This window comes from Malania oleifera, chromosome 1 (assembly GCF_029873635.1).
Source record: "Malania oleifera isolate guangnan ecotype guangnan chromosome 1, ASM2987363v1, whole genome shotgun sequence".
Lineage (NCBI taxonomy): Eukaryota > Viridiplantae > Streptophyta > Magnoliopsida > Santalales > Ximeniaceae > Malania > Malania oleifera.
In genome coordinates, this window is record NC_080417.1 from 62842198 (window position 1) to 62986376 (window position 144179).

A 144179-nucleotide genomic window follows, 5' to 3' on the forward strand; every position below is an offset into this window, starting at 1 on the left:
AGACCGATATATGGGAGACTGTGGAGCTGGGGATGGAAGGGCAGGTTAAGAGGGAGACCCCTAGGTTGCTGCAGTGTGAGATGGCAAGGCTGGAGTTGTCGAAGGCCCCAGAGTAGAGGCTAAGGCCTCTAGCGGTGCAGGTTGGGATATTGGTGCTGCAAATCTCGAGAAGACGAATAACTCCAGAGAGTGCAAGATGCAGACTAGCAACACATCAAAAAACACACGGAAGCCTTACCTCATCTCTTATCGAGTCTCCGCAAGATTGTGCTACACTGCCGAAGTGAATCTCTCAAAATCTTAGCACAAACGACCCAGGTTGTCCTCTACCTGAGGTATATAAGTGGGGAAGCGAGCGGAGGAGGTGCCATCTTTAGCTGGGCAGCAGCCGATGGAGAAGGTGTAGAAGTCAAGGTGTAGGGCGCATCAATTGACCTCTTCTTCTTCTTTGGAGCTTTGGGTGCTAGTGGCACTGGAGGGTGTAGCTGCTCCTCAGGACCTAGGTAGAACTACTATACTGTAAACTCAATCCCTTGTGCACCCTCGAATGGTGCCCACCTGTTGATGTTGGCCTAGTAAGGCTTTTCAATCTTGTTTTGATGATAAAAAATGAAGGATATTTTAAAATGTGTTATTGAGTGACTTTATTTCATGATTAAATAAAACAACAGTCATGATCATGGAAGCAAACTGGAAATCAAAGTCAATCAAGTGAAAGCTTCTCAGAATATTGAAGCAATAAAATACAAATGAAGAGCTTAAAGGCTAAGTAGGACTTGAAGTATAGTTGAACCTCAAGAGACTTGAAGACTTAGAGCTAAATGAGTTTATGCTTAGAAAGATATTTGTAAGTACTTCATTCCTATACTATTTAGAAATATGAAGCTTTTTAGGATCAAAAGACTTAGAGACAATCTCTTGAAAAAAAAAAAAAAAACCCTTGAAAATGATTTTGAAAATGTTGTATTTGAGTTTTTCAAAATAAACTAGAGTTTGAAAATAAAAAATAAAAATATTTGAAAAAAATGGCCTGTCCAACCGACTGACCGTTTTTGAACTAAAGATCAGTCAGCCGACAGACAAGCATAAAGAATGAAAAACTTGTCCAGCCGACTGACCATGTTTGAACTAAAGATCAGCTAGTCAACTAACAAGCATAAAGAATGAAAAACCTGTCCATCCGACTGACCATTTTTTAACTGTGTTCAATTAGCTGACAAACAATTTATTGAAATAATCTTTGGGCAGACAAAACGCTATCAACCGCCTCTCCAGCTGACTGACCTACACAAAATTTGACCTAGTTGAGTGAGTTAGCCGACTGACTCTACATATTTTTTGAAATTCGAACTAAATGGGAAGTTTTTCAAAATTAATTGTAGGATTTCAAATCTTTTGTGATATTGACCAAACACTCCAAGTCAACTTGGTAAATAAGGAAACTCTTCCACAATAAAGTCTATAAATACCTCCCTTGCTCAATGAAAATATACAAAAAAACAATATAAAGCATTCTATGTTCATACTCTCCTAAATCCATACGTGCTTCCACTATTACTGGGAGAACTCTACAAAATTGCTGGTTGATTAAGAGCCTTGGTTTTGATTTGCAACTAAGTTTTTCTCTATCTATAAGAAAGAACCTTTGGTGACATCTAAATCTTGAGCTTCATATTTTCTATTTAGTATTTTCTTTGAAGCATATTAAGTGCTCTAATTTGTACAAATTTGCTCTATTTTGAGAGTGTTCTTTTTCACAGATCCTTACTTCTGTTTAGTAGTTCTTTGACGATTTAAGATTGATTTAGATTGTTGGACCAAGCGTGGGTTGTCACTTGGAGAAGTTTCTATTCTTGAAAAAGAGGTTATTTGTAGCGATTTTGTTCCACCCGAAAAGGAACAGGTATAGTGGAATCCTTAGGTGGTTTGCCTAAGGCGAGGACGTAGGCTGGGGATAAGTTGAACCTCATAAAAATGGCAGTGTCACTCTCTTTCCCTTATTCTCTTTATATTCTAGCAAAAATATAAACTGTGTGGATGTTGTAATTCTCTCAATCATAAAAATAATATGTATTGGAAATTAAATAAACCAAAGCTTAATTTGTTCTTGGGCTTGCAGAAACCGAAAGGGAGTACGTTGGTTAATCTATATTTTGCGGAAACCGTAAGGGAGTACGTTGATTGGATAACAACCCAAAACCTATTAACTAAAGGTTTATTTGAATTCTGATTTTGGAAAAAGTGATTAGATGTTATTTTGACTATCAATTGAAAGGCAAATTGCATTCTCTACAGGACGTACATATTCATATACACAAGGCTGCAAACAATCAAGCTAAATATTGCCAAAAGAATTGCAAAGCATATATTGATTGGTTACTTATATTGTGGTTGATTGGTTTAAGTAGTTGATTGATTTTTTATTTGTATTGTGGTTGTGGATTGAATAAAAGACATAAACCTTAGTGTGATTACTAAAAGAAGTCAAGAAATCTTTGAAAGAATTATAAAAGGTTAAGAATTAATAAAAGGATTTAAAAGATATTTTAATAACCCTATCGATCCCCCCTCTTGAGGCTACACCTTAGGTTTCAGTTGACCTTCAGGCGTGCCATGGCCACCAAGCTCAGACTTTGGCTCCAAGTCTTCTTATTGGTGACCTCTCTAATGGGAATATGCACACCCAGATCACCTAGGTTGATCTTCTTCCTCATTAGGATTTCTATAATCAGTTGTGTATATGGGATGAGGGGCCTTTTGGGCTCCCTGGTGGGCTGACCGCGCACCGATCTCGATGTAGGCTTCTTTAGTCTAGGATGCTTCACATTCCTCTCATGGAACGTGAGCATGCCCTCTAGAATAAGCTACAGGATATTAATTGACATATTCGGAAGGATGGTGTAGAGAACCTGTAGGCGGACGTCATGCCACTCTGAATGGTGTCCGAATGCCCAAATATTGCACTGCAAGATAAGGTCCAATAGATGCACGTAGTCTGGCAGGCAGTTCCGTGCTGTGCACGTCCCCTTCTGATACTCGCCACCATCAAAATAAGATCCATGAAACATGTGGTAGATAATGTGGTGGACTTATGTAGAATCGATCGCTGACTAGGGGATATCATCAATCTCCTCATGGGACCCCGCCCTATCAATCAGCCCGAACGTCAACTCGAATGCAATCCCTGAACCACCATGCTCCAGGTTCTGGTGGATGGATCATACCTATTTGTGTAGAACTTTCGGACCAACTTGGGATGGTATGACGTGGTCAGCGAAGTCATGTAGTGGTTGAGCTTCCTCCTCTCGAGGATTTTGATGCAGCATCTCTTCCTCTCATGTGCTTGGGTCTCGTTAAGCTGGAAAGTCTACATCGACTTGAAGTTATAATCAACGAGGGTCATCCTCTGAGCCCTCTTCCCTTTGATGGTCTATTCCTGCTCTCTTTGGGCCCTCTGACCCCTCTTCTTTGGTTGGACCAGTGGAATCCGATCAGAACCAGAAGTGGATTCGTCCGTAGGCTGATCCTCAACCCTTTTCCGCTCGGTGGCAGCCTGAGACAACTAGGGCTGCTTAGAAGCACCCCAGATGCTAAGTGGTGTGTCATGGTCTAAGAATGTCGAATGGAGATGAACTGAATATGGCAAGATAGAAAGGAAAGAGATGCAGCCTCATGCAAGGGCCCTAGGTGCACAGGTGAGGGAGTCTTGCACGAGGAATGGAGGAAGGAAGGCGAATGAGGGTTACCGGAGCTGGGAGAGGCACCAGAGATGGTCACTAGAGGTGGGGAAGTAGTGGACGACCTAGTCTGAGAAGGGTGCGATGAAGTGGGTGCAAGGAGACAAGAGAAACATGAGTTAGGGCTTCGGAGGAAGAAAGAGTTTTAAAACGACTGAAAAGTAAGGTGTACTCCCAAGAGTGGGGAGTGAATTGGGTTTTAAAATTTTCTCTTAAAGAGCTTTTTTAATTAAGTATAACCCTTTTTATTTTGGTTTGATTTTAGTCACACAATCCCTTTTCAATTTTACTTAATTAAGTTCACACAATATAATTTTTATTAGCCACCAACTAACAATCCAATATATGAGAGTATATGAATATGTGATTATAAACAAGATCCAATTTTCAATGTTCCAATAGATAAACTATAATGCCCTGAACACCTCGCGGGCCTAGGGTGCTACTTTAATGACGTTTTTGTACCAAATACTATCTCATCTCATATAAAATATGCAGCAGAATTAATAAAACATTCTCCACATTCTATTACCAGAGTCTAAATATCAACATACATCAAAGTCTTTCCATTCACATATTAGATCTCAAAACTAGTAAGTCAACTAACTCAGTCCACACGACCATAATACAAGCCCTGAGGCGTACAACATAAACATCTCACATCTCAATTCTTGCAGACACTCACAAAAAGAAACTATACTAGTCTCCACCACTTGGTTCTGCTAAACTCAATCTTTGTGATTCCTTGAAAAGATATGTTGTATACGGGGTGAGACATCTCTCAGTAAGGAAGATTATGTTAATAGCAGTGTGTGGTCAACATGCGTTTCAGTGTACATGGAATCATGCATCTCTCTCTTTTAATTGAAAATAGTATGTATACTCATTGCTCATTTTTCACAATATGATCAATTTTAAAAACAATTACATCATTTTACATGAATATTCTGATATGCATAAAAGTCTCTCCCTGGAACTATATGCCATGTATAAACCCTCGTGGTCAAGGTTGTGTTGCCCGAAGGCTGGACTAAAACCTGAGGGATCAACCCAAACCAAGTCACTCCCTGCTCACTCCGTCTGCAGGCTTCCACAAGCTTGCTTGCAGGTCCGATTGCCTTACCACTCACTAGTACATACATCTAGGGAAGGTAACACCTCTACCTGGGTCAATCGACTAGGACCACCCTACACCACTCTCGTAGTTCAGTGTGGTCACACACAGTCAAATGGTGAAACTCTCTCTCTAGCTATGGTACCGTGCTCATAACAATAGGGTCCTCAGGATTCCTAAAGCATATCACACAATTTAAGTAATTAAAATTGTACTTTAAAACTCATTTCACATAAAAACATGTCATTTTATAAAACCCAACCTCATGTCATTTAATACAACCTCAGGCCTTGGCTCTCTATTACAACTTGGCTCTCAGCCTCTGATTAAAACTTTGTTATTTATAAACCTCGACCTCGCACCGTTTAATACAACCTCAAGCCTTGGCCCTCTCATAAAGTCCTTACATTTCTCAAACAGTTCCAGTATGTTTCGCAAATAGTTCAGTATTACTCGAACAATCTCATTTCCAGTATTACCATAACTCTCAAAACCATATTCACCTGCCACACAATTTTCCATAACTAAAATATAGCTCGTAGGCCACCATGAAGACGTAGCATTTACGGTTTAAAATATAAAACCAGTCGTCCCACAGTTCATTTGTACTTAAAATAGAATACCGTATATCCTAGGTTTGAAAACGAGCCTTTTGAACGGTTGATTTTAGAAATCTCAACAGAAAACATAAATATACTTACTACATAAACATTTTCATCGGTTCAAAATCATTAAAACGCTGCATTAACATAATCCCCTTACCTGTTTTCAAAATAGAAACTGAAACGAATGAAAAACCGCAAACTCTAGCTTTTTGAACCGATGAAACTATGAGATCCTATGCACCGAAAGGTGAGAGAGTGACTCGAGAGCACTAGGGGGCCCATAGGAGTCTTTTAGTGAAGAAAACCTGAAACCCTAGCAGAGCTCAAAAGAGGAGTTTTTGAGATTTCCTAAAAAATGAGCTCATTCCTATTTATAGGAGAGCAGCCCAGGGGAAAACTAGGGCCAATTTCCCCTATTCCCACAAAACCGTCACCGGTTTTGTGGTTGACTGGCCCTATTGACCCAAAATCGTGGCCGATTTTCCTCCAACTTGGAAAACCATCACCAGTTTTGGCCCTGACTTGCCCAATTCCTTATTTTTCTTTTATTTTTTTTATTTCTCCCTTTTATATTCATTTTCCTTTATTTTTTCGGGTTCGAGTTCCTACATAAACAATATTCAAAATCAGTTTTCTTTACAAAAAATTTCAATAAATATATTAAGATAAAATTACACAAGATTAATCTCAGATGCCTTGCAATTTATTTTTAAAGAGATAATCAATTTTAAAAAATATTCCTTAGTTGTATTTTCAAAAACTCAGTATTCAATATTTTCTAAAACCATACAACCAATCAATTTCTTTATTCAAGTTTTAATTAAAATCTATATTCCAACAAACTCTTAATATCCAGCAAGTACTCAACAGTTAAATAAACATACACACAATTTGTATACTTGTAAGATTGTAAAGAGATTAAGGGAAGAGAAGTTGAAGACCAGATTTTTTATAAGGTTCAGCCAACAACCTACGTCCTTGCCCCATGCAACACGTTGTGAAGATTCCTTTCCAACTTTGTTACCAGGTGAAGTTACAACCTCTCTCTCTCAAAGTGGAGGTTGCCTCTCTAACGAGAATCCCCTCTCGCTAGGCAACAATCCAACAATCCTGAATCGTCAATCAAAAACAGGAACAAAGAAACAACTTTTGTTCGTACAACAAGTACTCTCAGTTAGAGCATATTAGTACAATTAAAAATTAGTATACTTCAATCAATAAACAATATAAAAGTTGAAGCTCAATAAATTATCACCAGGGTTCTGATTGGATTTAAAAATCTCAACAAGAATAGTTCAGAAATCCATGAATTTGTTCAGCAATAGCACACCAGTATATCAATAAAAATTTCAGTAAGACAACTCTAAATTTGTAATTCGTATGTGCTTGATTGTTGTTTGTAATTTGTGAAAATAACAAGTATTTATAAAGTAATAAAGCATATTACCGTTTTTCAAAGGTTTCTTTTCGCATTTCCCAAGTTTTCTCCAAGTTTGGAAGTCAAGAAATCAGTTTTGGAAACTTTACAAACGATGTTTAAAAGTTAAAACATGTGCCTCAGTCGACTATGCCCCAAGGGTTAGTTATGCCTTTAAATTTCAGCGTATTTTGAAACACAATGTTGAGTTAGTTGACTATGTTGTTAAATTCAGTCGCCTGTATCAGCTCTATTTGCTCATTAATTCATTAGAATAAAAATGTCAGTCGCTTGATGAAAATGCATCAGTTACCTGTCCTTCTTACAACTTCTATGTTCTTTCAAAATTTGATTTCAAAACTCATCTTTAAACTTGTAAAACTTATTTGGGACTTAGTGAAAATATTTTCCATGGTTTTAAAAACAAGTCTCTAAGTCAATGTAATTTCCTAAGAGCTTCAAGCATCCGTATTGAATTTGTGAAGTACTTACATGAGACTTATATAAAATTTGACTATCTAAACTCTAAATCGTCATTCTTTGGTTTCCATTTTTTGTATCCGTCTTGAGCTCTTTCTTCAACATATTTCAACTTTATCATTCCTTGTAGCTTTTAGCTCAAGTCTTATTCAAGTTCTTCCAATACTCAATCTTGATCACATGAAAACATTTGAGCCCTGAACTATACTTAAACAAACATATTAAGTATTCTTAATTTGTTATCATCAAAACCTAAGATTAAGCCTTATTAGGCCAACATTCTCCCCCTTTTTGATGCTAAAAAATAATGAGCAAAAATGAGTAAGCCTTAATAAAGCTCCCCCTTACAATAAGCATACTCTCAACAAGATTTGTAAAGTAATAGTATATTAGAATTTATATGAACATATATCATGATATCAACATTTGTCAATTATAACACCCCTTGAATAAAACATATACCATATTCAATAAAATTGGAATTTCATTCATGATGAGATGTCATCATACTCAGTTTTTCACTCAATTCATCATACTCACTTTTGCACTCAAACTTTATCTCTCCTTTTAACATCAATCAAAAAGAGAAGGCTATGAAGAAAAGCATACATGTAACACCCCGAAACCGAAACTAGGGTCCAGAGTGTTATTTAAAATAAATCTCTGATACCATATAACAAAATAGCGAAAGATCTCCATAACAATTGCCAGAGTACTAAAAATTAATCCTTATTACAATAAAAATTCCAATACAACAATAAGATTTTGAGGTCATAAAATACATAAATAAAATACTTAACAATTTTAAACTAGACCTTCAATCCCACCCACGCTTTTACTACGCACTCTGATTAATGTAATACTCCTCATGGCATCTGAAAAAAGTTAGATATGGATAGGGTGAGACACCTCTCAGTAATGATGGAATAAATTATTACCAATGTGTGGCAAATGAGTTTCCGTGTATCACATATAAATAATATACAATACTTGTATCATATAAATAACCTTCTATATTGTGGTTCATGTTTACATATTAAACCATTAAAACTATCTTCTCAATTTCCTAGGTCATGTTTACATGTAAAGCATTATATCATTCGATGACCACATCTGGTGCATATCCAGGCACTCACTGACATTGAGGCGCCTTCTACTCCCTACCCAAATTCAACAAGCCCTCATACTACTCCAAGGATCGAAGTGTTACATATCACCGTCCCCTTTTGCCTAGATACCACCAGATAGATTCCCTAGATATGCAACTTCATAATACCATGTGTCGCAACATCCCGGAGCGTGAGTGCCCCGGGGTGGCGAAATAAAATTTTGGTTTAATATTTTCAGGAAAAAACAAGGAATGTCGGAGTCGCCACTAACCTTTTAGTGTGGTTAGAACACATCATTACTATCCGGTTAGGGGTAGAATGAGTCTACGTTACCAAAGCTGGGGTCGGGAGTTCGATTACGCGAGGGGAAGGTACGAGCACCCCCTATGCGTCCGTTCTTACGAACGGTACCTAATTAATTTGGAATTATCTGTAAGTTAATTTAAAAAGCCTTTGTAATTACTCCCTATTAGTGGATTTACAAATATACATGCAAAATAAATACATAAATAAATCATACAAAAATATATGTACTATATATATTCCCTCATAACTAAAAGTATGTGAAACCCGAAAGCTCATACCATCGCATTAAAATTATAGGGATAAAAATCAAGAAAATATTTAAGAAAATACGCTCCCAAATTTTGGAAATCTTATAGGGTTTTTTTTATAGGAAAATACTAATATGAGAGGTTTTAATATATGGTAATAGAGTAATAAGCAACACATACCTACTAAAATATTACGAATGTCAAAATAAGTAATAAAATACCATAATACTATGCTAAGGTTACTATAAAAAGTATTATACCGTAATAGTAATGTACCTCAATACTTAATAAAATACCATAATGGTGAACTATTTTTCTACCTAATAACGATACCTTAATAATAAACTACCATAATAAATTACAATAATACCTTGATAATAAACTATCATATTACTAATGAGAATGACAAACCGAAATTCTAATGTACAATATAACAACAAAGTAATAAACCCTAAACATGAACAAATATACATTGAATAAACCATAATAATCACAATGAAAAAAAAAAAACCCTAAATATGAATATTAAACATTAAATGTAACCAAGATGATAAAGAGAAGTCCTAATAGGAATGTTAAATTTAACAACTATGATGACCACTTTAAATATGCACACATGTACATTTAAAGGCAACACCAACAATAACGAAAACTCAAAGAAATTAAACTTGAACATACATTAACAATGGTAACCTTACATGGAAGGCATGAACATGAACACTAATTACAAGAACAAATATTATGCATAAGAACAAACCATAAAAAAATTTAAACATGAAAGAATATTATGAGACCAAAAATCCTGCCACAAGAAAAATAAACCAGTCAATATTCACCATTGTAAAAATTTAAAAACGGATATTAAACATTAAAGATAATATTACTATATTGATTATCTAACAAGTATAGTAATAACAAGTAAAACAAAATAAAAATAAAATAAGAAAACTTAAATAAACAAAAGTCAGTGTGTGTATATACAGCATGCAAAAATTATAAAAAAAAAACTTAAACTTTATGTCATAAAATGCAAACTGAACCCATATATATATATATATATATATATATATATATATATATTCATGTGGGTGTGTGTGCAGATACAGCAAAGGGAAGCAGGGGACTCACCGTGGGTGCTGGTAAAGAAAGGTGACCGGAGCAAGGGATGGTCGGAGCTGTTGGGGCTCTGTGAGAAGCTGGTCGCGTGTTGGCTGCTGGATGCAGCACACGGAGTTGCAGGGAGGCTGTGATGGAGGTGTCTTCGGGCTGTCTGTGACTGGTGCTAACGGTAGTTGCCGGAGCTAGGCGTGAGGGCACTATGGGATCTCGCCGAGAGCAGGAGCCGGCTGAGGAGCGGCTGGGAGCTTCGCCGCCGGAGCTGGGTTGCTGCATGGGTGGCTCGCGGCGACAGCAGCAGGGACGTCGGGGGAAGGGCTTGCAGCAAGTTGTTGTGGCTGGTTTGCTAGAGTGGTGCTATGTTCTGGTAGAAAGTGAGGCCGGAAACGGAGGTGGTTCAGCTGTGGGTGAGTTGTTCAAGTGAGAAAGAAACTGTGGAGATCTGGAACTGCAGTACGCGGGAAGAAGAAGAAGAACAACAACAACAACAACAAAGTTTTTTTTTTTTTTATTTTCTTTCCTGGCCTGCGCTGCGCCCCCCTTTTTGCTTGTGCGTATCCATGCCTTTTATAGGCTTTTCACTTCCAAACCCAATAATAATATTTGTACTAATAATACTACTAATAAAATAATAATAATACTAATATAATAAAATAATAATAATAATAATAATAATAATAGTAATAATAAGAGTAATAAGAATAAAAATAATAATAATAGCAATAATAATAATAATAATAATAATAATAATAATAATAATAAAAGTGATAATAATAATAATAATGATAATAGCAAAATAATAGTAATAATAATAAAGTACTAATAATAATAATAAATAATATAAATAACAATAATAAAAATCATAATAATAATAATAATAAAGTAACAATACTTATAATAATAATAATAATAATAATAATAATATATTGGCCCCTGGGCAAAAATAGGGTATCTACACCATGTTACCATATTCATAAACATATTTCACATTACTCTCAACAATATCTCAATAGGTTTAATATATACAATAATCTGAAATAATCTCATGCCACACATTTAAATGATATAATCATACTTTAATAACTCTCAGAAAATCATAAATCTCATAATATAATCATATATTCAAATTTGAAACCAACATATACTCATATTAAAATCAACCTAATATCCATATAATTATATTCTTTAACTTAATTGATTAATCTTTAAAATAATAATTATTATAAAATCCCTAGGCTCACAAACACCAAGTAAATCAATTCATAATAAATATAAAAATCCAAAATCCAATCTCCATATGTCAAAATATTCAGAAAAACGTATATACAATTTCTGCAATCTTAGATTACAATTTAATCAGTTAAATTATAAAATTTCTGACATAATTTATTCCCCTTACCTCACCCTAGGAGTAGTGCCTACAGTGTTCCTACAATAAATCCACTCCGGTAAAAACATTGGTGGCGAAGAATGGAACTCAAAGGTATTTTTCGTTCTCTAATCAGCTTAGAATCGGAGAAAAAATTGAAGAGAGAAGGAGATGGGCGGACGAGAGAGAGAGAGAGAGAGAGAGAGAGAGAGAGAGAGAGAACGGAGAGAGTCCAGAGAGAGACGGAGAGATGGGGAGGGTCTCTACATTCTTTTAAAAAGAATTGAATCCTAAAGGATCCCAGTTACTACTTATTAATATATATATATATATATATATATTAATATATTATTATATTATATTATATTATTTAATTAATTATTATTATTATTTAATTATTTAATTTTAATTTTAATTTAGTTTAATTATTTATTTCTTTATTCATTTTTTATTATTTTTTTTTTTTTTTAGATCACTACATTCTTCCCTTCTTATAAAAATTTCGTCCTCAAAATTTGCTAATCAATCATTTTACTTAACCCTAAAATTACCTGACCATCATCATACCACAAATTCATATGTACTCCACAGATATGCATAAATACATTACTTAACATTCAAATCCTCAATTAAAAACATCAAGGAACCAACTTGACCACGAACCATCAAATCACAACACCTAATCACCAGGATTCTCCTTCAATAACTTTTCTCCACAAATCAACGAACCTAACCTTCGAATTCTAATTTCAAGTTCCAGTCTCTCTGCTCGGAAACATCACCGTCAATGGATTTACCGTGGTTTTCTGAAACTAGCTACTTCTTCAGAAAAACACATAAGACCATCAAGGGATTTCTGCCCCCAAGCTTATGAAACAAAAACTAAAAAGTCCTAATAATGTCCTAATCTACCCATTCCTATTCTCGTCCTAGCTCGAACCTATACTCTGGTATTAATAATCCTAAAGTCTGCAGGACCTAACAACCTAAAGCTCTTACACCACTCTGTCACACCCCGAACCCGTCAAGTGGGGCCCAGGGTGTTATATGATCCAATCACCTGCGTCTGATACCATAACCTCAATCACGCAGCGAAAAAATAAATAAGCATCCTTAATAATATACTAGAGTTCTATATAACTTCCTAAAAATAATTTCCCAATATCTCGTAAATATATCATAATTCAACACAGTATATTCACTTTACTCACGCCACACGATTTGAATAATACGCATAATTATATTATCTGAAATAATAAGCCAACCCATGTTCATCATCTATTTTACTGAAAATACATGTTAAATTATCTCCACAATTTAATCCTGAAAATCCATTACTTTAATCATTCCATTTTCGCAAATAATAACTAATAACACAGCCTTATACTCAAAATCACAGTTCAAACGGTTGGGCTTCTCAAAACCCACATGATAATCATATATATATATATATATACACACACATATAATTTCCATTTTAACTGGTTGAATTACAAAATTATTGGTTTAATCTATTCCCTTTACCTTATTTACAGAGACTGTGCTTGTAAGATTCCTAAACCGATGCCTACGGCGTTCAAAGCACAAACCCTGTAAACACATATTTTAGTATAATCAGCTAAGTCCTAGAATAATAATTATTTTAATATCCCTAGTGTAAAGACCCGAAAATTTTAATAATCAAATAATAGAGAAGAAGGATAAATTTAAAGAAGGTAAAGCAGAACTTCGTAGACAAAGTTCAGGGTTCGTCAACAGAAAGATACCGAGAGGGGGGTTCTTCAGACCCATAGGTTTGTCGATGAATTCTTTTCCTTCGTTGACGAACCACCTTCTTCACTTCGTCAATGAAGCCACGTGCCAAGACCCCTATAAATATGTAGAATCAGGAATTCAATGTGAAAAATCACTCTCTTCCTTATTTTCTCTCTCTAAAACTCAATGCTCTCTCCTTCTCTCTAGAAATTCGGCTCCGTTTCTCCCCGATTTGACGATTAGAAGCTACCACGGTGATCCTCGGGCGATTCTCTACAACCTAGCAGAAGTAGAATATTGATTTGAGAAGTTTGGGCACCATCCAAATTTCAGGGTAAGTAGATTATTTTGGTATTTCCAGTATTATCGGGTTTATCTGAGCCAAGATTTTGTATTGTATGAGAATATATTAGTGTTTTGTAGACTAAAATTAGGGGTATTATGATTTCAGGGTTAGGGTGTTTTTGGGACCCTGCAGGCATGGGTTGAGGACCTCAGCAGTTATTTTTCTAGGAGCCCAGGTAAATTATAATTTAGGAAATTATGAATAGTCAGATTCAGGAAATGTGAGTATGTTGATTTTTTGGGAAATTCAGTGTTTTACTGGGGAATTTGTATGTATGTAATTACAGGATTTTGAAGTTGTTACGTTGAGTGCATGAGAGTTGAATTGGAGGCAAGCCCCCCAGTCAGATAGGTAAGAGAAATATGCTATGCTAGGAATTTTGAAATGTTTTCAAGTAAATTATATGCTTTTCCATATTATTATCCAGTATGCAAATTATTTGTATATTAGAAGATACAATTTTTAGAATATGGAATATTTATTTATTTAGTGGTGTGGCATGAGACATTATTAGATCAGTACAGAGATCCTACAGTATTTAGATTACTATGATTTACGGTATTTAAGCAGATATATGTTTTATTAGATTATACAGAATTATGAATTACAGTGTATGTACAAACATATATTTTATAGCATTTACAGATTACCATGATTCCCAGAATTTTAAAGCCATAACACTATAATATTATAGTTTATACAGTTCACATATTATAGATCAATTATTACAATTAAGACAGTTTAGATATTACAGTATTTTCAGAACAGTTTTTGGTGTTATGGTTATTCTGGAATCATGATGAAACAATAAGATGTATATATAGAAAATAGTATTATACAGTATCAAACCCTGATGAATCAGCTAAGATATCAATAGAGCACGGTACCATTGTTATTACAGATTAGAGTACAACCACACATCTCAGATAGAGTGTGGAGGATTTCGTTAATCGTGCTTGGAGAGATTGCAGGCTCCCCAGAAGACTGGGTTGAGATGGCCGGTTTTACGAGGTAGATACCAACACCGTGCCTTGGAGAGATTGCAGATGGCCGGGCCGAGGAATGGTAGAGTTATAGTTGACTTATCTTGGTGGGCCAACCAGAGTTAAGTCCCGCCTATGAGCCACACAACCTTGTCATGAGGGCTTAAATCATGAAGTACTATTTTTCAGTGTAAATATCACAGTTATGTATATGTATACAGATTTATAAAATATCAGCAGATATATTATGATACTAGAAGTATGAAAAAAGTAGAAAACTCATATATTACAGCTGTATTTTAAACTATAATAGATGCAAGTTATACTGTAAATTATTTTACCAGCTTTTACAGTTCTAGATATTTATCAGTATAGTATTTATGGAACTTAGTTGCCACACACTAGTAATAACATATTTCCTCTTACTAAGCGTTGTCTTATCCTAGTAATTTAACATTTTTCAGGTGATCCAGCTAAACGAGCAAATTAGGCTCGCCGATAGAGGGATTGTTGCACTGCCCTAGTGGTGGGGTAAGTGTTTTCATAGAGATATGTTTTTGGGTAGTTTTTCAGGATTTTTAGTGGATGTTACTGGAAGATGTGTTTTCTGTGTATGTATATTTTGGGGAATTATTGAATTCTGGTATTGTAAATATGAATGTACAGTTTTATGTTTTCCGCTGCGTAGGTGTACAAAATGAACAAGGTTTCCTCAGTTCTAATTTGGGGTCTGAGATGTTATAGTAGATAATCCAAGGGTATCAGAGTAAATTAAGTTTCAGTATATAGTAAAGTTTAATTGAAAAAAAATGTATAGATTTTTGAGTTGTTACAGTTTGGTATCAGAGCCTAGGTTGCTACGTTTTGTAGACTCTAGAGTACAGCGAAAACAATATTAAAATATAGGAATGGATTTTGAGGAAGGATAGGAATTGGGATAGAACATAATATCAATGAGATAATGTTGGGAAATTAGGATGAGAATTTAGGGTTCTGTTCTGTAGTCTGGAAGTATGAATTTTGAGGTGGTTTCCGTGATTTTCCTAAGGTAACGATTTCAGGAAAACCAAGTAAACTATTGTCGATTTCTATTTCCATATGATAGGACTAGACCCTAAATCGGTGATAGAAGGTATGGGGTATTTTAGTAAGAGTAGCATTGTAAGGTTCGAATTCTCAGAATAATTTAGTATTATTGCAACATGGACCCAGGAGGTAGTAGCGCCCACGCTAGCGGCGATGATGGAGCAGGGTCGTCTGGCATGGGAGACAGGGACTCAAATGTTGTATTACGCAGCGTAGCTCAACAGGTCATGGCTAAGATAGCACGGAACTCCAAGGAGCAGGGAGGTCCATCTACTACACAGGGGTGCACGATAGAAAAATCACGAGGATGAACCCCCCAGCATTTTCGGGAATAGCTGATCCTGCTATTGTAGATAACTGGATGCAGGAGATAAAAAAGATATTGGCGGTGCTCCATTGCACCAGCAAGCAGAGGGTCCTTTACGCCACGTATAAGTTGGCAGGAGAGGCAGAGAGATGGTGGACGACCATGAAATTGCTAGAGGATTAGAGACTCATCCCTGTGTCGATGACTTGGGCCAAATTCAGAGACATATTCTTTGACAAATACCATCCTGCCATGGTTAGAGAGGCTAAAGTATAGGATTTTCTGGGTTTGACCTAGGGATCATTGACAGTTCAGCAGTATGCAGCAAAATTCATCGAGATATCACGATTCGCTCCATATATAGTACTAGATGAAATTAAGAAAGCTAGAATGTTCAAGTGAGGTTTGAGACGAGAAATATACAAGCAGGTAGCAGTACTGACGATGCAGGATTTCTCTATGCTGGTTGACAGAGCTACAGTAGCAGAGGAGAGTGGTAGGAGTACCAAGTCAGAGGAAGAGGTCGGTGCCATCGGGTTTCCTGGCAGGTCCTAGCCGGGGCCCATGGAGAGGAGACCAATATGGAGGAGGCCAGAGACAAATGATGGGGCACAACGGTGTTCAAGGTGGGCAAATTATTCCTATCTATCCTAGATGTGGTCGGAGGCACCTAGGTGAATGTTGATTAGGAGAGAATGTCTACTATTGGTGCGGGAAATTTGGCCATATGGCACGATCATGTCGGGGACCACCAATCCACACACTGGCTTATAGACCACTTCAGGGTGGTTATCAGGCGCCCTGTGGGGGCCAATAGAGGAACACAGCACCGATGAAGGTTTATACATTGACGTTGGAAGATGCTGAGATTGATGGAGACATCGTGACAGGTATCCTTACTGTTTACCATATAAAGTTGTTGTTTTATTTGACACAGGTGCTACCCATTCCTTTGTATCAGCGAGGTATGTTAAAGTAACTAGGTTAGAGGTACAATTATTAGATGTTGAGTTTTCTATAGCCATGCCGACGAGATCTATTGTGAGGTGTAGGAAGGTACTTAAGAATTTTCCAATGGGCATTTAGGGGAAAGTACTACCAGCTGATCTCGTGATATTAGATATGCAGGGGTTTGATGTAATATTAGGTATGGATTGGCTGGTAGCCAATCACGCCAGCATAGATTGCTATTAGAAAGAAGTGATTTTCAGACCCCAGGTGAGCAAGAATATAGATTTGTGGGTTCACATGTGCGTGTCTCGCCACATCTAGTGTCAGCTATTTAGGCTAGGCGACTAATTCAGGTGGATGCCAGGGATATGTAGCTTACATAAAAGAGTTGTTGAAGGAAGAATTGAACTAGGCTAATATTTTAGTGGTCAAAGAATTTCTAGATATTTCTATAGAGGAATTACCTAGTTTACCACCAGATCAAGAGATCGAAGTTACTGTGGATCTGTTACTCGGGTCAGCACCAATATCTAAAGTGACCTATAGAATGACTCCATCCAAACTGAAGGAATTGAAAGATCAGTTGCAAGAGCTGCTGGATAAAGGGTTTATCAGGCCTAGTGTGTCACCTTAGGGAGCCCAAGTTCTGTTTGTGAAAAATAAAGATGGGACCATAAGGATGTGCATAGATTATGGGGAAATAAATAAACTGATAGTCAAGAATAAATATCCTCTTCCCAAGATTAATGATTTATTTGACCAACTCCAAGGGACCCAAGTCTACTCCAAAATTGACCTTTGGTCAGGCTATCACCAGGTGAAAGTCAAGGCAGAGGACGTATCAAAAACAGCATTCCGAACCAAGTACGGGCACTACGAGTTCTTAGTAATGTCATTTCAATTAACAAATGCCCCAACGGTGTTCATGGATTTAATAAATCGGGTGTTCCATCAGTACTTAGACCAATTTGTTATGGTGTTCATTGATGATATACTGCTCTACTCGAAGAGTCTTGAGGAGCACGAGGGTCATTTGAGACTGGTTTTGTAGGTGCTGAGGGAAAAGAAATTGTATGCTAAATTCAAGAAATGTGAATTTTGGTTGAGGCGGGTTACTTTCCTCAAGCATGTGATCTCCGGGGATGGTATATCAGTTGATCTAAGTAAAATAGAGGCAGAAGTGAGTTGGGTGAGACCAATGAATGTTTAGGAGGTCAGAAGCTTCCTAGATCTAGTAGGGTACTACCAACGTTTTCGTGGATGGGTTCTCCAGATTATCAGGTTCACTGACATGACTCATGATAAAGAACTTAAAATTTGATTGGACCGATGAGTGTGAGCAGAGCTTCCAAGAGTTGAAGCAACGGTTGGTCACTACACCAGTATTGTCTATCCCATCAGGGGAAAATGGTTTTGTGATATACATGATGCATCCCAAAAAGGACTCAGGTGCGTGTTGATGTAGCATGGGAGAGACATCACCTATGCATCTAGACAAGTTAAAGAGTATGAAAAGAACTACCCTATGCATGATCTAGAGTTAGCTGCAGTGGTGTATGCTCTGAAAATCTGGAGGCATTATCTTTATGGTGGGAAATGCAAGATCTTCACTGATCATAAAAGCTTAAAGTATTTCTTCACCCAGAAAGATTTGAATATGAGGTAAAGAAGATGGTTGGAGTAGGATTATGATTGTACTATCAGCTACCATCCAGGGAAAGCAAACGTCGTGGCTAATGCACTGAGCAGGAAAACAGCAGGAGCAGTGGTGTCAGTAGTGGAGATTTAGTGCCCTGTCTAGATGGATTTGGAGAGGTTAGGTGTGGAGCTGATAGAGGGTGATCACCAAGCATTCATTACCAACTTGGTGGTACAGCCTACCTTGTAGGAGAAAATTAAAGCTGCACAAAAGAATGACGTAGAGTTGGCAGAGTTTATAGAGAAAGTGCAGGATGGACATGAAGAGGAGTGCAATATTTCAGAGGATGGAGCCTTGAGGTTCTATGCTAGACTATGCGTTCCTATAGATGCTGAAATTAGGAAGACTATATTGGAGGAGGCTCAAAGATCCCTGTACACAGTTTATCCTGGTAGCACTAAAATGTATCGGGATCTTCGAGGGACTTTCTGGTTGAGCGGAATAAATAGGGAGATAGCTAAATTCATGCAGCAATGTTTGATGTGCCAACATATAAAGGCCGAGCACCAAAGACTGGTAGGACAGTTATAGCCACTCCACATCCCTAAGTGGAAGTGAGATCACATATCCATGGATTTCATCACTGGGTAATCGTCGGCACTGTATGGTCAGAATGCTATCTGGGTGATTTTTGACTGATTGACAAAAACAACCCACTTTCTACCTATTAAAGTTAGTACCCTATGTACGGATTGGTAGAGATCTACATTTAGGAGATAGTTCAAACCCATGGAGTGCCAGTATCCATCGTTTCAGACCGTGGCCCACGTTTTACATCCCGATTTTAGAGGATCTTACAGAAGGCTTTGGGGTCTCAATTATCATTCAGCATGGCATATCATCCTCAGATTGATAGGCAGACAGAGAAAACAATTCAGATACTTGAGGATGTGCTGCGAGCATACATGCTGGATTTTGGGGGTAGTTGGACCCGATATATGCCACTGGTTGAGTTTGCCTATAATAATAGCTATCAGGCCAGCATCAACATGGCACCTTACAAGGCGTTGTGTGGTAGGACGTGTCAGTCACCATTGTACTGGGATGAAATGGGTGAGAGGTGAGTTCTGGGACCATAGTTGGTGCAACAGGCGTACGATAAAGTCCGACTAAATAAAGATAGAATCAGTGCAGCTTAAAGTCAGCAGAAAAGTTACGCTGATTCGTGCCGTCGAGAATCGGAGTTTGATGTTGATGATCAGGTATTTTTGAAAGTAGCACTATTGAAGGGAGCTGTGAGATTTTGGAGGAAGGGTAAGCTGAGCCCTAGGTTCATTGGCCCATTCGAGATATTAGAGAAAGTGGGTCCAGTAGCCTACAAGCTAGCTTTATCACCAGCATTATCCAGAATACGTGACGTATTTCATGTTTCCATGTTAAGAAAATATGTCCCAGGCCCTTCCCATGTGATCAGTTATGCAGAGATAGAGCTTGGAGATTTACTGACATATGAAGAGACACCAGTGCAGATCCTAGATAGGAAATAACAGGTATTGTGCACTAAGATGATTTCGTTAGTAAAAGTTTTATGGAGAAATCATGCAGTAGAGGAGACTTCGTGGGAGCCAGAGGAGGAGATACAATAGAGGTACCCACAGCTGTTTGGTGGGATCAGTAGTAGTTAGAAGTAATAAATCAAATATAATCAGTAATGTTTATTTTAGTGCAGAATAGTTAAGGTAAGAATTGTATATTAGATTATATGATAAATAGTGATCTTAGTCATAAGAGAGTTTTTTTATGTATATATATTTGTAATCTCCTAGAACCCTAGTTATAACCATGGTATTCCTCCGCCATAAGTGAGGATAAGTAATAAAATAAGTAGTCAAATTGTCTTAGAAGACGGTATTTGATACATATAACAAATTTCGAGGACAAAATTTTATAAGGAGGGGAGAATGTAAAGACCTAGAAATTTTAATAATTAAATAATAGAGAAGAAGGATAAATTTAAAGAAGATAAAACAGGGCTTGTCTACGAATGTCCTGACTTCATTGACGAACTCCCTCTAAGATTCATGGACGAAGTTCAGGATTCGTCGACAGAAAGATACCGAGAGGGGGGTTCTTCAGGCCCATAGGTTTGTCGATGAATTCTTTTCCTTCGTTGACGAACCACCTTCTTCACTTCGTCAACGAAGCCACATGTCTTGTCAATGAAGCCATGGATCAAAACACCTATAAATATGCAGAATTGGGAATTCAGCATGAAAAATCTCTCTCTCTCTCTCCCTAATTTTCTCTTTCTAAAACTCGGTGCTCTCTCCTTCTTTCTAGAAATCCAGCTTCATTTCTCCCCGGTTCGATGATCAAAAGCTACCACAGTGATCTTGGGAAGATTCTCTACAACCTAACAAGAGCAGAATGTTGATTTAAGAAGTTTGGGCATCATTCCAATTTTAGGGTAAGTAAATTATTTTAGTATTTCCAGTATTATCAGGTTTATTTAAGCCTAGATTTTGTATTGTATGAGAATATATTGGTGTTTTGTGGAGTAAAATTAGGGTGTTATGATTTCAGGTTAGGGTGTTTTTAGGACCCTATAGGCATGGGTTAAGGACCTCAGTGGTTATTTTTCCAAGTCCCCAAGTAAATTATACTTTAGGAAATTACGAATAGGCAGATTCAGGAAATGTGAGTATGTTGATTTTCTGGGAAATTCAGTGTCTTACTGGAATTTGTATGTATGTAATTGTAGGATTTTGAGGTTGGTACGTCGAGGGCGTGAGGGTTGAATTGGAGGCAAGTTTCCTAGTCAGATAGGTAAGGGAAATATGCTATGCTAGGAATTTTGAAATGTTTACTAGTAAATTATATATTTTGCCATATTATTATCCAGTATGCAAATTATTTGTATAATAGAAGATACAGTTTTCAAAATATGGAATATTTATTTATTTAGTTATGTGGCATGAGACATTATTAGATCAATACAGAGATCCTACAGTATTCAAATTACTATAATTTACAGTATTTATGCAGAAATATGTTTTATTAAATTATACAGAATTATGAATTACAGTGTATATACAGACAGATATTTTATAGCATTTATAGATTACCATGATTCCTAAAATTTTAAAGCTATAATATTATGATATTACAGTTATACAATTTAGATATTACAGATCAGTTATTACAGTTAAGATAGTTCAGATATTATAGTATTTTCAGAACAGTTTTCGATGTTATGGTTATTTTGGAATCATGATGAAACAGTAAGATGTATATATAAAAAATAGTATTATATAGTATCAAACTCTGATGAATCAGTTCAGATATTAGCAGAGCACGGTACCATTGCTATTACAAATCAGAGTGCAACCACACATCTTAGACTGAGTGTGGAGAATTCTGTCAACCATGCCTGAAGAGATTGCAAGCTCCCTAGAAGACTGGGTTGAGGTGGCCGGTTTGACGAGGTAGATACCAACACCGTACCTTTAAGAGATTGCAGATGGCCGAGCTAAAGAATGGTAGAGTTATAGTTGACTTATCTTGGTGGGTCAACTAGAGTTAAGTCCCGCCTATGGGCCGCACAACCTTGTCATGAAGGGTTAAATTATGACGTACAGTTTTTCAGGGTAAATATCATAGTTATGTATATGTATACTGATTTACAGAATATCAAAAAATATATTATGATACTAGAAGTATGAAAAAAGTAGAAAACTCAGATATCGCATTTGTATTTTAAACTATAATAGATGCAAGTTATACTGTATATTATTTTACCATCTTTTACAATTCCAGATATTTATCAGTATAGTATTTATAGAACTCAGTCACCACACACTAGTAATAACATATTTCCTCTTACTGAGCGTTGTCTTATCCTAGTGATTTAACATTTTTCAGATGATCCAGTTAGACGAGCAGATTAGGTTCACCGATAAAGGGATTGTTGCACTGCCCTGATTGTGGAGTAAGTGTTTTCAGGGAGATGTGTTTTTGGGTAGTTTTTCAAGGTTTTTGGTGGATGTTACAGGGTGATGTGTTTTTTGTGTATGTATATTTTGGGAAATTATAGAATTCTGGTATTGTAAATATGGATGTACAGTTTTATGTTTTCCGCTACATAGGTGTGTAAAATGAACAGGGTTTCCTCAGTACTCATTTGGGGTCTAAGATGTTATAGTAAATAATCCAAGGGTATCATAGTAAATTAAGTTTCAATATATAGTAAAGTTTAATTGAAAAAAAATGGTATAGATTTTCGGGTCGTTACACCTAGGGTCACACACTCCCGTTAACCAGTTAAATTCTAAAAATGGGGGTATGAACCACTTCCCATATTTAAATTTAATCTCTAACATATTAAAAAAAATACCAATATGATCAAATCCTCACAGTTTAATCTAATTCCAAAATATTCCCAAAATTTTAATTTAATCCAATCCCTGGTATTTAACTTAATTCCAAAATGCTCCCCAAAAATTCTATTTAATCAAATTCCTGCAATTTAATTCAATCCCAAGAATATCTCCAAAAATCCAATATAATACATTCCCTACAATTTAACTTATTCCCAAAACACTCCCACAAATATGATATAATTAAATACTATAATTTATTCAGTTAAATTTTTTTAAAACAACCCACATAGTTTGTACTCCTCACCTTAGCCTCGGAGTGGTGCTTAAAAAGGCCAATTCAAAATTTCACTCTGATCAAATTGACGAGGATCGACGCTAGGCCCTAGAAATGGCATCTGATTGTCAATTAGGCTGAAAATTTGAGAGAAATTGAGGAGAGAGAGTAGGTTTACCTTATCCCAAGAGTGGTGCCTACGACACTCCTACGACAAATCCACTCTGGTAAAAACATTGGTGGCGGAGAATGGAACTCAGAGATATTTTCTATTCTCCAATCGGCTGAAAATCGAAGAAGAAATTGAAGAGAGAGGGAGAAGGGCTAAGGAGAGAGAGAGAACGGAGAGAGTCCAAAGAGAGACAGAGAGATGGGGAGGGTCTCTACATTCTTTTAAAAAGAATTGAATCCTGAAAGATCCTTCAGGTTACTACTTTAATATATTATATTATATTATTTAATTAATAATAATAATTATTCAATTATTTAATTTTAATTTTATTTTTAATTTAATTTAATTTAATTTTATTTTATTTTGGGATCACTACAATACAAATGTTAACGCAATGAGCCAGCAGAAGCACAAAACAGAAAGCTAGCATTCAACATGCACAAAAGATAGGCAATAAGACCCAAAATAGCATGTGAAAAAGCATAATGGCATAAAACAAATATTGTATCTGATGCACATAATACAACCAAAGTTTGTTCAAGCTAGGAAAACATCTAAGCATCATCTGCATCGTCATCTGCAATTCAATCTTCATCATCCCCTTTACTTTCTTCATCTGCATTCTCTTCAGAGCTAGTTTCCATAGGAGCCTTACCACTAAAAGAAGATGAACCGGCCATGTATTGTTGAATCCGTTCAAGCCTTTGATCAAGAAAAGTGTAATGTGCTTGGAGTGAGCTAAATCCTAAACGAACTTCATCATGAAGATCAGTGATCTGCTACTGATAAGCAATTAACCATGCAGGGGTATCATCTATCAAAGGAGTAGGTGGTGGAGCTAGTTTCTAAACAGGTTGTTGAGATGCGGGAGCTTGTTGTCGCCACCGTCCAAATTTGGGAAACCATCCTTGATTATGATGCTCATAACCCATTTGTTTAAGTGTAGTTGAAGAAAAGAGGTCATAATGAGTTCTCTTAATGAACAAAGAGGATGGCTTGGCTATGTCGAGATGAGCAAATACAAGGTTCAGAATTCCACCATACGAAAGAATTACCCAACGAGCTTCTTCTCTAGAAATCATTCATTTGAGAATTAAGCTTGGCAAATCAAGCTTTTTACCTTTAAGCAAGCACTACAGTACAAAGCAATCCAAATAAGAAACGTGGTCATGTGATCCTACCCGAGGCCAAATATTGTAACTAATGAGCTTCTGTAGGATTTGAGCCTGAAGGTTAAGTTGTTGTAAAGTGGAGGATGACTGAAGTAGATAGGATCCTCAGGCATAACCAGTGGTAGAAATTCCTCAGGGGAGAAATCTTGAGCCATAATACATGATTGGCCAAGAGATGGACACTCAAACTCTCCCTCTTTGATTTTGAGAATGGAGGCTAATGATTGTGGAGTAATGGCAAAGAGTTTCTCTATTGCTTGAGTAGAGGTCACGAGGTCTCCCCTGATAATATTTGCATAAAAAAGTTTAACCAAATTGGGATACACTCCCTTTGCCTGATAAGTGATAAACTTGTCCCATCCTAAAGTTTTGAACATAGGTAAAATGGTGGGAAAGTCTTCTTCAAAGAATGTGGTATCTAAAACCTTACCAAAAATAGGTTTCGTAGAGCGAAGATGGTCCCAGTATAGTTGCTTTGCGTGGGGAGTCATTAACCATTACTCGATGTTATTGCTATCATCTTTCCCCGAAGTAGAACCACGGTACATTATTTGTTTCGTTCGTGGCATGATGATTTTGATGAAAATGATTGGTGAAAATCTTGAAAAGAATGTCGGAATGAAGTGGGAAGATGATCTTCAAGGCTTAATTGGAAGATTTTGAGTGAGGGAATACTTGGGAATGAAGGAGAAAAAGTTTTGGAGAAGAGAGGAATAGAGTCAAGAGACTGATGATTTAAAAAATTAGGGTTTTACGCATTGTTCGTATTTAAACTGCTGCCAGTCAGTCGACTGGCCTCGATGTGTCAGTCGCCTAACAAATGTAGTTCTTTAAATTTTCTCCGGATAGTAGCTAGTCAGTCGACTGTGCCTCATGAGTCAGTCGCCTGACCTTCAGTCATCCAATTTTCCTCTTCAAACTACTTCTCCACCATGCAGTAATCCTAATTCACATCTTACAGAGATGAATCTATTCTCTGAAAAAGGTTTTGTAAAAATGTCAGCCCATTGATCATCCGTATTCACAAACTCAAGTATGATATGCTCTTTTTGCACATGATCTCTTAAAAAGTGATGTCTAATATCAATATGCTTGGTTCTAGAGTGAGAGATGGGGTTTTTGGAAATATTTATGGCGCTGGTATTATCACATTCTATGGGTACAACCGAATATTCCAAATTGAAATCCTGTAATTGTTGTTTCATGTAATGAGTTTGTACACAACAGCTACCTGCTACCACGTACTATGCTTCAGCAGTAAATAGTGCCACTGAATTTTGTTTCTTAGAGAACCAAGGCACAATAGATCTTCCTATAAAATGGCAAGTACCACTAGCACTCTTTTGATCAATTTTGCATCCAACATAATCCGCATCCAAATAGCTAATAATTCTCAAAGCATGTATCTGTAGGATACCATAGGCCTAAGTTAAATAGTACCTATTAAGTATCTTAATATTCTCTTGGCAGCTATTTGATGATATTCTTTAGGTGCTGCTTGAAACATGCACACAAGCAAACACTGAATATAATGTTTGGTCTACTGGCTGTCAAATAAAGCATACAACCTATCATGTCTAGGTAGTATTTCATATCTACTGGTTTTCCTTGCTTATCTTTGTTAAGGCTTATAGAAGTGCTCATTGGAGTCCCCAATGGCTTTCCACCTTCTATGTCAAACTTCTTAAGCAAGTCTCCTATATATTTTGATTTATTTATGAAAGTCCCAGTTTTGGCTTGCTTGATTTGAAGACCAAGGAAATATGTCAACTCGTCCATCATACTCATCTCAAACTTGTCTTGCATGTATTTTGCAAAGTCTTTGCATAAATCTTCATTTGTAGCACCGAAGATGATATCATCTACATATATATGAATGATGAGCGTATCTTTGTTTTTAGACTAAATAAACAGTGTGCTATCCATTCTTCCTCTGGAAAAACCATTTTCCATCAAAAAGTCACTTAGCCACTCACACCAAGCTCTAAGAGCTTGTTTTAGTCCGTATAAGGCTTTTGTTAGTCTAAACACATGATTAGGGTAATGAATATCCTTAAATCCTAGAGGTTGTGCTACATATACTCCTTCACTTATAAATCAATTTTAGGGACTCCTTCTTGTCCTCTAGTAAGGATCCGTCGCAGAGGTATTGCAACAAAGGCGACCTCTAGTCCCCCTCGTTGACTTTGGAATCCAGCAAGTTAACATCGCCATCCTCATATGAGGGTTTTTGACTCGCTCTAGGTAAATAGCATCCCTCCATTTTGAGATGGTGGCTAAGGCTAATTTCGCGAGTGCATCAGCCTTGGTGTTCTCGGCCCTTGGCACGTGTTTTATATCGAAATGAGTGAATGCTTTAGCATATTCTTGGGCCTTGGCTAAATACTTCTTCATTTTCTAATCTCTAGCCTCAAATTCTCCTTTCACCTGCTCCACCACTAACTGGAATCACTTGATACCTTAATTTGTGCTAACCCTAGTGCTTCTGCCAGGCATAGCCCTGTTAGCAAAGCTTCATACTCAGCGTCATTGTTTGTTGCTGAGAACTCCAACTTTAATGCATATAGGGTCTCCGTACCATTGGGTACTGTGAGGATAAACCCTGCTCCTCCTCCAGCTGCATTAGATGACTCGTCGACATGTAGCATTCATACCTTCGATTTTCCTGCTACCTCGGGGGGTCTTTCGGTTATAAATTCGGCTAGCACTTGGGCCTTGACAGCAGGCCTCGGTAGGTATTGTATGTAGAACTCACCCAATTCAATGGACCACTTCATCATCCTTCCTGAACTCTATGGCCGTTGAAGAATCTGCCTCAATGGTAGGTTTGTCAACACAATTACCTTGTGTGCCTGAAAGTAGGGTGATGTAGGACAATCCTAGGAACCCTAGTCCTACCAAAGACCCTCTCACAAATGCACACACCAGATACACTTTAAGATGGGAATTTAATTAACCGCAATGACCAATATAAATTATATGCGAGAACTTTAGGTCGTGGAAAATTCAAAAAGTTATAGGATTCATGTAGACTAGTCCTTAAGGACCTAATCAAGTAGGATAAGATAATTACTTGAAAGATGGTAAATTCAAGCCTTAGAATTAAGCCTAAACATGCAAATTATATATCCTTAGAATAAGACACAATCAAGCATTCAAGTATGAAAATCTTTTGAACTTTGAAGAGTTTGTCTGCAGATATTATTCAAAGACATGCAATGGATATTTTGAAAGACTAATGGAAGGTAAATATCATATTGGCTATCTAGGAGTTATTTTGGAAGTAATTGAAATGAGCTTACTGAAATTATTCGGAATGATGATCACAACACACTCGAACCGTGCTCGATATCTCGAATGGTGATTCTCGACTTTCTTGGCGTTGTGATTGATCTGCTTGACTGTTGAAGTACTAATCTCACAAAATAGCTATTGGAATGGTAATATGTAAAATGTATAATGATAATCTCGTGGCCTCTCACCACTTAATCTCCAAAGGAGAAGGGATGTGGTCTCTCACCACTCACTCACAAAGAGGGAACAAGCTTAAAGCTTAAACACAAGGCAATAAATCTTGATTCAATTCAAATACTTGATGTCCCTTATAACTTACATGCCCAGGTATATATAGAGGTGTTGGAACAACCCTCCAACCATAAGTAAATAAAATATAACAAGTTTTGAATGGAAAATGATAAAATGACACCAAAAAGTCAAAAATGTAAAATTTTCAAAACAAGTAGTCTCATTCTTCGGCCTTCTAGACGTTCCATACTTTGAATTAGTTTACCTAACATATACCAAATTAAAGATATGGAAGTCTTCTTTGCAACACACTTTGAACCACTCCATTTGGACTTTTCTTGGGAAAGTTATGGCATATTTGGTGAGAGGTGTGCAGCTGTCCATGTGATGCAGAATTTCTGGAAGAATGCCTACTGTTATTGGGCTGCCAAGCCGTGCACAATTTGAATTACATGGTTTTCCCTATACCCAAAGAAAGGTATGGGAGTCTTCTTTCCATCCCAATTGGAATCGGGTTATTTGGGCCTCTGTAGATGAAGTTATGCATTTTCTTATACAGGTGCGCAATTGCCTTCATCCCAGCGAATGCATCCACGTGACACCATCTTTGCAAATGTTATGTTTGGGGAATGTTGATCCCCATCATAGGGCCTCAACTTTTGTGTGGCACAAATGATGGAGAAGGCCGCCTTTTCGGTCGTAATGTAATTCTTCTCGGCTCCACTCAACACCTTGCTAGTGTAGTATATGAGTCTGTGCTACTTGCCTTCTTCTCGAACTAGGACCGAGTTAACCGCATTTGTTGTCAAAGTTATGTATAAGTAGAGGTCTTCTCCCATCTTTGCCTTTATTAGTAGAGGCGGAGAGCCAAGATATTGTTTGAGCTGTTCGAAGGCTCTATTCTGCTCCTCCCCCCATTCAAATCCTCATTTCTTCCTTAAAGCCTTGAAGAAGGGCAGACCTTTGTCTCTTGAGCAGGAGACAAATTTGCTGAGGGAGGCTATCCTTCCTGTCAAGATTTGGATCTCCTTCTTCATTCGTGGGGCCTTCATTTCTAGCAGCGCCCTTATTTTGTCTGGGTTGGCTTCTATCCCTCTGTGCGTCACCATAAAACCAAGAAATTTCCCTACAAAAACACTAAACACGCACTTCGAATGATTTAGTTTCATTTGGTATATGCGCAACAGCTCAAACGTCTCCCTCAGATCCTTGTACTGCTCCTCTGCTTTTAAACTTTTTACCAGCATGTCATCTACGTATGCCTCCATCATTTTTCCAAACTGATCTTTAAATATTGTGTTCACCAAACTCTAATATGTGGCCCCTATGCTTTTTAATTCGAAGGGCATTACTCGGTAACAATATAGCCCTCTCTCGGTGATAAAGGATGTTTTCTCTTCATCAGCTCGATGCATTGGGATTTGATTGTATCCCGAGTAGGCATCCATAAAGCTGAGAAGTTCATGCCCAGAGGTCGAATCCACCAACTGATCAATTTGGGGGAAAGGGAAGCTATCCTTCTAACATGCCTTATTTAGGTCTGTGAAATTTATGCAGGTGCAGCATTTTCCATTCGGCTTCCTTACTAGAACCATGTTGCTTAACCACTCCGGATAATTAACCTCCCTAACGAACTTGGCTTGCACTAACTTCGTCACCTCTTCATCAATTATCTTGATTCGCTCCATTGCGAAGCTTCTTTTCTTCTGTTTTACAGGCTAGTGGTTGGGGTCAACATGCAACCTGTGCTTTATGATCGCAAGGTCAATACCGGGCATATCTTCGGCTGACTAAGTGAACACGTCTATGAATTCGTCCAACAGCTCGCTTAGTTCTACTCTCAAGGTGTCAGGTAGGCGACTCCCGATTTGCACACATCTCTCCTGGTCGCCTTTTAGGGGTATGCGTGTGATGTCTTCATCCACCCTGCTGATTTGAGGGTATTCCCCCCTTACTTCTAGGTCTTCTACAGTTAATGTTTCCCTTACTTCCGTCTTCCCTTTTAGGGCCATTACGTAGCAATTCCGAACTGCTGCTTGATCTCCCTTGACCATCTCTATCCCGTGCGGAGTAGGGAATTTCATCTTGAGGTGGTATGTTGATGTTACGGTCTGGACCACATTAAGGAAGGGGCGGCCTAGTATGATGTTGTATACTGATGGCTGATCGACCACTAGGAATTCTGTTAGTGAAGTAACTTGTTGTGGGGTCGTCCCCATTGTTACCGGTAGTGTGTTTGTTCCCATGTGATGAATTACGTCCCCACCGAACCTGACTAGGGGGTTGAGATTGGTTTGAGTCGTTCCTTACAAATCTTCATTCCTTCGAGCACCGACCATAACATAACGTTGGCCGAGCTCCCATTATCTATCAATACACGTCTTACTTTGTAATTTGCCACCAGTAGGGAGAGTACTAGTGTGTTGTCGTGTGGTTGCTGCACTCCTTCTTCGTCTCCGCTATCAAAGATGATAACATCATCTTGTTTGTTTCTTTTGCTGCTTGGTTCCCCTCTCTCTGTTAAGAGTACCTGCTTAGCATATCTTTTGTGAGCACCTCCACTATCTCTGCCACTAGCAGATCCTCCAAAGAGCACTGTGATTTCCCCTATGATTTGTTCTTCCTTCTCGTCCCCGTTGGGTCTCTTCTGCTCGCTAGGTTCCCCTTATCGATCTTCTTTTTTTATGAATCTCGATAGGTATCCCCTTTTGATCAAGGCTTCAATCTCGTTCTTTAGCTGAATACATTCATCTATATTGTGCCCATGATCCCTATGGAATTGACAGAACTTGGACATGTTCCGTTTATACGAAGGGGTTTGCATAGGTTCGGGCCACGAGACATAATCCTTCTTCCTTATATGCATAAGCATATCAAACCGCGGTGCGTTTAGAGGTATATAGGTGGAGAACTTACTGGACTGCCCTCTCATTTTATAGCTGGTGAGCAGCGTACTGGTCTCCTGTTTCTTCATGGATCTAGAGGGTTCTCCCGTCTCCCGACTATTACCTTTCCTTTTCAGCTCGATTTGATTTCCCCTGGAATCCATCATTTCTTCCAGGTTGATGTACTTTTGTGCTCGGGCCATCAATTCTCCCATATCAGCTGGCGGCTTCTTCCCCAGAGAGTACAGGAAGTTTTTAGGCTGAAGGGCCATGGTCAGAGCTGCAAAAGCCACCCCCATGTTTAGGTTGCGATCTCTAGGGTCGCAGTGTTGAAGCGGTGCATGAACTTCTTTAGCATCTCCCTCTCTCCTTGGACCATGCTCATTAGATGGGCTGATGTTTTGACGATTCTCTGACTACTGAGGAAGTGGCCAGTGAACAACTATTCCATCCCCGAGAAGGAACCAATCGATCCAGGTCGCAGGGTCCGGTACCAATCCCTGACACTACCTTTAAGGGTTGCTGCAAAAGCTCAGCACATGATGGTGTCAAGAGCGCCTTGCAACTGCATCAACACCTTGAAGGTGTCCAAATGGTTGATCGGATAGGACAGACTCTCGTACCTTTCAAAAGTTGGCATCTTGAATTTGCTCGGTAGTGGAACCTCCATCACTTCTTTGGTGAATGGCGGCTACAAGGATCTTAGAGATGCTTCCTCGTAGAAGCGGTTGGTCTTGCCTTCTTCATCATTTTCTCTATTTGGTCTATTTTCTTAATCCTTTCTTCCAGTTTTGTGGATCTTTGTTGGTTGACACCTACGCTATTCGTGTCTTCTACCTTCTTGGTGAGGTAGGTTTTATCCTCACTCTTTTTTGGCTTATCATCGCCGAGGCTCACCTGTTGTTGATGGGGGACATGCCCTTCCTGACTCTTCTGCTGTAAGAGCAAGTTGATTATATCCTCCATTTTCTTTTGAAAAGTAAGGAATTCTTCCCTGGTGACCCCCGATGGTTGTGCAGGTGTGGAGTGAATGGATTGGGGTGACTCTTTTCCGGCGGCAAGATTGGAGCTAGAACTGCGTGTGGTTGGCATTGTTTGAATGTTGGAGGTCGAGAGCAAGATGATCACCTCTCGGAAGCAACTTTCCACAGACGACGCCAACTGTTACATGTTAAAATCAACAGAACTACTCTTTCGACTTCCGTAGACCTACAAAAGGGGAAGGAAGAAAGGCTTGGAGGACCCGGGATATACTTCGGGGGATTGTTTCGATGCATAAGTAAGGGAAATGCTTCAGAGAAACTAAATGCAACAGTAAGAATGGGTGTTGAATGACTTACCTTGGTCTCTTCCCTGCGTCCCTTCTTATAGGGGTTAGAGTTGACCCTTGAGTTGAATTGTCTTTATGACATAGGGGCGTGAATCGCTTCCGGGTCATAAAGTGCCCACGTGTATCACTCCGACCGTTTAAGACGCTGGCGTGGATCTCTCTTCCTCTTTATTGGGTTGAAGTTAATTGCTCTCGTCAGAAGGTCTAACTTGGGGAGTGATGACTAGACATTGACCTCCTCTTATTAACTGATATATTTTGGGCACATCAAATATCATTCACCTCTCTCCAGTTTTAATTAGTAGGATGAACCTTTTCGTAAGTATTATTGCTTTCGAAATAATATTATCGGTAGATGAGTCATTGTTTCGAGATACTATTATGTTAATATAGATTTAGAATTTTAATTATTCATGCAATTGATTATATTGATTATTAGGCAAAAGACATTAACTTTCGTTGAGGTTTAGCAAAAAGGTAGAGACCTCCAATAAGAATTTAAAAATTTTAGGAACTTTTCTTAAGATTTAAAAAATTCTAAAAACTTGTCCTCAGGCTTGTAAAAAAAATACAAATCTCCACTTGTATTTTGTAAAAAGATAAGTTTTTTGAAATAAAATTTATATATATATTTTTACAAATTTTATGGAATTCTGTAATATTTTTTCCACGAGAGAGGGCTTTTGCCTTTTTTAATAGTTAGTGTTTTTACTTTAAAATATTATTTGTATTATTAAAACAATGAAATTTTTTAGAAGAGAATGAATTTTTCAAAACATCAAAGAAAGAAAAGTGAATGCTAAATATTAAAATCTCAGTGGTGTGGCATGATTCTTTAATTTATTTCGGGAAAAAAGAGATTAAAGCAAGCGGATTCGGCGGGACCCATCCACCACGCCAACAAACATCGAGCGAGGATTAATTGCTTAAAGTATAGAGGCTAAAAAATCTTTACCAGGTTCTCAGCGGTCAGCTCTGCGGGTTGCTCTCTCTATTCGCCCCGGGGACGCCCTACACATTCTTCTACAGATTCGAGCGTGCAAGCCCGGAACGCCTAGGGCTTTTCTCTTCCATGGCGTGTGTTTTTTGACTCCATGTGAGTATCAATCTTCTGCTTTACATTTTTTTGATTTTGTACGAGCAGCTGTGATATGATTGTAGGGTTTTAATTGTAGTTTCTTTCCCGTAATGTTTCCTGACTCTGATTGAAAGCGCCACCGCTGGTTCTAAAACTAGGGCTTACTTTCGCGTTACAATGATTTTTCTGAATCGCGGTGTTTTCTTGTTGGTTTGTGGAAACCCTAGTTTCATCTCGTACAGAATTTACTGCTTATTTCAATTGATTTTTTTTCTTTTATGAGTTTGGTTGCATCTTGTTTAGTGCAAGAATGGTAGTGGACGAGTTGGCTACTGAATGTTGCCATGTACAAGAAAAGTGCCTTTTTTCTTTATGACCAGGATATGCCGCTAACTTTGCATGATTGGTTTGGAGTGCCTCTTTACTCTGATAATATTATTCTGCAAACCAACTCTGTAACCTGTATTCTTTTAATTGCTGTACCTGATGTGCTTGTGCCACGATAACACAATGCTTTGTTCAATCTTTGCTTGTTTATATTTTTGTTAAATTTTGAGTTTGAGATTTTGGTTTTCAGTCAATAAAGAAATTGGAGCTGGGGTTACCAGCTCGTTTGGATGCATTGATGGCTTTTCTTGGATGGCTTTTTCCAGTACTTACCTTTCTTACCGACATTTTATTTTTGAGACGGGGAAGCATTGTTTGCTTAGTATATACTTTGGCATTTACCAAGCAGTCTTGTACCTGTTATTATTTCTGTAGGCACTTGCTTATGACTTCATCAATTGCTGGTTGTAGCATGAGACAATAAGCTAATTGGCCTTTGTAAAAGCTAAAAATGGAATAAATCAGACAAATCTAGCTAGTATTCAGTTTGGATTGTTAGCCTCTGCCAAAATAAACTTTCAAATTTTTTTTCTTTTTCAAATTTTAAAAAGAAATGTTCTCATCTTCAATTATTCTTTAATTTCTATTGAGTTGCATGCAAACATCAATGGTTCCTTGACTCTCCAATCTTGCTTATGAATTTTTTGCTATCTTTTAACAGTCACCCTCTTATCAAGTTAATTATCTTATCTTTGTTAGTATATGACTTATTTTCTACCCTCTTGTGCTTTTCTCTTCCACATTTTGTCCCTCAACTCTCCCTCTCCCTCTCTCTCTCTCTCTCTCTCTCTCTCTCTCTCTTCCCCTAGTCACACACGTCTGCATCGTGATTATCTTTCTTTATGAAATTTCAGTCAATGAGACCCGAACCTTTTGCTGACTTGTGCATATTTGGAATACAAGCTAAAAAATTTGGCTGCAATTTTTTTTATTAATTTTAAGTACAAGAATACAATATTTTAAAATTCTAATAACAAGCAGAAGAATTTCAATTTATAAAATGTTTGTTTTAGGCTATTTTTATCACACAACATACCTAATTTTACCTTTACAATTAATGTTTGTAGAGAAATAAAATCAAGGTTTGTTCTCAAATCATTTAGGCATGCTAACCAAAACATTCATGTATAACAATGCGTCATATTTATCTTGGGCTGGAGAATCCAGTTGGTACAAGAATATTATATTTTAAAATTCTAGTAAGTAGCAGAAGAATTTCGATTTATAAAATGTTTGTTTTAGGCTATTTTCATCACACATATCTAATTTTAGCTTTACAATTAAGGTTTGTAGAGAAAAGAATAAAGGTTTGTTGTCAATTCATTTAGACATGCCACCAAAACATCATATTTTTCTTGGGCTGGAAAATCTCGTTGGTTTTGGAATTGGACGTTCTGACCAAACTTTTTGAAAATTGCGAAGATGATGCATACTATTTTATTTTGTAGAAAAGAACAAAAGGAGGATACTAATATTGCCTTCAATGCCTATTATTTGTACACCATTAAATATTTAATTTAACATGAAATGTTCAAGTTAGTGCAATAGGAACCATTTGGAGTCCTAGAAGATATGTGTTATGAATTATGAAGTTATATTTATTTTTGAAGTTTGAAACATCCTAACCAATTTAATTTTGAAACTTTTTTTAGGCTAGATGACGTCATTATTTTACTCTTAAAGTTTTTGTTTTTTGTTTTTCTATTGTTTAATCTATTTCCTCCTCCCTTCTTCCCCAACAAAAAAAAAAAAAAAATCCATTTTCATGTGTAGTTTCATGTTTTTTTTTTTAAATGTAAATATGTTTGTTCCTTGTAGTCAGGTGCTAAATTTTCATGATTTGAGCTTTGAATGATTTGAATATTTTGCACACTTGGTAATAACCAATATTGCATTGTGCTCTTGACAAATTTACAATAGTGCTTAATCTTTTTAATCACAACGTTGTTTAGTTATTTTCAAAATTCGAAGTTATGTTGATGTTGAGCAGTAAAACTTTTAGTTTAAAACACTTGCTTTGGTGCCTTTCTGGTCTTTAAGGGTTTAGAAAAGCTGAAAACATTGTCTGCTAGCACTTCAAGGAAGAAAATTAATATCTTGGCAGTGATCGAAACACTGTTTGTTTTGAGGGACTTGGGGTTGATCACTTGGAATTTTACAATAAAAAAAATTTGGATAGATATTGTGCATGAGTAATCTCATTTCACTGCACAATGTTTGTGAAGTGCTTTGTTCATTTCATTTGTTAGTTGTATGTAATATGTGTATGGTACTATTCCGTTGATTCTCTCGTTGAGTTTGATTTCTGCATGCCAACTCCATCATGCTCATCCTTGTGTAGTATTCCTCTTGACATTTGCAATTATTGCAAGATGTGCTCCACTAAAAGTGAGGCATTCCAATTAGTTGAAAATCCATTTGATGTAGGCATCAACCTTCTTCCTTGAGTGCGTAGATTCTCATCAGTATGCGCAGATGGCTGTGTAGATGCCGATAGGCTTGATTCCAGGATTAGTTCTGTTTGTGCTATAGTTCCATGTCTCTCTATGTGAGTACATTTACCCAAAAGCTAATACTAGATATAATTTTTCTGCAGTACATAACGGGGTGACTGCGTGGAGGTTCATTAAAGTGCCTTCCACGGTGGCGGGTGCAGTGATGTGGCAGGGGAATTCTATCTATTCACAAAAGAAACATATTTGGATATTAATTCATTTGGATTGAGCTCACATTGTCAATGTGGAGATAACTCCAAATGTTTTGGCATTGCAGCATACATTCTGCTTCATGGTTCATGAAGTGGAGGAAGAACACATTATTCATCATGTTACAGAATTCTGAAATTTGTGCTGAAATAATGCTTAATATGGACATGTGCTGAAGGGAAGTTGCTCTCCATAGGAGATGGGCTCCTGTTAGCTCGAAGGAATATGTCTGGTTGTATATGAAGGCTGCAATGCTCAATCAGCTTTTGTTTTGAGTTGGCCATTACATGCTGATCATGAGAAGTTCTGCTGCGTTTGGAGCAGTTAATATTGAGAGTCCAGGATTTATAAGAAACTTCTGAGTATATGAGGGTTCAGCTGTAAAAATGTTCCATTTGTAGGATCTGAGCATGTGTCTGGTGGGAGGAATTTCTTGTGGAATCTTGAACTTGTTAGTTTGTTAAAATTGGAGGTAGGGCTTGAGACTATATTCAATTCATTGCATTGCCTTCAAAATGTAATATTTGGCATTGTAGAATTTAAGGAACATAGTGACTGGAAGAACAAAACTGTTTGGTTCTATTTCAAATTTAAAAAAACTGTGTGTGTTATACCACACACAATTCTCACCATTGTGGCAATTGTGGAGAATTTTGATGGGATAATGGGCCAATCGGAGTTTGAATTGTGGAATTTGAAAGTGAGATAATACTTGACGAAATTTGGCGGAGGTTTTCCATTCTTCACTGAGTTTCAATGTGGACTGTGCATAGGTGGAGAAATTTTTGATACTTCTTGGGTTCAAGAGATTCAATCCTGTAAAGATATTGAAGACATGAAGCAGTTCACTCCACTTAGCTACATTAATACATGGGGTTATTGTACATATGTTTTAATAGCATGGTATGGAGTTGTAATTCATTTTAGAATAGTGGTTTACTATCTATTTTAGTATCATTTGTACTCCTGTAGGGCCTTCAATGCTTCTAATGTTAGGTGTATCTCAAGTACAATTAAAAGAAAGGCCTTCTGAAAATTTTATTTCGTTTTTTTGTTTGGGCCATCATGAAAGATGGCAAGAGAAGGAATTTCAGAGTGAAGGATCTTATTTTTATGAGATTTAATGAGGCATAGGGGAAGTGGTTAAAGTTTTGGTGTATATCATAAGGGTTTGGAGAGAAGATGGAAAATTTGTTTACTTGTTGTAAAGCATTGGATTGCTTTATCTTTTATTTATTCAATTAAGTTTTGTGATGTGAGTGTAATTTATGTTGTATTTGCGTTTCATACTTTTTCCTGATTGGTTTGGGAGAAATTGTTTTTTCATAATATCTATAGATATTGTGCACAACTACTGTAAAGTTTATGAAAAATCTTTTTTATTTATTAACCGCCCTCCTTGTTTAGCTTGGATATTCAATTACAATTATCTTTATTACTATCATTTTTTGGATAAAAAGAAGTAGCTTTATTGAACTAGAGAGGAGAATTAGATACAATGAAGGAGAACAAGAAGTTCTCACTCTCAAACAAAGAAAAACTCTTGGTTGACTGCTTGAAACAACATCTTATAAAACATCCTTCGCTATAAGCACAAAGAGAAGCTAAATACCTTACCCTATGTCAAAGAAGCCCCTCTGGTAATCTTTTTCTAGCATAAGTTCCTGAATTCCTTTCCATCCAAATTTCAAAAATTCTTTCGTCAACTTTGAACAAACCCAATCTTCACAAAAAATTCCAATTAAGTGTATTCAGCAAGTCTTAAGCGAAAGAGCAATGTAGAAAGGCATGCGATGCATCCTCAGGACTATTCCCACAAATAAAACAAATATCAGGAGGCAAGGCTTTCAAAGGCCTCTTATTGTGCAAGAGCCAAGAGATTGTTGGTGTTAACTCTATTAAATGCCACTAAGGGACTTTAGACTCCTAAATACCTTGATAGAGAGGAAAATCCACACCTGCCTTAATAAGCTGAGAAAAAAAAGACTTGCATGAATAAATCCTAGATGGATCAAAGAATCAAACTCTACCATCACTTGTGTTGGAGATATGGCAGCTGTCTTCGCCTTTAGTACAAAATGAGCAAAGTAGAAAACCCCTCAAACTCTTTATCATTTAAATCCCTTCTAGAATAGTCCCAAGAAAAGGAATCAAATAATTGTTGTGAGAAGAAAGACGATACAAGCGAGCAAAGGAACATGACAAAGCATCCCCCCCCCCCCCCCAATCTATACATCTTCCTAGAATCTAATTTGATTACATATATCTAGTTGAAACTTTGATAGAAGAAGAAAAGAAGGATAAACTTGCGGAATGAACCTCAAAGGACTCTTTGAAGAACTTCTCAACCCCAAATTATCATGCCACCCATTATCTCGTATGCCATATTTTCTTTTTTATGACTTTGTACCATAGGGAGTTCACATCCACTTTGGTAGAAGGGTAGCATTTTTTGAAACTAAATCATCGAGACTTGACCCTCCTTCCTTTGACCTACACACCACTTCCCATTTAACCAAATGACCCCCCTTCTCTCCTACACATAACCAAAGAAATCCCTCGTCACCCTCTCTAGCTTTTGAACTACCCTTCTCGAAAGCCTGAAAGAGATATAGAGGAAATAATAGACAAACTAGCTTGTGTAAGAGTAATTCTACCTCTTAAAGAAAACAAAGCTTCTTTTCAACCATCAATTTAGCTGCCTTTGTCATCACAATATCCCAAAAAGCTAAGGATGTGGCTGACCTCCCAAATGGTATCTTAAATAGGTCAAAGGGTACTCTAAAATGGCACACTAGGGAGGTCAATTCCAAGATCCCCTCATGATTAATATAAATCGGTCTGACACCACTCTTACTCAAACTAATCCTACTAAAAACTTTAGAATAGTGAGTGTTTACAAAAGAATCAACATGGTCATCTACAAATGATGGTGTCATTGGAAAATTGCAAATGAGACACTATCTCCTCCTCCTTACCCACCTTAAGACACCTCACGACCCTCCTTTCTATCGCCTTATTTATCAATCTACTTAACACATCTACCACAAGTACAAATAGAAAAGGCAATAGGATTCATACAAATCCAAATTCAAGGCCCAAAAGCTTGAGGTGTATAAATATCCCTAACTCTAGCTTGATACATCCAATATACAAGATGGGCTTAAATAAAGGCTTCGTGAAAACATTAATTGATCCACACATTTCACAAAAGTAGTCCTCAAAACCTTCTTCAACACAACATCCCTCACAAAGTGATAGTCAACTTTAATGTGCTTTGCCCTCTTGTGAAGGACCAGATCGCTATTAATATAAATGATAGCTGGATTATCATAAAACATAACTATTGGGCTTTGCTATAAAAAATCATATCTCTAACATAAAAGACTTCAACCACATAAGTTCACTCATAGTCTAAGCCATAGCTTGGTATTTTGCTTGAGCACTAGATCTATCTTGCTATGCTAGGTAGTAAGATTTCGTCCCACAAATGTACAGTAGTAATAGATCTTCGATCCTCAGCCAAGTCAACCTAATGTACATCGGAGTATACTGTGATCTCATTGTTTCCATTACAATTATATATTAAAACTTTGCTTGTAAAGCCTTTAAGATATTGCAAAATCTTAAAAACATAATCTAGATGTGATTGCTTAGATTTTCTATGAACTGATTCATTGCCCCCACAACAAAAGTTATGTGAGGTCTAGTTATAGTCAAGTAGACCAACAACCTATATCAACATTGGGATCCAAAGGAGTATTGGTTTAGCTCCCAACATATTATTCTCACTTAGCATGTCAACAACAACAACAACAACAAGCCCTTAGCCCCACTAGGTGCATTTCAAATGCCCAAACCATCTAAGCCACCGCTCTCTTATCTTGTCTTCAATTGGTGCTATGCCTAAATTATTGCGTGTATGCTTGTTTTTTACTTTATCTTTTAATATTATACCACTCATCCACCTTAACATTCGCATTTAGGCATTTTTTACTTTTTGTACATGTTTCATAGTTGCCTGCTGAACCATAAAGCATAGCAGGCCTTATAGATGTCTTATAAAACTTTCCTTTTAATTTTAAGGGTATTCTATGATCACACAACACACTTGATGCAAATCCTTTTCTTTTCTAACCAAGGAACTTCCTTAGGTACTCTATCATAAGATTTCTCTAGGTCAATAAAGTAGAACCTTAATGTACACAATGGTGGTGCTTTCATAGAAGTGAGCTGTAATGAAAGTGATGGTAATGAATGTTGTTTCTTAGGTGTATGGTCAAGATGGTGGTCACTAGAAAACAAAAATGCCAACTTGTTATCGAGTTGAGGTTTTCATTGCATGTGTCAAACTATGAGGTATGGTTTTAAAACTTGGATTAGTGACCAACCTGGTGAAGCCATTGGGTTGGTTGGACCGAGTCGAAGCGATGTCAGCATGACAAAAAATATGTATATATATTATTTATATGGATATATATATATTTATGTCTATATATATATATATATATATATATATATATATACACACACACACACATAAGTATATGTGTATATTACGAAAATAATATTACACATAAATTCCATATAAATATTATGAAATTCTTTTTGAAAATCACAAATGTAAGCCAATTCAAGCAACAAAAAAAATCACTAACAACAATCTATAAACAATTTGTATTACTTTTCTTATTTTTATAAAATATTGATTACCACTTATTTTTAGTCAAATAAATATAATTTGAAGCTGGTATATAGGCTGTCTTAGTGTGTATGTGTGTGACCATTCTGTGTTTTTGGTTAATTAAATTTGTTATTTACTCCATGAATAAGAGTATCAGAGAAAACCTTATATTGGTAAAGTGGTAAGCTAGGCCACTGCCATGTACTATCCTGAGGTCAGGGGTTTGAATTGCAGCAGGAGCATTCCATCAACTTTACTTTCATTTTTAAAGCAGGGATTGCCTGTGTCTACAACCCCAATTTGGACTGGGTTGGTTGGTTCAACACCAGTTTGCCCCATTTCCGGTTCTGTGATGGTACGACCATTTCCAGTTGAGCTTGGTAAGTCTGGCCTGTCCAGTTTAGGTTTCTAAAGCATGCTATTAGGTAGTAAGTCTATATGGAGATGGATGAGTTATCCTCTTTGTCAGTCTTTTTGAATAATTGTCGAGCTTCTTTGGAAGCTGATAGCTGCTCTTGGTCTTTGGGCTCCCCAGGGCTTTATTCCTGTAAATCTTTTTGTGAGTTCTTGACTAGCACTTATTTTTCCTTTCTTCTCTATAAAACTATTTGGGAAGCCAAAGCCCCTCCCTAAAATCAAAGCTTTTCTCTGGCTAGTTGTGCATAATAGGATCAACACCAGTAACTTGTTACAGATTAGGAGACCGTTGAAGGCTCTCTCTCTGCATGTTTGTGTCCTTTGTTTTAATTGCTCTGAAACTGCTTTGCATCTTTTCATGCATTGTGATTATTCTTGGAGATTTGGAACAAGCTATTTAATTATTTTGGGGAATGTTGGGTTTGTCTAGAGACAGTGGAGGGGTTTTTAGCAATTCATTTTGTTGGTTTTGGTAGGAAAAAGGAAGGTAAAGAGTTATGGAATTGTGCGCTCTTTGCAGTATTTTGGGGCCTGTGGATGGAACAGAACACACACATTTTCTCAGGGAAGAAGCTGTCATTTTTGTTGGTTTGGGAGAAGATTCACTATTGGCTTCTCTTATGTGTTTGGTTACTGTGAAATTCAAGGGGGTGTACTTTTCGAATATTCTGCGTGATTGCCATTCCTGGTTGACTTGTTAGGGCATGCTGATTATTTTGGGTCATTTTTAGTGTGTCTTGGTTTCCCCTTTTTTCTATTTCTGGGGTAACCTAGAGTTTGGAAAGGAGATGTCTTATTCTCCTGTTTGTACATTCTTAATCTATCAATGATTTTTCTTTTGTGATTTAAAAATAATCTTTTCATGAGCTTTGGATTTATTTTTGTATGTTTGAACTAAAAATTTGTTTTTTTTTTTTTTGGCCTGGCTAGGGGGGGGGGGGGTTGTTGCGTTGGCTGTGAGGAAGCGTTAAATGGACATTGTGGTTTGCTTATTTTCGCCCTAGTAGGTGTGTTAGATAGAAGTGATCTTTTCATTGTTATTTTATTAGTATGAAAGGATCATGTTGTACATGGGTCTAGCACAACAAACATCCATGTTGCTTAATGCCCTATAGTAGCCCATTGTTGACTATGGCATTTAGATTGAAGACACTATTGCTTGCAAGACTTCATTCCTCCAGTCAACTTTAGGAATATAATATTTCCATATCCGATGCATCCATCCGTTAAGCATGCCGCCCTTAGTGGATTAGCGGATTAGCGTGGCTACCCAGTTGTACCAAGACTTAAGACTTCTTCTTGTGTGGAGCTAGCAGGGTCCTCTCATTCCTAATTGGGCCTAGGACCTGTTAGATCTTGTTAAGGCTTGATATACATTATTGGCCCACAATCTAACAGCTTCACGACCTAACAACTTAAGCTTTTAGGTGAAGTGGTTGCTTAATATGGTATTACACCATGGTTGATAGGGGTCCTAGGTTCTAGTCTTGTTGCCTGCATTTAATGTAAGTTTGTTGAAAAATTACTGTGCTCTTGATATGGGTGTTATTCATTATTTGTTTCACTCTCTCTATGCAATCGGGCTGCACATGTGGGGGAGTGTTAAGGTTTGGTAAACATTGTTGGCCCACAACCTAATAGCTTAAGCTTTTAGGTGAAGTGGTATTCTAACAGATCCCCTCTACTAAAAGGCCATAGAAAGAGATGCAAGTAGAATAGTTTCTCACATAGGGCCAAGTTACTCTCCTTAAAAGCAATAAACTTTCTTGAGTGGGAATCACTAGTGGATTAAAGATTTGAAACATGTGGAGCAGGGATTGAGAGCTGCTACTAGCTTCATAAAACGCAAGTGAAATCTACTGCGGATGTTGATTTGGCATAATCATTCTTTTCTGAGATAATGGTTAGGTTAGCCGCTTCAGCAGGCTAATTTTCCCTTTGATTTCAGTTGCTGCAATCTTCCCTTGTCTATTAACCCAACTATTTGTGGGTAAAAACGTGAATGTTGCTTTGACCACTTTAGCTACTTTACTGTCTCTCTCTCTCTCATGCTCACCTGTAGATGCACTTACATGTATTACTTGTATTCAAAATCATACTCATGCTTAATCATTCTATGACCTAGTTGTTGGTCACATTGATTGACACTGTTTGGAAACATCGGGGCCTCAGATTTGGGAGTTGTACTTGGGCATTGAATTTTATTCAAATCCCCACAATGCCAAATCTAAGTGATGTAGGACAAGAAGCAAGATCTTGGGAAGATCCTTGTTGGAGAATACTTAGAAGAATTGGATCGACGATTGCTGGGTTTAGTTAGTAGTTTATTATGTGTTTGGTTTAATTAGTATAGTATTTTGTGTATTTGGGGGCTTGTTTATTAGTTTATTATGTGTTTGGTTTAATTAGTATAATATTTTGTGTATTTGGGGGCTGCTTGTATTTGTGTATTCTAGGGGTATGTTTGTAATAGGAATGTAGTTTTAGGGGTTGATATGTAATTTTGTATGAAGAGGCTTTCTTATATATAGTGTGTGAAAGTCATTTTATAGAAGTTCTTGAATTTGAATTGAAGTGAATGTGAATTTTCTCTTTGTATCTCCTCTCTCCTCTCTTCTCCTTCCTCTCTTCAATTTCTTTCTTTCATGGCTGCAGATCCTTGATGCTGCCCTTACATCATTTGGTATTAGAGCCCAACCACGACCTTCTTCTTCTTCTTCTTCATATCAGTAAAATATTCCAGTTGTATCCCCAATTTTTGAAACCCTAATTTTGTAGAATAATTTTGTGACCATCACCATAAAAGCAGAACCCCTTGAAACCCTTTCCTCTGAAATTTCATCACCATTTGACCATGTGTGTGGTGCCTAGCGCCGGCAGAAGGTTGGCCAGCGGATGACCCTTTGCCAACCTTCTGTGCTTTTCTCATCACACCACCACTACCATTGTAACCTGCACCTCTTGATCTATCTTTGCCTCCACATTTTGATCTCTCTTTGCCTAAAATCTCATTGTCGTAGGACACTCGCTGGAGTCTCATGTGCCCCATGCATGGGCGATGCGTGTGAGGAGCTCTATAACTCTGTTCTGCATGTTCCTGTCTCACGAGAAAATGCCCCAGCCTTGAGATTTTGGGTTTTCTCCATGATGTTTTGACTAGCAAGGGATTTTGATTGTGGACACAACATATTGCAAGCAAGTGTGATAATTCGGCATGAAACACTAGAAATTGGAGAATTAGAGCACCATCAGTAGATTCAGCAATTTGGAGTGTGGATTTGTCACAGCTAGCAATAACAAATCAGTTTGCATCACTGTGTTGTGAGTTTTCTTTATGAATTTGTTTCATTTCAGCATGACAATCAATATCAAAGGTGCATCAAAGATAGTTTATGAGAAATTAAGAGTAAGGTTTGTGGGCAAATTGTATTAAGGCTTTTGGTGATATATAGTTGCATTATATATGAATAAATCCAGCAATAGGGTGACAGCTTATTGGAAAAATGAATGCTTTCTATCATACTCTAAGCATAAAATAAACACCTTTCTTAAGTTTGGGGAAAATTTTTGCAAATTCATGGTGGAAGATGTCCTATGAATGTGGTTTCTAGAAATGGAGTCACTTAAATGCAACTTCATCCAGAACTTCATCTAGAGCCCTATGAGGTGTCTTGGATTGGTAGCGCTATCTTTCATGTTTATGAAAGATGTTTGGTTCCTATCTAGATGGGTGACTATTTTGATAATGTTTGGTGTGATATCATGCCCATGAATATTGGCCATTTTCTCCTTGGTTGGATGATTTGGGTTTGAATCAAGGACATGAGAGCACATATGTATTCCACTATACTGGGAAGGGAATCATTTTGAAGCCTGCTTTACCAACCAACTAAGACAAAGAATCTGAGATTAGCGATCAAGTCAAAGTTACTCAACTTGAAGACACTACAAGGAAAGCAATTGTGTTCAAGGCATCTAAAGTCTCGTTGCTATCATTGAGTTTATCATTTCTAATGTGTTTATTGATGCCAACTCTCAATTCAAGGCTATGATGCTGCTTCTTGTATCACTCAAGTGCTAGCTTTTGAAGTATCCAAGTTTGCTTCCCACTTCTGATCATAGTTGTCTAATTGAGATTTGAAGCATGCATCGAAGTTCAAATTTTGGGAATCATGAATCGAGAATTGAATTGTATATCAAGATTCGATACAAATTTCCAAAATCAATTCTAAATTACATACATATATTGATATATAAGCAACAAGCAAATAGTACAATACATTTACATCTTCACAATAAAAAAAATCACATTTCATGTGTATGCTTTCATGAACAAATAAAAAGTAAGGAAATGAGTTAAGAAATATTAATTAAAGAAATGAACATTATGCTGTTTAAGGGAAGGAATTGGGAAAAAAAATAAATAAAAAAACTGAACTAATAGTGTTTATCAACAATTAAAAAATCCTTTCATTCATATTCTCTCTTGAATTAAAAATAAAAAAATGATAATAATTGAAAAATATACCGAAAATATTGAAGAAAAAAAACTTTTGAATCTTAACAACATAATAAATTGTGAGTAACACCTTAACCAATGTGTCTTCTATCCCTTCTCAATGGTAGAACACTTGACTTCAAGAGTGAAGAATGGTTTTGTAAGAAAGCAACATAGGACCCAAAGTTCTATTTTATCTCTTTTCTAGCACAAAAAACTGACATGGACGAGGAATGGAAGCTAATTGTGTAAAAAAAGCAATTAGAAAAATGAAGAAGAGGTTTTAAACAAGTTGGGCTTGTTAGGATATGATAGGTCTATAATTGTGTGAATCTATAGATTCGGATCGACTAGCTAGATTCACGAGGTGAATCAATAGATTCGGCAGCGATTCAGTTGATTTTAGATTCGTAATAAGATTCGAATCGATTGGTGTGGAATTGATACGAATCGTATGAACCAAATGGTGACTTTTAAGATTCTAACAACTATGCTTCTGATCCTCCAACATTTCTAAATTTGAGGCCGAATTTTTTCTAACTAGGTGGAGAGTTGATGTAGGACAAGAAGTAAGACCTTGGGAAGATCCTTCTTGGAGAATACTGAAGAAGTATCGAGGATTGTTGGGTTTAGTTAGTAGTTTATTGTGTGTTTAGTTTTATTCGTATAGTATTTTGTGTATTTGGGGGTGGGTTTGTAGTATTTGTGTATTCTAGGCATATTGTAATGTAATGTATGTAGTTTTAGGGGTTTATATGCAATTTTATGTGAAAAGGCTTTCTTATAAATAGTGTATGAAAGCCATGCTGTAGGAGTTGTTGAAGTGAACGTCAGTTTCCCCCCTTGGATCTCTTATTTCCTCTATTCTCCTTCCTCCCTTCAATTACTTCTAATCTCCTCCATAGCTTCAGATTCATGATGCTGTCCCTGCATCACTAAGGCTCTGAATCTATGATCATAAGCATAACATAAGTGGGAGATTCTCAAATCACATGCTGATGCTTCTAAACAAATCTTTAGGGTACTGAGAGGCTTTCCAAACTCATGGATTTCCAAATTAGGATCACTTTGCTCCCTTAAAAAAAATAAAGATGTACACCGCCATGGAGTAATGCAGTGTTATCTTCTGCATATTTCTCAATAATTCTCTTCTTTCTTTTAGTGTACTTATTTTATATATTATTTTTGAGCAAGTGTTGGATTTTTCTTTTAGTGTACTTATTATATATATATATATATATATATATATATTTTGACTGAGTGTTGGATTTTTTTATTGGCTGTGCTTACTATTCAATGCTATGTTCTATGTGTGGTGTTGCTTCTTTCATATGACAGATTTTTATGCTTTTGGCTTCGGGAATGTAGTTGCTGCTAATGCTGCAAACTGGCCTCTGTTTTGGAAGCTCAAACTTTTCAATGGCATTAATATTTTTACTGAGAAAATAATTTGAGTGAAGTGAAAAGTGACACAGTTATTGTGATGCATCTATGTATTGCTTCTCCTTGCCTGCAGATTATTTAAGGGAGGCATTGCTGCTCTCAAGAGGAGAGGAATGAGCAGAAGTGGTAGGAAACGCCATTCTAAGTGGGATTTGAAAGAAGTGCCCCAACTTCCACTTGAAAGTGTGCAAGCTGATGACCGGTCTGGGAAATCCAATTTGCCTTTTTATGGTAAAGAACCACAACCAGGCCAGCGTGCTTCAGAGGTTGCTGGTCCTAATGGTAAAAAAAAATGGTCTGTTCTGGACTCCATTGATATGCTGAAATCTAAGTATAATTATGCATTGTCACTTATGGAATCTTTGCAATGGAGCAGGGGTTCACAGAATAATGAGAGCAATTATAAAGACAACAATAAATACTTGGAAGGCACGATGGCATGGGATGCAGATGGAAGTTATGGCATGAAAATGTCTCCAGGTTTTGATGAATGGAGACAACAAAATCGCACTCCTTCCCCGAAGGGCAGCTGGAGCAGATCACTCAGGTTTGGTTCTATACTTTGTACACCCACTTACATTCTCTTGAGTTTTCGGAAACTTCTAACTTTTTTATTGTGGCTTTTTGAAATTCTATTATTTGAATTTTGATTGCCATTTTTCTTTTAGCGTGGATACCATTAGAAATCATCCGTTACTGTTACGTAACAGCATTGCTTAATGATATCACTGCCTTTTGATACCATTATGTGTCACGTAATGGTATAAGTGCCTTCTGATACTGTTGCAGGATGATATCTAATAAGTGTCCTGCATCACGTCAATATCACTTAGTACAGTCCAGTGAATCTGCTATGCTGTCGTAACAGCCGTTATGGTCTGTTACACACCATTACTGTTGGCTATAGGCTGTTATGCTTTCAGATTAGTTGTGAATTTCTCTAACAAGTTTTTACACTATTTTGTACTTCTAAAAAACATTTCAAGCTTTTAAAACTTAAAACAGTATTTATAAAATATAATCATCATATGTGCTATCAAAGGGTCAGGAATTTTACTCAAATTAATTGTAGATAAGAGTCTATTTGTCATGTTAAGATAGAAATAGTTTATAAATGATGTTTTGAGTTTTGAGTTTTGAAGTGCTGGAATTGGTGTATTCCCAAGATGAGGGTAAATTGGGTATTTAAAAAATTTCCTTCCTAGGTCAACTAACCAACAGTAGGATAACACAACCTAGGGTCGTTTAAGCATTCCCCAATAACACAGATAAACTACCTAGCAAATATTTAACCTAATAAACCAATCTCAGTATTATCAATCATTCAATGCATATTAGTAAAACTATCTGAGTAATAAATAATAACATGCAAGTGCAAAAAATAAATTGCGGAAATGTAAAAGCTACACCAAATATGTTATCAGGGTTCAGCCAATACTGCCTACGTCCCCGCCTCAAGCTCATAAGTAAGAGGATGGTGCACCTAGTTCTCCTAACCGAGTTTGAACCAGTCCGGGACTTTTCACAAGGCAAGTTTCCCTCTTTCGACCACACATCGGGAATACAACCAATAAAATATTTGTGTACAAATAAATTGCTTCTAAAACAAACTGATGTATACACCAATAAGCTCAATATGTACTCACGTATGATATGAAAATAACCTCAATGTGAGTATGGTGATTTTCTCATAAAATAACCTTTGTATAAAGATGTTTATGATAAGTGCTCAAAGATTTTAACCCAAATAAGAAATCCCTCTAAAAATATTTTTCTAAATAAAGTGCTGAAGAATCTAGGGTTTATGACTCAAAAATATTTTTGCAAGTACAAGTAAGTGAGCCTTTGAATCTTGTAATTGATGTGCAAGATTCACAAGTAAGAAATAGTTTTTCTCCAAAGGAATGAAAATATATGGAGAAAACTTAGAATTTCCTCTCAAGATAATGATTTTAAAAATAATGAGATATGAGAGGATAAGTAATATGATTTGTAAAAAATGAAATGCCCAAGATAAAGAATACTCTCTTGAAAATGATTTTTTGAATAAATAGCAAAGAGAGGATGAAAAACTAGCTTATAAAGATGAAAATATGATATAAAAATTTTAGAGGATTTTCTAACCAATCAACTTGCTAATTTTGAGTTATGAGGGGGTATATATAGATTTGGGTGAAAATGTGACCGTTGGGGACACAGAGGTCATTTTAGAGAAAGATTAATGATGTTTAATTAAAATTAATCTTGTTTACTTGCGGTAAAAAATTGACCAACCCGAGAGGTTTGGTCAACCATATTCAGGATTCGATTGACTGTATTACTATGTTCGTTCGATCGTGGCCATTTTGAACAGGAGATATGGTCGACCGTATTAAGGCGATTTTAAACCGTTCGAGGTTCGGTCGACCAACAAAGAGGTCGGTCGGCTACGCATACAATTCGGTCGACCGTGGCTAAATAGAACTAAAGATTTGGTCGACCGAGTGTACGAGGTGTCAGGCATGTGGCAGTTCGGTCGACCGAGGACACTGTGTTCAAAACTGGACGATCGACCCTACGAAGTCAAAATGTTGACTTCTGTACGGTTCGGTCGACCGTATCATTTATACTGCACAAGTTCGGTCAACCGAGGCTTAATCTCTTCAGCCAACAGTGATTCGGTCGACTAGCATAGTATAACTAGACTGGTTCGGTTGACTGAGGCCCTTTCAATGGTCATTTTAAGTTCTGATTTTTATTTGAAGTCACCCCTATTCACATAATTATAACTTCTGAGTTATAGGGGATTTGTTATGAGGTGCTTGGGGACCTAAGGTCAGTTTATGGCTTAGGCTTTTAAATTAAGCCCAAAAATTCGACGTCGGTCGACCTTCGGTTGACCGAAGTCAGGGTTGGTTCCCTACGGTCTGTCTATGGTCATTATTAAACTTTCATTCATACCATGCATGCGATGTATTATTACACACCAAATAGAAAAACTTAATGCAATACAAATGAAATTTAAATATCTTCAATTTTTTTTTGGTCTTGCGACTTCCTTGGAATGTGCCAGATGATGTACATGTTTTTCGAGTTTCTTCTGACTTCCATTTTCAGTCTCCTTATGTGTGTGTTCTAAAATGTTACCTGTTCAAGCACTAAATATATGCATAAGACACTAGTGGTTTGTCAGCATCAAAACAGAGATCGGACTCAAAAAGTCAACATAAAGTATGTTAGTGGTGGGATAAAGAAGTCCAAAAATCTGTTAAGATGAAAAGAAACTAGTTTAAAATATGGCAAAGTTGTAGGAATATAGAAAACCTTGAAAAGTATAAAAAGGGAAGAAAAAAATGCAAGAAGGGCCATTAGTGAAGCTAAGCATAGAGTTTATGATACTTTATATACTACACTAGATACAAAAGAGGGAGAAAGAGACATTTATAGACTTTCTAGAGTTAGAGAAAGAAAATGTAAAGATTTAGCTAATGTAAAAGGTATAAAGGATGAGAATGATAATGTCGTAACTAAAGAAGACATAAAAGAGAGGTTGTTGAGATACTTTGTAAGCTGTTTAATGAAACCAAACTGAAAACTTGAATGTGGATGTGACAAATGAGGAAAAGACTAAAAATATGAGGTTTATTCATAAAATTAGTGTCCTTGAAGTTAAGATGACTTAAAAAAAATGAGAAGTGAGAAATTTGTAGGACTAGATAACGTACCAATTGAAGTTTGAAAATGTTTAGGGGATACAGAGAGTATATTGTTAACTAATCTATTCAAAACTATTCTAGAGACCAAGAAAATACGAAAGGTAGTGGACATAGTAGTTAAAAGCGCGCCTCCTAGGCGCAAGGTGCAGTGAGGTGAAGAGGCTTGCACCTCATACTAGGTGGGGCTAGGCGACCTACAAGGGGCGACGCTAGGCGAGACGAGGCGCAGTGAGGCGCGCCTTGTGAATTTTTAGTCATTTAAAGGAGAGAAATATCCCAAGCCAGACCCGTAGCCCTCATTCGACTCGAACAAACAGAGCCCTAGCCCCTTTCGACCCTTCGAAGCCCTTCGTGAGTTCGTTTGCGAGCCTTTGAACCAGCCAGAAGCCTTCGTGACTTTGTCTTCGAGCTTCGAACTAGGATCGTGAGTTCGTCTTCGATATTTTGAAGAAGCATGACCCTGTGCGACTTCGTTTCGATCCAGCCGGAGCCAACCCTAGTTCGTCCGCCTGCCTTTGAAGCAACCGTGAGTTTGTCTGCCTGCCTTTGAACACGACGTGAGTTCGTCACGTCGTCTTCGACATTTCGAACCAGCAGCGAGCTTGTCTTTGAGCCTTCGAACCTTTGTAAGTCTTCTTCTTCTTCTGCTGCTGCTGCTTGTGTCCTGCTGCCTGCTGCATACTTCTTCTTCTTCTTCTTCTTCCTGCTGCTTGTGCTTGCTGCGTGTTGCGTGCTGCTTCTCTTTTTCTTTTTCTTCTTCTTTATATGTAAGCTTATAAATTAACTATGTAGTTTAATTAATGTAAGCTTATAAATTATAACTAATACATGATATTTATTCTTTTTACTGAAATTTAGCTACTGTTTTTTTAATTTGTAATATTTAGTTTAATTAATGTAAGTTTATAAATTATAACTAATACATAATATTTATTCTTTTTATTGAAATTTAGCTACTGTTTTTTAATTTGTTTGGAAATGTATTATATAAGTCTTAAATTTTAAATGGGTTATTGTTTGGATTAGGCTATTAGCTACTAATACAAAATGAGTTATTGCTTAATTTGCCCGAAATATATGATGCATTGTTTTTTCAGTTAGGATACGGGATACCAAGTCTAAAATCTTAAATGGATTCTAGTTCTGGATGTGAGGCCTCGGCAAAGAAAGATCTTGCATGGAAGTATGTACATTTGGAGGATCAAAAAAATAGAAATAATTTGACTTGCAATTTTTGTGGTAAAGTCACAAGGGGAGGAATATTTCGGGCAAAACAACACATTGTCGGAGGATTTCGAATTGTGAAAGAATGCTCTAAGTGCCTTGCTCATGTACGTGAGGAGATTAAAGAGTATATGTTGAAGAAAGATATGGAAAAGAAGGAAAATGAGCTATTGCCCGACTTTGATGATATAGATCATTATGGTGAAGATGAAGAAGATGAAATTCAAAAAATTGACACTCGTGGCAAGAGAGTGCTTACTGGTGATGGAAGTAAAAGATCATACCAATCCAACTTAAAGAAACCAAAACAGAAGGGGCCTATAGACTTGTTTTTTACTCTCGATCCAAAGAAAGCGGTTCAAGCTAGGAAAGAAGGGAAGATGAAGCAAACATCAATAAATGAGGCATGCAAGAAAAAACTAAGAAAAAAGGCAATGGGAGATTTTGCTTGGTGGATGTATAATGCAGGAATACCATTAACACTGTACGTCTGAGCAGCTTTGCAGTGACACTTGAATCGATGGGACAATATGGTCCTGGAATAAAGCCACTTAGCTATCATGAAGTGAGAGTTCCTTACCTAAAGGAGAAAGTTAGTCGAATGAAAGAGTTGTTGAAGGTCCATAAGGAGGAATGGACAAAATATGGCTGCTCAATTGTGTCTGATGGTTGGAGAGATTCGGTTGCTAATAAGGACATAATAAACTTCTTAGTGAACTCTCCAAGGGATCAGTATTCATCAAGTCTATTGATGCTTCTAATCTTGTCAAGAATGCAGATAGAATGTACAAATTACTTGATGAGATAGTAGAGGAAATTGGAGAATCAAATGTGATTCAAGTAGTAACTGACAATGCGTCAAACTATGTTGCAGCAGGTAAGAACTTTTTTCTAGAACCACTTTCTATAGTGTATATATTGTTTATTTTAATATTTTAATGACTTCATTTCTTGATTTTTGAACAGGGAGATTGTTGGAAGCAAAGATGCCACATCTATATTGGATACCGTGTGCTACTCATTGCATTGATTTAATTTTGGAGGATATTAGGAAGATGCCTTCAATTCATGCAACTTTGAAAATGACAATTTTTTTGAATGGTTATATCCATAACCGTGTTGGTGTGGTGAACTTGATGAGACAGTTCACTGGAGGAAAGGAGATACTAAGACCCGAAGTTACAAGATTTGCAATTGCCTTCATCACCCTTCGTTCAATCCACCTTCAAAAGAACAATTTGAGGAAGATGTTTACTTCTAAAGATTGAAATACTACTAAATGGGCAAAGGAGGCAGCTGGCAAAAGAGCAGCTAGTATTGTTTTGATGCCTACTTTTTGGAGTACCATCGTCTATGCTCTTAAGTTAACTGTTGCATGCAGCTACACACTACTTGAATTCGGAATTTTTCTATTCAAACCCCAACATTTTGCAAGATGAAGAAATTATGACGAGTTTGTACAAATGTATTGCAAGGTTACTGCCAACTATTGAAATGCAAGATAAAGTTTCAAATGAGTTGGAAAAATACAATGCCGCTAGTGGTGTCTTTGGAATTAGTTTGGCAGTGAGACAAAGGAAGACAAAAGCACCAGGTAAAGTGGCATTTGTACTATCTCTTTCTTTTTGAAAATTATTTTTGCTATTTACCTAGTAGGTATTCATTTAAAATTTATTTTATAACAGCGCAATGGTGGATGGCATATGGATCAACAACTCCGAACTTGCAAAAGTTTGCTGTGAAAATCCTTAGCCTTACGTGTAGTGCTACCGGCTGCGAAAGAAATTGAAGCATATTCCAACATGTAAGTCATTAGTATATCGTGGATTAATTATTAAAGAACATGAACTACCAGTCTACTGCTTTTTAGAATCATTATTTACCATATTACTTTAAACTTTTTGCAGCTTCATAGCAAAAGGAGAAATAGGCTATCCCAACAATGCTTGAATGTTTTGGTATTTGTGAAATATAATTGAACTCTGAGGCGTCCATACGACAACGTGACACCATTGATCCCATCCTCCTAAAGGACATGGATGATAGTAATGAGTGGTTGATTGGTAGGATGGATGGTGATTCTGATGAGGATGATGAACTTGTGATTGAAGATGATAATTTGACTTGGGATTCTGTTGCTAGAGTTGCTGGACTAAACAACCCCCCGCATCACACTAGATCAAGAATAAGTACCAATATGCCATCATCGTCTAGAGGAAGAGGAAGAGCTTCATCTAGTAGTGCAACCAGTGCTAGGGGTCGGACCACAATGTTGGAACTTGTAGATGAGGATGAAATCCAAGTGGATAGTGTAGAGGAGACAGAAGAGGAAAAAGATGTTGGAGAAAACAATTTTGATGATGAAGAGGAAGATGATGATATCTTCGCAGACATAGTTGATGATGAGTGACGAGTGATGATTGAGGAGGATTTTTAGATTTTATACCTTGGAAGTCTTTTATTGTACTCTTTTCTTTTGATGTTGAACTATGTTGAATTGTTGATGCTTTTGGGCTTCGTCTTGGCAATTTTATTAAATTTCCAATTTTGTTATTGAATGTTTTGGCATTTTAAATTCTAATATTACTAGATATTCATGTGTTCATATATCAATTACCCCAAATAGACATTTTACACCATTTTAATAATTGTGCGCCTCACCTTCGTGAGGTGCACGCCTTCGCCTCGCGCCTTAGCTTCAAAAGACCCTTTGCACCTTGGCTCGCCTCGCGCCTCTAACTACTATCGTAGTCGATCCTTGACCTATTGCTTGATGTGTAGCATAAACCAAGAATATCAAATTAATGGATGAACACCACAAATGTAGCACCTTTGATAAGTTTGATGAAAGTTCAATGAAGAACTTGAAGAGAACTGAACCTCACTAGGAATTGTATTCGGCCAAAAATATTCTTTTTTCAATACAACAGAAAGTTGGCTACTTATAGAAAATAAAAGAAACCCATGACATTAGCCCAACCAATAAAAATAGGCTATGACATCAATCTGGCTAATAAAATAGCCCCACATAACCTTAAGCATGCCATGTCATTTAATGAAACATGTGCCATGCCATTTAATGAAACATGTGCAAGTCACATGCCATGCTTAATTGATACAATTGGCCCACTATTTAGCCTATACTTTAATTAAAACAATATAAATTCCTCAAAACAGTCCCTATTGGCTTAAGGTTCCAGCTTCACACGTCTTTAGACAATTTACCATTTTAGGCTCTTCAAGAAAGTCCTTTTCTTTAGTGTCCATGGCCCTCATCGACTCTTGCTCAAGCAACTTCTCAATTAGTCCTTGCGTAGCCTCCTTGACCTTGTTGGCTCTAGCTCTTGTGATGGGTCCGCTTGGCATGTGCAGTTCGTGCAATCGGAGCTTGTTGGTTCATATCATTCCTCCTCTCCTCAAAAGGATTTGTCCTTGAATCATCACCTACATCAAAAGGGGATTAATCAGAAATGTTGAAAGTTGCATTGACTTTATACTCACCCGGTAGATCCAACTTGTATGCATTGTCGTTGATCTTTTCTGGCACTTGAAAAGGTCCATCACCCCTCGGGTGTAGCTTTGTTTTCGTTTTAGTAGGAAACCTCTCTTTTCTCATATGCACCCATACCCAATCTCCCGGTTCAAAAGTAACGAACTTGAGCCCCTTATTGGCTTGAGATGAATATTGTCGGTTCTTCTTTTTGATGTGTTGCCGTGCTTGTTCATGGATCCTCTTCACCAAGTTAGCCTTGTGTTGTTTGTCTAAGCTAGCTATCTTATTCACAGGTAATGACATCAAATCCAATGGAGTCAAAGGATTAAAACCATAAACAATTTCAAATGGAGAAAAATTAGTAGAAGTATGCACGGTTCTATTATAAGCAAACTCAACAAGTGGTATGCATTCTTCCCATGATTTTAAATTCCTTTGAATGGCTGCACGCAATAAAGTAGCTAAAGTCCAATTAACTACTTCGGTTTGACCATCGGTTTGAGGATGACAAGTAGTATAAAACAATAGCTTAGTTCCTAATTTTCCTCACAAAACCTTCCAAAAGTAGTTAAGGAATTTAACATCCCTATCACTTACAATTGTCCTAGGAATGCCATGCAATCACACAATGCCCCTAAAGAATAAATCGACTATATTTGTGGCATCATCAGTTTTATGGCAAGGAATAAAATGTGTTTTTTAGAAAATCTATCAACCACCACAAATATAGAGTCCATACCCCCTTTGGACTTGGGCAAACCTAATATAAAATCCATTGAAATGTCTATCCAAGGTTCACTAGGTACTGGTTAAGGAGTATAAAGGCCATGAGGTAAGACCTTAGACTTAGCTTGTTTACATGAAATGCATCTAGAACACACTCTCTCTACATCTCTACGCATATGTGGCCAAAAGAAGTGTTCATGCAGAATATCTAAAGTCTTTTGTATCCCAAAATGTCCCATCAAACCCCCGTTATGTGACTCTCGCACAAGCAATTCTCTTAAGGAGCAGTTAGGCACACAAAGTCTATTCTCCCTAAACAAATATCCATCATGCCTATAGAATTTATGAAATGCAACTTTCTCACATGCCTCGTACACATTAGCAAAATCGGAATCTTTAGCATATAAATCCTTTATGTACTTAAAACCCAATAGCTTAGTGCTAAGTGTAGTAATTAAGGCATACTTGCGAGAAAGCGCATTAGCCACGACATTCTCTTTCCCTTGCTTGTACTGAATGACATATGGGAAGGTTTCGATGAACTCTACCCATTTGGCGTGGCGACGATTTAGCTTACCTTGCCCCTTCAAATGCTTTAATGATTCATGATCAGAGTGGATCACGAATTCTTTAGGCCACAAGTAGTGTTGCCACGTCTCCAATGCCCTCTCCTAGGCATACAGTTCTTTATCATACGTGGAGTAGTTCAATGCTGCCTCATTGAGCTTTTCACTAAAATATGCAATGGGACACTTAACCTACATCAAAACAACTCCAGTACCAATCCCGGAGGTATCACATTCAATCTCAAAAGTTTTAGTGAAATCAGGTAAAAGTAACAATTGAGCAGAACATAACCTATCTTTAAGCATTTTAAAGGCATGTTCTTGTGCATTACCCCATTTAAACTGCACATTCTTTTTTATCACTTCAGTTAAAGGTGCAGCAATGGTGCTAAGTCTCTCACAAACCGCCTATAAAAACTAGCCAACTCATGAAAACTACGTACATCAGTTATAGATTTAGGTATTGGCCAATCTTTTATTGCTTTCACCTTTTCCTCTCATCTACTTCTACGCCCTTAGCTCCTACCATATGACCCAAGAAAATAAGCTTTTCCATGCAAAAATTACATTTCTTTAGGTTAGCAAACAATTTTTCTTCCTTAAGAACATTCAGTACACTTTTCAAATGATCCAAGTGATCATTAAGATTCTTGCTGTACACTAGGATGTTGTCAAAGTAGACAACAACAAATCTGCCTATAAATGCACGCAACACATGATTCATCAAGCGCATGAAAGTATTAGGTGCATTGGTGAGACCAAATGGCATAACCATCCATTCATACAAATCGTACTTTGTCTTAAATGCAGTTTTTCATTCATCACCTGGTTTCATTCTTATTTGATGGTAGCCACTTTTTAAATCAATTTTAGAAAAGATGCAAGAGGCATGTAGTTCATCTAACATGTCTTCTACTCTAGGGATAGGATGGCGATACTTTATAGTGATTTTATTGATGACTCTACAGTCCATGCACATCCTCCATGATCCGTCTTTCTTCTGTACTAGTAGCATGAGTACTGCACACGGACTCATGCTCTCCCTCACATGCCCCTTGGCTAGTAGCTCAACTTGTCTTTGAAGTTCCTTAGTCTCCTTGGGGCTGTTCCTATAGGCTGAACGGTTAGGAATCGTAGCCCCGGGGATGAAGTCAATCTGATGCTCAATTCTTCTAATCGGTGGCAAACTATTGGGCACGTCTACAGGAAAGACATCCTCGTATTCCTGCAGCAAAGAAACGACAGCACTAGGTAAGGAAGAGGTGTGTTCGTTAGTGCTCAAATATGCCTCCTTGTACATGAGTATAACTAGAGGTCTGTGTGCATAAAAAGTTTTCTTACACTCTTTTTCTTTTGCATACAAACTCACTTTTTCCTCTCTCGCTTTTTTCTCCTCATTTTTACCACCTTTTTTTTTTTTTCTAATTTCAGCTCCTCTCTTGCCCTCATTTTCTCTCCTCTCTTTGTTTTCAATGCTCTTTGCCTCTCCTTTTGTTTTATTGTCAGCCTCTCTTTTGTTTTTCTCATCATTTGCTATTTTCAATCTCACTTGATCTTCATACACTTGTGTTGGAGTCAATGGTACAAGGTTCAAACTCCTCCCATCTTTTATAAAGGAATACCTATTCTTGAACCCATTATGAGTGACACGTCGATCATATTGCCATGACCTGCCCAAAAGGATGTGACTAGCGTGCATAGGGGCCACATCACATAGAATCTCATCATAATATTTTTTAATTGAAAATACAATCAGAACTTGCTTATTCACCCTAACCTCCCCACACATTCAACCATTGAAGTTTGTAAAACCTAGGATGTTTTATGCATTGCAACCCCAACTTCTCTACTAATGTGGTACTAGTTACGTTAGTGCAGCTCCCTCCATCGATGATCATGTTACACACCTTATCATGGATGTAACATCGAGTATGAAATATATTCTCACGCTGCTCCTTATTTTCATCTTTCACCACATGCATGTTTAAAGCTCTCCTAGTTAAATGCCTCGCCATGGACAGCATACTCAACATCACTAGACTCTTCAAGTGAAGGCATGGACTCATGATCACTCTCTTCATCATCGGTCTCAATAGTACCATCATTTCTCATAATCATTGCTCTTTTATTTGGGTATTGTGATGCAATATGGCCAGTCCCCAAACACCTAAAACACTTGGTATTTCTGTACCTACTAGGTTGAGAAGAGGTTGTACCTTTTTCATGGCTGCCCACTTTGTCTTTGCCTTTTTCCTTCTCTTCCTTGGATTTGGAAACAACCCTTTCTTCTTTTGATTTCCCCCAATTCGGTTTCCATGTGGAATGGGAAGCCGAAGTTGTTGTAGTATGCTTGTTTCCTCCCTTGTGTTTGAGTTGCCTTTTTACTTTCATTGCCACATGCACCATGTCCTCTAACTCCACATAGTGCTACAGCTCCACTATGTTAGCAATTTTCCGATTCAACCCACATAAGAATCGTGCCATTGTAGCTTCTTTATCTTCCTCAATATTTGGCCTGAATTATAGCTATCTCCATCTCCTTGTGGTAGTCCTCAACACTTTTGGTACTTTGGGTAAGGCTTTGAAGACGTTGGTGTAAGTCACGGTAGTAGTGGTTTGGTCCACATTTCAATAGGCCTTTCCATGTTTCTATGCCTACTAAGAAGAATTTGATCCCACCATACCAGTGCATAGTTAGTGAACTCCACAGCCGCCAATTTCACCTTCTTTTCTTTGGAGTAGATATGACACTCAAAAATGAGTTCAACCTTCCTCTCCCATTCAAGGTATACCTTCGGGTTATTTTTCTCTTGAAAAGGAGGGATCTTCATTTTGATGCTTCCGATGTTTCTATCGATGTTATCTTGACCCCTTGGCTCCCATCGAGATTGTCACTCTTGCCTAGCACCTCGATAAGCAAATCTGCCCATACCATTATGTTCATCATCACTTGCATCATTGCTACCTATATCATGTTCAAATTCAACAATCGGAGGAGTATGTGGCCTTCGCCGCCTTTCATTGGATTGCCCTCTTCTCAGTCCATCAATTGCAGCGTCTTGTCTATCCAATCTATCTTTGAACTCCACCAAAACTGTATTGAGTTTTTCAAATTGCTGTTCAATGGCTTGCAAGGTGAAGAATGAGTCTTGTGGAGGGTTCTCATTCTCGCTACCCTTGTTGGAAGTTTCAGCGCTAATCGCCTTTCTACTCATGATTTCAAACAAAAGGATATTAGAGAGAAAATTTCCTCACTCACTCCCTTATGTGTTTACCCTCAAGCAATGATACTCAACACTCGTGTTTTGACACTTTTTTTTTTTTGGCTTTTTCCCTCTAATACGCTCACACACTCGTGCCTCTTACCACTCAGGATTTCTCTTTTAGTTCTTTAATGAACTAATCCCAAACAAACCAATAATTCAACCAAACGTAGCAATTGGATCAATGAATTAGAAACAAGATATCAATGAAAATAATAATAGAACAATTAAATCGGGACACAAAACAACGAAGGAGAGACAAAAAGAAGTCAAGAAAACAATAATGACGCAAACGAAATTAGAAGAAATTCAATGGAACAAAATAACCAACTTGACCAGGGATATATATTCAAACACAAATCAGAATAATAAATTGAGTAGATTTTAGAATGGACTAAGATAAAGCCAAAAGAGAATCCAAGTTAAGTGCAGTCACAAATTGCACAAACCTTCAAGTTGTTGCCTCCTCTTTTTTTTTTTTGAATGCACAAAATGGCTTTTTTTTTTTTTGAGGTGCTCTAATCGGCCTTGCTGTGTTTCTTGCAATTTCTAGCCACAAAAGATTCAATCTTGATGATGGATGATATTAAAGAAGAGATGGAAAATTTCGGAAACAAGAAAACAAGATAGGTAAATCGGATGATAGAAGAATATGAAATAAGGATAAATGATTATGAGATAAAGATTTTTCAAAAGCAGACGATAAAAATAAGTTAGATAAAACCTGATTTGAACCAAAGCTCTGATACCAAATGATGCGGAACCCCAAGAATGAACGTTCGGAGACCCCAAATCAGATTTATCAAAACCCCAAACCCAAAATAAGATTCGACATGATAGTAGATCCTTGACCTATTACTTGACGTGAAGCATAAACCAAGAATATCAAATTAATGGATGAATGCCACAAAGGTAGCACCTTTAATAAGTTCGGTGAAAGTTCAATGAAAAACTTGAAGAGAAATAAACCTCACTTGGAATTATATTCAACAAAAAATATTTTTTTTCAATACAATAGAGACTTGGCTACTTATAAAAAATAAAAGAAACCCATGATATCAGCCCAGCCAATAAAAATAGGCTATGACATCAATCTGGCCCATAAAAAATAGCCCCACATAACTTTAAGCATGCCATGTGTCACGGATCCCTAAAATGGGACTCAAGTAAGGGTCATGCGGCACTCGTTGAGAGCTCTCCCCCGACGAGTTAGCCAAATCTCACATGTTCAAGCCTGCAAGCACGAGCGCTAGGTGAGTCTCAATACTTAAGAGAAACAAGTAACAATATGATATCACACGAGCAATATATTCACATACACGGAATAAGGCTACAACAATCAGGTATATCACAATCCAAGGCAACAAAACACCATTATGAAAAGGACTTCTTGTATTATTCAAATCCAAGAGAATAACCATACAAACGTTAACACAAATAATCATATATTCCTTTTAAATCCCTGGAGAATACAATTATAGCAGTATCTTTCTCCTCCTTTTCCCTATTACATTGTCACTCCCTAACGTCCTCCCCCACTCATTTTATCGACATCCTCGTCGATGTGTTGTTGAAGGCCTCCTCACTCTGCTGATGTTGAAGCTGATGTCGTTGTCTTCGAATTTCTGAAATCTTCAATCTTTTATATGGCATCTTGAAGGTTTTCTGCCTTTTCCCAACTGTTCTCTTCTTCTCCCAGACTCATCCACTGAACCAGATATTGTTATTGTTGACGACCTTTTGCATTGACAACTCTGTCTGCAATGATCTCCTGAACATCTTTGTTTTCAGGCTGTCTTCTGGTAATTGTTGATCTCCTTATCTTTTGTTGGTGTGGATCTGCTTTATTTGTGTGGAATGACTTTAGGTTGCGTACATGAAACACGAGATGGATTGGTTGTCTGTTGCTCTTCATCCACTCTGGTTGTTCAAGCCGATAAGATGCATGCCCCACCTTCTCGATCACTTTGATTGGACCTTCGTAACGGCATAAAAGCCTTTTATCCTTGCTGCGAAGAAATCAAAATATCTCTGGAGGCACTTTTACAAGAACTAGATCTCCAGTTTCAAATTGTTGTGGTTGTTTCCCTTTGTCAGCTCATTTCTTAATGCGCTTCGATACTTTTTCTAATTGAGCTCGAGTGACTTCTATGTTTTGCAACCAATTCTTTGTGAATTGGTATGCTTTCGGCCAATTTCCTTTGTATGGACCATCCAGAGTGTGTGGGAGAGTCGGTTGTTGACCTGTTACAATCTCAAAAGGGCTTTTATTAGTTGCAAAAGATTTCATAGAGTTAAAACAGAATTGTGTTGTGTCTAGTAAAGGAACCCACTTCTTCTGATTTGAGTTAACAAAATGTCGCAAGTATTCTTCTATCATCCCATTAAAATGTTCGGTTTGACCATCTGTCCGCGGGTGGTAGTTGGTGGACAGATTAAGGTTTGAACCTATCAAGCGAAAGAGTTCACCCCAAAATTCACCAGTGAATCTGACATCCCTATCACTAATTAGGCTTTCTGGAACACTCCAATATTTCACCACATGCTTGAAGAATAACCGAGCTGTCTTCTTTGCTGAAAATAACTTCGAGATTGGTTCGAAAGTTGCATACTTTGAAAACTGATCAATCGCCACCAGAATCGTGTCATACTCCTCTACTTTTGGCAATAAGGAAATGAAGTCCAAAGAGACACTCTTCCATGGCCTTGCAGGAACTAGCAATGGTTCCAACAAACCTGAGGTCTTCTTTCTTCCTACCTTATCTTGTTGACAGATCAAGCAAGTTTTGGTATAACTTATCACATCGTCTTGCATATTCGGCCAATAGTACCCCTGTGTAATCAATGCATGAGTTCTTCGACATCCGGGATGACTAGCCCACAATGTATCATGACACTCTTTTAGTAAGGTTTTCCTCAAGTTTCTAGCTTTGGGCACGTAGACTCTCCCCCGCCTTTAGTCATTATCAGCCCATCTTCTACTCAAAATTGTCGTGTCTTCTCCTTTTCTATCAGTTTGCTCAATGTCTACGCCTGCTGGTCTGTACTTAAATGTTCCCTGATAAGATCTTTCAAAGGTAAAGGTAACGCCACCCTACTAGTTGATAAATGACTTATGAGTTTCAATGCTGCCAATTCGGTTTTTCTTCTTAAAGCATCAGCCACTTCATTCTTCTTCCCTGCTTTGTATTCAAAATCAAAATTAAATTTAGTTAGCTTCTCCTACCATTGGGCTTGTTTTGAAGTTAGTCCTGGTTGTGACAATAAGTGAGTAACTGCCACATTATCAATTTTTACCACAAATTTGGACCCCAAGAGATAGTGCCTCCACGCCCAGAGACAGTGTACCACAACGAGAAGCTCCTTTTCTTGCACTGTATAGTTCTGTTCGACACCCGTTAATTTTCTACTTTCAAAAGCAACTGAATGCCCTTCTTGCAAAAGAACTCCCCCTAATGCAAAGGCTGAGGCGTTTGCTTGTACTTCAAATGACTTCGTCACATCAGGAAGGATTAGCACAGGATCTCTTACAATCTTTTCCTTGAATTCAATAAATGTTGATTGAGACTCTTCTGACCACCCCTATGGTACCCCTTTTCTCAGTAAATTTGTTAATGATACAACTCTTTTAGAGTACCCCTCTATAAACTTTCGATAGTAGTTGGCTAGCCCCAAGAAGGATCGTAGTTCTCTAACGGATGTAGATGCTCGCCATTCATTGATGGTTTGTACTTTTGCTGAATCCATATGTATCTGGCTCTTTTCAATGATATGTCCCAGGAATTTAATATACTTTTGAGCAAAAGCACACTTCTCCCCTTTTACATATAACTGATTTTCTTGGAGTTTTTGAAAAACCTGTCGAAGGTGATCTTTATGTTCTGCTTAGGATGCGCTGAAAACCATTATGTCATCAAGGTAAACGACTACAAATTAATCGAGGTAGTCCCCAAAAACCTGATTTATTAAAGAACAAAAGGTAGCAGGTGCATTTGTTAACCCAAAATGCGTATGACAAGGAATTCAAATGCTCCATACTGGGTGACATAAGTGGTCTTAGGTTCATCTCTCTTTACAATACGCACTTGATATCCCGATCTCAAAGCCGTTTAGTGAAATATTTAGCTGTACTTAACTGATCAAAAATATCGGCAATCAACGGAATGGGATACTTGTTGCGAATGGTCACCTTATTAAGAGCTCAATAATCTACACAAAAACGCAAACTTCCATCTTGTTTCTTTTGGGATAATACTGGGGCTCCAAAAGATGCTTTTGATGGGCGGATGAATCTTGCTGTAATTAGATCATTTAGTTGCCTTCTAAGTTCAGCTAACTCAGGTGGTGCCATTCGATAAGGGGCACGTGCTGGCGGTTTTACCCCTCGGCAAAAGGTCAATTTTGTGGTCAATCTGTCGTCGAGGTGGTAAAACCCTGGGTAGCTGTTCTGTGATTACCTCATTGAACTCTTCTAAAACTTCCTTAATTTCAACTAGATATTCGCCTATTTCTTCATTTTCTGAAACTACTGGTAGAACCACGAAAGAAGGTTCTCCCCTTTTTACTCTCTTCTTGAATTGGAAGGCTGAAAGCAACTTCCTTTCATCGAAAGTGTTGTAGGTTGCGGGAACAGCACAAGGTGTATCTTCCATTATCACAAGACAATTCGTAGCTGAGTGTGTTACTTTAAGAAAATTCATCCCTAATATCACATCAAAGTCATCGAGGGGTGCCACGGTGAAGTCAATTGTTTCAGACCATGACCCCATTTGGCAGGCTACTTTAGGTGCCACTCCTAATGTGGTTAATGCTTGAGAATTCACTCCTTTCAATTTTCCCACATCCTTGTCTACTTGTAATTCTAATCGTTGGGTTTTTGAATCAGTAATGAAGTTATTGGTGTTCCCTGTATCAATCATGGCATTGATTTTCTTTCCTTTCAAAAGTAGATCAACGTGCATTAAGCCCTTCTCCTAAGATTTGTTGGTAATTACTTGGCGCTCTAATACCCCCAAAAATCTCAATGCTCCCCACCATATTCTGTTTTTCTTCTGGGGTTGCTCTCGGGGTTTTGGTTTCCCTTCGAAGGGCTTTTAGAGCATTCAAAGCCTTTCGCGCGGTCCTATGCAAAGGAAACATGAGACCGGCAACCGAGCTCCCCACCACCTGTTCGTCTGCCCCTCCACTCCCTAGTCATGGGCGCTCTTTTATCTTTCGAAGAACTATTTATCTCCCTGTCCCTTCCCCCATTTGTGGGCTTATACACTTTATTGGGTCTGGAATCATTTTTGGCGGACATGGGGAAATTTCGTTTCCCAGAACTGTCTAAAAAATCATCCAATCGTTCAGCACCGGAGAGGGTGGAAGAGAGATCACTATTACCTTGCCGGCACAGTTCATTCTTCGACCATGTCTTCAAACCCCAGAGAAAATGAAATAGCCTATCTGATTCGGTCATGTCTACGATGTCCGACATCAAGGCCTGATATTCTCATGCATAACTCCTTATTGAGCCAGTTTGTTGCAATTCCATTACTTTGCACTGTGCTATGTACTCTACATTTTCTGGGAAGTATTGGGTCTTCAATACCTCTTTCAACCCCTCCTAAGTGTTAATGACACACTTATTGTGCTGAATATCATTCCATTTAGTTCTCCACCACAATTTAGCATCCCCAACAAGGTATATGGTTGCCATATTTACCTGGTCCGCTTCTAGATCAACTCGTGAGCACATGAAGTAGTGCTCCATATCAAAGAAGAAATTATCCAGTTCCTTTGCATCTCACATACCCCCAGAACTTTTAAGTTCTGGTACCTTTAATCGAAAACTCTCACTTGGTTCCGCAATTAGCCTTCGGGCTATCTGCGCCACTGCATTCACTTTTACCGTCATTTCTTGTAAATCCATCTGAACCTGGTCCACAACACTCTGGACATTGCCCATCTCCTTCAAATCTTCCGTCAAAGCAGTGATGGACTCCTTAATATCTTCTGTAAGGAAATCAAAATTATCCATTAGTTCCCGTAGCGGGGCCTCAAGCTCTATTGGCTCTCTTTGTTGGGATGAAAGAGATGACAATATGCCCTTAATATGTTCCAACCTACTCTCAAAGGCTTCCAACTGCTTGATACTCCTCTGGAAGGGCCGCAAGCTCTATTGGCCTTTTATCCGGGGATTTTACACGTGGAATGAATTTTTCAAGTTCCTCAAGTCTCTCCTCAAATTTTGATACCCCATAGAGATTTCCTCTAGGGTTTTCTTTAGCGGCCTTAAGCTCTGTTGGCATGCCTTTCTCCTTTATCAATGTTGCCACAAACTCTCTGAGTTCACAGCACGTTGTCTCAAAGGTTACTAGTTTTGTTTCAAGCTCCTCAATGCGCTATACTTTTTCAGACTTGTTTCTCATGTTACCACTCATGGTGCTCGCGCACACTGTGCTCTGATACCATCTGTCACGGACTCCCAAAATGGAACTCAAGTAAGGGTTGTGCGGCACTCGTTGAGAGCTCTCCCTCGACGAGTCAGCCAAATCTCACACGTTCAAGCCTGCAAGCATGAGCATCAATACTCAAGAGAAACAAGGAACCATATGATATCACACGAGCAATATATTCACGTACACAGAATAAGGCTACAACAATTAGGTATATCACAATCCAAGGCAACAAAACACCATAATGAAAATGACTACTTGTATTATTCAAATCCAAGAGAATAACCATACAAACGTTAACACAAATAATCATATATTCCTTCTAAATCCCTGGAGAATACAATTATAGTAGTATATCTCTCCCCCTTTTCCCCATTACATTGTCACTCCCTAACACCATGCTTAATTGACACAATTGGCCCACTATTTAGCCCATACTTTAATTAAAATAATAAAAATTCCCCAAAAAAGCCCCCATTGGTTCCAGTTTCACACGTCTTTAGACAATTTACCATCTTATGCTCTTCAAGAAAGTCCTTTTCTTTAGTGTCCATGATCCTCATTGACTCTTGCTCAAGCAACTTCTCAATTAGTCCTTGTGTACCTCCTTGACCTTGTTTGCTCTAGCTCTTGTAATGGGTCTGCTTGGCATGTGCAGATCATCTTGTGCAATTGGAGCTTGTTGGTTCATATAAAAAATAAAGGCAATATTCAAAATTGTAATAACCATATCAGAAATTAGATTGAGTCATATGATGAAACTATGGGAAAAGCTAATTGAACAAAGAATAATACTTGAAATGAGAGTTTTAGAGAATCAATTTGGTTTTGTGCTTGAGAGATCAACAACATAAGCTATTTATCTTTTAAGAAAATTAATGGAAAAGTTTAGGTAGAAGAAGAGAGTCTGTAATAGATATATTGAGGTCATTAAGGATACATTGTCTGGGAAAGCTAGTCTTGGGATTGTCGTTTTATCCTACTGATCTATGAAAGTTGAGGCTTTACTCTAACTGGTATGTTAAAGTTTGCTTGCTATGGCCTTTATCAAATACCCCTAGCTTGGAGGGTTACTCAGATCTTTCATTTTTGTGCTATACTCGTTCCCTGAAGGTCCAATTAATTAATAGTAATTGGAGGACGGCTAGTGTCTGTTTAGCATGACTCTGGAACATTATAGCTAAGGAGCGGATTTCAGGGCCCCTAGACTTGCCAAACGGTTTCCAGTATAACTATACAGTCAGTCTTTACACACATGATAGTGGCAGCCAGGTTATTGACGATTCTACAATAGGCGGCCACTGGAAAACCTGACTTAGCGAATCACTTCCAGGTTGGCATTAAATCTATCTCCTGCTAGTGGCTCTTGCGCCCCCAATTTATGCTAGTGGCATATCGTACCGTATTGTGCTGAACACTCACAAAAGCCGTGGTCTTCCGCTATGTTAGACCTCCCCTAGAAGTCAAATGGTTGGTCCCTTCGGAATTGGTAATCTCCCTTTGACTTGAAAGGAGTCTTGTTCAGCAGGTGCGCAGCAAGTATTCTTTCACAAGTTTGACGCAAGTAGTACCTCCTAGCCCCCTTAGGTACTTGTCCTAAAAAACTAGGTTACTATGCGGAAGTTCGTGCCTGCTTATCCCGGCTACAATAACTATCGAGCAGCTATCCATCTGAAGAATGGCGCTCGTATCTTTACTTTCCCCTATTATAGAAGGGCAAAGTGTTTAACGCCTTATCTTACTAATAATATAATAATAAAGGGGCAAGTTTCAGTCTTGAAGTCTGTCTTCTTCAATGGATAAGATTCATAGGGCTTGACTGCACCTTGCTTCTAGGCTTACGGAAAAGGGTGAATCCAAAGGCTCTTTACTAATATAATATCATAGGCCTTGAAGAAAGCCGTCCATCAGCTTTCAAGTAGATAAAGAAGTTCAGGTTAGTGACATCAGCTATCGGCTATTGGCCTTTGTGAAAGCTTCTCCTCAATATGAGGGCTGTAGGAGGGGAAACCTAGAGATTTACCAATCACAATAGGTGTACATCAAGGTTCTACTTTGAGTCCTTATCTTTTTGCTTTAGTGATCGATGAACTCACTAGGAATATCTAAAACAAGATTCCTTGGTGTATGTTGTTTTTAGATGAATTTGTCTTGATTGATGAAAGTAGGAGCAGAGTGGAATCTAAGTTAGAAGTTTGGAGGACTGCTATAGAGTTTAAAGGTTTTAAGATAAGTAGGAATAAGATAGAATATATGAAATGTAATTTTAGTAACATAAGGTGGAGTATTAGAGAGAAGATTAAACTTGATAATCAAGAAATTAATATCATTAGTAGAAGGGGAAATTGAAGAGGATGTAATACACAAAGTTAAAGCAGGTTGGGTAAAATGGAGGAGTGCGTCAAACGTGTTGTGTGATTGTAGGATACCCTTATAATTAAAAAGAAAGTTTTCCAAGACAGCTAATAAGGCCAGCAATGCTTGATGGATCATAATGTTGGAAAACTATGAAACATGTACAAAAAATAAAAGTTTCCAAAATATAAATGTTAAGATGAATGAGTGGTACAACATTAGAAGATAAATTAAGATACAAGCACGTACACAATAAACTAGGCATAACACCGATCAAAGACAAGATACATTTGAAACACAGGCCTAGTAGCGCACTTTTGTTTTTGGTATGAAAAGGGATAAGGGTATATTTAAAATAATTTGGAATGAGGTAGTGAGGAAGCATTTAATAGCTCTTAAGCTAGTAGAGGAAAATGCTCTCAATTGGATTAATTGTTGGAAAAGGATTCATGTAGTGGGACTTAAGGCTGCTTCTTGTTGTTGTAGTAGTAGTTTGTCATATAGGAAAGAAAATCATATTTCTTTTTCTTGCTGGTCAAAAACTATAATTGTAACATACTTTTACATCCTTCAATTCCTGAAAAATCATATGAAACTTAAATTTGAAGCCAGGTAGTCAGTAGTCTGTCATATAGGAAATATAATCATATTTCTTTTTCTTGCTGGTCAAAAACTATAATTGTAACATACATTTACATCCTTCAATTCCTGAAAAATCATATGAAACTTAAATTTGAAGCCAGGTAGTCTTTTAGTCTTTGCTTCATACTGCTTATTCTTTGATTAGATTTTTAGGCTATTCTGTGATTATGCTATGAAATATGAAATATAAATATTTTTCATTATATATATTTTAATGTTTAATGATTTCTTTGTCTGGATTAGATTTATACTTGATAAAATGGTGACTGGTAACAGCTGCAAGGATTTTCTCCTTTCACCGACAAAACAACCAATATAACATTCAACCTGTTTAGCATATCCTATGTCTAACTTGATCAAAAATTTTATTAATGATTACATAAGAGATAAGTATGCAATGTTTCGGAGTCAAACATGTGAATCTGTAAGTTTAAACAAGTTTTCTAATCTTATAATGGCTTCACTGACATAAAATCCATTATGCATTACTTAATATTCAAAAAGATCGCAACCGCTGCGTAGGGGTGTAATCGGTTTTATTCAGTTCAGTTATCAAGAAAACTGAGCACCGAACTGCAATTTTCAGTTTCAGATATTCATAAACCGACACTGAACTGGAAACCGTTGGTTTATAAAAAACCAAACTGCCGGTTTTCCAGTTCACTTCGGTTAAACTTCGGTTTAAAAAATTTTTAAATTATAATAATCTTTGAATCAGCCAAATGAGAACCATTGGCTTATGTGGGCCTAGCATCAGTAACTGAGGACCATTGGCCTACATGGGCCTGGGCCTGCAGCCCAAGCCCAATATATTAGCTCCTTTTATAAAGCTGAAGCCTGGGGGGAGAGTGGGGGTGGAGTTGGTATTCATAGGAAGGGAAACTAGTTTTCTTCCCATGTGCAACCGATGTGGGACAAGAGATGGTGTGAGATTTTGGAAGGCGGGGCAGGTGCCAGGCGAGCAGCAGGCCAGCAGCAGTGCAAGTGTGCAAGTGCAACCAACCTTTCCATTTTGCTTGAAAAATTCAGATTGTCCCACATTGACTATCTTACAACTGGGGGCTGGGGCACCCTCACATATAATCCCACATTGCCACCCCATGATCCTTATATTAATTCATTATAAACTGATGGTGTTGAATTATTTCATTATTAAGGGTATTAGCCATTTTGATTGTACAACAACACGAAATGTTAATATTATATAAAATTATACAATTATAATTTATTAATTCAGTTTTTCTAGTTTGGTTTTGGACCAAAACTGAAACTGAAGTTGGAATTTTTTATTTTTCAAAACCGAAACCGAAACTGCAAACCAAAAGACTGAACCGGGATGTGTTTGGTTTGGTTTTGGTCCTGTTTTTGGTTTTTCAGTTATTTTTGTACACCCTTACTGCTGCATCTGATTGTTACTGTTATGTCGACCACCATTTTTTTTTTTAAAACACTGGTGGATACAGATATTGGGGACATGGGATATGCATACGGGAAAACATAGATATGACAATTTGTAAAAAATTGATATTGCTATACAGTAGAAATAACAACAACAACAACAAAACCAAGCCTTAGTCCCTCTCGGTGGGGTTGGCTATATGAATCTTTTTCTGCCAATTTATGCGATCATAGACCATTTCTCTTGATAGATTCAAGGATATTAAATCCTTACTATCTCTTCCCAATTTATTTTAGGTCTACCCCTATCCCTTCTACTACCCCCCACAATAACTAAGTCACTTTTCCTCACAGGTGCATTATTTGGCCTACGTTGCAAATGTCCATACCATCTTAGTCATCCCGCCCTTATCTTCTATAGGAGCTACACTTAATTTACCATGAATATGTTCATTCCTTAATTTATCTTTCAATGTTATACCATTCATCCATCTAAGCATTATCATCTCGGTAACTTTTACTTTTTGGATATTACGTTTTTTCGTTGCCCAACATTCCGATCCAATAGCATAGCTGGTCTTATAGCTGTCTTATAAAACTTTCCTTTCAATTTTAAGGGTATTCGATGATCACAGAGCACACTTGAAGCTCTTCTCCATTTTACCCAACTTGCTTTAACTCTATGCATTACATCATCTTTGATTTCTCCTTCAGCTTGCATAATAGATCCAAGGTATCAAAAACATATGTGGGCATCAAAATGCTTAAATAAAACACGAAACAAGTATAAGAACAATGATTTGAATGATTTTATTTTCCCTTGTCATTCCTTGGCATTCCTTGTGTTGAATTCTTTAAGTATTTAGAAATTTCTAATTAAAATAATGTTCACATAAGAAAGGATGCCATGCACATAGTAGTGGTTTTCCAAGTACATTGTAGAAAACATTTTCTTTGGGTCTGGAAGAGCAGACAGCAGAGTTCAAAAAATGCAGTTCAAAATTGTAACAAGTTCTGTTAAAATCCATATAAATCCAAGTCTTCAAATTTATGCACTCAAATGTAGAATTAATTTATTTAAATGCCAAAACATCTACATACAATTATATGATGGATCGTCTGAGAAAAAAATGGCAGATCCTAAAGAATATCTTAGTGGGTTATCTGTATGGGATATGATGCCAGTAAGTCCATTCTATAGAAGTATCTGTGCTTTATGGCTGTCCGTATGGAAACAGGTGGGGAATTCAATCAAATGTGTTATTGCTGAATTTTTAATTAATGGGCTGTATCATTTATAGATGATGTATTATTCGTTTGTGCCCTGAAATGGAAAGTAAATCTGAACTAAATTTTATATAGCATGCATTGCCTTTTTCCCACTCAAATTTGTCTTCAAATTTCACCTTTTTATTTGAACTATTTCCTGATTAATTCGAAGTCTATGCTATTCCTGTTGCAAATGTTTTGGTAACTCATATCTGAAGCTAATACAACTGCAATTAATTGTTGCCAACTATTCTGAATATTCTGTGTGGAAATATTATCCTATATCTTTTTTGTAATATGCCATATGTTGTGTACCTCCTGTTGCATTTATTTTATTTTATTTTATTTTTCTTGGTCTTTTGGATACCATTTGTAGGGGTAGGAGCTGGAGCAGGAGCCGGAGCCGGAGCCGGAGCTGGAGCAGGAGCAGGAGCCGGAGCAGGAGTCGGAGCCCTGCACGTGGCTTTAAGCGGGAATCAGGCGTGACTGACAGAAGGAGCAGATCAGGAGGGTTGGCTCAACCATGTAGAGATTTTGCTGCTGGAAGATGCAGGAGAGGTGATCATTGTCAGTTTCTTCACCATGCTAATCAAAATTATGAGGATAAGAGGCATTCAGAAAGTGGTCTTGCAGATAGCTGGGAGAGTCGCAAGATAAGTGGATCTTCAAAATACGCTAATCTTGATGATGTTAGGGAGTATCCAATGAGGAGTGGGAGATCTGTTAACTGTTGTAATGATTTTCTGAAAGGTAGATGTCGAAGGGGGGAATCATGCAAGTATGTCCATCATAGTGCTTCTGATGGGCTTGGTAAATCTGATGGAAATGACATGCTTGTGGATAGGGGAAAAGATAGGAGTAGAGATGCATCTTCTGAGCGTATTTATGAGCATGAACCACGTAGGAATGGGGATATTCCTTGCAAATTTTATGCTGCGGGTAATTGCCGGAAGGGTCGATATTGCAGATTCTCTCATCAGAGTCAGACATATTCTAGTCTTGGTGGAAGGTCGCATGATGATAGGTGGAGGGTGGACCATAATTTGGACAAGGCAGAACAATGGATGGAAGGGCCAAAATGGAGTGATACAAATAATATTTTGGACCCTGAAAATTTGAGTGAGGTGAAGAACGGAAAAATGGGTACCCCCGAAACTAGGATAACTGAATGGCCTATGGATGATAGACTGGACTGCCATTTGGACAAGGAGAAGGGAATGTGGATTGGCCCAACAAATAATGATAAAGCTGTAGAGAGCAATGACAAGATATGTCATCAGTATAGGTCAGAAAAAAATGATTCTGAATTGGGTGTTTCTAAACAAGTGGGTACTGAAAAATGGATTTGTGGTATGGAGAATTCTGCTGCATGGGATTATGGCGTATATTCTCCAAATGACATCAATAAGAAAGAGCCTGTATATACCACACAAAGTTCACAATCTCTGACTTCCAGTAAGACCTCTCTACCCATGCATGAACCAGGTATTATTACTCATGAACCTTCAGGCCAGATGCATTGTACTGCTGCTGCCATTCAGCCAATGATATTTAAAAAATCATTTTGCCAGCAGAACCTCAGCTCAATAGAGGGTGATGTGCTTGCAGTCCAATCTGATGATAAGAATGCTATTGAACATTGTCCTGGTCTGCAGCTTGATCTAAATTTCTCTGCTGATGTCTTGCCGTGTCAGAACTTTGAACCGAATGGCAATAATTCAAGCACTAAGCCACTTTCAAGCTTGAATTTGGTTGGACAAGGTCAGCCAGCATTCCCAAAAACCCTTCCAAGAGGGGAAAAAGTTGAAAATGCACAAAATCATGGAAAATTTTCAGAGGGTGAGTCAAATAAACCAGATAATGGGGATGCAAAAGAAATTTTGTCAACTCAGAACATGGTAAGTGGAGAGCAGCTTGCTCAACTTACTAATCTTTCAGCCTCTTTGGCTCAGTTATTTGAAAGCGGGCAGCAGCTTCCACAGTTATATGCTGCTTTAAATTCCACGACTGCTACAGAATACACGCCTTCGCTTGCTAATTCTGCAGGGCCTGTAGCACCAGCTATGGCAGCACCCATTCTTCCTAATCTGACTGCTGAGTCTCAAAAGCAGTATGATCCTATATGTGACAGCATCGAGCCAATTATGCCAGGTAATATTATTCATCTCGCTGATGTGTTACCAAATTTAATCAGACAGGAAAGCCCCAAGGACAGTGAGGTTGCAGTTTTATCAGAAAACTCATCCCTATCTTTGGTTGCAGGTGGGCCAAATGATGGCAATTCTTGTAAGACTGGAATTTTGGAGGATTTGAATCATGCTGAGCCAGTTCCAAATTGTGAGGTTAATGAGAGTAATGGAATTGCAGCTAGGGAAAGCAAGAAAGCGGATGAAGAGGAAACACCGGGAAATGGTCTCTTATTGAATGTGGACACAAATGGTAAGGTTGATGAGGGCAAGAAAAGCAAAGATGCAAAGGGGATTCGTGCGTTCAAATTTTCTCTTGTAGAATTTGTTAAGGAGCTTCTGAAGCCCACATGGAAGGATGGTCAAATTAGTAAAGAGGCTTACAAAATTATAGTGAAGAAAGTGGTAGATAAAGTGACTAGTACAGTCCAAGGAGCTCATATTCCTCAGACCCAAGAGAAAATCGACCATTATCTGTCATTTTCTAAGCCAAAGCTTACCAAACTTGTACAGGTGAGTACCATATCATTCAATGCTCTTTTTTCAATTCACTGGAAATTTTTAAATTGGGCTATGAGTTTTTCTTTGCACTTGTCTCATGTTTCATGTGTAGCCCCAGATTCCTTTCCCCTCTATCTGTCTCTCTCTCCTTTGCAGTGGATCTATGTGTTATACTGATTAGTTAGCGAATCGTCATCAACATCATGATCACCATCATTATTTGCATCACTACTTTTGCATTACAATCCTCTATTCCTATAAAAAGTTCTTTTCTGGTTTTACAGAGATAACAAGTGAAAAATTTACAATTGGTTGTCAAGCTTTAGAATTTAACTTTCAACTGTGCTATATGATGGGACCGTGATGACACGGGCCCATGTGGTATGGCACCAGTGGTGCAGGTGTACGGGCCTGTGATGACACGGGCCTGCATCACCCAGGATTTTCCTTTAACTTTGGGTGGGCTTGGATTGGGAATCAATTAGCTACATTCTGGCTCCTCATTTTTCCATTAACATTGCAGTTAATTGAATCCTATGTGCTTGAATGTTATTCCTCAATAATTTTATCTATCTTTTCATTGAAATCATGCTAGGCAGTTGATAGTAAGTGACATATATTGGTGAGATTTTCCATATTTTGGTTTGAACTTGGTCTTCATTGAGTACTTGCTTTGGGCTGCATGAATGCTGATTTCAATCTACTAAGGGCGCTTCTATTAAATCACACTGGCTGCCATATCTGTTGTAATGCCTTGTTTGTTAATGCACATCTTCCATCACCATCCACCGCTCATGAGGAGAAAAAAGAAAAGAAAATTAAAGAAAAGCCCTACATTATATTTCCTCATGGTCTTGTGCTGCTTTTATATTGTTGAAAATTATTATTTTCTAGTTTTCTCATTTTGTTACTTGGTGTAATCTTATGCCACTTGTTAGTTTATTTATTTTCACATTTATACTTTCTTGTACTGGGTGCTGTCAATTTCAGCCTGCCAGCTTGTATGTTGGTTGGTATACCATTTTCACTTATTGTTCTGCAGTGTTGTTATTATCTTAAAATGCCTTCGTAGCTGTCCACCCAGAAGTGTGATTATGACAAAACAAGCATTTGGGGGTAGCAAAGAGATGGTTTTTGCTGTAATGTCCTCTGGATGCGGACTGGTTATCCTTATTTCCAACTCAGTAAACCATTTATTGTTTTCAGGGCAGTCAAGAAATGGTTTTCATGGTTGATCTCAGATGAACAATCAGCTTTTTCTCTCTTGTATTCTGGATAACAGAAGAAGATGAATTCATTTTATGTGAAAGAATACACAAAAAAGGAGAATAAGAAATCCTCCTAATTTTTTTTATTTTTATTTTAAATAAAAGCCAATCCCACTAAAGCTAGTCAATCCCACTGGATATCAGAAAACATCTTCCTTAAAAGCAACCAGCAGTGGCGCACTAAAGTGGCTAAATAATAAATTTTTTCCCATAACAAAGAGGAATTCAGTTTTTTCCTGCAAGTGAATGAGCATTTTGTTCGAACCATAAAACCCAACGGAACTGCAAAAACCATGAACCATAAATCCCAACAGAACTGCGGAAACCATACATCTCCATAAAGCATCGGCATCCTTCTACCAAAACCAGAAAAGGAAATGACCAACAAATCTTCCTGTTCTCCAGAGAAACCCAACCTTTTTCCAGAAGTCTAGAATTCTTATTCCAAATATTCCAAGTACAAGTGCAGAAAAAGCAGGTGAGAAGCTGTTTATGAACTATCAACACAAAGAACAGACTAGGAGAAAGTGCCAGATTGTTGGTGTCAACTCTATTAAGAACAATCAACCAAATAAAAGCCTTCATTTTTAAAGGAACTTTGACTTTTCAAATAGTTTTATGGAGTAGACAGGAGATATTAGTATTAGTTAAATGATCAAATGAGAGATTCTTGAGAATAAACTTCGGAAGAGTTCAGCTTATTCTTACTCTTGTTTCACATTCTGACTAATTGACCTCTCCCTGAAGTTTCATATTATGACTAAGTTTGCTTTACATCACCAAAAGAAAAGAAATAATATTTTAATTAACCAGGCTATAAAAATAATACTACCATAGGTTTTGAGGCTTGGCGGTGTCCTTAATTTTCTGAAATATCTATGATCCTAAACATTGCCAATTCCTATATCCTCTCAAAGGAAAGGCATCTTATGTGGGTCTAGGGGCTGAGTGCTGGGGAGCTGCCACATGGTAAAAATGTTGAATTCATATGTTACATGGTGGGTTGTTAAGTACTGGCTTATTGATTGGATTTTATTTAGTCATGTTTTAATGATATATATTAATATTAATATATGTATGAACTGGCGGTTTATTTAGTCCAATGAATGAGCAATCATACGTTCTGAAGAGTTAAACGAAGTTCCTTCTGTTCTGTGCTTTCCTTCTAATGCATGTTAAGAGAGTTTTGTTTGTTTCCCAGTATTCTCTGAATGTAGACATCCGATGGTCTCTCATAAATCCTGAAATTTTTTTATTTTATTTACATGGTAATGGCAATTTTTGATTCAATGGTAAGGGTGTTGCACCAAGTTTTTGTTAAGGTCAGACTTATGGATAATGTGGATTCCTTTTACTTCGAACTGGGATGCTGAGTGTTTTCTTCGTTTTTGGGTAGATATGTTGGTAGATAGTGAGTAAGGATTTAATATCTTTGAATCTATCAAAAGAAATGGTCTATGATCGCATAAATTGGCGGAAAAGGATTCATATAGCCGACCCCACTTAGTGGGACAAAGGCTCGGTTTTTTTGTTTGTTGTTGTTGTTATGTTGGTTAGTAGATGCTGCCATTTTTTAAATTTTATTTCTCATTGAAAAGGCTGTAATTTTTTTTAAAAAGAAGATAGGAAAAGAAAAGAAAAAAGAAAGCTTTATGCTTTTTGTAACGAAGTAGTTTTTATGAGATGAAAAATCTTCTTACTCTGAATCATTTAGTTCATGGGTTTAATTTTGTTTTTTGAATTTTTTATCTGCAGGCGTATCTGGAAAAACATCAGAAGAGCTAAATGAAACATGTAACTTCTATATCTGTACTGCCACCCCCATCACTTATTCTACTGTGTTATATGACAAGTGTCCAGATTCATTTGTATTTACGGTTTAAGGTCTCCTAGATATTCTTCTGCACTTGTTCACTGGTGTCAGCTGGGCATTGGGTTTTTAGGCATTTTTCTATATATATGTATAATATAGGGGCCCCCTTTAATGGTAATTTTTATACATAATTTTGGTGACTTTCGTCTCCTCGTCATGGATTCCTAAAAAAATGTTGTTCTCTCGTTTCCTCTTCTCTATTATTTGCCCCTTTGTGTGTGTGTGTGTGTGTGGTATTTTGTTATTGCTTTTGTTTGGGTTGGGGGCAGAGTAGGGGCAATATTGGTGCTAACATCATTGGCCTGAGGCGCTTGCCTGCTTTCCTTTCATTTGAGGAGCCAGGAGCTTCCTGCCGAATCCAAAATGTTTTATAACTTCCAAATTTCAGTTTTTCAGGATTGTGCTGCGGCCATCTCACTGGAAGCAGGGGGGGTGACCAAACAGGTTGAAATTCGACCGGTCATCCGTGACCCGCGATTTGCCTGTTCAAATTGGGTTTGAATTTTAATACATGCAGACTCGTTTATAAATAGGTCAATCCAAACCCGATCTGTTTATTAAACGGATTAGGCGGGTTTGGATTGGGTACCCGCCAGGTAATCCGTTTATATTAATATATATATATATATATATATATATATATAAAATTTAACCTAGCCCTACCCAGTACCCATTAACCATTATGGCCGCTGAGGCACAGCAGAAAACCCACTCCTAACTCCACTACCCAGAAAACCCTACCACTACCAGTGCCCAGTGTAGTGAACTGCATTGGCAGCTGGCAGCTTGCCTACCCCCCGCCCCCCTTGGCGAATCCTAATTCGGTGATTTCAATCCTGTTTCCTGAAATTGTATTTGTACTTCGTTTTCCGGCCATGCTTACTAGAGTATTGGGTGTGGTAAGACATTCTTGTTAGGATCTTATGTATATTATTTATGAAAAGCAGCAGTCCCATCTCTTTGTCAGAAATTATGTTTTTGAAAAGGAAAACGCTGCACTACCTATTTCATTTGGACATTTCACCAAACACCTTCTCTACAACACAATGAAAATCTGCTTGAAACCCATCTTTTCGTGGGGACGGGGTGAAATGTGGGGAAGCATTTCAGAAGCAGTACTATACTCTACTTCAAACCCTTCGCCTCTTGTGAGCGTAGCAGTGTTTGTGTGGGAATAGCATTTGTGTGTATAGAAGGACCAAATGAATTAACTTTATGAACTATAAAAATGATTTTCACTTCTGCTGCCTAATATGGTAAAAATAGTTGTAATGTTTGGACGGTGTAAAGAGCATTTTTTGTTACTTTTTTAAATTTTTAAATTTTTTTTATAAATTTTTTAATTAAAGAGATGTATTATTTTTTTATATTTTATAGTTTTTTTTTATTTAGATATTAATAAATGAAAAAAAAGAAGTGTTTTTTTTTTTTTAAAAAAATTATTGTCATTTTATATGAAATATTTAAAAAAATTAAAATAAATAAATTATATTTTTTAAATAGGTAACCCGTTTATTAATTAGGCGGGTTTGAGTTTACATAATAGTCATTTGTTAATAAACGGGTCAATTCGAATCCGAACTTTAGTAATCATGACCTGTTTATGACCCGTCTAAATTTGATCCGTTAACCCATTTTGTCTCCCCTAACCTGCCATAAGGGCAACTTGGCTTTCACCTTATAGTGGTAATTACTACCCATAGCTCGTACCCATGATAAATAAAAAGGTTAGGGTACACCCATATAATTATACGGGTCATAAATGGGTGTACCCACTTAACCCATCAACCCATTTAAATTTTCAACCTTAGTTAATCTATTTAATTAATTATCACATTTAGAAATATATTACAAGTAAATAAGTAATATTATAATTTGAATTTCAATCTACTTTAATGTTATTATGTATTGTTTAGTTTGAATATTTATATAACTACTATATAGTTTGACTTGATTTTCAAATTAATTAATATGCATGTTTGTAATTGCATAATTGGTTCAGTTTATACGTAACTATGTGGGTACCTGATGATTAAAGCATTGTCTATACTTATTATTTGTAATTAAATTATATAATTATGTAATTAATAGTATAATTACAAAATCTACATGCGTAATTTTATAATTATGGACAATTCGGTTACAATATGTACATAATTATGCAATTATGTATGTGTGTAATTTGATTTACTTTGATTTTTCAAACAAAATAATATGCATGCATGTACATAGTTTACATAATTGGTTCAATTTAGATATGTTCGTAATTTTATCGTTATGTAATTATATTAATTGTTGACTACACTTATTATTCGAAATTAAACTACATAATTACATAGCTAATACCATTCTAAAAAAATTTACGTACATAATTTTGTAATTATGAACAATTATAAATGTGTTCAATTGGTTTAGTTCATATGCATACATGTCTAGTTCGGTTTAAATATGTTTATAATTATGTAGTTGTGTAATTAAACAACACAATTACATCGTTAGTGCTATAATTTGGAAATGTATGAACTTAAGTTTATTATCATGGACAATTTCATTTGAATATATGCGTAATGACACAGTCATGTATGTACGCAATTGATTTGGTTTGGCTTTTCAAACCAATCAATATGTATGTATGTATGTACTTATGTAATTGGTTCAATATAGATATGTCCGTGATTATATGAATATGTAACAATAGTATTAATTACGCATATAACTTGAAATTAAAATTCATGATTACGTAATAAATTCTATAATGTAGATATTTATGTACATAATTTTGTAATATATTAACAATTTGACTCGAATACACAAGTACTTACGTAATTATATATACAAAATTGAGCAGTTACGAGGGTACACAATTAGTTGGATTCATTTATGCAAACCAATTAATATGCAAAATTATATATACAAAATTGTATATGTCTGTAATACATAATTGGTAGATTAAGATATGTATATGTAATCTATAGATATGTACATAATCATATAGTATTGGTAAAAACTACCTTTTAAAATATGTAATCTATAGATATGTACATAATTATATAGTATTGGTAACAATTGCCTTTTAAAATTAAAGTATTTAATTGATATGTACGTAACTACATAACTCATTGGTTAATATATGTCTGTAATTATATTGACACGTAATTATAGTATTTTTTACAATTACCTTGTGAAATTGAAGTATATAATTTATTACATAGTTAATACTATAGGTCGTAATTATAGGTATGTAATTACGCAATTATGGACATACTCAATTGATTCAATTTGGTTATGCAAACTAATTAATATGAATGCATGCATGCATGCATGCAAACTAATTAGTATTTTTCAATTGTGTAATAGATCGAGTAATCTTCAAACATGGTGGTAAGTTATGCCAATGATAATGTTTGAAGATAATTATAAGTTTTAGTTGGTATTCAACAATTATATTGCATGCTTTATAATTAAATGGGTAAATGGGTTGACACGTGTTCAAATGGGTATGGGTTATAAATGGGTCAAATATTTTATACAAATAGGTTCTAAATGGGTTAATGGGTCATAATTCATAAATGACCCATACCCTCCCATTTGAACGTGTCTACTTTCATCTCTTTAGGCAACCTACGCTTATACAAAAAGTAAAGAAAAAAATTGGTAAGTGAAGCTTGAGAGATTTACTGTAATCTCAACATATTAGGTGATATTACAATAAGCTTAATAAAATCATAAATAGTAAATAAAGCTCTTGTGCCACGTGAAGTATTAGAGTATGATTTTCTCAAAGTATGAACATTGGCAACCAAAAGGTCATTATCATATTAATTCATCAATTCTTCAATATAAAAATAATTACAAAGATTTCAAAAAATGAATCATTTTATTTATAAGGTAGCCTCAAAATAATAGTTATAAATAAAATGCCCTCATTAATAGAACAAAAAAGTTATTAAAGATGATAGACAACAACTTATTTTAGCAGTTAAAAAATTTAATTTTATTTTTATTAATGATTATATAAAATTTTAATTTAATTAATATTAGTTGTTACAATATTTAAATTAAAATTTAACAGAAAAGTTGTGGGATTTTTTTTTAACTTATTTTTTGATACCAAGAGCGTTCCATTTGTAGTTTTCTAGAAAAAGTAATGCAAAAAATATTGAAAGGTGTTCGTAGCAGAAAATTCCCTTCATAATTCTGCCGCCTCAATGATGAGCGATTTTCTTAATCAATTACTTCTTATCTTAAAAAGTGTTCAACATTAGAGTTGTGTTCGCAACCTCTCAGGAAAGGCATAGAAACGGCTAGTTTTCAAAATAAATTATATTTTAACACCCCAACGGCCATAAAACGGCTATATCTCCAATTTGCTTATATATACCTTGCCTAAACACATGAACAAGCTACAAAAATCATTTGGAAAACCTACTTGCATATTCTTTCATTCTTCTTCATATTTGAAACCCATTTTGAAGATCAAGTTCATATTTTTTCCTACTATTTCTTTTTGAAAATCCTTTCAGGGAAAATCTTTTGGGTCATTCAAGAAAGACTTGAGCTTATATTCATGCTCATATATATTGCTTGAAAGCCTTCTTGCAATTTGATTTTTCAAAGGTCAATTTTGAAGAAAATATTTCTCCTAGTCTTCTTTTGAAAAATCTTTTGGAGAAAATATTTTTGAGTTATCCTTGAAAGGCTAAAAGCATATATTCACGCTCATATATATTGCTTGAAAGCCTTCTTACATTTAATATTTCAAAGGTCATCTAAGAAAAATCATTTCCACCAAACTTGTTGGAATTTGGTGTGATCCCAAAGGGGGAGGGGGGGTGAATTGGGTTTTAAAACATTTTTCGCTAATTTAAACATTTCACCAATTCACTGCGTATCATATCCCATTCAACATATACACGTGTGCGTAAAATGATTTTAATACAAAAAGTAAACATACACGTGTGCAGTATCTTATTTAAATCAAATGCGTGCATGAGAATAATTAAGACATTAAACAATTATTCATAAACATGCTGAAATTAAAGTGCAGGAATTTAAATAAGATAGAGAGAGCGACACCAGATTTTTTATCGAGGTTCGGCCAAACTAGCTTACATCCCCGCCTTGGGCTTACCCCCAAGGATTCCACTATACCTACTCACTTAACCGGGCAGAGCAAAAGCCTTTTACATCCTCTTCTTACGGGACGAGGAAAACTCCAGCTCAATTACTAGGCTGAGCCGAACTAGTCTCACTTATGGGGCTGAGATTCCCCAATTCAATTTCGGGTTGAACCGAACTGGTCTTATTTACGGGGCTGAGACTCCCCAGTTCAATTAACGGGCCGAACCCAACCATTACAATAAAACATTTTTATACATATGAAAAAGCTTCTAAATACAAGCATGAATGTACACATTAAAGCTCTAAGATGTATGCACTCTCATATGATATGATTTGAGCTCAGTAGAGTAAAGGGTATATTTCTAAATAATCGGTGCACAAATTTGTGTATGAAAATATGAGTATTATGTTCTCCAACAAATATTTATGCAAATGTGAAAAGCTTGGAGAATCTAGGAGTTAAGCCCAAGAGACTATTTGTGCAATATATAAATTCTCCCAAAAATATTTATCATGAAGATAGTGAGGAGAAACCAAAGCTATATTCTCAAAAATGATTTTCAATATAAATAGTATGTGAGTGTATTGCATGTGAATACAAAAATAATTTGCCCAAAATAAATATACTCTCTTGACAGAATGATTTTGAAATGAATGGATGGAAAGAGAGTTGGAGAGTTTAAAACAAGATAAGTGCTCTCTTTCAAAAATTATTTTTCAAACATAGAGAGTGAAAGAGAGTCTAAGAGATTAAAACCATTTTACCCCAAGAAAATATTTTTGCAATGAAAAATCAATTTGGGGGAACTTTGATAAAAATTAGTCCAAAAGATTAGAGAGAGAAATTTGGCTAATCAAAGTTACTAATCTGAGTTATGAAGGGGGTATTTAAATATTTTCAACAAATCTGACCGTTGAGGGACACACTCGGTATTTTGGAAAAGATTAATTAAGTTTTAATGACGTTTTAAACCTTTTAAAAAATTCCAACCCGAGAGCACTGGTCAACTGGGATAGGTTCAGTCGACCGAAGTTCTTGAGGTTTGGTCAACCGGGCCAAAAATGAATTGTTCATTCTGTCGACCGGATATGTATGTCCGAAGGGTGATTTTCCATTTTGCGAGGTTCGATCGACCGGGAAGATTTGAACTAGATGGTTCAATCAACCAGATTGTTGAGGCATCTCTCGAGGACCCTCGGTCGACCAGAGCGTTGGAGTTCATTTTGGGCTCGGTCGACCAGGAAGTCAAAATGTTGACTTCAGGAGGTTTTGGTCGATTGGGGCCATTTGAACTATAAGAGTTCGGTTAACCGAGACATGGTCAACCGTTGACCTGGACCTAGGTTCGGTTGACCGGGCTATAAATGTACTATAAGGGTCAGTCAACCAAAAGAGCACATTTTGTGCATTTCGGTCCTGTTTCAGTCAACAATCACCCAATTCAAATGACTAACACAAATAAGTGCAAGAGTAAGTGTCTTGGGGTCATTCCTAGGTCATTTTGAAGACACTGAAAAAATTCGATGTCAGTCTTTGTAAACTTCGTTTTAGTCATGGTTTTGACCCTAAAGCTATTCCAAAAAACTTTGTATGATTTTCATCTTTTTTAGGAAAAAGGTTTTTGGTGAGATGTGTTGGTCCCTAGGGTCTATCTACGGTCGTTCTGAGCATTCAAACACGTCATACAGATGCATGCATCATTACAGACCAAAGATATAAAATTAAATGAAATTACATATAAAACACAAATGTCTTCATCTTCTTCTTTCTTCTTTTGCTCTTCTGACTTTATGGAATGCTTAATCGTATAGTCTTTAAGCTTTGCAAGCTTCCATCGCTGTTTCCCTATATGTGTGTTAAATTAATGGACCTGTTCACATGCTAAATACACACATAAGAAACATGTGTTTTGTCAGCATCAAAACAGAGACCAGACTCAAAAAGTCAAAAAAACTCTATTGAGCTTCACATTTCAAATCATTTGAGAGTGCATTTAGATATATTTTTCATTGTACAAATTAGCTTGTGAAGAAGCATTCATTGTGCGCAAATTTAATTTTCATTCGTACTTTTTGCGGTTTGGATTGTGAACCATGGCCAAGTGAAGGGATATCACTTGGAGAGGTGGCTCCGCCTATAAGGAGTGGTGTACTGAGCGTGGGGTATCGCTTGGAGAGGTGGCTCTGTAGAGACCCGATAATAATAATAATAATAAAAATAAATAAGAAAAAGGGGAAGTTGGTTTGGCACAGGCCAAACCGTCAACGATTTTGTGAGCTCAGAGAAAATCGTTGACGATTTTGAGTTACTAAGGGGCAGTAAGGGTAAAACGGTGAAAAAATGGCTTGATTAAAACCAAACCGTAAACGGTTTTGGGAAAAACCATCGACGATTTTCCTCTGGCCAGCAGCCTATAAATTGAATTCAAGTCTTTTTTTTTGGGATAAAAACTTATAACTCTCTCTCTCTCTCTCTCTCTTAGGGGTGCGACCCTCTACCTCTCTCTCTTCATTTTCTCACTCAAATCTTACCCGAATTGATGATCGGACGCTAGCATGAGGTCTTAGGTTTGTCCCTCATCATTTTAATTGGAGCGGTTTTGTGAGTTAGGCTTCCCAGGAACCACTCCAAAACTAGGGTAAGTAAGATGTCTTAAAGTTTAATTAGTCATTGGGAGTGTGTGGGTCTAGGAATGTTAAAATGATTATTATTCTGGGGTTGAGTTGATTAAATTAGGGTATATGGATATAGGGCGTTGTGTGAGCGCCGTAGGCACTGTTCTTGGATCCCTGTGGGCATATCTTCAGGAATCAGGTAAGAGGAATAAATTATGTTAGATTCTTTAGAAATTAACTCAATTAATTGGAAGTATGCGAATATGAAAATACAGTATGTGATTTTCTGATATATCAGGCATTTGAAAATACTGGTTTTGAATTATTATGAATTTATTTAGGCAAGTATTATTTTATGAAATACTACTTAAAACTTGTGTGGCATGAGTATTGGTTTGGTTACCATATATTTTGCATGTGGGATTATTTTATGATGAAATGTGATTTATACTGGAAAATATTGTGAATAAAAGAATATGATTTTATATTTAACATGTGGGAATAATTTATGACAAAATGTGATTTATACTCGTCATGTGGAATATTGAAAAATACATACATGATATTTTGATACGGAGAAATGTGATTTATACAGACAAAATATTTTGATATTGAGATTACTATGGAAATTGTGAAAATGTAAACCCTGATAGACCAGTGATGTAATTGAGAGCACCGTACCGTTGCTAGGAAATGAGTCAGTCAACCACACTTCTCGGGGAGAGTGTTGGTATGGGAAGTTGATTGGGCCTGCGGAGGGATGTTGACCACCCCTGGGTCCGGACCAGGCTGCGGTGGGCCAATCGTACTACAAACGAGCTATGTTTTGACTTGAGTATGGTCGGCTGACCATATGCTAAATCCAGCTTTCGGGCCAAACAACTTGGTCATGTGGGGTGATTGCATGACGGTGATATATGAATGTCCACTCAGGTTGGTTCCTCATTACAGACATGATAAAATTACATTTACAGACATGTTGGGTTTCGAACCCAGGAAAATGTATTGAGTGCATACATATTTTTGTGTAAAATATATAGTTACAAATGTATATATATGTTTGTGGATATGAGTGCAGATTTCATGATTACTTAGTTAAATTATTTGTGAAATGAATGTGTTTTGATTCATCTAAACTCATGTTCCCACATACTGACGATAATTTATTCCAACTTACTGGGAGATGTCTCATTCCTTAATATTTTAACATTTTAAGGAATTCAGAGGGACGAGTTTAGAGAGTTTCGGGCAGGATTTATGTTTTTGGGAAATTAAAGTTAGTGTTGGTGAGACACTGCTGTTTTGTTTGTATATATATATATATATACTTATGTACCTTGGGTTATATAGGTGGTTTGGGAGAAAGATACTTTTGTTTTATGGTGGTATAGTGCTCTGGCATGTTTTACATGTGGGATGTATGCATATTATGCTTCTGCTGTGTTGTAATATAGCTTATGGACAATCGTACTCGACAACCCACTTAGGAGTCAGGTGGTTTATATATATATTGTATTAGAGTTGCATACAAAAAAAAAAAAAAAAAATAGTAGAATTTTTGGGTTGTCATAGTTTGGTATCAGAGTTTAGGTTGCTAGGTTCTGCAGACTTCAGCGGATAACAATACCAGAGTATAGGAATGGATTTTGATGAGGGTAGGACATGGGTAGATTAGGAATCTAGCGAGTCATGATTGGAAGCTAGATAGAATCTTGGGTTTTGGTTTCGAAGCCTGGAAGTAGGAATTTATCGACGGTCTTCTATGATTTTCCTACGACTACGGTTTCAGGAAAATTACAGCAAACCATTGACGGTTTTTGTTTCTATGTAGAGAGACCAAAACTTGAGATGTAAGTTGGTTGGATAGGTTGGAATTTTGTTGGTTTGAGGTTTGGCCCTTGAAATGGTAAGTATATATATAAGAAAAGGATGGGAGAGGGATTTTGGGCCAAACCGTCGACGGTTTTGTGTGGCAGGTAAAAAATCATGGACGGTTTTGTGTATGGGTTGTGTATAGATGCTTACAATGAAGATGTGAATTTCTATATTATTTTATTAGTTAGATAATAGTACCTGTCACAATAAGCTATTGGAATTTTAAGATTGTTTTTGCCTTATTTTCAAGATGGACCTTGAGAATAATAACGCGAGAGGTAGTAGCCATGTCGGGGCTTCCAGCTCGGGTGCCGGTGACTCAGATCAAGTCCTGTGTAGCATCGATCAGTAGGTGATGGCAGATATAGCACGGAGTTCTAGGAAGTAGGGATGTTTGCTAGTAGACCGGGGTAGCACTATAGAGCAGTTCACCCAGATGCATCCCCCGACTTTTCTATAAAGTGCTGATCCAATTATGGCAGAGAATTGGATGCAAGAGATTGAAAAGATTTTGACAGTACTGCATTGTACTGATGAGTAGAAAGTTAAGTATGCGACATTTAAGCTCACAGGAGAGGCTAAGTGATGGTGGTCAGCGGTAGAGCTCCTTGAGGAGCAGTGACTGGTACCTGCAGCATTGACTTGGGGGTGCTTTAAGGAGATATTTTTCGACCACTACTTCCCTGCCTTCGTTAGAAATGCTAAGATGGAGGAGTTCCTGAATCTGATGCAGGGTCATTTGATAGTGCCATAGTATGCCGCTAAGTTCGTGGAGCTATCCCGTTTTGCGCCATTTATGATTTTTGATGAGTTCAGGAAGGTGCAGAAGTTTGAGAGAGGGCTGAGGTAGGAAATATATGAGCAGGCGGAAATTTTATAGATACATGATTTTAGAGCTGGTGGATAAAGCCACCATAGCTGAGACCAGTCGGCAGGGGGGTATAGGAGGTCAGAGTCAGAGAAAGAGGCCCACACCTCCTAGATTTCAGGCAGGTACGAGTCAGGGGCAGTGGAGGAGATATGATGTTGGCTATCAGAAGGGGAGGAACATTGAGTCCCTTAGGGTAATTCAGCACCCCCTACTTGCCCTCGATGTTACATGAGGCATTTAGGGGAATTCCGGATGAGAGCGGTGGTCTGTTATCTATGCAATAGACTCGAACATATGGCACAAGACTACCGTGCGTAGTTGAAAAATGTGCCTACTCCTAGACCTTATCGAGGGAATAGCCAAGCGCCCCGCGGCGAGCAGTAGATGAATAGCACCTCGATGCGGGTGTATGCATTGACACCAGGAGACACAGAGGCGGCAGGTGATGTGGTGATAGATATAATTTTTATTCTGTTATATAAAGTTGTTATTTTGTTTGATACAATGGCGAATCATTCGTTCATAGCCTGGGAATTTGTCAAAATATGGGGAATAAAAGCTCATCCAATGGATGTTGGTTTATCAGTGGCTACACCAACAGGAGCCGTAGTGGTGTGTAGGAGAATACTTAGGGATTGTACCATTAGTATTCAGGGGAGGTCATTGCCCAAAAATTTAGTGGTCCTCAACATGCATGGGTTTGACATAATTTTGAGAATGGACTGGTTGGCTGCCAACTATACCAGTATAGACTGCTATAAGAAAGAGGTAGTTTTTAGATCTTTAGGGGAGCAGGAGTACCGATACCTTGGGACATGTGTGCGCTCCTCACCGCAGATGTTATCAGCTATTCAGGAGAGGAGATTGCTTCTAGAGGGATGCCAGGAGTACCTGGCCTGTGTAAAGGAAGCGCCCGAAGGGGAATTAAAGTTGGAAGACATCCCGGTAGTGAGGGATTTTTTTGATATTTTTTCGGAGGGTTTGCCAGGGTTGCCTCCTGATCGTGAATTTGAATTTACTATTGATCTACCTCTAAGGACGGCGCTGATCTCTAAGGCTCCGTATAGAAAGGCTCCGACAGAGTTGAAAGAACTAAAAGAATAGTTGCAAGATTTGTAGGACCGAAAATTTATTAGGCCCAGTGTGTCACCCTAGGGAGCACCAGTACTCTTTGTGAAAAAGAAAGATGGGCCGATGAGGATGTGTATAAATTGCAAAGAGATAAATAAAGTAACGATTAAGAATAAGTATCCTCTTCCTCGTATCGATGATTTGTTTGAATATCTCCAAGGAACACGAGTTTTCTCTAAAAATGATCTTCGGTTTGGGTACCGTCAAGTGAAGGTCAAGGTAGAGGATGTTCTAAAAATAGCATTCCAAACTCGATATGACCATTATGAGTTCCTGGTTATGCCATTCAGACTGACGAATGCTCCTGCTACATTCATGGATCCGATGAATAGGATCTTTCACCAGTATTTGGATCAATTCATTGTGGTATTTATTGATGATATTCTGGTGTATTCAAGGAACCCCGAGGAGCACGAGGATCACTTGAGAATAGTTCTTCAGGTGCTGAGAGAAAGAAAGTTGTATGCCAAATTTAAGAAGTGTGAATTCTGGTTGGAACAGGTCACATTCCTCGGGCACGTGATATCCATAGGTGGCATTTCTGTGGATCTGAGTAAAATAGAGGCAGTGGTGGACTGGGAAAGACCAAAGAATGTCCATGAGATCAGGAGTTTCTTAGGATTGGTAGGATACTACCGCCGATTTGTAGAGGGATTTTCTAAACTGTCAAGCCCTTTGACAAGATTGACTAGAAAGAATGTAAAATATGAATGGACAGAAGAATGTGAACAAAGCTTCCGAAATTTAAAGCAACGACTGATCACTGCACCAGTACTGACAATCCCTTCGAGAGAAGGAGCTTTCATAATCTACAGTGATACGTCTCTAAAGGGGTTTGGATGCGTGCTAATGTAATAGGGGAAAGTTGTAGCCTACGCTTCTCAGCAGCTCAAGGAGTATGAAAAGAACTACTCGACACATGATCTAGAATTAGCATGTGTTGTTTATGCATTGAAAATTTGGAGACATTATTTGTATGGTGGAAAGTGTGAGATATTTACATATCATAAAAGTTTAAAATATTTCTTCATGTAGAAGGAGCTAAATATGAGGTAGAGGAGGTGGCTCGAGATGATTAAAGATTACGACTGTACCATCAGTTACCACCTAGGGAAGGCTAATGTGGTAGCTGATGTATTGAGCCGTAAGTCAGGGTGCACATCTGTATCACCAATAGTAATTGGACATCAGATTATGATGGATTTAGAGAGATTGGGTGTGGAGTTAGTAGAGGGAAATCACTAGGCACTCATTGCCAATTTGATAATTCAACCCACTTTATAGGAAAAAATTAAAGTTGCTTATATGAATGATGCAGAATTGGTAAAGACTGCAAATAAAGTTCAGAGCGGGCTGGAGACATATTTTAATATTTTAGATGACGGAGCTTTGAGGTTTTGTAGTAGGTTGTGTGTACCCCATGATGATAAAATTAAAAAGACTATTTTGGAAAAGGCGCATCGTTCCTTGTATATGGTACAAATAGGAAGCACGAAAATGTACGAGGATTTGCGGGTATCCTTCTAGTGGAGCAATATGAAGAGAGAAATTACTAAATACGTAGAGCAGTGTTTGACATGCTAGTAGGTGAAGGCTAAGCATCATAGACTGGCAGGACCATTGCAACCACTTCACATTCCTAAATGGAAGTGTGAGCATATTTCTATGGACTTAGTTTCAGGGTTACCGCCGGCACTTCATGGATAGGACACCATTTGGGTAGTCGTTGACTGATTGACAAAGACTGCTGATTTTCTTTCTATTAGAGTTAACTATTCCATGAGTAGATTGGCAGAGATGTACATACAAGAGATATTCAGACTACATGGAGTGCCAGTGTCCATCATTTTTGATCATGACCCACGGTTCAAATCTCAATTTTGGAGGAGTTTACAAGGAGCTTTGGGTTCATAGCTGACATTCAGCACAACATTTCACCCTCTGACTGATGGATAGATAGAGAGGACGATATAGATACTGGAAGATATGCTGCGGGCCTGTATATTGGATTTTTGTGGTACTTGGATCTAGTATATGGCACTGGTTGAATTTGCTTATAATAACAACTACTATGCCAGTATTGGGATGGCATCGTATAAGGCGTTGTATGATCGGAGGTTTCGATCCTCGTTATATTGGGATGAAATGGGTGAAAAGTATATTTTGGTGCCAGAAATAGTACAACAGACTTATGAGAAAATTTGACTCATCCAAGACAGAATCAAGATCGCTCAGAGTCGATAAAAAAGCTATGCAGACACAGGCCGATGAGAGTTGGAGTTTGATGAAGGAGATCATGTGTTTTCAAAGTTGCACCGATGAAAGGAATTATGAGATTTGGGAAAGAGGTTAAGCTAAGCCCTAAGTATATTGGACTATTTGAGATATTAGAAAGAGTTGGTCCAGTTGCCTACAAGTTAGCTCTGCCTCCGATACTATCTAGGATCCATGATGTATTCCATGTATCCATGTCGAGGAAGTACGTCTCAGATCATTCACACATGATCAATTATGAAATACTGGAACTCAAAGATACCCTGTCATATAAAGAGGTGCCCGTTCAAATTCTGGACCGAATGGAACAGGAGTTATGCATTAAAAGGATCCCATTGGTAAAAGTACTCTAACGCAATCACACAGTCGAAGAAGTTTTATGGGAATTAGAGGAGAAAATGTGTCACAGATATCCACACCTGTTTAGCGAGGCCCAGCGCTGAACTAGTAAAGGTAAAAGTAAATGACTGTTTTGATTATTGAATTATATAGGGTAGTGTAATTAGATAAAAGCATGTGTTTTTGGTTTTATGTTATGAATGGTTTTGGGAGAATTTTCTTTTTATGTGATTGATTGTAATCTCCCAAGACCTCTTTTGTAACCACGGTATTCCTCTACCATAAGTGAGGGTAATTAATAGCATTTTAGCGATTTTTCCCCAAATGTTGGTACAAGTGATTAACAAATTTCGAGGACGAAATTTTTATAAGGAGAGAAAAAATTTTTATAAGGAGGGGAGAATGTAGAGACCTGAATAATAATAATAATAATAATAATAAGTAAGAAAAAGGGGAAATTGGTTTGGCACAGGTCAAACCGTTGACGGTTTTGTGAGCTCAAAGAAAATCGTCGACAGTTTTGAGTTATTGAGGGGCAGTAAAGGTAAAACGGTGAAAAAAACGGCTTGGTTAAAATCAAACCGTCGACGGTTTCAGGCCAAATCGTCGATGGTTTTCCTCTGGCCAACAACCTATAAATTGAATTTTTTTGGGATAAAAACTTATAACTCTCTCTCTCTCTCTCTCTCTTTCTCTCTCTCTCTCTCTCTCTCTCTCTCTCTCGCGACTGTGACCCTCTACCTCTCTCTCTTCATTTTCTCCCTCAAATCTTACCTGAATTGACGATCGAACGCTACCATGAGGTCCTAGGTTCATCCCTCATCATTTTAACCGGAGCGGTTTTGTGAGTTAGGCTTCCCAGTCACCACTCCCAAACCAGTGTAAGTAAGATGTTTAAAGTTTAATTAGTCATTGGGAGTGTGTAGGCCTAGGAATGTTAAAATGATTATTATTCTGGGGTTGAGTTGATTAAATTAGGGTATATGGATACAGGGTGTTGTGAACACCGTAGGCACTGTTCTTGGATCCCAGTGGGCATATCTTCAGGAATCGGGTAAGAGGAATAAATTATGTCAAATTCTTTAGAAATTAACTCAATTAATTGGAAGTATGAGAATATGAAAATACAGTATGTGATTTTCTGATATATCAGGTGTAGGGACCCAAAGAATTATGGTATTTAAATAACAAAATAGGGAGAAAAGGAAATTTTTAAAAGAGATCACAGCAGGTTCTTGTCGATGAACGCTTTGCGTTTGTCAACAAAGTGGCTTATTACCAAGAGGTCTATTTCAGGGCCTGAAATTCGTCGATGAAGGTTATGAGTTCGACCACGAACTCCCTTCTTGACCTCATCGATGAAGTGACATGTCTCGTCGACGAAGGCCAATGTATAAGTATGCCAAATTTGAATTTCAAAGACCATTTTTGCATGCAAACCCTCCTTCCTCTCTCTCTTCTTCGTCCTCTACCCCTTCTCTCTAGAAATCTGGCCCCGTTTTTCATCGGATCAATGATCCAAAGCCGCCATGCTACTCCTGGGAAGATTCTCTTCATATTTGCTGGAGTAGATCGTCAGTTAGCCTAACTTGGGAACCATCCCAAAATTTGGGTAAGTTAGTTAATTTCAGTATTATTTGGTATTTGGTGTTTTAGACTAAGGAGAATATGTTAGGAAAGGAAATATTGAAGTTTTGTTGAGGAAAATGTTAATTTCAGGGTGTTATGTTGGGAACACTACAGGTGAAGAATTGGGTATTTTGTGAGCTTCTCAGTAAGCCAGGTAAGGGGATAAACTAAGTCAGGATTTTGCATGACATTATTTATTGTTTTAGAACATTAAATTCTAGGAAAATATGCATACTATATAATCATGTTTGGAAAATACTATTATGAACATGAATATGATTTAAACGTGTTTATTCTAGAAAAATATGATTTTGGAATAGATTTTACATTCAGGAGGTTACTCTAATTTTTTGTGGCATGAGTTTAATTTCCATATAATTGTGTATATTAGAACAGATATGTTTTTCCCAAATCAAGCATGATATGATAGTTTTCATAGCAATTATAAAACAGTACAGGAATCATGATTTTACATATTTAAACAGTACATAAAATTATGTTCAGTATATTATGTTATGTCGACGCAAATGCCGTGATTCATGTTATGTTATGTCGGCACAGATGTCGTGATTCATGTTATGTTATGCCAGAGCAGATGCCGAGGTTCATGTTGGCACAGATGCCATAATCAAGTATGATAAAGCATAATTTATGAAATATGTGACAGTTATTATTATGAAATACAAAACAGCTATGTTCAGTATATGAAACTTATTATATGATATTAGAACCTAGATGGCATGGTTTAGTACAGTTTTATGAGCACGGTACCATAGCTATATATTCAGAATTATGATAGTGCTACCACACGACCAGTAGTGTGGGAGGGGATGGCAGTGATGTGGCTTGAGGTTAGAGAGTGGAGTAGTTCCCCTGGCAGTCCGGAGACCAGGTGGGTGAGAACCCATATATTACAGACTTATGTTTGATCTAGCATGGTCGGCTAACCATTGCAAGGTTTTTCCCGCCTTAGGGTGCACAACCTAGTCATGTGGGGGTAAGACATGAATCAGCTAGCTATCCATTCTTGGGGTGTGTTCAATTTTTGTACAGTTATATAAGCTGATTTCATGTTAGAATAATTTAGACGTTATATTATATTAGTTTTATTAAGTATGATACCACACTTTTTAAGATATGATGCATGTACTGTTATTAAGGATAACACAGAAGACGTCATGTTGCCACAAATGATGTTAGTTTATTTCCCTATTAGAGGTTGGTCTCACCCCAAATATATAACATTTCAGGAAGGAAATCTAGGTAGAGGAGCAGATAGAGATTTGCGGCAGTAGAGGGACCGGGGGCGGCTACCTATCTGCGGGGGTGGAATTGGTGAGTTTGGGTCGGGTTTATGTTTGGGTTATGACCTAGGGGTATAGTGGCATTTTTGGTGGATGATTGTAATATAACTAAAGGTTTGTAGAACTCTTGGTATTGTGATTGATGTTATGTATGTTGTAATTTACATTCTTGTTGCTTAGGTTCTGAGTTGTTTTTGGTTTCCTGTACACATGGAGTCCAGGTTGATTATGCTATATAGTTGAACAGGATATCAGACTTATTATACTAAATGTTATTATGGGAAAAAAATATGTACAGTAAATTAGACAGGTCGTTACATCAGGCATTTGGAAAATACTGGTTTTGAATTATTATGTATTTATCTGGGCAAGTATTATTTTATGAAATACTACTTAAAGCTTGTGTGGCTTGAGTATTGGTTTGGTTACCATATATTTTACATGTGGGATTATTTTATGATGAAATGTGATTTATACTGGTAGATATTGTGAATAAAAGAATATGATTTTATATTTAACATGTGGGAATAATTTATGACAGAATATGATTTATACTGGTTATGTGGAATATTGAAAAGTACAAACATGATATTTTGATAGGGAGAAATGTGATTTATATAGAAAAAATATTTTGATATTGAGATTATTGTGGAAATTGTGGAAATGAGAACCCCGATGGACGAGTGATGTAATTGAGAGCACGGTACCATTGCTAGGAAATGAGTCAGTGCAACCACACTTCTCGGGGAGAGTGTTGGCATGGAAAGTTGATTGGGCCTGTGGAGGGATGTTGACCACCCCTGGGTCCGGACCAGGCTACGGTGGGCGAATCGTACTACAGATGAGCTATGTTTTGATTTGGCTATGGTCGGCCGACCATATGCTAAGTCCAGTCTTCGGGCCGCACAGCTTGGTCATGTGGGGTGATTACATGACGGTGATATATGAATGTCCACTCAAGTTGGTTCCTCATTACAGACATGATGAAACTACATTTATAAACATGTTGGGTTTTGAACCCAGGAAAATGTATTGAGTACATACATATTTTTGAGGAAAATATATAGTTACAAATGTATATATATGTTTATGGATATGAGTGCAGATTTCATGATTACTCAGTTAAATTATTTGTGAAATGAATGTGTTTTGATTCATCTAAAATCATGTTGCCACACACTGATGATAATTTATTCCAACTTATTGGGAGGTGTCTCACTCCTTAATATTTTAACATTTTAGGGAATTCAGAGAGATGGGCTTAGAGTGCTCTGGGCAGAATTAGTGTTTTTGGGAAATTAAAGTTGGTGCCGATGAGACGTTGCTGTTTCGTTTGTATATAGATATGTTTATGTACCTTGGGTTATATAGGTGGTTTGGGGGAGAGATACTTTTGTATTATGGTGGTATAGTACTTTGGTATGTTTTATATGTGGGATGTATATGTATTATGCTTCTGCTGTATTGTAATATAGCTTATGGACAGTCGTACCCAGTAACCCACTTGGGAGCCGGGTAGTTTATATATATGGTATTAGAGTTGCATAAAAAAAAAAAAAAAAGAGTAGAATTTTCGGGTCGTCACAGGCTCCGCCTATAAGGAGTGGACCAAGTGAGGGGATATTTCCTGGAGAGGTGGCTCCGCTTATAAAGAGTGTGTAACGTGGTGGCTGCACCCAATTAAGGGAGTGTTATAGTAAAAATCCTCGGGTTGTTTTCTTGAGGCGAGGACGAAGGCGGGTATAGCCAAACCTCATAAAAATCTCGGTGTCATTCTCTCTCCCTGATCTCATTTACATTTTCACACGTGTATGATTTTATTTATATTGTTGTGATTATTTTACATACATGCTTTAAATTCATTCTTGATATTATTTTACATACACACTTGAGATATTGTTTGGTGAATTGGCCAAATAATTAGCCAAAGTTTTTAACAATCCAATTCACCCCCTCTTGGGATTACACTATTCCTCACAACTATGATGATTAGATCCTCTTTAATCTGATGTGTTTTTTCCCTTTCAAAACACATGTCTAGGGTCTTCTAAGCCTACTTAATCATTGAATTCTCTCTCTCTCTCTCTCTCTCTCTCTCTCTCTCTATCTCTCCCTCTCTCTCTCTCTCTTCCTTTAATTTTTGGGCTATTTTCGAACCACTCTAGTTTAGAACAAACCCTCACATGAAGATGGCCTTGAACAGCAACTCTAAACCCTACCAGCTACATGATTTGCTCATGAATACACAAAAGCCCCCAAACATTATAAAAATAAGTTCTTTCGATGTAAAAACACCCTAAATTAAATCTTTAACATGCCATAGTGCAACAGTTTTGAATCTTTAATTTTCATACATAGAACATCATAAAAATATCAATTTTAATGTCACAAAAGGGATTTTGCAATTTAAAAATTCATACATGTTCATTTGAATCATGCAAAAAAGAAAAAAGAAAAAAAGAAAACTAGAAGCTTGCCTTGCTCTTTTGAGGCCTTCATTCTTCCAACCTCTAAGTAGTCTTTGTGTTCTCCTTCAAGCTTGAATCTCCTATTCAAATCTCCTATCTTCAAGCTTTAAGCTTTCCTCTCTTCCTTGCTTCTCTTACTCTCTTTCTTTTCCTTTCTTTTCTTGCTCTCTTCTTGCTCTCTTGGAATGAGCATACACTCCACTTTTTTTTTTGCTTCAATGTGTGCCTCCCCTAAGGCAAGAGTTGTAGCTCCCTTCTTATAGAAAAGTAAGGGAACTTGCCTAGCCTTAAATTTCCCAAAATGTTATTTTAGAATAAGAAGACCTCTTCCTTGTCCTAAATGATTTTTGGCAACAAGAATTAGCTCTTTTTCAAGGATAGAATATTATCCTCATTTAGGATAAATCCTAAACTGACCCAATTAAAACTCAATTTAGCCTTAAAAGTGCAATTTAAATGCCTAAATTTGAATTACACAAAGAAAGTCCTAGGGCAAGGGGAGAGAGACTTCAATTAGCCTCTCCTTTCCTCCAATTGATTTAAATCCAGATAAAATTAGGTGTCTACATAAAACATCATCAAGATAGTCCTACGGAGATTTTTTGTGGCAATAAGTTCGTTATTACTTTGACAATGAATCCAATTTTTCAAGGTAGAAGCAAGAATATCGACAGCAAGTATCACTATATTTGGGACTAGAGTTGTGACAAAGAAATTATAATGGAATTTTGTTTGTTTAATGATCAAGTTCCAGATAGTTTTATTAAATCTACTTAAAGTGAATGCTTTTCAAAAAAAAAAAAAAAACTAAAAAGATTAATGGGTATGCTTGATTTTGAAGAACTTGGTTTAAGGAAGGCTATGTAGGAAATAAACTAAGTTTCCTATTATTTATTAAATGTGTTTCCCCGTATAATATTGAGTCTAGGAAATATTAGTCTTTTTTATTTTTCATATGTGCTTCCATATTTAGTCTAATGTGCTTAGGAAATCCTAGGTATTTAAGGAATTTTATGTATGTGCCTCCATTACTCAAGATGGGCATTCTTCATATAATCGAATTGCTCCTAATTATTATTTTGAAATATATATATTCATCATTATGAATTAGTTTTCAAAATCCCACAAAATCAAGGACATGACATGACTAACCAAACTAGTCATGAGACAATATGCTTAAGATATGTTATGCATTGGACTATCTTACATGCTAGATATTTTTCAGTGTCTTGTTTATATAATTTCTAATTGTTGAATTTTATCACATTCACATGGAATATTAATTGTTCACCTTATTTTTTTATGTTTGGACCTCATTTAATTTAAATTTAACTCACATTTTGTTTTGTTAAACAAATTCAAAAGATTTTTAGTAGTCAAATCTAGAATTCTTTAGTTACAACTTAAATTGAATTATCGGCTAACTGGAAAGTGTCTACTGATTATCTGTTGATTGGAAAAATCTTACTTGATTCTATGATATATTTATTACAAATTCAAATTGAATTATCGTATTTAGAATGTGATTTGAAGAATCTTGGTTGACTTATAAAAATTATGAAAGATTGAATATTCTCTTAACAAGTTAAGCCTCTATAAATCTTGTTAATCTTTAAATTATTATGGAAAAATTGAAATAGCTAAACACTATCCTATACTACACACAATTCATACACTTTATATTTCATATCTCTTTGATATAGTGACATAGTAAAATAAAAAACTTATTTAAATTATTGTAACTAATTTTTGATTGATCTTAAGTCATTAAAAATTGGCCAAGATTAATATTTGACTTTATAGGGAATTCATTAGTAGAGTAGTCAATGAAGCAAGCCTACATATGCACATGTTGTAAACTTCTTCCAACTTCTTTGTACAAGAAAAAAAAAACGAGCACAATAGAATAACACATGCTCATAAGACAAAAAGTGACATATATATTTCGAAAGATAAAAGAGAGTACTTTCGAATATTAAAAGTTCATTATGAGTGATCTAGTGCTTACAAAGCCCTCAAGTTTAAGGCTACTCTATAAGAGGATCTTGGTGTTTTAAATTTCTTATCTTATTTATTCTTCTCAATAGACTTGATGGTTTTATATTTTCACCAAAGTAAATTTATGTTGTGCAAATCAATAAGTTGTAGAAACAAACGACCTCACAACGTAGCACTTATGTAGAGACCCAAAGTATTATAGAAATTAAATAATAAAAGAAAAGAGAGAAAATGATTTTTCAAAAGGGATTTCAGTAGGGCCTCGTCGACGAGTGAAGAAGTGCTCATCGATGAGCTGGGCACTTTGGCTTATCGATGGGAGCTCGTGCTTCATCGACGATAAATTATTGAGAGGATTGTTTCTAGAACCTAAAACTTGTCGATAAGGAGAAGGTGTTCATCGACGAGCTCTTTTCTTGGACTCGTCAACGAGGAGATGTGGCTCATCGACGAGACCACCTGGACAAGCAATCTATAAAAAGGCCAAGAATTCATTTTTTATGCGAGGAACATGTAGAATTTTTTTTTTCTCTCTCAAACTCCGACCCTCTCTGCCTTCTCTCTAGGGTTTTGGGTTGATTCTTTGCCAGTTTGACGATCTGAAGCTACCACGCTACTCCTGGGAAGTTTCTCTTCATATCTACAGGTGTAGATCGTTGGTTAGGCCAACTTGGGCACCATTCCAAAATTTGGGTAGGTTGATTATTTTAATATTTATTAAGGTATTTGGTATTTCTGGGTTGAGGAAAGGTATTAGATGGGTTTATACTGAAGTTTTGTTGGGAAAAATATAAATTTCAGGGTGTTGAGCTGGGAACCCCACAGGGTAATTTTGCAGTAATTTGTGGGCTTTTCAATAGTTAGGTAAGGGGATAAACTAAGTCAGTAATTTCATGAAATTACTTATAATTATTCAGCTTTTATTTCTAGAAAAATTAGGTATGATATAGAACTGGGTTTGGAAATACCGCTATTATCAGGAAAATGATTTTAATACATTTTAGCAAGAGATATGATATTTGTGCAAATCTTACAATTAGAACATGCTTTACTTTTGTGTGGCATGAGTATGAAAAATTTATGATTTTATGTAATAACAAAATATTTTGTTTTCAGAATAAGTATATTATCACTGTTTTTAGGAACATATTAAAAATAGTACAGGAACTATGTTTAAAGTATGGTATTGAAACAGTACAAGGATTTCAAAACTATGTATGTTAAAATATATGCCGGCATAAGGGCCGTGATTTTACATGATATAATATGCCGGCATAAGGGCCGTGGTTTTACATGATATATTATGTTGGCGTAAGGGCTGTGGTTTTATATGATATGCTATGCCGACGTAATGGCCATGGTTTTACATGTTATACTATGCTGGCGTAGGGGCTATGATTTACAAAATATAATATGCCGGCGCAAGGGCCATGGTTTACATGATATGGTTTGCAAAAATTCATGAAAATATTATCATGACAGATATTATTTTGAAACAATTATGTATCATTATTTGAGATTTACTATATGTTATCAGAATCTGGATGGTTTGGTTTAGGCTTTCACGAAGCACAATACCGTAGCTATATGTTCATGATCATGTATATGTTAGTACTACCACATATCGCAAGGGACTATGGGAGAACGGCAGTTGATGTGGTTTTATTGTAGTGCGGGCGTCCCTATGGTAGTCCAGACCAGGAGGGGTAAACCCATCGTACTTATAGACTTATGTTGATCTAGTGTGGTCGGCCAGCCATTGTTAGGTCTTGCCTTCGAGCCGCACAACCTAGTCATGTGGGGGTAAGACATTACACCAGCTAGCTATCCATCCAGGGTGTAATTTCATGTATAGATATATAAGATGATTTTCATATATAGAAACTCAGTATGTTATACCATGTTATGAAAAATTATATTTTATATATGATACAGGTAGTTTTACTAAATATGATTTATGTATTGTTACATGTATAACACGAAAATGCTCAAATTGCCACACACTGATGTTAGTTTATTTCCCTTACTAAGAGGTTTCTCACCGTAGCTATATAAATATTTCAAGAAACCTAGATAGAAGAGCGGATAGAGCTCCGCAGCGTTAGAGGTCGACTAATCTACCCTGTTAGAAGGGTAAGTCATTATACTAGGATCTGATGGATTTTTGGGTTATAACCCTAGGGAACTTTTTGATATTTTTGGGATGTGTACTATATGTATATGACAGGTTTGGTAGAACTCTGGTATTGTGTTGGTTGGATGACTTGATATGTATATTGTAGAGACCAGGATAATTTTCATAATTTAATAATAGAAGAAGGAGAGAAAAGGAATTAAAAATTGGTAAATTAAACAGGGTCTCGTCGACGAACATAAGGGTTTTGTTGACAAGAACACATAAGGGGATCATCGACGGGGACATGTCTCGTTGACAAGAAGATATCGAGAGGGGGGTTTTTGGCAGTCTAAAATTCGTCGACGAGGGGTTTAGGTTCGTCGACGAACTTCCTTCATGGACTCGTCGACGAGATGACGTACACTTAAAACTGGATTTTCACAAGAATTCTGCGTCGAAAAACTCCCTTTCTCTCTCTAGTCCCCTTCTTTCTTCGATTTCGACCCTATTTCTCGCTAGTTCGATGATCTGAGGCCACCACAATGCTCCTGGGAAGGTTCTTTTCAAGTCTGCCGGAGTAAATCGTTGGTGGGGCTGACTTGAACTCTATCCCAAAATTCAGGGTAAGGTTTTTATTTAGTATTTGCCTTTCCCATAGTTATAGAAAATATAGAAGTTAAAGAAATACCGAAGTTTTGTTCTAAGAGATGTTGTTTTCAGGATGTTGAGCGGGGAACCCTACGGGCGAGCGTATTTCCGCACACTAGTAATAGAATATTTCCACTTACAGAGCGTCGTCTCACCCCATTACTTTAACATTTTTCAGGTGATCCAGCTAGGCGAGTAGATGAGACTCACAGATAAAGTGGCCTTTTTATTTTCCTTGTTGATAGGGTAAGTGTATTTTGAGGTTTATGTTTTGAGTCGGTGGTATCGGTGGGAAATTTAAGAGAGTACCTATGGTTTTGAAACACTAGATTCTGGTATTGTATTTATATATATGGATGTATGACTTTATGTTTTCCGCTGCATAGGTGTGTTTATTATCTACAGGAATACCTAAGTGCCCATTTGAGGCCTGAGATGCTATAGCAAGGGTATTAGAGTAATTTATCTATTTAAAAAAAATGGTGTAATTTTTGGGTCGTTACAGTTTGGTATCAGAGCCTAGATTGTTAGGTTCTGTAGACTCTAGAGTACAGCGGAAAACAATACCTGAATTTAGAAATGAAATCTTAAGAAGAGTGGAAGAGGGTATCAGTGGAATTAATGTTGGGAAATTAGGATGAGAATACAAGGTTTTGTTCTGCGGTTTGGGGGTAGAATTTTGAGGTGGTTTTTGTGATTTTTCTGGGGTGACAATTCCAGGAAAACCATAGTAAACTTCAAGATTCTATGTTCATTACGGTAGTCCGACTTTAATAGTAATGAGAGGTTAGGCGGATATTTAGTTAGTATAGTATCTGTAGGATCAGATACTAAAATAATTTGGTAATATTGCGGGATGGAACCAGGAGGTAGTAGCGATCACGCTAGGGTGATTGATGAAGCTGGGCCTTCTGGTGTAGAGGCGGGGATTAAGATGCTGTGTACGTAGTGTGGCTCAGCAAGTTATAGATGAGATTTGGTCGAAGAGCGCCAGGAACGGGGGAGCGTCTCCTCCAGCCCAGGGGTGCGTGGGCCGTGATTTGATAGAGAAATTTAGAAGGATGAATCGCCACGAATTTTAGGAGCGGTTTGATTCTTAGTGCAGAGAAATAGAATTGGGTGCAGGAGATAGAGAAGATTTTGACGGTGCTTCACTGCACCGATGAGCAGAGGGTCCTTTATGCTTCATACAAGTTGACTGGGGAGGCCGTGAGATGGTGGACAGCCACTACACTACTGGAGGAATAGAGAGTAATTCCAGTGTCGATGACCTGGGCCTGATTCAGGGACATTCTTTGATAGATACTATCCTTCCTCAGTTAGAGAGGCTAGAGTACATGAGTTTCTGAGCTTGTCCCAGGGATCGATGACAGTCGAGTAGTACGCGGCAAAATTTATTGAATTATCGTGTTTCTACCCTTATATTGTTCCAGACGAAGCTAAGAAGGCTAGGATGTTCAAGAGGAACTTGAAGCGAGATATTTATAGACAGATGGTAGTACTGAGGATACAAGACTTCTCAGAGCTAGTTGACAAGGCCATAATAGCAGAGGAGAGTTTGCTGAGATAGACTGAAATACAGAACCAAAAGAAGAGGACCACACCCTCAAGTTTTCAGGTGGGGTCCAACTGAGGCCCTTGGAGAGGAGGTAGATCCAGTGGGGGTTAGAGGCAGTTGGTAGAGAACAGTGGATTTCAGAGTGGACAACCTTATACCACGTGCTCTAGATGTGGACAGAGACATCTAGGTGAGTGTCGACTGGGGGAGAATGTTTGCTACCATTGTGGGAGACCCGACCATAGGCTCGAACATGCCAGATGCCGTTGAATTATGCACCAGATCCCAAACCAAATCAAGGTGGTCATCAGGTGCCTCGTGGAGGTCAACAGAGGAACATGACACCTGCGAGGGTGTATGCATTGATGCCGGGAGACACCGAGACTATTAGAGACATCGTCATAGGTACCCTTATTGCTTTTTCATATAAAGCTATTGTTTTATTTGATATAGGTGCTACCCATTCTTTTATTTCATCGGTGTATGCTAAGTTGACAGGGTATAAGACACGGTTGTTGGATGTTGGGTTGGCTGTAGTTACGCTGACTGGATTAGTGGTGAGATGTAGGAGAATACTCAAACACTTTCCTGTGACCATTCACGGAAAAATATTGCCAGCTGATCTTGTGATATTAGACATGCAGGGATTTGATATAATTCTGTGTATGGATTGGTTGGTAGTTAATCATGCTAATATTGATTGTCATTTGAAAGAAGTCACTTTCAAACCTCCAAGTGAGCAAGAATACAAATTTCTTAGTTCGCATGTATGTTCTTCACCACAGCTTGCGTAAGCTATTTAGGTGAAGAAACTGATTCAAGATGACTGCTAGGGATTTGTTGCCTACATAAAAGAATTGCCAAAAGAAGAATAGAAACAAGCCGACATTCCTGTGGCCAGAGAATTTTCAGATGTTTTTCTAGAAGAATTACCTAGTTTGCGACCAGATCGTGAAGTTGAATTTATTGTGGATCTTTTACTGGGGTCAGCACTAGTATCTAAAACACCTTACTGAATTACTCTAACTGAGTTAAAAGAACTAAAAGATCAATTGCAGGAGTTGCTAGATAAAGGATTTATTAGGACCAGTATGTCACCCTGGGGAGCACCAGTTGTATTTGTAAAGAAGAAGGATGGGACCATGAGGATGTGTATAGATTACAGAGAGATAAATAAACTGACAGTTTAAAATAAATATCCTCTTCCCAGGATTGAAGATTTGTTTGATCAGATCCTAGGGACCCGAGTTTATTCTAAAATTGACCTTCAGTCAAGTTATCATCAGGTGAAAGTTAGGGCAGAAGACATTTCCAAGACGACATTTCGAACGAGATATGGGCATTACGAGTTCTTAGTGATGCCATTTGGGTTGACTAACGCACTAGCAGTATTTATGGATTTAATGAACCGAGTGTTCCATCAGTAATTGGACCAGTTTGTGGTTGTATTCATTGATGATATACTGGTTTACTAGAGGAGTTTGAGGAGCACGAGCATCATTTGAGGCTGGTATTGCAAACATCGAGAGAGAGAAAGCTATACGCGAAATTCAAGAAATGTGAATTCTGGTTGAGGTAGGTTTCTTTTCTTGGCCATGTGATCTCTGGGGCAAGTGTATCAGTTGACCTGAGTAAGATAGAGACAGTGGTGAATTGGATAAGGCAAGAGAATGTCCAAGAATTTAGAAGTTTTCTAGGTTTGGCGGGCTACTACCGACGTTTTGTTGACAGTTTCTCCAGTTTATCAAGTCCGATGACGCGACTTACGAGAAAAAAATGTAAGGTTTGAATGGACTGAAGTCTATGAGCAGAGCTTTTAGGAGTTCAAAAAGAGGTTAGTTACGGCCCCAGTGTTGACTATCGCATCAGGAGAGGAAGAGTTTGTGATATATAGTGATGCATCTTTGAAGGGTATTGGATTTGTGTTAATGCAGCATGGAAGAGTCATTGCCTATGCATCTAGACAGCTTAAAGAATATGAAAAGAACTATCCCGTGTATGACTTAGAATTAACTGCCGTGGTTTATGCTTTAAAAATCTAGAGGAATTATCTATATGGTGGGAAGTGCAAAATCTTTACGGATCACAAAAGCTTAAAATATTTCTTCACCCAGAAAAACTGAATATGAGGCAAAGAAGGTGGCTAGAACTTATTAAATACTATGATTACACTATTAGTTACCACCTGGGGGAAGCGAATGTGGTAGTAGATGCTCTGAGCAGGAAATCAGTAGGGCCAGTACTGGCAGCTATGGAGATTCAACACCCGATCCTGATGGATTTGAAGAGACTTAGCGTAGAGTTAGTAGAGGATAATCCTTAGGCATTTATTGTAAGCCTGGTTGTGCAGCCTACACTATATGAAAATATTAAGGCCGCTCAGGGTGATGCCGCAGAATTAGCAGACGTAATAGCCCGAGTATGAGATGGTCAGGGAGAGGAGTTTAGTATCTCTGATGACGGAGCTCTGAGGTTTCGCACCAGATTGTATGTTCCTGCAGATGATGATATTAGAAGAACGATTTTAGAAGAAGCTCATAGATCACTATACACAGTCCATCCTAGTAGTACTAAAATGTATAGGGATCTGTGAGAGTATTTTGGTGGAGTGGAAATGGAAAAGGAAAATTGCCGAATTTGTACAGCAGTGTTTTTAAATGCATAGGTAAAGGCTGAGCACCAGAGACCGGCAGTTAGTTTAGTTGTAAGCCACTCTTTATTTCCCAAGTGGAAATGGTATACAGTTCTCTATGGAATTTATCTACTGGGTACACGGTTGTTGTGACAGGGATTGAATGCTGTTTGGGTGGTCACTGATTGTCTGACGAAGACCGCTCATTTCATCCCGATTAAAGTCACTTATTCCATGGAAAGATTGGAAGAAATATACATTCAAGAAATAATTCGTGTCCATGGTGTACCGGTATCCATAATCTCAGACCGAGATCCTCAGTTTACTTCACGATTTTGGAAAAGCTTTCAGGAGGTTATGGGTACACTGCTAGCATTCAGCACTGCTTTTTACCCTCAGACGGATGGTCAGACTAAGAGGAAAATACAGACATTAGAAGATATGCTTCAGGCATGCGTGTTAGATTTTGGGGGTAGCTGGACCCAGTTTATGCCGCTAGTTGAGTTTGCCTACAATAACAGCTATCAGGCTAGCATCGGCATGGCACCTTATGAGGCACTATATAGTAGAAGGTGTTGTTCTCCTCTTTTCTGGGACGAGGTAGGCGAAAGGTGAGTTTTGGGTTCAGAGATAGTATAACAGGCATATAATAAGGTCCGACTAATTAAAGAAAGAATCAGTACTGCGCAGAATCATGCTATAGAGGAAGCTTCTTGGGAGCTCGAAGAGGAAATCAAACAAAAATACCCACATCTTTTTGGTGGGATATAGTAGTGATTTGTAAAGTTTTAGAATGGTAATTGTATATTGTTTAGTATAGAATAATGAATGTATAGTTGAATTTTAGATTATAAGATAGGTAGTGTTTCGGTTTTCAGAGAATTTTCTTTTATAGTTGTAATCTTCCAGAACCCTAGATGTAACCACAGTATTCCTCCACCATAAGCGAGGGTAAGTAATAAAATAAGCAGACAATTTTCTTCAGAGAATGGTGTATGGTACAAATAGTAAATTTCAAGGATGAAATTTTAATAAGTAGGGGAGAATGTAGAGACTCGGATAATTTTCATAATTTAATAATAGGAGAAGGAGAGAAAAGGAACTAAAAATTGGAAAATTAAACAAGATCTCATCGACGAACACAGCGGTTTCGTTGATGAGCAAACATGAGGGGATCGTCGACGCGGACACGTCTTGTCGACGAGAAGATGTGAGAGGGGGTTTTTGGAAGTCTAAAATTCATCGATGAGGGGTTCAGGTTCATCAAAAAACTTCCTTCATGGACTCATTGACGCTCGTTGATGAATCCAGGTCCATAAGTACACTTAAAATCAAATTTTCACAAGAATTTTGTGCAGGAAAACTCTCTTTCTCTCTCTAACCGACCCTCTCCCCTTCTCTCTTCGATTCCGGCCCTGTGTCTCGCCGGTTCAACGATCTGAGGCCACCATGACGCTCCTTGGAAGGTTCTCTCCAAGCCTGTCAAAGTGGATCGTTGGTGGGGCTAACTTGAACTCCATCCCAAAATTCAGGGTAAGGTTTTTATTTAGTATTTGCCTTTCCCATAGTTATAGAAAATGTACAAGTGAAAGAAATACTGAAGTTTTGTTCTAGGAGATGGTATTTTTAGGGTGTTGAGCGGGGAACCCTGCGGGCGTAGGACTAGATACAGTAGGAGGCTTTTTCCATAATTAGGTAAGGGAAATATGCTATGCTAGGAATTTTTAGCAAAGCTATCAGAAGTTTTATGCATGTTTATATATATATATATATATATATATATATATATATATATATATATATATATATCAGTTTATCATCTAGTTTTCCAGAATATGAGTTTTTAATATTTGTGTGGTCTGAGTAGATATTTTCCTGCTATAGAATTTATATAGTTTTTCCAGAATATCATAATTTATGGTATATATAGGTATGATCAGATATTTATCAGACAAATATTATAGATATTTTTCCAGATTAGTACGTTACAGTAATTATAGAATGCCATGTTTCCTAAAACCATAACACTCAGATTTATAGATTATACAGTCAAATATATAGTTATAATAGTTAGATACCACAAATATGCTATACAGATGATACAGTATTTCCAGTTCAGATTTATAGTGTTACGGTTATTTTGGAAACATGATGAAAACAGTAGGGAGATTATAGTAGTATATATAAATATACAGTGTTAGATCCCTGATGAAGTATTTCAGACAGATTCAGCTAGCAAAGCATGGTACCGTTGCTATTTGCAGATTAGTGTGCAACCACATATCTCAGATAGTATGTGGATTTCGTCAACTGCACTCAGAGAGCTTGCAGTCTCCTCAGGACTCTGGGTTGAGGGGGCTCGATTTGATGAGGTAGTTTTTCCAATTCCGTGCTTAGGAGTGGATGCAGTTTGGTTAGACTGAGGAAGGGTAGAGTATAGTGACTTACCTAGTAGGCCAACTAGAGTTAAGTCTATCCTATAGGCCGCATAACCCTGTCATGAGGGGTCAAATCATAACATACAGATTTCTAGGGAAAAGTCTCAGCTATGTATATGTATACAGATTTACAGCATTTACTGATTATAGTATGATATTAGTAGTACGAATGGTAGGAAACTCAAATGATACCATTATGTTTTAAATTATTACGAATGCAAGTTATACTTTATATTAATTTATCAGCTGATACAGTTTTGGATATTATTATAGTATTTATGCAACTCGGTCGCCACACACTAGTAATAGCATATTTCCACTTACTAAGCGTCGTCTCACCCCATTACTTTAACATTTTTCAAGTGATCCAGCTAGGTGAGTAGATGAGACTCACAGATAGAGTAGCCTTTTTATTTGCCCTGTTGATAGGGTAAGTGTATTTTGAGGTTTATGTTTTGAGTAGGTGGTATCGGTGGGAAATGTAAGAGAGTACCTATGGTTTTGAAACATTGAATTCTGGTATTGTATTTACATATATGGATGTATGACTTTATGTTTTCCGCTGCATAGGTGTGTTTATTATCTACAGGAATACCTCAGTGCCCATCTGAGGCCTGAGATGCTATAGTAGGGGTATTAAAGTAATTTACCTATTTTAAAAAAAATGGTGAATTTTTGGGTCGTTACATATATGATTTTATGTTTTCCGCTGCTTAGGTATTAAAGTTGTATTTAAAGTATATCCTTGGTACCCATGGGTCCAGGTTGATAAGGTTTTATCAGCTGAAGAGGATATTAGGATTGTTATATTAAATGCCATTATAAAAAAAAAAAAATTTATGGTAAAATAGGCAGGTCGTTATAGTTTGGTATCAAAGCCTAGGTTGTTAGGTTCTGTAAACTCTAGAGTGCAACAGAAACAATACCAGAGTATAGGAAAGGATTTGAGGTTTTGTTTTGCAGTTGGAGGTAGGACTTCTATGGTTGTTTCTGTGTCTTTTCTGGAGTGACGATTTCAGGAAAGTCATAGTAAACTATTGTTGGGTTGTGTTTCTAAAGTGTAGGACTGAATCTTGAATTAAGAAAAGGATGTCAAGATAGAGGATTTTGGGTAGATGCCTATATTATAAAGAATAGGGTCCCTGAGTCATGTTTATTATCTTTTCAGTATGGTCCCTAAAGGAGGTTGTGCCCATGCGAGCGGTAATGACGGTGCAAGGCCCTCGGTGCAGGTGGGACTAATTTAGATGTAGTATTACACAGTGTAGCTCAGCAGGTTATGGCTGAAATCGCTAGGAGCTCCATAGAGCAGAGAGGTTTGTTTGCAGGCTAAGGATGCACGAAGGAGAAATTCACCAAGATGAATCCTCTAGCATTTTCAAGAGGTACTGATCCTGCAGTCACTGAAAATTGGATGCAAGAGATTGAAAAGGTGTTGGCAGTATTGTAGTGTACGGAGAAGTAGAGTGTCCTATTTGCCACCTATAAATTGATAGGGGAGGCCGAGAGGTGGTGGACTGCTGTGAAACTCCTAGAGCAACAGAGGACGACGCCGATAGCTATATCATGGGATCGATTAAAAGAATTATTCTTTGATAGAAATTTTCCAGCCACTATTAGAGAGGCCAAAGTGGAAGAGTTCCTGAATTTGAAGTAGGAACAATAGTCGGTCCAGCAGTATGCGATGAGGTTCAGAGAGTTGTCCTGCTTCGCCCTATATATTGTTCCTGATGAAATAAAGAAGGGGAGATAGTTTGAAAGAGGATTGAGGCATGGAATTTACAAGCAGGTAGTATTGTTGAGAGATGCAATATTTTGCTGAGTTGGTTGACAGAGTAGCATTGGCTGAGGCTAGTGAGTGGATGGATGCAGAGGAGCAGGGACAGAAGAAGAGATCTACACCTTCAAGTTTCCAGTAGGGATCTAGACAGGGTCAGTGGAGGAGCAGAAGCTATGGCAGAGTATAGAGGTAGGAGACTGGAGGTCATGGGTTTTAGGTAGTGCAGAATTTCCCTGTTTTTCAGACTTGTGGAAAGAGACACTTGGAAGAGTGTCGAGTGGGGAGAGCCGTCTATTATCGTTGCGGTAGGTAGGGACATCTGATGCGAGATTGCCCTACACCAACTGGTACCGCTTTTGCTCCGAGACCTTACAGGGGAGGCTATTAGGTGCCTCGTAGAGGCCAGCAGAGGAATGTAGCTTCGACGAGGGTCTATGCTTTGACGCTTAGAGATGCTGAGACTGCAGGTGACGTTGTGATAGTTACCTTTAATGTTTTATCATATCAAGTAGTTGTTTTATTTGATTCAGATGCCACCCACTCCTTTGTGTCTACGACCTATATTAAATTGTCTGGAAATGAGACCAAGTTATTAGATATAGAATTATTAGTAGCTACACCGTCAGGGTCAGTGATGAAGTGTCATAGAGTGCTCAGGGGTTATCCGATAGAAATTCAGGGAAGAGTACTACCAGCTGACCTTATTGTGCTTAATATGCATGGATTTTATGTAATACTGAGTATAAATTTGTTGATCCTATGGGTCATATCCTGTTTTGATTATGACAAATACTCCAGTATTTAATGGTTGCCCAGTGTGTGTGTAGGTTTTCATTGACAAGATCGTATGATGGTACATGATGACTCAAAGGCAAAAGAAGACCCAGAAGATTTACTTGTTGTAATTGTATATTAAGTTTAATTTGGGTCTATAATAGTAATATAGGAACAGTTTGTAATAATTAATGCATGGCATGCATATAGGAACTAAAGCTCAAGACCGTAGTTTGACCTTAGGGCTCGACTGACGCCAAATTTTTTGGCATTCTTAAAAGGGCCTTAAAGAGACCCTAGGTACCTAAAAAAATGCACAAATAGTCCCCATATCACTTACATAATCAGGGGAATCAATTGGTTTAAAAATGGACTAAATAGGAAAAATTTGTGAGAGGTCGGGCGACCGAACCCTAGGTGATCAAAACACCTCGAGCGCCCGAACCATTAAGAAGTTAGCGGGTTGACCAGGTTTCGGGTGACCGAACCTGTAATGAATGTATCACCCTCGGGTGACCCAACCCTTGTCAGAGTGCTTTTCACCAACCCGGGCACCCGAACCTTTGCGTTCAAAAAGGTCTCGATGATCGAACTTGCTGGTTTGGTTAACCGAACTCAACTTCGGGCACCCAAACCGTGGATAGAAAGTTTCTGTCTTTGGTTCAACCAACCGACCCTTACTTTGGTCACCCGAACCTTTAAAAATTGAATTTTTGACTGAGTATATTCGGGCACATAAACTTCAGTCTGGGCACCCAAATCTCACGGGTTAAATTATTTTTTATCGAGGTTAAATTTTATTAAACAGGGTTTATTTTCCTAAACCATTTTAAAATAATTTTAAAAATACCCTACATGTCCCCAACGATTATAATTTTGCCATTCTCTATATATAGGGGCTCATTTGTAAAATTAAGGAGAGATTAGTAATATAATTAGTGAAAAATCCTCTCAATCTCAAAATCCTATTTTGCCTATAGTACTACCATATGCTCTCAAACCTTCATTCCCTTGATGCATCCTATCCTTGTGAGAGTGTTATATTGTGTTATTGATTAATATAGTTTGCTCATACTCCCATATGTTTGGTTGTTTATTTGATATTGCTTTTGGGGAGTTAAGAAAAGAGTTATCCCACAGATTTTACTTGATAAATCTTGTGTTGGGAAAAACTCATTAGCTTGAGGATCTTAGCATTGTCATTGCAAGATTCCTTAAAGCTTTATTTGTTTTGTGTGTGCAAAATATTTTACAAAGTTAGATTTCAAACAATTTTTGTGCTAAATACATTTGAGAAAATACTTTTGAGTTCGTTTGAATATTATTACTAGCTTATTTGAAACACTAATCTGATATTGAGATTTGATATACTTTGTTTAGTTTCAAAGATTAGCTTGTAATACACTCTTGTGCTTGATTAGATGAAGTCATTATTCTGAGTGTTGATTACACTCGTAGAGCACCGAGCTTATAATTCATACGTACTTGAGGTACATTAATTAGATATTGTGCGTAGTGGTACATATCAGCTTATGTAAGAAGCATTTGTTTGTACGCAACTTTATATTGAATATTTGTATTCCAGGCGTGGGCCTGAAGAGGGAGACTAGCCCTGTTGAATAGTCCCGGATTGACTTAGATCTGGTTAGGAAAGTTAGGTGCGCCATCCTGGTAAGGCATATTGGTTGAGGTCAGCCCCGTGAATTGACCTGGTTGTAACCGGTGCCGCTCCACTCGTTAAGTGAGCATTAGTGTAATCTTTGAGCTTGCGAGCAAGTGGCAGGGACGTGAGAGCAGTTGGCCAAACCCTGATAACATATCGTGTGTGTTCTTTATTATTTCGCAATTTATTTACTGCACGTGTATGTTTTATTGTGAATGATTGGATTTTTTTTTTTGTATAGACAGACTGTAAGAACCCAGAAAATAGAAAATGGATTCCTACAGATTTCGTCGACGAAGCCATATTTCGTCAACGAAGGTAGTAGACTTTTCATCGACGAAATTCAGACGTTCATCGACGAAGAGAAGCCGAGAGGTCTGGAAAAGTTTAAATATCAGACTTCGTCGACGAGGCTGCTGACATCCGCGACGAAATCCTTGACTTTTCGTGGACGAAGGTACTTTTCATCGACGAAAATTGGGCGGGTCAAAGGCTTAAAAAGGAAAAATTGTTTTCTTCTTCATTAAGTCTCTCTACTCTCTCTTTCTCTCTCTCTCTCTCTCTCTCTCTCTCTAAACTCTCTCTCTCTCTCTTCTTTCTAGATTTCCTTGCCGGTCGTTGGTAGGATCGGAAATTCGGAGTTACCATGAGGATCGTAGAAGGATTCTCTACAACTTCTGTGGATCGGAATCTTGATTCGAGATTTTCGGGTTTCGGGCCAAAAATCGAGGTAAGGCTCGGTTTTCATTTCTGATTCGGTATATGGATAGTAGTGTGAATTATAAGCATGTTTAGTATTGTGGTTTGTAGATTTTGGAGTCTCGGTTCGTAGTTTTGAGGGCCGTAGAGTTCGTGGATCGGTTTCGGGTTGAGGTAAGGGGATTCTGTTTGTATCAGTTCATTTTTGAAATCAGGATCGGTAAGCCTGTAGGCTACGATCGTATGTATGTTTTGACTACTTATTTGGGGAAATCTATAGGGTAAAAACACAGGATTTTCGGGTTATAGTTTTCAGGAAAATTGGGGATTTCGGGTATCATCTCTTATTTGATTGGAAAACCGTTTATGTTGTTTAAACTGTATTATTGAGGTGACCATAATCCATATTTGCATAAACTGTATACTTGAAATTGTAATCGATATGATTTGCCGTAAACCAAATAAGTGTGGTACGTGTGTATGTATGTAAATGTTCCAGGTATTTGTGAAAAACAGCTATGTGGCGGCTTATTACCATATGTTGAAATGTATAGGGACGTGAGTTCCAAAGTGATTCCAGGTTTTGTGAAATGGCTAGGGGCGGCTAACTACTGTACGCCGAAACGGCTAAGGGCGGCTAACTACCGTACGCCGTAATAGCTAGGGGCGGCCAACTACCTTACGCTGTGCCCTGTAACGGCTAACTACCGTGGGAAAGAGTGGCCGGCTTTATATCCGGGGTGCGAAATATCACCAGTATGATTCAGTTGGTCACTGAATGTAGCAACGGACCACAGTGGGCCTAGGTTGACGCAGCGTAGTTTGCACATGGTAACGTAATCGGGGTTAGACCAGGTAACCTTGTGTAGTTGCATATGTAGCAATGGATTCACTATTGGGCCTGAGTCGGAAACGTTCGTAGTTTATTGTGTTGGAACGTAACCGCTGTGAGACTAGGTGACTTGTGCAGTTGTGAGTAGTGTGACGACACTGACCATATGTATGTATGTATTTGAGTATCGTATGAATTGGAATGGATTTTGTGGAAATATTGGAACTGCATGGAATTGTATGGGAATGTATGGAACTTGTTTTGAAACTGTACGTATATGTTTCAAATTGTATCGTATGTATGTGTTATGAAGTATAAAAATGACACTGGTATGCCACACGCTGATATAACCTGTTTTCTCCCTTACTGAGAGGTGTCTCACCCCAAATATATGCAAATGTTTTTTAGGTCCTTCGGGTAGCCGAAACTAGCATCCTAGCATCCAGAAGCGGGGGTTGTGTCTAGCTACTGTTAGTACCTGATAGGTACGAATTTTGTACTGGGTTGTCCTGATGGATTTTGTAGACACCCGTGATATGTATAATATTTGTAGGTATGTTTAACCTTGTATGGTATAGACTCTGGTATGGTACAGTTTGATGTAAAGAAAGATCGTATTCCGCTGCGTATATTGATAAGTATGGACATGTTTTGTATGTATGTATATAGGGCATCCGTTACCCCACGGGGTCAGAACCTCTTGTATATGGTATCATGGATGGTTTATATTGATATAGAGATAGGTTAGGTTACTTAATTCACCCCTGGGTCCCATTTCAGGGTTCGGGGCGTGACACAGACCCTAGGCTACGTAATACTATTGATTTGGTTTAACTTAGGCAAAAGTTTTTAAATACCCAATTCACCCCCCTCTTGGGAATACACCAAAGCTAAAAAGATTGGCTGGTAGCTAACTATGCTAATATTGACTGTCATCTGAGAGAGGTGATATTCAGACCACCAAGCAAGTAAGAATTTAAATTTGTGGGGTTGTAGGTGTGTTCCCCACCTCAGTTAGTGTCAGCCATGCAAGTGAGAAGACTACTCCTGGAGGGATGTTAGGGGTTTATGGCTTTTGTAAAGGAAATGTTAGAAAATGAATTGAAGCTAGGCAATACACTAGTGGTTAAAGAGTCTTCAGATGTCTTCCCAAATAAGCTACTTGGGTTGCCTCCCGACCGCGAGGTAGATTTCACTATTGATTTACTTCCCAGGATGACACCGATATCTAAAACTCCTTACATAATGGCTCCATCAGAGTTGGGAGAGCTAAAGGATTAGTTGCAAGAGTTGCTAGATAAGGGTTTTGTTCGGCCCAGTGTATCACCGTGGGGAGCCCCAGTGTTATTTATAAAGAAGAAAGACGGGTCTGTGAGGATGTGTATAGATTATAGGGAAATTAGTAAGGTGACAATCAAGAATAGGTATCCTCTACGCTGTATAGATGATTTATTTGACTAGCTTCAGGGTACGCGGGTCTGTTCCAAGATTGACCTCAAATCAGGTTACCACCAGGTGAAAGTAAAAGCAGAAGATGTCATGAAGACAACTTTCAGGACCAAGTATAGGCATTATAAATTCCTCATTATGCCTTTTGGGCTGACGAATGCTGTTGTTGTGTTCATGAACTTGATGAATAAAGTTTTTCATCAGTATTTAGACCAATTTTTTGTAGTTTTCATTGATGACATACTGGTTTACTCGAGGAGCATGAGACGCACTTACGACTAGTACATCAGATGCTGAGGGAAAAAAATTGTACTCCAAGTTTAGAAAATGTGAATTCTTGCTAGAGGAAGTCTCGTTTCTAGGGCATGTTATTTCAGGGGGTGGTATTTCAGTGGATCCCAACAAGATTGAGGCAATGTTAAATTGGGCCAAGCCGAAGAACGTTTAGGAAATTAAGAGTTTCTTGGGACTGGAGGGTTATTACTATCAGTTTGTAGAGGGATTTTCAACTTTATCCGGGCCTCTCATGCATCTGACCAGGAAGAATGCCAGGTTGGAATGGGATGATGATTGCAAGCATAGCTTCTAGGAACTGAAACAGAGGCTTGTCGCTGCACCAGTGTTGATTATTCCGTTAGGGGGTGATGGTTATGTAATTTACAGTGACGCGTCTTTGAAAGGGTTCGGTTGTGTATTGATGCACCATGGTAGGGTTGTAGCTTATGCCTCTCAACAAATGAAAGAGTATGAAAAGAACTACCCTACCCACAATCTGAAATTGGTTGCAGTGGTACATGTGTTAAAGATTTGGAGACATTACTTGTAGGTGAGAGATGTGAGATATTCTCCGATCACAAAAGTTTAAAGTACTTTTTCACTCAAAAGGAGCTAAACATGAGATAGAAGAGGTGATTGGAACTTATCAAATATTGTGACAGCACTATCAGTTACCACCTAGGGAAAGCAAATGTGATAGCTGATGCTCTGAGCAGGAAATCAGTGGGACTAGCCCTGGTAGTCATAGAGGTTCAGCATCTGATCTAGATGGATCTGGAGAAACTTGGTGTAGAGTTGGTAGAGAGTGATCCTCAGAAATTTATTGCAACCTAGTAGTGCAGCTTACCCTATAGGAAAGGATTAAGACTGCTCAGAGTGATGATGCAGAATTAATAGAGTTGATAGTTAAGGTGCATGATGGATAGGGAGAGGAATTCAGTATTTCTGATGACAGGGCCTTGAGATTCCATTTCAGATTGTGCGTGCCTGAAGATATGGACATCAAGAGGACGATCTTAGAGGAGGCTCACAGATCCTTGTACATGGTTCATCCAGGTAGTACTAAAATGTATAGGGATCTGCGAGAGTCTTATTGGTGGAGCGGCATAAAGAAAGAAATTTTTGAGTTCGTATAGCAGTGTTTGACGTGCCAGTAGGTAAAGGCTGAGCATCAGAGGCCAGCGGGCCAGTTGTAGCCACTTTATATCCCAGAGTGGAAGTGGGATCATGTATCTATGGACTTCATGATGGGTTTACCATTGGCACCCCATGGTTAGAATGCTATTTGGGTGGTCGTTGATAGATTGACGAGGACTGCTCATTTCTTTCCTATTAAAGTCAACTACTCCATGGGTAGACTGACGAAATTATATATTCAGGAGATAGTACGATCACATGGTGTGCCAGTATCTATAGTATCAGACCGAGACCCACGTTTCACATCACGATATTGGAGGAGCTTGCAAGAGGCTCTGAGGTCTTAGTTATCTTTTAACACGACGTTTCATCCTCAAATGGACGGCCATACTAAGAGGGTGATTCAGATATTAGAAGATATGCTGTGGGCGTGCGTGCTAGATTTTGGGGGTAGTTGGACCTAGTATATGCCGTTGGTCGAGTTTGCATACAATAACAGCTATCAGGCCAGCATCGACGTGACATCTTATGAGGCGCTTTATGGTAGGAGGTGTCATTCTCTTCTATACTGGGATGAGATGGGTGAGAGGCGAGTGTTGGGACCAGAAATAGTGCAGCAAGCCTATGACAAAGCCCAGCTCATTAAAAAAAAATCTGTGCAGCTCATAGTCGGCAGAAGAGCTACTCTGATACTCGTCGTTGGAAGTTTGAATTTGAAGTTAGGGACCTTGTGTTCTTGAAAATAGCGCTATTGAAGGGAGTTATGAGGTTTGGGAGGAAGGGTAAGTTGAGCCTTAAGTTCATTGACCCTTTCGAGATACTTGGAAAAGTGGGGCCAGTTGCCTACCAGCTAGCTTTACCACCAGCTTTGTTCAGAATGCATGACGTAGTTCATGTTTTCATGCTGAGAAAATACATCCCAGATGCCTCCCACGTGGTCAGTTATGCAGACTTAGAACTCAGAGATTCATTGGCTTATGAGAAGATACTAGTGTAGGTTTTGGATAGAAAGAAACAGGAATTGCGCAGTAAGAAAATTCCTTTAGTAAAAGTCTTATGGAGAAATCACGTGGTGGAAGAAGCCTCTTGGGAGTTGGAAGAAGAAATACGACAGAAATACTCGCACTTATTCAGTGGAGATCAACACTAGGTATACGAGTAAAGTAAATGTAGTATGGTTTAATTTTATGAAAAGCAAGATAACATATGTGTGAGTAGTATTGTAGGTTATAGAATAGGTAATATTTTGGTTTTGGGAGAATTTTCTTTTATGTATATATTGTAATCTCCCAGGACCCTGAATGTAACCATGGTATTCCTCTCCCACAAGTGAGGGTAAGTAATAAAATAAGTAGCCCATTTTCTTTAAAGGATGGTGTCAATACAGATAGTAAATTTCGAGGATGAAATTTTTATAAGGAGGGGAGAATGTAGAGACCCGAAGAATTATAGTAATTAAATAATAAAAAAAAGGAGAGAAAATGATTTTTCAAAAGGGATTTCAGTAGGATCTCATCGACGAGTGAAGAAGTGGCTCTTTGGCTCGTCGACGGCAACTCGTGCCTTGTTGATGAGAAATTACCGAGAGGACTATTTCCAGTACCTGAAACTCGTCGACGAGGAGAAGATGTTGGTTGACGAGCTCTCTTCTTAGACTTGTCAACGAGGAGATGTGGCTCATTGACGAGACCACGTGAACAAGCAATCTATAAAAAGGCCAAGAATTCATTTTTGCTGCGAGGAACATGCAGAATTTTGTTTTCTCTCTCAAACTCCGACCCCCTCCGCCTTCTCTTTAGGGTTTTGGGCTAGTTCTTTGCTAATTCGGCGATCCGAAGCCACCACGCTACTCTTGGGAAGTTTCTCTTCATATCTGAAGGAGTAGATAGTTGGTTAGGCCAACTTGGGCACCATCCCAAAATTTGGGTAAGTTGATTATTTTAATATTTATTAAGGTATTTGGTATTTCTAGGTTGAGGAAAGGTATTAGATGGTTTTATATTGAAGTTTTGTTGGGGGAAATGTAAATTTCAAGGTGTTGAGCTGGGAACACCATGGGTGTAATTTTGGAGTAATTTGTGGGCTTTTCAATAGTCAGGTAAGGGGATAAACTAAGTTAGTAATATCATGAAATTATTTATTATTATTATTATTCAACTTTTATTTTTAGAAAAATTATGTATGATATAGAACTAGGTTTGGAAATATTGTTGTTATCAAGAAAATGATTTTAATACATTTTAGTAGGAGATATGATATTTGCGCAAATTTTACGATTAGAACATCATTTACTTTTGTGTAGCATGAGTATGAAATTTTATTATTTTATGTAATAACAATATTATGTTTTTAGAATAAGCATATTATCACTATTTTCAGGAAGATATTAAAAATGGTACAGGAACTATGTTTAAAGTATGGTAATGAAATAGTACAAGGATTTCAAAACTGGGTCCAGGTTGATCATGTTTTATCAGTTGAGTAGGATATTAGGGTTATTATATTAAATGTTATTATAAAAAAAATTATGGTAAAATAGGCAGGTTGTTACAACTTAACAGTGAAATATACAGAAAACACAATCACCCAGATTATAATGAATGCAATAAAACAATGACATGAAAAATTATGTGGTTCGACAATGCCGACATCCATGGGAACAAATGGTAATGTTTTTCACTATCTTGTGTCCGAAGACATGAACATAACCAGAGTTACAACATATACTATGTATATATAACCCTCTCGGATGTTTTTCCCCCGAAACCCAACCCATTCAACTTCCCAAATTCAAAATTTGAAAACCAACGCCGAGTTACCGAACCAAACCATCGACAATTTCAGACATACCATCGACGGGTTAATACTGAGAGCAAATAGTCAATAAAACACTGCATACGGTCAACTGTTTCTTCACATCCAAACAAAATCTTTGACGATTTGCTCCTACAAACAACAACTGGGAAACCGTCCACGGTTCACTCCTACAAACCACAACTGCTATTTTCTACCATGTTTTCTCATTATACATGCGTTTCACTCAATATATGAGTCACATATTATAACAATTTCTTTCAAAACATCTTTTTAGGAGACTTAGTAAAATATATATTGCTATCATTGTAATCTTGTTTTTTGATATATGGTGAAATCAGATCAATTGATCCGTGGATGGTTGTTTGATTTGTAAGTGAATGTGACCGCTGTATTAGGTTGGTTTACCTACAGTAGTTGTGGTCAGAATAATGTGGCACACCTATTGTGATTGGACAAGATTGTCCATGTGCCATGGTCATATTGTTCTAGACTATTTAACTCACTGCAATTGACACTGCCTATTATCGCAATTAGGTGTCGCCAAATAATCCGAAAGTCAGCTAAAATTTGAAATTGTCGCCTAAAGTCATTGCTAAGAAAAATAAACAAGGTAGCATCCCAACTCATCATTTGAGAAAGCAACCAAGCCAAGGGGCATCAAGTAGACGGTGCATGCAGTCCATGCTTGACGTTGGAGACGAGACTTCTAGCTACTAATTGATGCATGACGCCAGGCCATTGCGTGAGTCAACACCTTCGCGTCAACTCAATTGGCATGGCTCACTGGCTAGGAATCAGCCAATTAACAAGCAACAGTGGTCCAAATCGAGAGACAAGACAAGCCTACAAAATGGTCCAAAAGGGCAGGCATGCAGAAGTGGGGTTACACTCGGCCATGCCCTTACCGCGTAGGCGCGTACAGTTAATTAAGCTTGCTTGCTTGCTTTTGTCAGCAGCCATGCCATGCTAAGTAGCATGTTACCAGAAACGTTTGAATTCAGATTTGTAACCCTATTCACTCCCCCCACCACGGATCAAAGCAAAGCAGAGCCGAAGTGTCATAAAATTCAAAGCCGTAGCTTGCTTCTCATCATCCCGGCTACCGTGACTTGTCCTAGTGAGATATTTCAAGTTCCTTATTATGGAAAAAGAGAGGGGAAAAGTGGGTGTCTCTTGATGGGCCTTAAAATGGTCTATTGATGGCTTGTTGCAACTAGCTAGCTCTAGCCTTTGGGAAGGAAGATGAATAAAGAAAAGCTACTTTATTATATCATGCATCTTTTTGCTAACGAACCCTTGAAGCACCTACGTAGTGTTATATGCAGTGTCAATTTCAATCATGCATTAATGGGTGTACCGGCATGCTTCCTAAATGGATCGCTGCCTTTGCTGTTCTAAAAAAAAAATTAGTCCACTTTTTAAGAACGTTTATGCGAAGAAACACTTGCATGTGCTTTTTTTGTGCTTGAGGGAGTATTAACTCCAGGCGCTAGATTAGAATTTAGATATCCAAATCAACACACATCTAAATTCAAGGTTCCAACTTAGAATTTCGAGTTAGCATATTTTGAGATTAAACCTCAATGAACCTTTCAATATAAAAAATAAACCTATTTAACTCAAGAAGTGATGATGTATGGAAGAAGTGCATAAGAATCTATCATCAACTAAGAGAGAAAAAAAGGTTATAAAGGGTTAGGGCTCATTGTAGAATTTCTTCCCTATATCTAGACTCTAGATGGCCCAGCAAATATAGTTATAATTTTCTTTAATTGGAAGATAAGAGAGAGAAGAACCTTAATGAAAATTTTAGGAGAATCTACAAAGTTATCATGTTCTTCAATTACTTATCCGATTTAGCTAAAACATTTTTATAGAAAGTTCACCACTCATAACTATGGACAATATGATTGTGATTTGGAGCTCTCTTAGAATTGTTTTCTTTGCTAGAATATAAGCCTCCATTTTTGGATGGAAGCTCTCCATGCATATTTTATTTTTGTTTGTTCCACTTAGTTATTGATTACATATTTTGAAATATTGGCTTCAAGAATTTTTTGTTCTTGACAAATATTATTCATGCATGCATCTTTAGTTTCAATTAGGGAAAGCTTATTATAATTCTACTATTTTGACATGATGGAAGGTTACAAGCGGTATTTAGTCCTATAATTTCTTCTTTTACATTGAAGGGTTTTTTTTATCTTCTTTATATGAGTGGCCAATTACTTATCAATTATAATATTTTAAAATTGATTATTTTACCTACTATTGATCTAAACAAGGAGAAATTTATATGTACTACCCTCAACCCCACCATATAATTAAACAAGCAAAGGATGCATGCTAAGAAGTTGAACTCTAATCTTACATTAAAAGTTACTAGCAAAAACATGTGTAACGCGGGAGTGTGGTTTTAGGAATAAATATTTAATAAAAAAATTAATCTATAAGATTTTAAAATATAAAATTTCAATTTATGTGTTAAATATAAAATCTAACAATGTAATTAGGTAGAAACCTTAGGTGTTGGCTTGCTTTTTTTTTTTTTTTTTTTTTTTAAAATTTTGTTGTAAACTTTTGAAATTGTCCACTAAGTTTGTAATTTGATAAGCTAAATAATATGTTGAAACTGGACCAGATTATTAATATTTTGAAATTTTAACGTCAATTTGTAATTTAAATTTTGCAATAACTAATGGCAATTGAATTAAAAATTATTAATCATAATTGAATTTAACAAATATGTAACCGCTAATATATATTGATATCTACCATAATTCCTTATTCGGTTTTTTATTTACTAATGGGAGTAAAACTTTATTCATAATTTTTTTTTTGAAATTACCAATAACTAAAATTATTAATATTTTTAAACCACTTCATCCATTTGTAATTTTACTCGTCTAACATCTAATCATAATTGCATTAGAATTTATGTTAGCACTAACATATTGATGTCTTCCCTTCTCAATAGATTTTTATTTTATTAATATGAATATACCTTTATTGATAATTATTTGTTTATGTTAATAACGTAGATTGTATGATTTATGAACAACATTAATAAATTTAGAGCCTGAGATACAATTGTCATGATTATTCATAATTAAATTTAAAATGAATGAGACAAAAAATATACATTGTCCCGGCAAATAAAACAATTTTAAAAAAGTTGAAATTTATTGGAATAAATTAATAATTAAATTGTTTGAAAAGCATATGAGGGTTGGAGACAAATTTCTTGCATGATCTACCACGGGAAAAACTGATTTAAAATGTGATTCAAAAATTTGAAAATATCCAATTAATTTTTAATTTAATAAACTAATTAATATTTTGAAGCTACCTCATATAAAAAAAATCATTGTTTTCTTTGAAATTATAATATGGTTTTAAGATGAGAACGGATTAATCGAGGAAAGTGCTCATCAAAGTAATGGAAAAAACATGAAGGGGTTTTTGAAAAATTTGTTTTGGAGTTTTTCATTCCAAAAATTATTTTTATACTTGAAATAATTTTTGCACATTTGTAAAATAATTTTCCATGAAATATAGAGTGTCTAAGGTCAGTTTAAGGTCATATGAGAGCTTCAATTCAAATCAAATAAGACATGCATGCACAATTGAACCCTAGTAATATTACAACTGAAAAACATAAGGTCTTCAAGCTTTTACTCTTCAGATATCCATGGAATGTGCCAAGATATGTGCTCGTTTAGGTACTTCATGGCTTCCATTTTGTATTAGTCATTTGTGCTTTCTAAAACTTAAACCTGTTCAAATACTTAATGGATAAATGAGATGCTGTGATTTGTCATAATCAAAACGAGATAGGATTCAAAAAGTCAACAATAGTTTTTGCCAGTAACGACCAACCATAGTTTGAATATTATGTTTTTTTTTTTTTTTCATAGGTTTTTGCTATTCGAAGGGTTGGTAGAGGGTCATAGGTGCTAGAGGTTTTGGGTGGCATCATTCCAGTGTAATTCTAATGTTGGAAGAGGTTGGAATATGGAGGTTGTTCTTGTAGGGTTTTGACACCTTTCCGAAAAGCCGCTAGAGAAGACGAATGGAATAGTGGTCTCTTGCCTTGGTTGTGATGGGGATTAACATGCCTTGTCCATCTCTTTTACTGATATAGTGACACATGGGCAACCTCCCGATGTCCACTCCTTTACTGATATGGTGACACGTGGACGACCTTCTGATGTCCACTTTTGTTTATAATTGTTTTGTAGGTACATGTGAGATTTGAAGATCATCTGCTATTTGGATGGAAGACTCTTTGATGGAAGATTTTATTATGTTCATTTTTTATTGTGCTTGGATATGCTATTTTAAGAATATTAGGTGTTTGAAGACTTAAAGGGAAGTGTTGAAGCAAGAAGACCCATGTGTGCCCCACACGGGCTTATGGGCCCTACATGGCCCCTTGGGCCCAACACGGATTTGGGCCTCCCTTCGGCATATGTCTCAATTTAATTTGTAATAAGTCTAACTCAATTAAGTGTAAGCATGTGTATGTTTAGTAAGTTGAGAGTGTATTAATGTGTCTAGTAAGTTGGTGTATTTATTATTTGCATCTCCCATGCTTGTGTGGGAATTGCTAGTTGTTTAATGTCATTGTCCCCCGTGCTAGCTAAACTCGTTAATGCTTTGTTTCCCCATGTTAGCTAAACTTTTTAATACGTTGTTTCCCCCATGTTAGCTATATATATCTTTCCATTGTAAGAACTAAAAGTTTAGAAAAGTTTGAATATTGAATAGAATTCCATTGTTGAGCTTGAAAGCTTGTCCAATCTTTTGATTGTGTAGTGTGAGGCTACGTCATTCTCTCTAGAGATCAAGTGGTGAGAGACCACCAGTCTATCCAGTGACTCCATCATCCCCTCCCCCATCTCCCACTCTCGACCTCCCATCTAACATCCACACGGCCACCACAACATACACCCCCATGGCCAGCTCCCTTACATTCCAGTGCTACGTTCATCTTATGATTCAAAGCTTGTATGAAGAACTTATGACGTGGTCTAACTCGTGTTGAACAATGCCAAGTCATCCAATGAATCTATTGGTAAATCAGTATTTGTTTGAACCCTTACTTTATATTGTGCAAACCTTTGCTTGAAGCTTGAAATTTCATATTTCATAACCTAATTGAATCAATAGATTACAACATCGTTACTTGCTAGCTAAAATCAATTGTATGAATATTAATCTGTTAACTTAGAACTTGAATCTTGGCTTTGAAATTAACATCTTTGTAAAGCTTTATTCCTTGATCAGTAACTCTTGGGACTTATTTGCTGGAAAAACACATACACCTTTTAAAAAATCCAACAACTTATCAAAGGTAGCACAATTTATAGTGTTAATGTTAGTTAATTAAATTCTTAATCCAAAGAGTTTTGAGTGTATGTGCTTGTGTGAGGGTTGAATTGTAGGACATAGGTTGATCCATCCCGTTCTACATCAGGCTGCACATGGTTATTTAAAATGGTTCAATGCTTGATTAGTTGATTGATCCACCCCATTTTTTAAATTTTTATTTATTTATTTATTTTAGTAAATCTATTTTGAGTTTTAAAAATGAAAAAAAAAAAGTTTTCAATGGAAAAATACTTTGAAAAAAAATAACGAGTAGCCAAAAAAAATTCTTTTTATTTTAGAGCCCTTTTCTAAAGTTAGTTTATTTATCTATAATTCATACTTATTTTATTTAATTTGGATTTTTCAATTCAAAAATTGGTTTTCTTTCAAGTTTTTGCTCATTTTGCACCATTAAATTTTTAAGGGTTTCATTCCTAAGATTTAGATCTTTTGGTAAGGTTATTTTTTTTTAATAGATATTTTATTGAATTTTTAGTATTTTATCTTATTTTTTGATCTTTATAAATTTTGTAAAAAAATTGCACTTGTCACGCCCCGAACCCAAAAATGGGACCCAGGAGTGAAAATGTAAACTAACCAGTCCCTGTACCATACAAAACATCAAAGATACAGGAAAAAGGATGAGGGTTTGACCCCGTGGGGTTCCCAGGCACCCTATACACATCCAAACATAACAGAACATATGCAGCGGAAAAGGTCTTACTATATACATACAATACCATACCATAGTCTATACAAGAGAAGAAATAGGCTCTATCATTCAACGTACAACTGGGTGCTCAACACATCCCAAAAAGGCAACCCATCAAAATACAGTCCTAGTACTTACCCAAGCGCTAAACGTAGTACACCGACCACTACGCTCCCTATACCAGGACGCTAGTTCCAGTTACTCGAAGGACCTATAAAAATGTACGTACAGTAGGGGTAAGACACCTCTCAGTAAGGAAGAACACATGTTATATCGGTGTGTGGCATTTGAGTGTTATCATGATGCAACATAAACGTAGTTAAATACAGTCTAGTACTAATTTTACATAGTGCATACACGCACACAAAACACATGATCAACAATCCCGGTGTTGTCACACCCATCGGCCCGAAGCCGGCCCGGGACATACAGCATTGGCCCATAGCTAACCCGCATAACACGGCGCCACCGGCACATGGCTAGTCCTCGACTCCCATGGCATTGTACCGACGCTAACTGGTGGATCCACACCCTTCGGCCTGATCTGCTGGAATAGGCTCATGCCCTCGGATATAGAGCCGGACACTCTCAGTACCTGGAACAATTCGGAACTGCGTTCTTACTAGCATTTCAACCAATCACACACACATGCATGCTCATATAACCAAAAAACATTTGGTAATCTAAAATCATAGTTGTCCAAACAAACACAGTTTGAATAAGTCAAGGCACGATCATCCCTATAACAAAGTATAAATCAACATATACATAGGTTTTCAACAGAACCAGGGATGCAGCCCGTCACCCCCTTTTCCCCAAAACTATAATTATGAAAAATCCATATTTTTCCCCATTAGATCCCCCCAAATGAGTAGCCAAAACACACACAGGACCGTGAATCATAGTTCCACCGAGTTCGATTTCGAAAATAACTGATATAAACACAATTCCCCATACCTTTTCCCCAAATAGCAAATTTCAAACTCTAAGGCCCCTAAACAGCGAACCGAGTTCCAAAACCTACAATCAACAATACAGAAGATACTCACAAGACTGTTCTCTACAAAACTACCGAATCAGAATTGAAAACTGAGCCTTACTTCGATTTTACGCCAAAACCCGAAAATCTTTGAAACGGGATTTCGATCCGTAGAACTTGTAGAGAATCCTTCCACAATCCTCGTGGTAACTTCTGATTCACGATTCTCACGACGAACAACGAAGAAATCTAGAGAGATAGAGAGTAAGGAGAGTTCTAGAGAGAGAAAGAGTTTGAGTTTTCTTAGCTTGGAAGTAATGAAACTTCTATTTATAGCCCTTTGACTTGGGCGTCTTCGTAGACGATATGGTGGATTCGTCGACGAATCCTGATATCTCCATTTTCTAAAACCCCTTGACTTCTCCTCGTCGATGAGCCTCTAAACTTCGTCGACAAAAAGTACAAGGCCTTCGTCGACGAACTTTGGCTTCGTCGACGAAGCCTGTTCAAATTCCAATTTTTACCCCTCTCTTAATTATTTAAACCCATATATTATGGTTCGGGTTCTTACAATCTCCCCTCCTTACAAAAATTTCATCCTCGAAATTTGCCATCTCTCATTCGTAAACTCATTCGTACAATCAAACATATATACACAACTCTAGAGAAAACTGGAGACCACTACAACGTTGCCCCATCATACACATACATACACAGCCTCACTTATGGTGGAGGAATACTGTGGTTACATATACAACCGTCTCAGGAGTTCACAATATACACACTCCCGATGACTAACCACCTATCCTAACCCAAAGTAGGATGACGTACAAATACTCAAAACAACTGTGGATACTTCCAACGTATTTTTGTTTCCAGTTCCCAAGAAGCTTCCTCAACCTCATGGTTTCTCCAAAATACCTTCACTAACGGTATCTCTTTGGTACGAAGCTTCTAAACTTTACGGTCCAGAACCTAAACAGGTATCTCCTCATACGCTAAAGTATCCCTAATTTCCAACTCATCATAACTGATAACATGTAATGGATCCAGCACATACCTCCTCAACATGGATACGTGAAAAACATCATGGACCCTCGAGAGGGTTGGGGGTAGTGCAATCCTATAGGCTACTAGACCCACTTACTCAAGTGCCTCGAATGGTCTGATATACCTCGAGCACAATTTGCCTTTCCTCCCAAATCTCATCACTCCTTTCATCGAAGCGATTCGTAGAAATACCTTACTCCCCACTTCGAACTCTAAATCACGGCGGCGAACATCTGTGTAACGCTTCTGCCGACTCTGAGCTGATCTAATACTCTCCCGGATCAAACCCACCTTCTCAGATGCCTGCTGCACGAGTTTAGGTCCTAACACCTGATGTTCACAAACCTCATCCCAATACAAAGGAGATCGAAACCTCCGACCATACAAAGCCTCGAATGGTGCCATCCTAATACTAGCCTAGAAGCTATTGTTATAAGCAAACTCTACCAGTGACATAAACTGTATCCAGCTACCACCAAAGTCCAACACACAAACTCATAACATATCCTCCAAGTCTGTATCGTCCTCTCCGACTGTCCATCAGTCTGGGGGTGGAACGCTGTATTGAAAGTAAGCTTCGTCCCCAGTGCCTCCTGTAAGCTCGTCTAGAATCGAGAAGTAAACCTTGGGTCTTGATCTGACACAATGGATACCGGTAGTCCGTGCATTCTCATAATCTCATGCACGTACATATCAACTAGCCTACTCAAAGAATAGCTAACCTTCATCGGTATGAAATGAGTAGACTTCGTCAATCTGTCCATAATTACCCTAATAGCATTCTGCCCGTGAAGTGCTGGCAGCAATCTGGTCACAAAATTCATGCAAATATGCTCCCATTTCCACACCAGAATAGGCAAAGGCTGCAAAGGCCCTGCCAGCCTTTGATGTTCAGCTTTCACCTACTGACACGTCAGAAACTGCTCCACGAACTAGCCAATATCCCTCTTTATACCACTTCACCAGAAGGACTTGCGTAAATTCTGATACATCTTCGTATCGTATACAGAGAACGATGTGCCTCTTCTAGAAACGTCCTTCTGATCTCATCATCGTTCGAAACACACACAACCTGGTCCCAAACCTCAGAACACCTCCCTCATAGATGTTAAACTCTGTAGCTAGTCCCTGCTGTACCTTTTCTATAACCTCTGCCAACTTTGCATCACTAGCCTGCGCGACTTTAATACGCTTAAACAAAGTCAACTGGATCACCAAGTTAGCAAAGAAAGCCTGATGATCACCAGTTACCAACCCTATACCAGAGATATCCAAATCCTGTCTGATGTGACACTAAGTTACAACCGCAGATACAGCCACAAGTCTTGACTTTCGTCTCAACGCATGAGGCACCACATTAGCCTTTCGCGGGTGATAGTTGATCATACAGTTGTAGTCCTTAATCAACTCTAGCCACCGTCTCTACCTCATATTCAACTCCTTCTGCGTGAAGAAATACCCGAGGCTCTTATGGTCGGTGAAGATCTCACACTACACCTCGTATAGATAGTGTCGCTAGATCTTTAGTGCATATACAACAGCAGCCAATTCCAAATCGTGCGTAGGGTAATTCTTCTCATACTATTTCAATTGCCAAGAAGCATAAGCTACTACCTTACCTTGCTACAGAAGCACACATCCCAAACCTTTCAGAGATGCGTCACTTTAGATCACAAACCCACTATCCCCTAAAGGAATGGTCAACACTAGAGAAATAACCAGCCGGTGCTTCAACTTTTGAAAGCACTACTTGCAATCACTGGTCCACTCAAATTGCACCCCCTTCCTGGTCAATTGAGTCAGAGGCCCAGACAATTTAGAAAAACCTTCCACGAATCGACGATAATAACTTGCCAGTCCTAGAAAACTCTGAAGCTCCTGCATATTATTCGACCTCACCCAGTCGACCACAACTTCAATCTTGCTAGGATCAACTGATATACCATCACCAGTAACCACATGGCCTAAGAACGCAATCTGACTCAACCAGAATTCACACTTCTTCGGTTTAGCATACAACTTCTTCTCTCGCAGAACTTGTAACACCAACCTCGAATGGTCCTCATGCTCTTCCAAACTCCTCGAGTATACCAGAATATCGTCAATGAATACCACCACAAATCGGTCCAGGTACTAATGGAAAACCCTATTCATCAGATCCATGAACACTGCTGGAGCATTCGTCAACGCAAAAGGCATGACTAAGAATTCGTAGTGGCTATATCTGGTTCGGAAAGCTGTCTTCGCTACATCCTCAGCTCTAACCCTCACTTGATGATATCCTGACCATAAATCGATCTTCAAAAATACCCATATCCCCTACAACTAGTCAAAGAGATCATCAATACGAGGTAAAGGATATAGATTCTTCACAGTCACCTTATTAATCTCACGGTAATCAATACACATCCGCATCGACCTGTCCTTCTTCTTCACAAATAGTACTGGAGCTCCCCAGGGCGAAACACTAGGTTGAATGAATCCCCTGTCCAGTAATTTCTGCAACTGCTCCTTCAACTCTCAAAGTTTTGCTGGAGCCATCCGGTACGGAGCTTTAGAGATTGGTGCCCTACCAGGCAGCAACTCTATCGCAAACTCCACCTCTTGATCCGGAGGTAAACCGGGTAAATCATCTCAAAACACATCCGGGAACTTGTTGACTACCCGAATATCCTCGAGTCTCGACTCATCCCGTGGCGGTTCCTTCACACAATCTAGGTACCCCTGACACCTGTCCAAGAGTAACCTCCTCGCCTGTAGTGCCGATAAAATTTGTGGCACTGGACGCACACATGATCCCACGAATTCATACTTTTACTCCCCAGGAGTTCTAAAAACTACTAACTTCCTACGACAGTCGTTCACAATATAACTGGAGAACAACCAATCCATCCCCAGTATAACATCGAACCCCGACATGTCGTATACAACAAGATTCACTGGTAGCAACTTCCCCTGAATTACCACTGGGCAGTCTACCAACATCTTCCTACAGAAAGATACACTCCCAGATGGCGTAGTAACAGATAACACCTCGTTCATGACTTGGGTCTCAACCCCACACCATCCCACAAAATTCACAGATATAAAGGAAAAGGTTGCACCCGAATCAAACAAAAAAGATGCCTTATTTGAAAGCAATAATAAGGTACCTGTCACTACGTTCCCTGCATGCTCAGCGTCCGCTGGAGTAATAGAGTATACTCTGGTTGGAGCTATATTCATTCAAATAGTTCCCCGAGGTATCTCATTGCTCCCTTGGTTCACACTAGATGCAGGCACATCTTGCTTTGGTGCACGACAATCACGAAACATGTGACCTAGCTGGCCAAAGTTGTAACAGTTACCCCCAAATGACCGGCACTCACCCTCGTGCCACCTATGACATCTAATACAATGATCCCTAGTCTAGCTCCCCTGGGAACTCTAGAACTTGGTATTTTGATGGTAACTTGAGCCCTTGTTCCTTTTCTTCCACGACCCCTGACGAGATCTTGTTTGAGAACCAGTAGGTACTTTCATTTTCTTTGATTCCTGATCCACCTCGTCCTCTCAGATACCGGTCTCAATCACCGTGGCTTTATCCACCAACACTGAGAACTCGCAGATCTGAAGCATGCCCACTAGTCTGTGGATATCCTTCCTCAAGCCCTTCTCAAACCTCCGAGTCTTCTCATACTCTCTTGATATCATACACGGTGCAAACTGGGAAAACTTTATGTACCGAGCCACATACCCCTACACCGTCATACTCCCCTGAGTCAGAGCAGAAAACTCATTCTCCTTCGCATCACGTACAGAAGCCGAGAAATATTTATCAAAGAACACCTCCTTGAAATGGCTCCATGACATCTCTTTAGGACCGACTCTCTGCTTCTCCAGCAGACTCATCGCAGTCTACCATTGACCTGCCTCCCTAGATAACTGGAAGGTAGCATAGAGGACTCGCTGCCTATCCATACAGTGTAGGACCTCCAGGATCCTCTCAATCTTCTCTACCCAATCCTTTACTATTGTCGGGTCAGGTTCCCCAAAGAACGTCGGAGGATGCATGCGTGTGAACCTTTCAATGGTGCACCCCGCAGCTGTAGGAGAGCACTTGCGTCTCCTCACACTTCGCCCGATCTCCCGTAACACCTGCCTCATCAAACCTCAAGGCACAGAAGGAGACTCATCACTCGTAGTCTCCTCGGAGCCACTTCCCAGGTCATTATCCTTAAGCTCCATTCTACAGCACAATAGGAGTCTATCAATATCCGGAGTCTATCAGTATCCCTCCAACACATACAGTTAACACAATGATCTATCACTAATCATGTTAACTACTCCCTACCAGGTCCAAGCCTATCCTATTGCGCCAACAAAAAAGTCATCAATGATCTACCTTACTTTTACTGGAATCATCATCCTAGGAAAAACACGAAATACTATCGACAAATCCGGGTCTAGCAATGGAACAAGCCTCAACCAACTCTACCCATATCCAACATCCTATACTCTGGTATGTACTCACAGCTATGCCTAACCAAGTCTATAAGATCTAACAACCTGCTTAGCTCTAATACCAAGCTATCATGCCCTGAACCCGAAAATGGGACCTAGGGGTGAAAATGCAAACCAACCAGTCCCTGTACCATACAAAACATCCAAGATACAGGACAAAGGATGAGGGTCTGACCCCGTGGGGTTCCCAGGCACCCTATACACATCCAAACATAGCATAACATACGCAACAGAAAAGGTCTTACTATATACATACAATACCATACCAGAGTCTATACAAGAGCAGAAACAGGCTCTATCATACAACGTACAACTGGGTGCCCAACACATACCAAAAAGGCAACCCATCAAAATAAAATCCTAGTACTTACCCAAGCGCTAAACGCAATACACCGGCCACTACGCTCCCTACACCAGAACGCTAGTTCTGGTTACTCGAAGGACCTATAAAAATATACGTACAGTAGGGGTGAGACACCTCTCAGTAAGGAAGAACACAGGTTATATCAGCGTGTGGCATTTGAGTGTTATCATGATGCAACATACACGCAGTTAAATGCAGTCCAGTACTAATTTTACATAGTGCATACACGCACACAACACACATGATTAGCAATCCTGGTGTCGTCACATCCATCGGCCCAAAGTCGGCCTGCCACATATAGCATTGGCTCGTAGCCAACCTGCATAACACGGCGCCACCGGCACATGGCTAGTCCTTGACTCCCATGGCATCGTACCGATGCTAACTGGTGGATCCACACCCTTCGGCCTGATCTGCCGGAATAGGCTCACGCCCTCGGATATAGACTCGGACCTCAGGCAATCTACGGCCAGCGATTTCATACACCCTCGGATATAGAGCTGGACACTCTTAGTACCTGGAACAATTCAGAAGTGCGTTCCTACTAGCATTTCAACCAATCACACACACATGCATGCTCATATAACCAAACAAACCACACCCATTTGGTAATCTAAAATCATGGTTTTCCAAAAAATACAGTTTGAACAAGTCAAGGCATGACCATCCCTATAACGCAGTATAAATCAACATATACATAGGTTTTCAACAGAACAAGGGATGCAGCCCGTCGCCCCCTTTTTCCCAAAATTGTAATCATGAAAAAACCATATTTTTCCCCGTTAAATCCTCCCAAATGAGTAGCCAAAACACACACAGGACCGTGAACCACAGTTCCACCGAGTTTGATTTCGAAAATAACCGATATAAACACAATTCCCCTTACCTTTTCCTCAAATAGCAAATTTCAAACTCTAAGGCCCCTAAATAGCGAATCAAGTTCCAAAACCTACAATCAACAATACATAAGATACTCACAAGATTGTTCTCTAGTAAACTACTGGATCATAATTGAAAACCAAGCCTTACCTTGATTTTACGCCAAAACCCAAAAATCTTCGAAACGGGATTTTGATCCATAGAACTTGTAGAGAATCCTTCCACGATCCTTGTGGTAACTTCAGATTCATGATTCTCACGATGAGCAATGAAGAAATCTTGAGAGATAGAGAGTAGGGAGAGTTCTAGAGAGAGAGAGAGAGAGAGAGAGAGAGAGAGAGAGAGAGAGAGAGAGAGAGAAGATATTTGAGTTTTCTTAGCTTGGAAGTAATGAAACTTCTATTTATAGCCCTTTGACTCGGGCGTCTTCATCGATGAGATGGTGTACTCATCGACGAGGTCATATAGATAGCTCATCGATGAGATGGTGGATTCGTTGATGAATCCTGATTTCTCCATTTTTCGAAACCCCTCGGCTTCTCCTCGTTGATGAGCCTCTGAACTTCGTTGACGAAAAGTACAAGGTCTTCGTCGACAAACTCTGGCTTTTTCGACGAAGCATGTTCAAATTCCAATTTTTACCCCTCTATTAATTATTTAAACTCATATATCACGGTTTGGGTTCTTACAGCACTAAATTTTCATAAAATACCAAAAATTCCCAAAGTAATTCCCAATGTGGTTTTTTAAGTGTTTAGACCTTGTGTGTGTCTTAATTTGAGTATGAAGAGCAAAAACACGAGCCATGGTAAAATTTGCGGGAAATTCAGTGTTTCTTTTGTATGATACTCTCCATTCATTATTATGGGCTGTTAAAATTGGGTTTGAATACCATTAACTTATGTGAAAAAGCACTCCTACTTGATTTGGTTAGAGATGTTCATGCTAGCTGGATTTGTGTGATATTGCCTCAATGATATGTGACGTCATTATGCATGTCACGTGATTAAATCTTTAGTGAGATGATTTTGGAATCTTGATCTGGTTTGAATGAGTGGAAATTTGAAAAAGCACCTTAATTAAATAATTCTATGTGGATACCATCTGGGGACGCAATAACACTCTTTGTCAATTGTCTTAAGGTGAGGGAAGCCTTGCATTCTAAATCAAAATATCATGGGAATGCATTCTAAAGTCCCAAAGTTGGACTTTGGTTTGTAGACCTTTGACGATCGGTTATTTGGACCTTACGGATAGCTAGTTGACCATATTAATTGGAAATAATTAGATAGGTGTTCTAACCTCACCAAGGACAAAGTAGGTTAGTGGTGACTTTGCTATCTTATTTTTGACCCACACCTCATCCCCCAAATACCAATTTCTCATTTTGAGTTTGCCATATATGTTGAGCCAATTCAAAGATTAACTTTGGTAGAGGCGAGCCTTTGGAATGTGTTGGTAGCTTAGCGACTCCACTGGGGACATTTAAGAGTCGAGCCAAATTGCAACATTCAATCCATTAAATTCCATTGTGTTTGCTTGATGAGCATGTTGTAATGCTCAATGGAATTTGGAAAATCTTAAGCTTCACACTTGAACATTGGACTTCTTAGGAAAGCCTATCATTGTAAGATTAGATAAAAGGAAAGGTAGTGATAGCTCTCATGGGGTCGTAGTCTCTGCATGGGGACCCCCTAGCTTAATTTAAGTATAGTTGAGGTAGTCTAGGAACTTTCCATTCTTAGGAGGTAGAGGTCAGCTCAGGCATAAAGAACCCTAGGATCCTTGTTATAGGATAGATAGAGCTTTGGAGGTGATGCCACAACTAGAAAATATACCATGGAGGGTGGGGGATAGAAGCCTCTTCCTTATCCATATGAGTTGATTTGTTTGATAAGTGTGCAATATACTCATATATAAAATGTACAACTCTGTCATCTTTGCCAATATATGACTTGAAAATTACACTATTTGGTGAGTGCCATATCTCTCATAATATTATTATGCATCATATTAACAATCATAGGGCATAACATAATGACGTCTTGCATAATAGGGACCATATTATTTCATCATATCTATAAAACCATACATGTTAAGCATACTTTAGCTTGCATGATAGCAACCATAACACACATCAAACATGGTTAAAAAAATTTCTCTATTGCACAAGTTGAATCTATTATGCTAGAAAAAGTTATAGTAATAGAGGAAGAGCAACAAACATCTATGGTTTGGATAGAGGTTGCTTAGTAGGAGCATGGAGAATCTGTATTTTAGACATCTAGATTTCCCCTTTTTATCTGATGAGATTATGCCTGGTACAAGTGAGATTGAAGACTTAGCAGGTTATTGGAATGATGGTCCACCTTTATATAGAAAACTTTCATAGAAAGTTATAGGCATATTGCTCACTTTCTAAGAGTAAAGGTGAACCAAGAAATGATTCTAGCAATGATGGGTTATGGGGACCCTGTTACCAATGTCTCACTTTTGGGAAAATGGACATGGCTCCTACCATTGAAGAATACACTCAGTTTCTAGCCCTAAACCTGAAGTCTCCATAAAAAGTTTATTGGCATGATCCACAATTACACTTAAGAGACAACTAGACAAGTTTCTTAATATATCAGTTAAAATCTTAAAGCATAACATTGATGTTGATGGCCAATTTTGACCTAGGGTCTTTTACAACAATTATTAGGCTTAAGAGAGGTTTAAGCCCCTTTAAGGAGCTTTTACTGAGTTTTGAGTCTTTCAGAGCCTCTTTGGGGGTCTCTTTGAGTCTTTCAGGTCCTCTTTAGGTCTTGATAAGGGTCATGGGAGGGGTGTTTTTACAGCTTAAGTAGGCCTTGTTAGGCCCCAAGGGCCCAAAAGCACTCTTATTAGCACTAAGGATAAAGAAAGTAATTATACTTTCTCTCAGGGACACTCTAGGCATTCTCAAAGTTTTAATGGGAGCCCTACCTTCCTCTTGCTTATAAATAAGAAAGGGATCTAGGGGCAATGACACAAGGGAGCTTATGTATTGACTTTTTAAGTCCAATCTCTATTTTGATGTTGACAAAGAACTAGTGTCTTATTTGTGCGTTGAGTGCTTGTACAGGTTTTTATGTTGGTATGCACATAAGATAAAGGGAATTGGAAGCCAGAAGAATTTAAAGAACACATACTACTGGTGCATTCCATGAAGATAGAAGAGCAACGAGAAAAGAAGACATATTTATTTTAATTGTATATGCATTTATTTTTTATTATTTTGTCTGTAATAATGCATGCATCTGCATGATATGACTTGAGTGCTTATATGACCGTAGACTGACCTTAGGGCACCTAGAGTTTAACCAAAAACCCCTTTCATAAAAACTAAAATAAAACAAAGGTTTTTAAATAGCTTTAGGTAACTTTAGTAGATCGACGTTGGGTTTTTAGGCTTAATTCAAAAGCCTCGGTCGACCGAACCCTTTAGTACAAATCAGTTTAGTTGACCGAACCAGCCTTGAGTCAAAGTTTGACTGTCTCGGTCGATCGAACCCTTGGCAGTGTAAATGCCATGGTCAACCGAACCATTTGGAGTTAACATTTTGACTTCCGGTCGACCATTCTGTTTTGAATGTATCTTCCTTGATCGACCGAATTAACACGTGTCTGACCCCCAACTACTTAGTCGATCGAACTCATAGTTCATTTTGGCCACGGTTGATAGAACCATATGTGCGGTCAACTGAACTATTTGAATTGGTTTGATCCCAAGAGGGGAGGGGGGGGGGGGTGAATTGGATTTTAAAATATTTTGGCTAAATTAAGCATTTCACTGATTCACCACAAATCATATCCCATCCAATATACACGCGTGTATGTAAAACATAATAAACAATATGTGCAGACATACACACGTATCTCATTCAAAGTGAATGTGTGCATGCAATTCGATATAACCATAAGTGAACAAACATACACATGCTGAATTTAAAGTGCATAAATTAAATGAGATAAGGAGAGAGCGACGCATGATATTTATTATCAAGGTTCGACCAAACCAGCCTACGTCCCTGCTTTGGGCATACCCCCCAAGGATTACACTATCCTTGCTCACTTAAATGGGCAGAGCAAAAGCCATTTACATACTCTCCTTATGGGGTGAGGAAAACCCTAGTTCAATTTTCGAGCTGAATCAAACCGGTCTCACTTACGGGGCTGAGACTCTCTAGTTCAATTCTGAACTAAACCCTATCGGTCTCATATATGGGGTTGAGACTCCCCAGTTCAATTTCAGGCTGAACCCAACCGATACATGAAAAATATTTTTTTACATACTAAAATGCTTCTAAATACAAGCAGAGATGCATAACGTTTAAGCTCATAAAATATGCACTCTCTAAAGATATGCAATTAATGCTCAGCAGAGTAAGGGTGTAAAACATATATTCCAATCTTTGAGGAAATATGTATATAGATGATAAAATGCATCAAATATTTTTAACCTTAATAAAATACTCTCCCAAAAATATTTTGCAAAGAAGAACCGGAGAACCTAGGGTTTTTGGTCTTAACATTACTTTTGCAAGAACAAAGATGTGTGATCTTTGATGTTAAGAGAAATGTGCAATACATGCTTCAAAGATTAAAATAAAATAACTATTTCTCCAACAAAAATTAGCAATAAAAAGTATTTGGAGAAATTAAGAGTTATGTTAAAAAAATTGTTTTTGCGATAAACACAATCAAAATAAATGCCCAAACAAAATAAATGCTCTTTTACAAAAGATTTTCCAAATAGCAATAAAGAGAGTTGGAGAGTAAAAATTTGACCCCAAAATGATTTTTCAAGTAAAATAGTATGTGGGGGAACTTTGATTAGGAAAAATATTTGAGAGAAAAATTTGTTAATTACAGTTGCTAATTTTGACAAATGAAGGGGTATTTATAATTTTTTTGAAAAATATGACTGTTGGAGACCTATTGGGAAATTTGGAAATGTTTTAATTGAGTTTTAACCTTAATTACCCTGGTAAAAAATTGGCAACCCGAGAGGTTTGGTCTCCCAGACCTTAGGGTCAGTCGCCCGAATACTCATAAAGAGAAAAGTTAAGTTTTGAGTTTGGGTGCCTGAGGGTAAGTTCGGTTGGCTAAAGTTAAGGTAATTTTCCAAAAGATCAAGGTTTGGTTGCCTAATAAAAAGTTCGATCTACCGAACTTCATGGTTCAGGCACCAGGACCTATTTTGAACTGAGAGTTCAGTCGCCCGTAGATAGTGGGAAAAGTTACTTTAAGCGTTCGGTCGACCGTGGACAATCAGTTCATTTTTTTTTGGTCACCCGGACCAAGTCAACATGTTGACTCTCTACACATTCGATTGCCTGAACATATTTTGAACTTAAGAGCTCGGTTGCCCGAACCCGTTTGAAAATTCAAGTTAAGTTCATATTGGCCTCATAAGATTTGTCCTTATAATTGTAACTGTGATGCATGGGGACCTATGGTTAGTCTACGGCTAAGGCTTTTTAATTAAGCCCAAAAACCTAGCGTTCGGTCGACCAATGTCAGCACTAAGGTCTGTCTACGGTTCTATCTAAGCATTAAGACATATTATGCATGATGTATGCAGTTATTACAATCCAAAATATAAAAATTAAAATGCATATACAAGTAAAAACATGTATTCTTGTTCTTCTTCTTCTTCTTTTGCTATTCCTTCTTCATGGAATATGCCAAATGATGTGTTCTTTGAGCTCCGTTTGGCTTCCATCTCAGAACTCTTATGTGAGGGTTAAATTATAACATGTTCAAACACTAGACACACACATAAGTAACTTGCGGTTTGTCATTATCAAAACTAGGGATTGGACTCAAAAAGTCAACACGAACCTAAGCCACGGTCGACCTAACCTACGAAGGGTTCAAAATTGCCTTAAGACAGTCGACCAAATCTATAGTTCAAAATTGACACAGTTGACCGAATCTATTAATATGGTCGACTGAACCTTGAATATGGTCGACCAAACCTCTCAGGTTGGAAATTATTTAATGGCTAAAGCGTCATTAATTTTTTAATTAAACTTTTCCAAAATACCGAGCGTGTTCCCAACGGTCATAATTTTCACAAAATCTATAAATACCCCTTCATTACTCCAGGTTAGTAACTTTGATATATCCAAATTTTCTCTAATCCATTGTTAATCAAAGTTCCCCCAAAATATTTTTTATTGCTAAAATCAATCTTTTGGGGAAAAATCTTTTACACAAATTTCTCCAACTCTCTTTCACGTTGTTATTTCAAAATCAGTTTTGAGGAGAGTTTTATTTAGGGCATTTTATTTGCATATACTCTCACTTGTTATTTATTTCTCGAAAATTATTTTTGAGATTATTGCTTAGGTTTTCTCTCGGTTATTTCTTTGATAAATATTTTTGGGGAGAAAATTATTTACAGCACAAATATTTTCTTGAGCTTAAATTCCTAGATTCTCCAAACATTCTTTATTTGCAAAAATATTTATAGGAGAACAATAATACTCATTTTTCATATACATTTTATTTGTGCAAAATTATTTGATAACACCCTTACTCTACTAAGCATAATGCATATCATTAGAGAGTGCATATATTTGAGCTTTAATGTGTACATCTCTGCTTGTATTTCAAAAGCATATTTTATGTATAAAAATATTTTAATGTATCGGTTGGGTTCATCCCATTAATTGAACTGGGGAGCCTCAGCTCCGTAAGTGAGACTGGTTGGGTTCAGCCCGCAATTTGAACTAGGGAGTCTCAGCTCGTAAGTGAGACAAGTTGGACTCAACCTTGTAATTGAGCTGAGATTTACCTCGCCCATAAGGAGAGATTATAACGGCTTCTGCTCCGCTTGTTTAAGTGAGCAAATTTAGTGGAATCCTTGGGGGGTATGCTCAAGGTGGGGACGTAGCCTAGTTTGGCCGAACCTTGATAACAAATATCGTGTGTCGCTCTCTCCTTATCTCATTTAATTTATACCCTTTAAATTCAACATGTGCATGCTTGTTCATTTATGGTTTTAATTATTTGTATGCATACTTTTATTTAAATGAGATATGCTGCACGTGTATGTTCACACTTATAACTTAATCAATTTTCATACACATTATTATATTGAATGTGATATGATATGTGGTGAATCGACATAAATGTTTAATTTAATCAAAATATTTTTAAAACCCAATTCACCCCCCTCTTGGGATCACACCAGTTCCAATATTATGTAGAACAGGGAAGAGGAAAAGAGAGAAAGAGAAAGAAAGGAGAAAGAAGGGACACAAGAGTGCTTACATATATAAGCACAAAGGGAGAAAAAGAGGGGAGCTTAAATAAAGAAGCAAGAGAGAAATTGAAGAGAAATGAAAAAGGAGAATAAGAGAAGGAGAGAGAGAGAGGGTTTGTAGCCACAAGGCTAAAACCCTAGAAAAGTGGAGAGAAAAGAAAGAGGGCAAGACAATAAAGAAAGAGGAAGAGAGCGACCCTACGATCGCACAAAATAAAAAAAAACTTGTAGGGAAGAATACACAGATACAACAAGGAGGAAGAAGAAAAAAAATGACTCATGAGCCCTAAAGAGCTTACATGACCATCCTAAAGAAGGAGGGTACACTGGCAAGACAAGGAGGAGAGTTATTTAGTGTTGATTTGCAAAGAGATCACTCTCTAGCCCGATCAAGAATTGGCGAATCTACGTGGAATCACGCAAAGTAATTCATTCTTTCACATATGGATTAGATATTTCCATATGCTAGGTGTTTTATGATTTCCCTTTTGGATGTCTTTATTTTTATTCTTTAGTTAACTAGAGTTTATCAAAGTTGCAATCGGGTGGCCATTTGTGAGTTGAGTAACTAGTATATGTACGCAGGCGAGGGTCTTGAGGGATAGATTGTAGTAGTCCAAGGTTGTAGTCAAAGGTTTGAAGCTAGAGAATTGGGGATTCCATGTTCGTGGTAGTAGGAGCTACATTAGGTAGGGTGGACTCTTGAATTTGTAGTAGCTACAACTGCTAATCGTGGTTGTTGTAGAACCTATTCATGGTTGTCTTAGGTTGCATTAACGACTGCTATCGATTGAAACACAAGAAGAAAAAATAAAAAATAAATGGATGTAGGAGGGCTGTTAGAGTTTCCAAGTTGCAAGTTTCGGTGATTGTGAGGAAGAGGAAGGAGGTTGCAAGGCTAAGGAGTCACCACAGACAGTAATAGCAGCCGTAAACATTAGCTAAAACTACTATATATATACATATATATATATATATATATATATATATATATATATTTTTAGGGTTTTAGTAGGTAGAAGTGGTTGGTTTAGGGGAGAAAAAGAAGTAGCCAAGGTTTTCAAGGAAACCCAAGCCATAGGGGGAGGGGAGGGGAGGGGTGAACTTGGGAGCATTTGAGCTTGTTTTAGGGGAGAAGACGAGGCTACAACCATGGTTACTTGTAGCAGTAGTTGCTACACACAATAGCAATTGTAGGTTTCATAGACTTTTACAATGGATGGTGGCTAGGGCTTGCATGAAACCCTAGCACATGAGGAGGAAAGCCTTAAGGCTTGCCTAATATATGAGTTTTTTCCATTTGGTTTAGATCTAATTGGGGTGCAAATTTATTGTTTAACTTTCTTGCTATTGATCTTGTTAAACCTTCCTTTTACTTTTACCTAAATTCTTGGGAAAAGATAAAAGCATGGCTTTGCTTGAGCTTGTTTGTTTGTTGCTTACTACTTCATTGTCTTAACAAATCCTTTCTTTTCTTTTATTAAGTGTCTTTCTCCTGCTTGAAAGCATGAAAAATGGGGAGCTAGTTGAGTGATAAAAATGGGTAAACCCCATAGAAAAAAAAAGGCTCTTTCTTAAAGTTAAGATGCTTGTGATGATGGCAAGAGGTAATCGTTAAATATCAGATTCCTTTTGGGGCACTTAGTTGTGTGAATGTGGCCTCTTTTTTATGTTGAATATCTCATTAAAGGCCCTCATAAAATATTAAATGCAATCAAAGTACATAATATCAATGATATATATGTTCTAGCGTACAATTTGAATGTATGATTGTTAATGATGCTTAGATTGCTCATTTATGCTTATCAATAATCCTTAATTGCTTATGGTGCCTAATATTTCATTCTATGTGTCTCCGAGGGTGGTCCTTTTCAACCTAGTTAATGATGGGATGATAGGGGAGATCACACCATATGGTGGCCTCTCTTTCTCAACCCTAGGCAAGGGGAAAGTGCTCTCCCTCAAGTTCGTATGGGTGAATGGGAGTCAGAGCTTGTACCATAGGACCAAGAAGCCAGGGAAAAAATTGGAATTCCAATTCTCAAAACATCCTTTTTTCAAAAGACTATTCAAATTGTTTCTCTCTATGGTCGATGACGAGTTTAGTATATTTTTCAAAAATCTTCTATTTTTCGTCAAGCATCTCTTCTCAATAAGGAAACTT

At 37.6% G+C, this 144179-nt stretch overlaps 1 protein-coding gene across 5 annotated transcripts; it reads left to right on the forward strand.

Moving 5' to 3' along the window:
* The first annotated feature begins 33201 nt into the window (after positions 1–33201).
* On the forward strand, positions 33202–78611 carry LOC131160604 (zinc finger CCCH domain-containing protein 55-like). Of its 5 annotated transcripts, XM_058116458.1 has the most exons (7): positions 33202–33401; positions 36367–37378; positions 47591–47812; positions 47894–48064; positions 72962–74736; positions 74848–75284; positions 78296–78611. In XM_058116458.1, exons 3-7 carry the CDS (start codon positions 47631–47633, stop codon positions 78323–78325), a joined length of 2595 nt encoding a protein of 864 aa, XP_057972441.1. In that variant the 5' UTR covers positions 33202–33401; positions 36367–37378; positions 47591–47630; the 3' UTR covers positions 78326–78611. The 5 variants fall into 5 exon arrangements, with proteins under 5 accessions (XP_057972441.1, XP_057972429.1, XP_057972423.1 ...); XM_058116446.1 differs by having other exon boundaries at positions 74848–78611; XM_058116451.1 differs by lacking the exon at positions 36367–37378 and having other exon boundaries at positions 33229–33401.
* The last annotated feature ends 65568 nt before the right edge of the window (positions 78612–144179 follow it).

Bases quoted from the DNA above. Each gene is read 5' to 3' on its own strand.
- LOC131160604 (XM_058116446.1), top strand. From the start codon at position 47,631: ATGAGCAGAAGTGGTAGGAAACGCCATTCTAAGTGGGATTTGAAAGAA. The intron at 48,065-72,961 runs GTTTGGTTCTAT...TACCATTTGTAG, and splicing joins AGCTGGAGCAGATCACTCAG to GGGTAGGAGCTGGAGCAGGA. The intron at 74,737-74,847 runs GTAATATTATTC...CTTTGGTTGCAG, and splicing joins CATCGAGCCAATTATGCCAG to GTGGGCCAAATGATGGCAAT.